The following is a 111,119-nucleotide window of genomic DNA, read 5'->3' as shown; positions in this document are numbered from 1 at the left end:
TGAAGAAACAGGAGAGAGTGCAGATGACATAAAAAAACCTCTTCACAGAAATAATGGCAGAAAACTTCCCAAGCAGGGGAAAAGAGCTTGACATACAGATAAGTGAGGCATATAGGACTCCAAATAGCCTTGATCAAAAAAAATCTACACATAGGCATACAATTGTTAAGATTCCAGAAACACAACAGAAGAACAAAGTTATACAAGCAGTCAGAGAAAAGAAACAAATCACATACAAAGGAAAGCCCATCAGAATCACAGCACACTTCTCAACACAAACCATCAAGGCAAGAAGAGCTTGGAGTGACATATTCCAAGCCCTAAAAGAAAACAGCCTCCAACCCAGATTGATGTACCCTGCAAAACTATCTTTCAAAATGGATGGAGAAATAAGATACTTTCATGACAAAGAGCACCTTAGGAACTTCGTGAATACCAAACCAGCACTCCAAAGAATTTTACACAATAGCCTAGGAACAGACATTGAGGATCACAACCCCAGGAAGCAAAGCAGAATGAACCCATCTGGCATGACAAGAAATTAAATGGAAAGGGGGAGAACCCAACAAAAAGAAAAAGTCATGGCAATGACAAGTCAATACATTTCAGTTATAACCATCAACGTTAATGGTCTCAATTCACCAATCAAAAGAAATAGACTGGCAGAATGGGTCAAGAAGCAAAATCCAACAATATGCTGCATACAAGAAACACACTTAATTCAAAAGGAAACTCATAGACTGAAAGTTAAACGGTGGAAAACAATACTCCATGTGATGGGAACCTGAAAAAAAGCAGGAGTAGCTATCCTCTTTGCAGATCAAGTAGATTTCAAACCAACACTGATTAAGAGAGACGAAGAAGGAAACTACATCCTTGTAAAGGGAACAATCCAAGAGGAAGAGATGACAATCATAAATATCTATACACCAAACACTAGTGCACCCAACTATATAAAACAAATACTAAGAGACATGAAAAGTCATATATGCACTAATACAATTGTAGTGGGGGACCTCAACACCCCACTGTCACAAATAGATAGATCAACTAGACTAAAAATAAGTAATGAAATACTAGAACTCAATCTAACTCTTGAACAAATGAACTTAACAGATGTTTACAGAGTCTTCTACCCCACAAAATCAGAATACACATTCTTCTCAGCTGCACATGGGCCATTCTCAAAAACAGACCACATACTCACACATAGAACATGTTTGGGTAAGTGCAAAGGAATTGAAGTTATCCCCTGTATATTATTAGACCATAGTGCGATGAAATTGGAGATCTATAGCAAAAGAAACTCAAAAAATTTCATAAACATGTGGAAATTGAACAACACACTTCTGAATAACCAGTGGGTCACAGAGGAAATTAAAGACGCAATCAGACAGTTCCTTCAATTAAATGACAATCACAATACAACATATCAGAATCTGTGGGACACAATGAAAGCAGTCTTATGAGGGAAATTCATAGCAGTGAATACACATATTAGGAAAACAGAACGAGCCCAATTAAACAACCTGATGCTGAACCTCAAGCTTCTAGAAAAAGAAGAGCAGGACAACCCCAAAGCTCATACAAGGGAGAAAATTATAAAGATCAGAGGAGAAATCAATGCAATGGAGACTAAGAGAACGATAGAAAAAAAATCAATGAAACCAACAGTTGGTTCTTCGAAAGAATCAACAAAATTGACAAACCTTTAGCCAACCTTGTCAGAAAAAGGAAAGAAAAGGCCCAAATCCATGCAATTAAGAATGAAAAGGGTGAAATTACAGTGGACCCAGCAGAAATCCAGAGGATCATCATTACCTACTTTGAGAACCTATACACCAATAAGATGGAAAACACAGAAGAAATGGACAGATTCCTAGATATGTGTGAATTACCAAAGTTGAACAAAGATGACTTAAAAATTCTAAACAACCCAATATCAATCAATGAAATAGAAAATGTAATGAAAAACTTACAAACTAAAAAAAGCCCAGATCCTGATGGCTTCACTGCCAAATTCTACAAGACATTTAGAGAGAAACTAATATCACTACTGTTTAAACTCTTCAATGAAATTGAAAGGGAAGCAATACTCCCAAATTCATTCCTGGAAGCAAGCATCACCTTGATCCCCAAAGCAGAGAAAGACCCAACTGAAAAAGAGAACTATAGGACAATCTCACTAATGAACATAGATGCAAAAATCCTTAATAAGATACTCACAAACACAATGCAGAAGATCATCAAGAAGATCATACACCCTGACCAAGTGGGATTCATCCCAGGGATGCAGGGATTGTTCAACATATGCAAATCAATAAATGTAATACACTCTATTAACAGAGCCAAGGACAAAAACCATATAATTATCTCAGTAAATGCAGAAAAAGCATTCAACAAAATCCAACACCCATTCATGATAAAACGTGGAATAGATGGTCTTTATCTTAACCTGATAAAAGCCATGTATGAAAAATGAACAGCTAACATCACACTAAATGCTCAAAAACTGAAATCTTTCATGTTAATATCAAGAACAATACAAAGATGTTCACTCTCAATACTCCTGTTCAATATAGTTTTGGAAACATTAGCCACAGCAATTAGACAAGAGAAAGAAATAAAAGGAATAAAGGTAGAAAATGAAGAAGTCAAATTACCATTATTTGCAGATGACATGATACTCTACATAGAAGACCCCAAGAACTCCACCAAAAGTCTTCTAGATATAACAACCAAACTCAGTAGAGTAGCTGGATACAAGGCCAACATTCAAACATCAATACCCTTCCTGTACATGAACAGATTCATGAGAGAGGAACTGGAGAAACAACTCCTCTCATAATAGCATCCAAAAAAATGAAATATCTAGGAATCAGTCTAACAAAAGAAAAGACCTCTACTAGGAAAAGTACAGCACTCTGAAAAAAAGGAGATCAAAGAGGATATCAGAAAAGGGAAAGACATCCCTTGTTCCTTGGTAGGAAGAGCCAATATAGTGAAAATGGCCATACTTCCAAAACTGCTATACAGATTCAATGCAATCCCGTTTGAAATCCGAATGGTATATTTCACAGAACTAGAGAAAACAATCCAAAAATTCATCTGGATCCAGAAAGACCTAGAATAGCAAAAGAAATTCCAGGCAACAAAGACAAGGTAGGAAGTATCACAATCCCAAACTTGAAACTATATTACAAAGCTACTGTGATAAAAACAGCATGGTACTGGCAAAGAAACAGACCTGAGGATCAATGCAACAGAATAGAAGATGCAGAAATAACTCCAGACACACTTAGCCACATCATCTTTGACAAAGGAGCCAAACATCCTCATTGAAGGAAAGATAACTCTCTTTAATGGTGCTGGGAAAACTGGGTTTCAACTTGCCAAAGATTAAAACTAGATCTTTATCTCTCATCATGCACTAAACTAAAATTGCAATGGATCAAAGATCTAAATATTAAAACAGAAACTCTAAACCTACTGGAAGATAGGTTAGGTGGAACTCTTGAAGACATTGGTGCAAGAAAAGACTTTATGAACAAAACCTGTCACACCTGAACTAGCACAAAGAATCAACAACTGGGATCACATCTTATTAAAAAGCTTCTGCACAGAAAAAGAAACCACCAACAGAGTGAAGAGACAACCTACAATGTGGGAAAAAAAATTTTACCATCTTTCTTTTTATGCAACTTTAACAAGGAACCTATCCAATGACACTTGCATTTGCTTCCTTTTGAGGATTTTGTGGAAATGTGACACTGCACTGTTGTTAAACAGATTTCTCACTTGTATTGCTATAGCCTTATTCAGAGGGTTTTATACAAAATTTTGCAATGTTTTCCACATTGTAGACTTCTTAATCTCATTCGAAGTGAAGAATTCCTCCACCTTTTTCTCCTCCTCCTCTGCAGACCTGATCTCCACAACCTCTTGATGTTGGGAGATGATCATACACAATCCAAGAGGCGAGAAAGAAACAGAACAGGCCACTGGCTTAGTTGTGATCATGATATTCAGTGTCATGCACTACTTCTATTCCAAGACACTGCTCATTTGTCAAGTTAAAAATTAGAAATATCTGCTTGTCTTGTGAGACACAAGTTACTCGAATTCCAAGGTTTTATTGTATTATGTACTTGTATAAGCAATAAATCAAACAATGAAACTGAAATAAACTAAGCACAGAATTTTACTGTTCTTTGTTACAAGAGACATTTATCCAAGTGTGTTTTCCTTCTTTCTTCACCTCTTCTTCACTTTCCCAAAACTTAAGTAATCTTCCTTTGTCCTTAAGCCTTGCTTCTAATCTTTCTTTTCTTTCTCTTATGTGGGAAATTGTAGAATTTAGTTATCTAGTTGTAAGAATAGGATCACAAGAAGTTTCTTAACTGAGAAAATTAAGAAGTCGTTTCTGGGAATTTCCGCAAGTCTGTTTGTTAAAAGAATTCCAGGAAACTTTAAGAGATGTTGTAAAAGTTCTACGGGAGAAAAACATTTTCCTAGCTTTCTTAGTAACCATTGTCCAGGGTCAGAGGACCGCGACCCAATGACTCTACGGGTGGTGAGAGAGATACGGTTCACTATGTACATCTGTGATGTTTGCGGTGGGCCGGTGGGCTTGACTTCTGCTGAGGTCGCCCTGCTTTCTTGATACCATCTGATAAGAGGGCTGCAGTGTGCTCTTTGATGTACGGATCGGTGAATGGAAACAAGGGACGTGTAAATTCACCTGTACCTTTTATAAGTCACTTAGAGTTACTTGTCATCACCAGATGTTAAAACCAAAAAGACAATAGCCAGAATGACTAAGCTGCTTTCTAATATGTATAAAATCCTTACCTTTTTCCTTTGTGATTGTCGAACAGTGTCAGAATAAGCTGCTGTTGGTCCCCCAGGCTGTCTCCTTTTCTTTCTTTAAAGGTCAGTGCTCTCCGGGGTCTCCGGTCTCCCTCTAGAGAGACCACTGACACTCTTATCCCTTTAAAATTTTCTTCCCTGAGAGTAAAATTACTCTTTTGAGGGGGTGTTTGTTGTATATAATTTTCTGATTTGTTTTAAATTTTGTTATGTACCTATTTAAAGGTGGCAAATTACCAGTTACCATAGTTTGTCATTTTCTAGACTGTGCTTTATGCTATTGTTACTGGTTCTACTACTTTATCCAAGGTGAGAGAGTTGTCACTGTTCTTCCTTATATGCCAATACCAAGATTGTAGTGTGTGTGTGTGTGTTATAAACAATACCATAGTCCAGTATCAAAGAACTCGGTGCTAAGCCAAATAGGCAACAACTTCTCATCCTTCTTAAATTGAAGAGCTAGGATCTTGTAACAGACTCAAGAGCCAAGAGCCAACTATACCTAGAACACATCTCTGAGTAGTCACTTACTAAGGAGTCTTAATACTAGTACAAAGCTACCCACCATAAGTAATTTACAAGCATCAATGCAAAAAAGCAAATTAAAAAAAAGGAGAAGACATGGAAGCAAGATGCAACCCAACCTCCAGCTCACCCAAGGAAAATACAGGGAGTGTTGAGGTGGAAGAAATCAAAAGTCATCCAGCTGAACTTTCTTAAATGGTAGCAGAAAAAGTAACAAAGCAGATGAATGAGGCTCTAGAAAAAAGTAAATCAGAATCATAATGAAGGATATGGTTAGTGAATACAGAGTAAATACAGATTTTTTAAAATAGAGGAGCTTAGGAAAGTGATGAAAACCATGAATGCCCAACATAGGAAAAAATTAGATTCTCTGAAACAATTATCAGGTCAAAAATTCTATTGAAACTATATGCAGCAGAATCAACCAGTATGAGGACAGAATACCAGGCCAAGAAGACAGCTTTGTGTCTAGTGATCATCAAATGAAAGGAAGACCAAAGGGGGAAAAAAAGGGAAAAAACTCTCACTCTAACCCTAATTGTAACTCCAAGGAAAATTATGGAAACAAAGCTTTTGTAAATAAGGAAGGGTCAAAGGGTTGAATGGAGGGAAGGGGAATGGGGAGAAAAAGAAGAACCAAGATATATCATGTACAAGTATAATTTCCCTATGATGAATGTGATCATTATGTATATCAAAACAGTACCAATAAAATTAATATTAAAAACACCTAAAATTATTTACACATGGTAATAATGGCTCTTGATGTCAAAGAAAATACAGGCAAAATTATGTACTGGATGTAACATATAATTATGTTGATATATATACCTTTACAAGATACGGAAAACATAATATTGCTAATCTATAAGTTGTTTGAAAAGAGCTAAACTTTCTGAAAAACATATAAAGAAATCTTTAAAAATATAAAACAATTATAAAAATATAACATCCAATTTAGAAATTCTTTTGTTTGAAAGAAAGAAAAATGGAGTAGATGCACCAAGAATTTAAATAGAAGCTAGTGGAAAAATTACAATTAACAAAAATTCAGTTTTTAGTGCCTAGTTACACCAGTTACTAAAAAACAAAACAAAGTAACCCTGCAATATTAAACATATAATACATTTTAATATACCTGTACATCTGTCATGATGTAAAATAAATATCACCTAATTTGATTTAAATACAATATTAAACTCCAGCATTATTACTTCCACAAAAAGAACTGTCAGCATATTTGTTCCTGAAAGTAAATTTACAAACATGTAACCCAGAGATCTACTTTAAAAGTGAATTACAGATGACCACACTACATTTATATTTTAGAGTAACTGATCTGGTTGTATATTTTCTGGAGCATTCTACATGGAAATAATTACTACGACATTTTCATATTACTTGCATACTTACTTTGTACTACATAAGAAATGTTCAAAGAATGTTTAAAAAGTGAGTTATTACTGAGATTTTTATACATTCACACGAATTTGATCCAATTTGCTTTCTTATATGTAGGACAACTTAAGACTTGTGTACATTCCTTATATTGATGTTTTCCCAAAAGTGTTCTTTTAAAATATTAACATCAAAATGACTAGAGGTGTCCCCATAAAATATACACTGATGTTTCTCCATAATACAATATTGTGTTTGCATAAAGTCATGTAAAAATGACTTTTCTCACATTTCATATTTATGCTGTTTGTTCATATTTTCTGAGGTTATGGGAAACACAAAATGCTTTCTCACATTTTCTACACAGGGTTTCTTTCCAATGGGAGTTCCCTGTATTTCAAAAGTGGAGGTCCCAAGTTCGATCCCCAGTACTGGAAAAAAAAAAAAAAAAAGTGGAAGAATTGAAAGGTTTTCCCCAATGATATCACACATGGCTTCTTTCTTACATGAATTCATGTATTTGAATGCACTGGGAAAAATGCATTTTTCATATGGCTCATCTATGTTCAGATTTTCTCCTCTATGAATGCTTCCATGAATGTAATGATAGTTGCGTGTAGTGTAGATTTTCCACATTCTTACCAAAGGGCTTCCCCTCACTGTGAGTCTTTTCATGTCAGTGTAAGCCACAGCATAAATTCACAGTTAATTTTCTTCTGTGACTTTCTTAAAGCCTATGATGACTGGAATAACTGAAGGCTTTTTCACATTACTTGCATACATGTTTCTCAATAGTGTGGCTTTTTTTCATGTATCTGACAATATCTATGTGTACTGCATGCTTTCCCACATTGCTTACATATATAGGGTTTCACTCTCACGTGAATTTTTTTATGTTTATAAAATGAAGTGTAATAAGAGAAAGCTTTCCCACATTGCTTACATACATATGGTTTCTCTCCACTGTGAATTCTTTTATGTATGTAAAATGAACTATAATAAGGAAATGCTTTCCCACATTGCTTACATACATAAGGTTTCTCTCCAGTGTGAGATCTTTCATGTGTTTGACAATTACTGTGACTGGTGAAAGCTTTCCCACATTGCTTACATACATAGGGTTTCTCCCCAGTGTGAATTCTTCTATGATTACAGAGTGAACTGTCATAGGTGAATGCTTTTCCACACTGTTTACATACATATGGTTTCTCCCCAGTGTGAGTTCTATTATGGCTTTGACACTGAATGAGTGTACTGAAAGCTTTCCCACATTGCTTACATACATAGGGTTTTTCCCCTGTGTGAATTCTTTTATGTTTATAAAATGAACTGTCATAAGCAAATGCTTTCCCACATTGTTTACATATGTAGGGTTTCTCCCCAGTATGAATTCTTTTATGTTTATGAAACGAAGTGTGATAAGGGAATGCTTTCCCACACTGCTTACATACATAGGGTTTCTCTCCAGTGTGAATTATTTTATGTTTACGCAATGAACTATCATAAGTGAATGCTTTCCCACACTGTTTACATACGTAGGGTTTCTCCCCAGTGTGAATTCTTTTATGTTTACAAAAGGAGCTGTAATAAAGGAATGCTTTCCCACATTGCTTACATGCATAGGGTTTTTCTCCAGTGTGAGTTCTTTCATGTGTCTCACAATGACTGTGACAGGTAAAAGCTTTCCCACACTGTTTACATACATATAGTTTCTCTCCAGTGTGAATTTTTTTATGTTTATAAAGTGAACTGTCATAAGTGAATGCTTTCCCACACTGTTTGCATACATAAGGTTTCTGAACAGTGTGAGTTCTTTCGTGTATTTGGCAATACCTGTTTCTACTGAATGCTTTCCCACATTGCTTACATACATAAGGTTTCTCCCCTGTGTGAGTTCTTTCATGTATCTGACACTGAATGTGTTGCCTGAAAGCTTTCCCACACTGCTTACATACATAAGGTTTCTCCCCCGTGTGAATTCTTTCATGAGTTTGACAATTACTCTGTGTGCTGAAAGCTTTCCCACATTGTTTACATACATAGGGTTTCTCACCTTTGTGAATTTTTTCATGTTTTTGACAATAACTGTGTGTGCTGAAACCTTTCCCACACTGTTTACATACATAGGGTTTCTCTCCAGTGTGACTTCTTTCATGTCTACAAAATGAACTTCTATCAGTAAAGGCTTTTCCACACTGCTTACATACATAATGTTTCTCCACTTTGTGAGTTCTTTCATGTCTGCAAAAAGAAGAGTTATTAGTGAAGGCTTTCCCACACTGTTTACATACATGGGGTTTTTCTCCAGTGTGAGCCCTTTCATGTATTTGAACACTGCGGTGAGAATTAAAAGCTTTTCCAGTTTGTATACATACAGAGACATTCATTTCACTGTGATTATTTTCATGAATTTGAAAATAACTGGTTGTACTGAAGGCTTTAGCATCTTGTTTACATACAGTGGGCTTCTCTCCAATATGAGTTTCTTTAATGCAATCAGAGAAGGATTTTTCACATTGCTTACATTCATAGGTTTTCTCTCTAGGGTTTGTTCTTGCATCCTTCTGAAAGGACTGGAAATCTCTGTAGGTTTCCCCATGTTCATTTTTGTTAGACAGCTTCTCTTCAAATTTCTGATACTCATATGATTTGAGTGCAGTGTGAGTTATGAAAGGCACATTTAGTGATGACGGAAGAATTAGGCGATTTCTACAAGCAATCCTTTCAGTTGGTTCTGTAAAAAGTGGTTTCATGTTCACATTACGATCTGGAGTCCCAAAAAACATGTCTTCATGTTGATACCATAATTTATATTGACACCATTCCTCTATCTCTTCACTTCTAAAAAAAAAAATCAATCAATCACATTTAAAAGTGTCTCCTTATTAATGATTTACCAGATAGAGACCTAGTTTTAGGCCTTTTAAGAATATTTGACCATGAATTTACTGTACACTCTGGAGGATGGCTTAAAACAGTGTTTACTAAAACACTAGTGTGTAATTGGAATCTAAAATTCATATGTTTGCAACAGACAACATTTACTTTCATTTTGGGGAATTAGTATATAGGTATACCTTTTGATTATTTTTGATACTCTTTCCTCCATGATCCCTTCCACCGAACCTCTTCACCTTCTGCAAAAAGTCTGCTTCCCTTTTTTACTATGTCTCCTTTACTTCTTAATTTATATTTTTGGTTTATCAAACAAAATATACCATGTGTTATTAAAGTTTCTGTGTTTCATTTATTTCACCTAACATTATGGGGTCAAGATCGATCCATTTTTTGGCAAATTACATCATGTCACTTTTTTATTGCACACAGTTTCATTATGGACGCATACCAAATATTTTCAGCACTGGAAATTTAATGCACTTAGCAATGAGCTACAACCTAGTCTTTTTTTTTTTTTAATTTTGAGGCAGAGTCTCATCAGTCATTAACTTGTCCAGGCTAAGCATGTGAGTATGACCTTCCTGCCTCAGCTTTCTAGAGTGCAATGATTCTAAGGATGCACCATGATGCCTGGACTATGGCATATTTTCTTAATCTACTCATCTGTGAGTGGGCAACTAGCTACTTCCAGAGTTGAGCTCTTGTGAGCTATGCTACAACAAACATGGATATGCATCTATCACTATCCTATGATCATCTTCTGAGGAATATACCCAAGAGAAGTTCACCTCGATCAAATGAACTTCCTATTATTACTTTTTTTGAGGAATCTCTATAGGCATTTCTATAGCTGTTGTACTACATAACACTCCCACCAGCAATACAGAAGTTGCCTTCTAATAATTTTGGAACAAGAATGGACTGAATGCTTTGGAGGACTGCTTGATAATAGCTATTATCAAAACAGTGCATTCATTTGGATTTAGAGTATTTGTCCAAGGTTACCAAATTTACAAATACTGAATGTGCATAACATTTAAGTAGATGGCATTTCTTACATAAGTTTAGAAAATATCACATGTACAATTAGATACCCTGAACTTGTGTCCCAGACCAAACACAGAATTTATTTCACATACAACTATAGCCAATGCCTAAATGTAATTTCATGTAACATTTTTATAATTTTGAGCATGGAACAAAGTTTGTTTAGTGTGATGTTTTAAATAGTGTCACCCTTAGCATAATGTCAGTACTGCCTAAATTTCCAGTATTAGAGTGTTTCAGGTATTCAGCTGTCACATTATAGATAGACAACTTGTATGCACTTTCGGAAAGTTTGTGAAATTAAGTAACTTTTGAACTTAGCTTCATTTGTAGTTTGCTTGGTTTTAAAATTTGTGTTCATTCCCTGGCTCATTAGGAACATTCCTTTTTGTGTGTGTGAGTGCATAATACCTTAGATTTCTCCTCCAACATTTGCACTGATTTTCAATTTGCTGGCCATTCCAGTTTGGTTCTAAAGAGTAGAAACAGAAAATAATAAATTACTACAACATTATATAAAAACTAACAGGACCGGGGATTTAGCTCAGTGGTTCCGCTGCCTGCCTGGCAAGCACAAGGTCCTGAGTTCAATCCCCGGTAGACCCCCCCAAAAAGAACTAACAGATTTCAGTTAGATTCATACTATTGGGACCATCTCAGGAATACTCATCAAAATGTTTTCATATTCCAATGAAACTGTACTGGTGAGCAAGAAACAATGTTCTCTAATTATATAAATAAGAAAATGATATCTTCCTTACCTATAGCAGCCAAGTTCTTAAATATCTCTGACATCACATCTCTGTAGAGCTTCTTTTGGGATGAATTCAGCAAAACCCATTCCTCCAAAGTGAAGTTCACAGCCACATCCTCAAAGGTCACTGCCTGCTAAATCATCACACATACATTTCCAGGAAGAGAATTGAGACTCACAGCATGAAATATTTTTACTCCACTCAAAAAATGATGCTGAGTCTTCCAAATGTTTACTCCACGTTTTGGTCATGAAACACTGCCTCTCTCCTCATGCACATCTCACACAGGAGTTCTAATGCTAGACTGAAATCTATTGCTAAAGTCATAGCGGAATAGGAACACTGGTTGTCTTGCTGGTTAAACTCAGTTTTATTCGTACGTTGTTTCTAAAGTATGGTTCATAGAGGGAGCCTACAAAATCAGCATCCAAATTTAAAGATGATCTGACAGATCATAAGAAATATCTCCTTTCTTAATTTATTATTTAAGGAATTAATCCATTCCTTCTGTAATTGCTTTGATAGCATTTTGAAACTTGAACCCGGTTTCACAGATTAAAGTCTTAATTGAACATTAAGTAAAATAAATAATCTAAAATGTGAATAAAATATTAGTTTTTTATTGTAGAATGTGTAAAGAGAATAAAATTAAGACATATTATCTTTCATCTTAATGACACCAAATAGCCATCTATCACAGTTATGAGGGAGAGGAATGGGAGAATTCATATGGTCCCAAAAAAATACATATATATATACTGAATACCAATACTGCAAAATTAACAGGTATGAAAAATGAAAGAAACAGATTTGTCACTTCTAAGTCATATCTTTGACTCCTCAAACTATCACAGATGTTCAGTATAATATTCTACAATATTCAATAAGTAGTAAAGAAGAAGGTGACAGCTTGTCTAACATAGAAGAAAGAGCATTATTTAGGGCACTGAACTATTATCAGATTGGATGACAGACAGATCACAGAAAATGAAGACAGTCTTCAATGGCTCATATGTAAATGGAATACTGATTCATGTTAGAGCTGTTATTGTACAAAGTGGGAAAAATCACAACCTGTTTAATAGAGAAGTCAGGAAGAAATAAGTACCCATATTGACACAAATACTTTTTTTCATATTCCATGTACAATAATTTATATCTTAAAAGTGTTTCCTCAGTAGAAAATCCAGAAGTCATCAAATTACAGGGAGAAATTTAAATCATTGTAAATCACAGGATATAAGAGACAAGAAATGAAAAAATGTTTGTAGTGCATACAATAAAAATAATTTTTGTGCAGAGTATAAAAATCAATGAACACATAGCAAAAATGAACAAAACATATAAACTAAGTGAAAACACCAATATAAAATGAGATCCATGCGTTTGGTTGAGGAAATAGGCAAAACAAATGAAGGATACAACTAGTATGAAGACATATAAAAGAATGCTAGATCAAATGATAACACTCCATGGCCATTTCCTCTACTATGAGTACACCAAAATCTACAGACCAGTGACTTTTATTCAACTTCCAGAAAATACATTGTGCTGTTGTTCCTGAAGACAGATGTATTCTTTTACATGAATACAAAGTAAACTTGAAAACAACTTCAACCATGTAACCACTGAAATGGATAAGAAAGTATTTTCCCCCATCTCAGATATGAGCTCATATAAGGTAGAGTGACAAAGAAACCACCTATAATGCTTTTCAGTGCAATCTCTATAGTATTCTTTTATTGAAAATTTCAAGGGGACAAAACTAAAAGAATACTGCCTAGTGACAATTACACATGGTAAACTTAGGGGGGAAACTGCAGTAGAAAGAGAACAGTTGTCACCTATGGAAAGATAAGGCTGAGTCAAACAGGCTTTCACCTGGATACTCAGAAAACTCCCCATGTAGAAAACTTTCTGAGGGTTCCCAGAATATGTATAGTTATTATTGTTAACTTTCATAAAAATGAATTTTTTGTAACAAAATATACTGTAAAATATTTAGACACAACATTACCATGAGGAAAAAAACAAGTAATGAGTATATGTTTGCCTCATTCTAACATGGAAAATGAGTTATTTACAGACTGGGCAGCCAGAAACCAAACAGCACAGTTGCAAACATGAGACCTCCAGATGCTAAGCAGGCAGTGGGCAGATTGCAAACTGGTTATCAGGAAGAGTGCAGGTTAGAAAGGGAGGGAAAGAAAAGAGATACCTGGACTGACTGATGTCTAGACACCCTACTTATGACACAAAATCCTATGCTAATCTGAAGAGGAGTGGTTTTTGTATTCATGCTGGTGAAGATATGGTATAAAAAACCAAGAGGACATGCAAAGGAATATTCTCATAACTGAATACTCAGGCAGATTGGGGTAGGACTGTCAACAATCCACCAAAAAATCTTGAAGAGTGAAGAAAGGAGCTTAGCTGGAGAAGCTATTTAAGGTTAAAGGGAAACTTAGTGAGAATTCACTCCCATAAACAGAGTTTTGGGAAAACAATGTGACTGTCAGATCCAAAGCTATGAACTCCTAGGCTTTATCTTTAATTGGATCACAAATCCAGAGTAGAAGGCATGGTGAGGGTTAGTATTGTCACTAAAAAGCAAACAATGAACTCACACATTTCCACTTTTCAGGTCACCTGTAAAAACAGGGAAAGGAATGTTCTCTTCTCAACTACAAAGAAACAAACTAGCTTAAAATTTGCAACCCTTAAAAAAAAAAAAATTGCAACCCTTGAGGACTAAAGATCTCACTGTCTCCAAACCGGTAAACAAGGAGGAAAAGACTGACAAAAGTGTAAGTTACTATGAAGAAACTTACAAGAACAGAAGAAGGGTAGGAAATTTTACATGTCCTCATGAACAAGACAGAATTTTGAGAGGCGAAAACTTCTAGGGGCAGTTTTAAAATGTTCTAAATTTTCTTGAGTTTTACATCCACAAGCACTGCTAGATTTTCACAATGATAATCAGAGAAAAATTATTTCACACTTCTGAAAGGGTTGTGGGGAGAACAAAGTCATTTTGAAAATTTTGGGGTTTAAGTAAGTTCTGACTTCAAAAAACAGTAAGAAGCCCCAGCAACCAGCCTGTGGATGGTGAGGACCTCGGCCACGTGGAGCCCAGCTCTGTGCCCATGCCCCACCCCCAGTGACCAGCTTCGCTGCATGGGAGCCTGCAGGCCCCCACACACACACCTCTGGCCTCCTGGCTGTGCTACCTGGTTCCACACTGCAGAGGGACAGGGGGTCATAAAGGCCATTGTCCTGAGCTCCAGAAGATAGAGCAGAAGTGAACAACAGAAAGAGGACATCTTTCAGGCTCCTTGATGAAAACTGAAACCCACTGGAAAACTCCAGAGAATCTCTGCAATAAAGAGGCACACCAGACCACCATACTTGGTAAGTTGGAGGGATCATCGCCTCCCATTGGAACCTGGACTATCTTCAGGGGAAGGGCAGCTGGAACCTGCAGTAGAAACTTGCAGAGTTCAACCCTGCAGCAGGACAGGGAGTTCAACTTGGGACTTTATGCCAGAAATCTGCCTGAATCTCACGGGTCTGCTACTGGCTTGCTGAGACTCATTGACTTATATCTGGACACTGCTGCCCACATTGTCTATTGTGATAGCAGACACACCCTGAAGGAGGCCCTTCATTTTTGTTTTTCGTTATTTTCAATTTCTTTGCTTTTATTTTTAATTTTTAATTTTTATTTTGTTCCTACTCTTCAAATTTCTATTTTTCTCTTTTTTTCATTCTTTTCTCTTTTTGTGCTCTCTCACTTGTTCTCTTGTTGTCCCACATTGTTCTTCATCTCCATTTTTGTTCCTGTTCTGGCTCTAATTCGATTTCTTCTTTATTTTTCTTTTCTTCTTTTCCTTCTCTCGATTGTCATTAGTTTTAAAAGAAAGTAAACACAGTTTCTAGCCTCCCTATCGCTCTTAGGTTGTTATGCTCTCATCTTTGTTCTTTCATTCTGTCTTTTCCTCTTGTCTTCAACAGTTTCTTAAGAGTTTGCGTGATCTTCCTGTGTCCTCTGGCCTCACTGCTAACCTTTCCCTATACTTCTGCCTATTTATCCCAGCCACCCCAACTCCTTCTAACTCCCCATCCCAAAGGGTAAAGTTACTATATTAAAGAATTTATTCACTATAAACATGTGTTGGGCTGGTCATCGATTTAGATTTAATTCACACAGTTAAAGGTGATAGATTAGTAACTACCACAAATTATCATTTTCTAAGCTGTGCTTGATGCTATGGTGTTGCTGTTTGTATCACTTGGGCTAAGCTGTTGTGATTGATCTAATCAGTTGTCCTTCCTGGTATAATGAAAATAAGATAGGCACAGAGTCATGAGAGACTCAAAACCTAAAGACCAGCTATATCTGGAAGACACCTCTGAGAAGCAATCATTCCATAAGGGTTCTAAATACAACCAATAAAGATACTTACAATAAGCAATTTCAAAGTATCAAACGAGGAATTAAACCAAGGACAGTACCAAAAACAAAAATGAGAAGACATTTAGGCAAGGCACAAACTCAGACTTCCACCCCACCAAAGGCAAATTCTGAGGGAAACGAGGTGGAAAAGTCTGATAATCAACCACCTGGACACCCTGAACTGATAGCACAGGAAGTAACAAAACAGATGAATGAGGCGCTAGACAAATTCAAAACAGAAATAATGTCCCAGGTAACTACAGAGATGGTGAGAGGAGTGAAAGACATGATTAGAGGCTCTAGAACAGAAACATAAAAAAACAGATGCGCACAGAACCATGCTGGAAGCCATGAATACCAAGAATGAGAAAGAAATGGAAACCATGATTGCCCAACATAAGACAGAAATGGAATCCATGAAAAAGATTCAAACAGATATCCAGGAGATTAAAAATTCCATTGAAAGTATTCACAGCAGATTAAGGGAATGTGAAGATAGATTATCAGATATAGAAGACAGGAATGCAGTTAGCAACCATGAAAACAGAGATTTCCTAAAAATACTAAGGGACCATGAGAAATCAATCCAGCAGCTGCTAGAGATGATACAAAGAAGAATAACATAAGACTGACAAGAGTCCATGAAAAAGCAGGAGAAAGTACAATTGACATTAAAAAACTGTTCACAGAAGTAACAGTACAAAACTTCCCAGACAGAGGTAGAGAATTGGCCATACAGATAAGTGAGGCATATAGAACTCCAACTAGCCACGATAAAAAAAAAAAAAAATCTACATCTAGACATAATAGTCAAGATCCCAGAAACCCAACAGAAGAACAAAATCCTATAAGAAGTTAGAGAAAAGAAACAAATCACCTACAAAGGAAAGCCCATCAGAATCACAGCAAACTTCTCAACACAAACCCTCAAGTCAAGGAGAGCCTGGAGTAAAGTATTTCAAGCCCTAAAAGAAAATAACTTCCAACCTAGACTGTTGTATCCTGCAAAATTATCTTTCAAAATTGATGGGGAAATTAGATACTTCCACGACAAAGAACACCTGAGAAATTTCATGAACACCAAACCAGCACTCCAAACATTTCTAAACAATATCCTAGAAAAAGACAACGAAGGTCACAACTCCATGAGGCCCAACAGAGGGAAACCACCAGGCAAGGCAAAAAACTAAAGAGAAAAGGAAAAAATTAAAAATGAAAGAGCCAACAACGGTAAAACATCATGACAAGGTGGAGTCAATATCTATCAATTATAACCATCAATGTTAATGGCCTCAATTCACCAATCAAAAGAAACAGACTGGCAGAATGGATTAAGAAGCAAAATCCAACAATAAGCTGCATACAAGAAACATACCTAACTCAAAAAGAAATTCATAAACTGAAAGTAAGAGGATGGAAAACAGTTCTCTATGTGACAGGAACCCAGAAAAAGATGGGGGTAGCAATCTTATTTGGAGACAGAATAGATTTCAAACCAAAATTAAGTAAGAGAGACAAAGATGGTCACAACATCCTTGTGAAGGGAGCAATTCAAGAGAAAGAGATGACAATCCTAAATATATATGCACCAAATACGATTGCCCCCAACTATACAAAAGAAGTATTAATGGACATGAAAAACCAAATAAGAACTAATACAATTTGTAGCAGGGGACCTCAATACCCCAACTATCACAAATAGATCATCTAGAAAAAAAATCAACATAATTCTAGAACTGAACTAAGCTATTGAACAAATGGATTTAATACACATTTACAGTGTTCCACTCCACAAAATCAGAATATACATTCTTTTCGGCTGCACACAGGTCATTCTTCAAAATAGACCACATGCTAGCTCATAGGACATGTTTAAGTAAATGTAAAAGGACTGAATTTACCCCCTGTATATTATCAGACTAAAGTGCAATAAAACTGGAGATCAATAACATAAGAAACTGCAGCCCACCTAGGGCCAAGAAGGTGAGCCGGTCCCAGCACCTGGAAGGAAGCTCCCCACCTCCATCCCAGGCTCCTAGGGTAGAGAAGCTCAGCCAGTCCCAGCACCCGGAAGGAAGCTCCCCCGCTGCCATCCCAAGCTCCTAGGGCAGAGAAGGTGAGCCACATGGGTGCCAGAAGCACCCCCCCCCATGGAAATGAGAAAACACATAAACAAGCCTCAAAAACAGACTTCCAGATCACCTACAGCAACCCCAAAGGGAAACGAGATGGAACACTCTGATACTCAACCACCTGGACTCTCTGAACTGGCAACAAAAGAGGATCTGGGAAAAATGAAATCAGAAATAATTACTCAGATAACAGCAAAGATTTTGCTCATGGTGCAAGACATGATTAATAAATCTAGAGAGGACACAGATAAAAAAAGAGAAGATCTGAGGAACATGATGCAATCCCAACATAGGAAACAAATGGAATACATAAAACAGATACAAACAGATTTCCAAGAGATTAAAAATTCCATCGAAAGTCTGCACAGCAGAATGAACCAATGTGAGGATAGAGTTTCACATATAGAAGATAAGATTGCACTTAGTGAGGAGGAAAGGAAAAATTGCTTTAAAATTGTAAGGGAACATGAGAAATCAATCCAGCAGCTGCTAGACAATCCAAAGAAGAATAACATAAGACTGATTGGAGTCAACGAAGAAACAGGAGAGAGTGCAGATGACATAAAAAAAACTGTTCACAGAAGTGATGGCAGAAAACTTCCCAAACAGGGGAAAAGAACTTGACATACAGATAAGTGAGGCATATAGGACTCCAAATAGCCTTGATCAAAAAAAATCTACACATAGGCATATAATAGTTAGGATTCCAGAAATCCAACAGAAGAACAAAATTCTACAAGCAGTGAGAGAAAAGAAACAAATCACATACAAAGGAAAGCCCATCGGAATCACAGCAGACTTCTCAATGCAAACCCTCAAGGCAAGAAGAGCTTGGAGTGATGTATTTCAAGCCCTAAAGGAGAACAGCCTCCAACCCAGATTTATGTACCCTGCAAAACTATCTTTCAAAATGGATGGAGAAATAAGATACTTTCATGACAAAGAGCACCTCAGGAAGTTCATGAATACAAAACTGGCACTCCAAAAAGTTCTAGACAATACCCTAGGAAAAGACAATGAAGATCACAACCCCAGGAAACCCAGCAGAATGAAGCCATTGGGCACGACAAATTAAACGCAAAGCGGGGAGAATCCAACAAAAAGAAAAAGTCATGACAAGGCTTTAAAACTTTTGACTTCATCTCCCTAATGAGTGTATAATTCAATCTTATTATTGTACTGATTAGCATTTCTTCTGATTCTAGAATTGCACACCATTCCTTGTGCCATACTGGCTATTTATCATCTTCTTATGTCTACATTTTAATTGGGTTGTCTATTAATGAGCTCTAAGAATTCTGTATATATTCTGCTCATAGGTTATATGCATTGTAAATATGGTCTGTTTAAGGACTACTTTTCATTTTAATGATGTCATGTAAAGTTCTAAATTTTGATGGAATCTCATTTATCAATTTTTTTTCTTTTATACATCATGTTTTTTGTATCCTAGGTAGTTCTTGTCTACCCTGAATTCATAAATATTTTCCCTTATAATTTCTTCTTAAAGTTTTATACTTTTAGGCTTTCTTATTTAGGTTCATAGATCCCTTCAAGTTATTTTCATGTATGGAAAAAAGGGGTTGAGGTTAATTTTTTATATACCGATACCAGGTGTTCTAGGGCCGTTTGCTGAAGACACTATCTCTTCCTCGGCTCTTGAATTGAGTTTATATTCTATAAAGTGCTAATGTTAAATAATCTTTCAAAACTCAGTGGACCATATATGTGTGGTTCTATTTCTAGATTCTCTGTTTTATTCAAATGATCTATATGTCTTTCCTTACACTAACACTGCCTTGATTACTGTAGCTTTAGAAGAAGTCTTAAAATTGGGTGCTAAACATCTTCCAACACTGTTTTTGTTTTTGTTTTTTGCTTTTCTGGGTCCTTTGTACTCCTACATAACTTTTAAATTTCAATATCCAGTTCTTCATTTATAGCAAGCATACACAGACCTGAATTTTTATATATACCTTGTGTTTTTCTAATCCTGCTAAATTCAAATACAAGTTCTAGGGGCTCCTAGAGATTTCTCAGTATTTTCTCTGTAGATGACCATTTCATCTACATATAAAGATTTTGCTTCTGCCATGCCAATCCTATCCTAGTTGTGTCATTTTATTGCCAGACTATTTTGGTTTAGGCCTATGTTTCAAACTCTAATGGACAGATGAAGAGTAGGCATATATGCCCTTGTTCCCCACTTTACGGACAAAGCATTGTATCGTCTCCATTCATAGAAGGAGTTTTTGTTGGAAGTATGGAGTACATGTCTTTGATCTGTTGAGAAGGTTCTGTTCTATTTCTAGTCTCCTGATAGCTTTTACCATGAACAGCTGTGGAATTTAGTCCAATACTCTTTCTCCAACTAGTGACAGGATCATACGGCCTTTTCCTTTCCTCTGTTAAAATGATGACCTTTGGGGGTGGATCTTCCAATCCTGAACCAACACTGCCATCCCTATAATAAAACCACTTTCTACATACTGCCAGATCTGACTTCTAAGAGTTTGTTTTGTTAAACAAATTTCTATCTATGTTCATACTTTTTTCTATTATCTTTATCCAGTTTTAAGATTAACACAATGTTGATTTCCTAAAATGAGGGGAGAAGTGTTCCTTCTTTTTTCTGCTTTAAATGTTTGATATAATTTATCAGTTAAAATGTTTATGAGCCTGCTCTTTTCATATAGGTAGGTTTTCAAGCTAGGAATATACTTTCTTTAATAGGTGCTATTCAAATTTTATATTTCCTCCACAGTTAGTTTCATTAATTTGTCTTCTAAGTTACTTCTTAGAAGTTGTCAGATTTATTTCAAAAAAGATTTTTGTAATATGCTTTCTATATCCTTTTAAATTCTGTAAAATCTGTGGTAATGTCTCCTAAAAAAAAAAAAAGAAATCAACCAATAACAAATGCTGGCGGGGGTGTGGGGAGAAAGGAACCCTTCTCCATTGTTGGTGGGAGTGTAGACTGGTGCAACCACTGTGGAAGTCAGTATGGAGATACCTCAAAGAACTAGGACTGGATGTCTCATTTGACCCAGCTATTCCTCTGCTGGGTATCTTCCCCAAAGAATTAAAAGAATCATACCACAGCGATACAATGTGCACCCATGTTTATAGCAGCACAGTTTGTAATAGCTAAAGCCTGGAAACAGCCCAAGTGCCCATCAACTGGAAACTGGATAAAGAAGATTTGTTTTTTTATAAAATGGAGTACTACTCATCCATAAAGAACGAGGAACTAGAGACATTTATAGCTAAATGGATGCATATTGAGGCCATGCTCTTAAGTGAAATAGGACACACATGTGTAAATACTGAATAGTTTCTCTGGTGTGAGAAAGTGAAAGTGTAAATAAGGATTAAAATGATTAAAACAAATAACTGATAATTTGAAATAGGAAGAAAAGGTCCAAAGGGGTAGTGGAAGTGGGAGGGGAAGGGGAAAGGAAAGAAGGGAAAGGAAAAATTAGGAGAATAGGAAAAAATGGAAACAAAGTCTATGTACATAGGGAAGGGAGAACAGGGAATGGGGAAAAAATAAGAACCAAGATACATCATGTACAGGTACAAGTACCCAAGGATAAATGTAAACATATTTTACACCTAAAATGTACCAAGAAAAGAATTTAAGCAAAAAAAGCCCTACAAACAAATCAGTAAGAAATTAACATTTTTTTTTTTTTTTTGGTAACAAGGATCAAACTCAGGACCTTGCACTTGCGTGGCAGGCGGCGGTACCACTGAGCTGAATCCCGGCCCTAACACACTTTCTTTATTCATGTACTATTTGCATAAAGAATTAAAAGTGTGAAAGTAGATAAGAAAACAAGACCTGTGTTCTCTAGGAAAAAAATACATTTTACATAAAGGGAAGTGATGGATATGCTGTTTAAAGAATGTATAGTAAGTATTATATGGGCAAGGAAAATAAGCTCAACACTTATTAATACTGCTGTGAAACAGCACTTAGTTAAGAAAACAGTTAACACTGTAATTTACTCTGGAAAATTAATACAGCAATCAATTTGAAGTGTTCTAACTACAAAAAATGAAAGGTTTGTAAAATAATCTGATCAACTTTAACATCTGATAATATATAAAATTTTCAATACATCAGGCATTGAGTTACAACACATTTCCACCTGTCAACTAAAATGTACACAGATATTTTAAAAATATAATAAATATAAGATAAACTTTAAAACATAGAATAGAAAGTTATACAAAAATATACACTAGTCAGGCTGAGGATTTAGCTCAGTGGTGCCGTGCCTGCCTCGCAAGCAGAAGGTCCTGAGTTTGATCACTGGTACAAAAACAAAGGATACACACACACACACACACACACACACACACACACACACACGTCAAGCACTGATTTAACAAAATCTGCTAAGGTTATATTAACCTGACATTACTCAATCTGTACCTCAAAGAAGATAAGGATTACAATGATCATATAATGATATAGAAGGCAGTTCTCCAACAAAAAGTAAGTTATTCACATGTAACCCACTAAAAACAGCTTCAAATGACATGCGCCAAAACATGAAACTGAAAGGAAAAATCACAGATCCACAATTATTTTTTAATATTTCAAAACACCTCCATAAGTAATTGATAGGTCAAGAAATCTTCACACAGTATTTTTTGTTTTTGCTTTTTTAGAAAGGGTCTCACTGTGCAGTTCAGGCTAGCCTTGAACTCACAGCAATCCTCCTCCTGCCCCAGCCTGGCAAGTACTGGGATTATAGGCATGCACCACGAGGCCTGGCTAATTACACAGTTAAAGTCAACAGTGTGGTCATTTAAATTGACTTTGGGTATTTCAGAATACTTCATCCAACACAGTCCTCTCAAATCACAAAAACTATTCACCAACAGAGACCACGTTCAGAACAACTACAAAGACCTTATTATAGCCAAAGGGAATTTATGTAAAGAAGCTCTCATACCATATTGAAATGAAACATACTTTCAAAACTTGAATTAGATATTAAATCATAAATTTTTAAATGATACATGTCAAATGAAAAGATTGGTAAAATAGTAAGTTCTTCATGCATAACAGGAAATGGGGAGATAGATCTTCTGCAAATGGGAAGGAGACAACAGGAGGAGATCAGCGGGGAGGGCAGGGTGAGAAGGGGAAAGAATGAAAGCATGTTCTATGCATGTTTCATGAGGAGTGCAACCATCATGTGCTGACAACACGCACTAATAAAAAATGGAGCCAAGTGAATGAAAGAAAATAACTGTGCATCTTATTACTATTGTGAGGCTTACTTCTGGAGAAATTAAAGCAATATATGCATGCACTAGAAAAGAACAAAGACCTCAACTTAATATTTAAACACTGCACTTCAGAAAACCAGACAACAGCAAAGATAATAGTGCAGATCACTCCACAGATAACAGGAAATTCTATTCCTTGCTATTCACTTAGGATTATGGCCCACAATGAGAAGAAATTATTAAAAACATGCAAATTTGGTTATTAAGTTAACGTCACCCATTATAAGCTTAAAAAAGAAAAAATTTTAACATCATACCAATGGATGCACAGAAAACAGAAGGAAAAAAGAGAAACTCAAGTCCTTGAGAGTAAGATGGGACACAAAGCTGTCTTCACTTACATGTGACATTATGACAGACACTGGAAAAATTAAAGAATGAACAAATAACTACTAGGATTAATAAGATGGTGTAGCACGGTATATATCACTAGCTTAAAGAAACAAATACCTGTTGTTTAATTATGTATCAACTACTAACAACTGGGTTGGAGACTGTAAACAGTATTCCATATGCAGCAGAGTCATACAGAGAGAAACAATTTTATGTATGTCAAAAGCTCACATATAAAAAATGCTCAATACTAGAAGTAATCAACAAACCCAAGATAAAATCAAAGAAATGGTGTTTCACCTAAGGACAAATACAAATAAATTAGATCACTGCAATTATTGGCAAGTCACACAGTAACAAAACACATATCTGTAAAACAACAGATGAAAAATTCATATATTAAATTTTTACATATTTTGAATTTTTTATGATCTGCACACAAGTGATCCTTTTCTTATACTTTTTAATTTTTTTTCTTTTTTAAGACAACATCTCACAATGTATTCCCAGATGATCTGGAACTTGCAGTGATCTTCCTGCCTCTGCCTCCCAGAGTGCTGGGATTTCAGCCATTGTACTACTATGCCCAGTTTATTATTACTTGTAGGAATAAAATCAGAAATGTATCACCAATATATTTAACTACACACGCACACACACAAAATTAACAACAACTAGAAAAAACCCAAGTCCAGATGCAGTAAAGTGAGTAAAGTGGCTGAAATACAACATTCCCTAAAAAGTTATAGGCAATAAACTGAGGCAAAGAAACGACAAAAAATCTTTACGGCACAATAATAGCATAGTAATCTCAATTATTAACTCCTTCAACATTGTAATGAGTTTAAACCAAGTAAGTGTGCTGTGATCAGAAGATAAACCCTTAAAAAGGGTCCAAAAAGTTTATCCCGGGCCAGTTCTAAGTAATAGTTAGATGAAAACAGGGAGATGGAATGGAATTATCCAGTTAGTTAATCTGCATCATTATTCTGTGGATCATGATACATACTTAAGTTAGACATAAAACAAATATTTTACTTCTCATTCTCAGATTGTACAACAGAGAACTCCAGGCTCAAAATAAAAATAAAAATTTTAAAAGCCTGAATGTAGATCAGAATGAATGTCCCGTGTTCATCTGAGTACTCTCTGCAACAGGTAATGCTGTCCAAATAATTGTTTAACACATAACAAGGAGACACAATTTTCTAATTTCCAATTTTCCCTTTAAGGTGATGAAGTGAACTAATCAGTAATAGCAAAAGACTTATTATCTAACATTTCCTAAATTTTTTTGCTTTATCCCTCTAATATTTTACCCACAGTCAACTCAAGCTAGAACAGAACTCCTCCTTTAATGTCACACTAAGAACATTCTGACCTCAAGGGAAAATCTTCTCTGATTCAGGAGCTGATTCTGCCACACTCCATCATCCCCTCCTCTTCCATTTTTATCTATTTCCCTCTTCTCCTCTCAACAAAGAAAACATTCTCATGCCTAACCATGGGTATGTTTGCAGGCCAGCATTTGGGGGTTTACCACTACTGTATTTCTGCTTTTATACAAAGTCTTACCTCACTCAGCATTTCATTTTTAAAAACAATGTCTACAAACTATCCAAGGACTATAGCAATTATTTGAGAAATGGTGCCCACCTCTTTCTGCTAGTATTCAAATCACAGGTACATCTGAATACCCTACTTCAAAGAGAGTCTCTGTGTGAGTTTAAAAGGCAGCACCTTCTGAATGTTGTACTTTGCAAGATTATATTCATCTTCCTTTCCTAAACAGATAACATCATCTTACTTTCTGGGCATTCTCAAGTATAGGAGGAACTACTACTTTTTTACTTACTTCCTATACTCACTGATTGCTTGCTGTTGATGTAACACAGGAGTTTAGGCAAGTGCTCTAACACTGAGCCTCATCTCCAGCAATGTTACACCTTTCTGCATATTTTCATGGTCTGTGTAAACACCCTACTGTGTCTTTGGCAATGTGGGAAGCTTTCAAATTTAGGAATTCACTCTCATCACAACGAATACTAGGGCTGAGGAAAAAAACTGAGAGCCTCGATCCTAAAGATTTACCAAATTCAGCATCACCAGGTGGCTTACCCAATTTTACATTCCCCTGGACAAATACTCAACACCCACAACTTAAAGGAGAAGATTAGATTGGGTCAAAGTTTCAGTCCACGGCTCCAAGGAAGAAACAGCATAGAAAGACGAGAGGAGCCAGAGATGAGAATATATTTTCTAAGTCACAGCACCAGGGACCCTCCTCCAACCCAGCCCCACCTCCTAACAGCACATTCAGCTGCTGAACTCACCAGTGGATGAACACCCTGCGTATAAGGCCCACAGAATCCAATCGACTTCTGAACTCACGAGACACCTGGGGTACACTTTAGATACAATCTATAACAGTAGGTCTGGAGATGGGTTAAAGACGGGGCCCCATCACACCACTGATCCGCCCACCCACACACAAGCCTTCCACGTGAGTGAGGAGTCTCCCAACCACTCTCCTACTGTCACTGCATGATACGGTGGGCAGTGTTTCAGGCAGAGCAGCCTGTGACAGGGCCCAGATGCTGCAGTCACCTCCCTTGGACATGATGCTTAGCTCCTGGCAACTGTCTCAGCTGCACCCTAAGGGTCCAGAAGGTATAAGATCATGCCAGCAGTTGTTGCTATGTAGAAACAAATACTCCTTAGCTAATGCAGGGAAACCCAGGTCCTGCCAAGACTGGTTCTGTCCACTTCCAACCAGACCTTATGCCTCTACCACAGACTTTATTCACCATTTCCAGGACTGAGTCTCCGATAGCCCTTCCCATGCAGCCTGCAGTCATTAGAACCCACATAGTGTGTCAGCCTGAGCCAGCAGGCATAGCTCTCAGCAACACACTGGGAGCTGCTGACTCGGGTACCTGACAGGAAGACTCCCTTCTTGAGCAAGCATGCCAGACTGGATAGTTCATACAGCCCCAATGCTTCCTTGCTGATACACGTCAGCTTCATTTCCTGCCTTCTCAGACAAGAGGGACAAAAGGAAAAAGATACACTCCCTGTTTGACACTGATGTGACTTAGCCTGAGGAATCATGGCACTGGGAGGGATCACAGTATAGAAGTAGGTTTTCCTCCTAGCGTTTAAGCACCACCACTGTCTTCTGACTGCACTCAATGAGCTCACTGTGTGCTGTCCTAATCATGAGGTTACAAGCATGCTTTTGTACTTCCAGACTCAAAGTCACAGGGAGAAAACCACAGGGCACAAAGAACTTGGGTTCTAGCAATGGCAAATGCACTGAAATCAAAGGAAAGGCACAGTATTTTCAAGGGGTAGAAAGTTCAGTAAGGCACTTGGCTTCACAGCACAAACATTCTCACTCCTTATCTATCAATCTGCTTATTTTCAGCAAAGAATATAAAAATATACAGAGAAGAGAATATAATTATTTAATAAACTGGAGTAATATGATAGTGTTATAAAAGGAATCAACATGAAAGAAAAGGAAACATTTCAACTGCCTCAGACAGGAGACCTACTTCATCCAAGGTCACCAAGAAAATCTGAATCCTGAAGACTAGTATTTCTAATAGTAAGAGCCAGAATGATAGCTGAAATGTAGTCCCATACGCAATCACTTCCTGTGATGAGGCAGGACACCTAGGGACTTAACACAGCAAATGCTCCACAATATGCTGTCCCCTCTTCATGGGTTGTAAGCCTCTCCTTCCACACATTAATTTCACCACAGGAAAGATGACCTGAAGTCATGTCCCAGTCCTTCTAGAGCTGTTCCTTGCACAGGGAGGCACAAACAAGAGAGCTGTGCAGGCCAGGATGCACCCAGGGGAGCGACACTGCTGCCCTTTGCTTTTCATACTGGCCCCAGGGTAAAGCCACTACCTTAAGCTCCTGCTGCCAAGTAAATGTCACTCACTTGCTCCAACATCAATAAGTTAAATGGGACAAAGGAACTTAACACAAAATTTTAGTAGCAAACAAGGGCCCTTTCTTTCCTTCTGGGTTTGTATTTGAAATAGAGAAAAAAACCCAAAACCCTATCATCAGGTATATGAATTAAAACTTGTAAATAATTATTCCTGGTTAGAAAACATGGCTGGGAATTGTAGCTTAGTGGTAGCTCACCTAGAACGAATGAGGGCCTAGGTTAACTCCCTGGTACTGCAAAAAGTAAAAGCATGCAAAGATGCTAGAAAACTCATTTTCATAGGACAAAATAGACAGACCAACTAATGAAATGTGAATTATGCACTCTTTCCTGTGCACTAGTTGTTCCCTCCTTTTTTATTCGAACACTGTCACAAGCTGCTCTGTGCCTAGGAATTGACGTGTTTTGTTTACCTTGCTTGAATCACCTCTTAACTGCATCACAGCTCTTCTGACCCAGGGAGCCGTTCCTATCACAAACCCTAAGCATCTTACAAGGTTCTTTTCTTTTCACAGACTGTTAACTGTCCCAAGGTTGAATCCTCTTGAACTCAATCACATCCATTAATTTAAATTATATAACAACCTGTGTAACAAGACATACACTAATGCTTTAGGTGTATTCCAATGACATTTATTAGGGCTATTCTCCATGGTCTGTCAAACCACAGGAACTATGAGAACATATACAGAACATTATATTACAGGCCACAGTCTAGGGATTATGACCCAAGAGCTTGTAAGACCCTTGAAATCTCTTAAGTGAAAATCCTGGACTTGGTAAGCTAATACCACCATTAATTGTTGAGGAACTCAGGTACCTTCTGAATAGGGTATGGTATAAAATCCAGAAAACAAGGAATCCTTACAAGGTGAAATATTTAAAAATAATTTTGTTTCTAATTCCCCAGTCAGTTGAAATATTGATTCCTCCACTGGATCCTTGGGAAGGAAAAAGAGAGTTGACATTGAGTGAATTATTAAAGGCAAAGAGCTAATCATATGAATATATGAGAATCTTCTGTGAATATCCCTAAATGATGAGGTGACAAAAATTTCAGTGTTTGCTAACAAATAGGAGCACAAGGAGTTTGGGACTTCTGATTACATATGCAAAGTCTACTCTATCCTTGCCTTATACACTGCCATGCACATTTTCCATTAGGCTGTTCCTGGGCTCAATTCTCATTAAATGCTAACAGTAAGTTAAGTGTTTTTGTGAGTCCTGTGAATTACTCCTGTAAATCAGGAGAAAAAAAAAAGAATAGAAGGGTTAAGTTGTGGAAATGTGAGTTTGTAGCCATGGTAGATGAAAGTGGGTTAGCCTGGACCCTGTATTTAACTAGCATAAGACGTAAAAATGTTAAAACAGAATAGCACAATTATACCTGTGGATTCAACCATTAATTCAGGTAGTATAAGAATTCAGTGAAATTGTTAGTGACACAGTTGGTGTCTCTCCAGCCGTGAAAATCTTGGTGTGAGTGTAAAAAGATACTACATATGTACTGTAAAAAATGTTGTGCATAAAATCAGCTCACTTCCTCTATCCTTGTGTGCAATATTTTGTACTTTCCACACTACATCCCCTGACAGTCCCAAATGTGGAAACTCACACCACATTTATACTCAAAACACCTTTTCTAGGTCTTCCCTATCTCTGTTTTCCTCTAGAGTCTGTTTTCTCAGCAGGCAGAAAAAACTACACAGACAAACATCTGACCGTAAATGCATGCTTAAATCAAACACATTTTCTTTCTTTTTCTCTCCTCTAATGCTTCAGCAAAAACAAATATGTCAAAAAGTACTGGACTTCATGAAGTAATTCGAAGGATAAAAAATTCTAATGTGCAAACAAAGTCCACATGGAGGAAGCACTTACTTTCTAAGTGTATACTCACAGGGCATTGCATACAAGCTTGGAACTTCATGTGGCTGCAAGATGAATAATTTTAGTCTTTAAAACATACATAACACAAGCAGGTATAGAATACTTAAAGAGGGTTCAGAGAGGTAAAATTCATCCCACCCAATCCCACACCATATTTAAGTTTTTCAAAGCAGAGGAAAAATGAAGACAGAACTACATTCAACAATGAAGTAGTAGGTGAAGGTGGAAAAAATGGGAATGCAGCATATTTTACTTTGAGAATATGACACTGATCGGTGGAGAATACAATGGAATGGGTTTGTTATTAGTCACATACTGGAGGTAAGTGAAGAGACAATGTCAGCACAGGAATTCTTGGGAAAACATTAAACCATATACAATCTACAACACTGTTCAAAATACAGTAAACCTTCTAACTGATCTGTGCTCTGAATGACTGAGCTCTCCCCAGTTGTATGTGTTAAATCCTACTCTCCAACTAGAGGGCATGAGGTGGTGGGGACACTGGGGAATAAGGTCATGAGGTCAGAACCCTTAATAATGAGACGCATGCACACATAAGAAGCCAAATCCCCTCTTGCCAAGTGAAGACACAACTAGAAGGCACCATGTATAAACCACGTCTTACTAGACATTTCTGCTCTGAATGCCTTCATCTTGGATTTACCAGCCTTCACAACTTTGAGAAATAACTGTTACTTTTAAATGAACAACTCTTGGTATTGCTAGGGCAGCTACTCTGCACAAAAATGGTGCCAACAAACACTTTGCTAGTGGATGGTGCACCAGCAGCAATGATAGCAACCAGAGGGGAAAAACCAGTATTTCCCTTTGCTCTTTCAATCTAAATGATGTAGATAACCATTTGCAAGTGTTTACCAATTTCCTTTCCCTCACTAATGCATATAATCACTGTCATGGGTACCCAATGAAAGTTCATGCAACAGACTGCTACTTCACTCTGTCAGTGTCAATACACTTAGATGAAGCCTATGACAAAAATGAATCTTTACATATAATTAAAATTAAAGTACCTGGGATCCCACAGACAGAATCCAAGAGACACACAGGCATCTGTACATAATATATTCAAAATCTCTCTAAGAAAACCTTTCATACCTAGCAAAAAGCATGCAATATCTATAAAGATGAAAACAGTTAAGCTAAGTCCAAAAACTTAGCAAATTTTCTGTATACATACATATCTTACTGTCGTGGATGGGATATTCTGATGATTTGTAATGTTACTTATTTCCCAAATTATATCCCCAAAACAATTCTTCCACATATCCAATAAGCCAAGTGTAAATATGGATTAAATATTCCAATTCTTTTTCAGAAATTAAGGCAAAACTATGTTACTCTTATAAATCTGCAGTAATGGTTAAGTCTTTAGACATAACATGTAGTCATAATCATTTTAATTTGGCTCAACTAGGCAATTTTTAATTTATTTCTTTAAATCATAATGGTAAATAAAATTGCATACACTGAAATTTGTAAAATGGTTAGTACATGTCTATATTGAGAAATGATTCTCACAATCTGGCTAGCATATCTGTCACTTAATGTAGTTATTTTTTGAGAAAGCAGTAAAAACACTATCAACTATTCTTTTAGTAATTTCAACCCTATGTGGGATAATATAACATTCACCACAGTCACTGGGAAATCTCCGGAACCTGTTTACGCTGTGCAAGAAAAACACTGTATGTTTTCATGAACACATCCCGGTTTTCAACCCAGACACATGTCAACCATTATTAAACTCTCTCTTTCCATTTAGTTAAGTATTACAGATGCGATCACAAACGTGATCATGTTGTAACTTTCAGGGCTGGAGTTTTACACTGAAGGACCTCCATGTTAGTATATGTTGTCTTGAATGGAAGGATGTGATTTACAAGACTAAATAATCTACTGAATAATAATCCATATTATTCTTATGCATTCAAAACTTTTATGGAGCAGAAGTTCAAAATACCATGGCATGTAAGCTTCGTTGCAATCTGACTTGTTATTTTGACGTTAACCCTAACATGCAGATTCTGACTTCTTCGGGAGTATTATTCGGTAGATAGACGTATTGATGTTCTACAGAAGGAAGGCTAGTGGGCATGTGCTCTAGGATAGGGCATTCCTCCACTACCACTTCTCTCTTGCTCCTGCTCTCTCCTCCTTGATGACAAGGGTGAACAGTTACGTCTCCTTGCTATTACCTAATGATATTTTTGCCTTATTTCATTACGTAACCAATGAAACTGGTTGACCAAGACTGAAACCTCCGAAATTAAACCTCTTCTTTTAAAATATGTCAGGTCTTTTTCTTAGTAACTCAAAACTTAACAGAAAAATTGACATGCATTTATGTTGCTTTCACATCATAGTTACTGAGGCTCATTCTTCAATGCACATGGAAATACAGATACGTCTTCTAGGTTCTGATCTCAGTGCAACCCGATTTCAATTCAACTCAATTTTTTTCTTTCTTAATTTCTTGTAGCAATGGGGTTAAATACGATCCTTTTATATACTAGCAAATGCTCTGCAAGTAATATACATTCCCAGGGGGGCCAGGGATTTAGCTCAGTGGTTTCGCCGCCTGCTGCGCAAGCGCAAGGACCCGAGTTCAATCCCCGGTACCAAAAAAAAAAAAAAAGAGAGAGTACCAAAGGAAATATACATTCCCAGGCCTCAACTCAATTTTTTGAGGATAAACTTAACATAAAAACATGACACTTTTGCATAGTCACGTATATGCTGACAAAAAAGTTGATTCTTACTCCACTCCTTTCTATAAACATGAGTCTTTTATTTCGAATTTGGTAATTATATATCAAATTTGGCTCACAGAATCATAACAGCCAGTTAGGCCAAACTCACCACGGATCTCCTCAATTGTCTCATGCTTGGATTTCCTTCTCACTTTTTAAGAATGGAATATTTGCAGGGCTGAGTTATTACACTGATGCTGGCCTGCATTTGACACATTTCTACTTCTATATTCCCACATTCCTGGAATATACCGGCTTGTTCAATCAATCATCTGCAGAAAACTATGATTCGAGCCCTGTTCACTTCCAATTTAATAATGATTATTTTGTATTGTTTTCTCTTTCTTCCTAAATATAAAAATGGAACTAAACATCCTTTCTTAGGATGAAAATATATATATCTGCAATTCTTAAAATCATGTTGGTCACTAAGGCCACAGTAAGAAAGAAACAGAGTAACGATCGTTGGTGAGGGTGTAGAGAAGAAGCAATCAGTTATTGAGACAATAAGAAGCCGAGAGAGAAATCCTTCGCAAGAGGAAAGGGGACCAACAGATGGACGGAGAAGAAAAGCAAGAGGGAGGGAGGGAGAATAGGGATGGAAAAACGAATCAAATTCGGCCCCAATTCCTCACAATGGAGGTAATGATTGTGTACTGTTAACATGTACTGAGAAAAATAAAATTAAAAAATAAATGGGCAATCATGTTGGAACATTCTCTTCCAGTTTTTGTAATGATGAAACATACAAATATTTTCTCAGTTTATCTCTTTTTCTAAACAAAATACTTCACACTCTGTAAATGACAAAGAAAAGAGGTTACTTTTGCTCACAGTTTGGGCTAAGGTGGAACATTTACATCTGGTAAGGGCCTTCATGCTGAGAAAGTCCTGATTTCACACAGGCCATCAAATGGACAGAGACTCAATATACACATGTGTGCATTGTCTCTTACTCTTTTCAATTTCATTATTCAATACAGGGGATACCAAAACGAAAACTTACCTAATTTTAATTGCATTTTAAGTGCCCCAAATATATATATATATTTACTCAAATAAAGCTTAGTATATCTCACTGGGAATTAGTTTTTATCATGAATTTCTAATGGAACAATTTGAATGCAATTATAACAGTTTCCATATTTACATCAATGTTCCTCAAAGCATATAAACAAAGGATATGGGGTCAGGGATGTAGCTCAGTGGCACCGTGCCTGCCTCACAAGCGCAAGGTCCCGAGTTAGATCCCTGGTAACCGCCCCCAAAATGAAAACATATATCTATAAAAAATTTATACACGAAAATATAAGCTTAATATTCTTCAAAGCTAAAAGGTAGAAATAAACTAAATGTCCATGTAAAAAACATAAGCAAAAATCTAAGCTATCCTCAAAAAAGAATATTATGCACCCATAAAAAATGAGTTTCTGATAAATGTTAATTACAATATGGCTCAATCTTTAAAATGCCATGTTTAAAAAAACCTAGAAATATAGATATGTTGAATTAGCCATTATACAAAATGGCCAGAACATGAAAATTTATAGACTGGACAGTAAATTAACCATTGGTAGGGAGTAGGAAAAATATAGAAATAAGTAAAGGAGGGAGAGTTTGTTTAGGAGCTAAAGAAAATATTCTACCTATACTAGAGTGATGATTATGTGCCTTTTAAATGAACGAATCAAATGGTAAGTAGATTAAATCTTAGTGAAGTCAGCAGAAAAGACAATACATAGTTGATGATATATATGCAAATAATTTAAAGCACTAGTCATAGTGCAACTGATAAAAATGAATGAATGCAGAAAGGTAGGGGAAAAGGAAGTTTGAAGAAAGAAATGAAGGAAGAGAGGGTGTATGGGAGCAAGAAATGGAAGGAAGGAATAAAGGACAAGGAGAAAAATCAGAAAGAATGGAGGAAAAAAGGAATGAGAAAAGAAACAAGAAAGAAGGAAAAAAGAACAGACGATGGTAGGGTGGGAGACTCAGAAGGGGAAAGAACCGATGGTTGGGAGTAAAGGTAGAAACACAGACACCAATCTGTTCCTATATACTACATCCCTAGACAAAATCTTCTATGTGGGAGCTTGACAGGGCAAGCCTTCTTCCTGGTGTTCTTCTGATTCTTGTTCAGAATGTGACAGGATTGTTAAACTTGTACGTCAGACTCATCAAACAAGAGACTTTGAGATATTCCAGAATTTGGGTAGCAAGTATAATAAAGGACAAATGAGGAGTGAGAATTGTTGACAACCACAGTGAGGTAGATCGTACACACAGACGATGCAGTCTGGGGTCCCTCAGCAGAGCGGAGTCTCAAGGTGGCAGCCCCAGTGAAGACACAGGAGAGGACAATGAGCACTGGAGAGCTTATGAGAGCACATCCATGGGGAGAACTTCTCTGTACAGGCACATTTCACAAGAAGAAATGTTGCAGAGAGTACCCTGGATTACATTAGATTAAAGAAAAGGTAGAAAGCTATTGTCAGCAGAATTGCCATAATTAAACACATTGAAGCAAAAGTCCAAAAGATGGGCAAAGTCACAGGATTATAGAGCACATTTCAACACAATGCAAAGATGGAAGACTCATTCCTAGCATAACCCATAGCCATGAGCACGGGCTGAGTGTAGCAAAAGGTGAAGAACAAGAGTATCCGCTTAGTCCAGGACAACAGGTGATAAAAAATGCAGAGACACCACAGACTGACAAGCACTGATGATGACACGGATCACAATTTTAGAAATGGAGAAAGCAGACAAGAAGTACAAGGATGTGTGCAGTCTGCATTCACTCCAGACAGTACCCTGAAGAGGAGATTCCCCTGCAGGGTGCGCAGGTACCTCAGCAGATACAGCGTGAGGGGAACTGGTTGGAGCTAAGGGAAAATCAAGAAGCCAGAGGATAAACTGAGACAGTTAAATATTTCTCAACAAGCATGGCTGTTTTACTTGCTGAGGTCCTGAGCAAAATAAAGACACAATAGTGAAAACACAGGCTGTCACACAGATGAAACTGTACCCTAATACTACTATGGTACTGAATAGCTTGTGCATTACTCTATCATCTATTCAGTGACAATGATCATAGTATTCACCACGGTGACAGGGTAAAATGAAACCAAAATATTAAGATCTTGAGCCAGAGCTTAGCAAATAACTGATTTTTTCCACATGGAATACAGGAAAGTATATGCATTTAGTGCCACTGCAAACAGGCATGGAATGGTCAGGATTCTCATAGTGGGCAAATGTTCTATGAAACATATCTGAGTTGGATTTTTTAATAGAATATTTCTTCTGATAGTGTTTGAGTATTGAAAATATATTTATGTTTATTTTCAATTCATATAATTGGTGGTCACGCCAGACATCCTATTTCCTATTCTCTAAAAACCAAGGGCAATGAGTAATATTGCCACGCACATGTAAACCCAGCCTACTGGGAGCCTAAACCAAGGGGAATCACAATTTCAAGTTCAAATTGGGCAACGTAGCAAGATTTTGTATTGTTAGGCAACCAGCATAAAATCACAAGTGTAATAAAGTTTTTCCTCGAATTCAAGTAATAAACAGCACAAATTCACTGAGATAGAAGTAGACCTATTTAAATCAATAAAACACAGGTAGATTATTGTAGTTCCAAATTTTAACAGACTTCAGAAAGGCAAAGTAAAAATTATGTATTCTAATTCCTTTAATAATACTCACACAGAAGGTATTAGATATATCTAACTTGTTTTCCAAACAGACAAGGTTTACAAAAATTAGGACATATTAAAATTTCCACATTTACAAAGTACAAATACTGTCTAGATTGCATTTTAAAAATTAGAAATTGTAAAGAATGAATAGCTTTAAAAATCTTATGTGCTTTCTTTGCTCAGTACAAGGACGATGAAGGGACTCTAGGACTCCAGTGTCACTAAGCTGTACTCTACCATTGAACTACATCCCCAGTCCACCCATGTTTTTGAGGGAAAATTCCTAAGTCATCTCTTGTTTTAACAGTTTGTGTGTTTGTTTTTTTGGTACCAGGGATCGAACTCGGGTCCTTGTGCTTGCATAACAAGTGGCAAAACCACTGAGCTAAATCCCTGGCCCTCTTGTTTTAACAGTAAGTCATGACATGGATTTAGAAATGTGAAGAGTTTGGTGATATTTTAAGTATATAGTGTGAAAGTTTGAAATAAAAAACTTTCAGTTAAATATACAGGTTTTAAGAAATATAATTAGCAAAGTACTTCATCAGGAAAGATATAAGCAATTATTAATGAAACAAAAATTAATATATTGGAAATGAACAAGATGGCGAGTTAATAAGACAATAGTAACAGAAAAACACATAAAAATGAGAAATTTTAATAAAAATCATAGATATTTTAATTTCTGAGAAAAAGTCTCACTATATGGCTCATAGTGGTAACTTTTGATTCTACTGTATCAGCTTTCTGAATACTAAGATTATATGAGCATATCACTGCACCTGGTTAATCCAAGATATTTTAAGAGAAATAAATAGTGTGACCAAATTTTCATATATTGTACTTTAGATGGTAGATGTACAAATTCCTAGGAACATACAAGATTTCAAACACGGTACACAAAGAAGAATGATGCTGGTGAACACACTAAGTTGGCAAATAACTGAAGTGACTCAGAAAACTTCCCTCCATAAATTCATCTCTCACTGGTGTCACAAAAGATTTACTGAACCTTTTAATAAATTGATCAAGATTAGTATATGCAGCAATTCCCTGTGGTTAATATATCTGTTATAAAGAAATAGCTCTCAGATATTTTTCTTAAGTTTAGTACATGCTCAATAACTACAGAGAAAACAAAAGGGCTTTTAGGGTCCACTTTTTAAATTATTAGTAGTTAAAATGGAAAAAAAATTTAATAGAATAAAAGGCCAAAAATGTGAATGAGATGTGAATATAATGAACATTTTATGGAAGAAACTACATTGTTAAAAATACACTTAATGAGAGAGAGAACTTGCATCAATTTTTGTAAAAGTTCTAATGTCTACTTTGAAAGCAGATAACACATATTCTATTCTTCAGTCAATTTGTGTCAGTAGGTTTTATACAAGAAAATGCTCCTCACATATCACTGTAAAGGAAAGATTCATTGACACCTAGAAATCATTTCTCACACTACCAAGCATTTATGTGTCTATTTTTATAAAGCAATATCAAAAAATTCTTTTAAAATCTCCACCATATTCAGAGAGAAAAATATTACAAACTATTTTAAACTTAGATAGGAAGGCATGGTGGCACATGCTTGTAATCCCAGCACTCAGGAGGCGGAAGCAGGAGGACCCCTGCAAGTTTGAGACCAGCTTGGGCTACACAGTAGTTCAAGGCCAGCCTGAACTATGTGGTGAGACCTTGTCTCAAAACAACAACAAAGAGAGACCTGGACAAGATGATTTGAATATGCAGAGTCTAATGTACAGATTCGGATTTGATGATGTAATATGCTATAAATTCTTCAAAATACACTCTTAATAAAACTATACTTATAATACCAGTGTATCAACTATAAATATGACAAAAATCATTCTGAAAAAGGATAGCACTATATTTTTCAAATTTGAAATAAAAAAATACAGACTAGTGGCCACTGTTCAGAACATGGTATAGAATTAAGTCACTTAAGTCTGAACCTCCAACAACATGGAGACACACTAAATTTATACGAAATATCAAAAAATACTTCTGCTTTATTTTAAACAGATTTGTTAAGGTTGGCAGTAGAAATCAAGAGGAAGAGGTGATTGAGGAATCCTTAACGGTTACAAATTGCTCATTTTATGGGCCAAGTAATTTGGTTTTTGCAAACATTCAAATTTGCACTCCAGGAAGATGTAAAACAAAAATATGGAATATGGAACTGTCAAAAATAGAAGCAAAAGAAAATGCCTTTGCAATAGAGGAATGAAGAAAACTTCAGAAATAAAATTGTGAAGCCACAAATGTAAAGGTGACTTTGAAAAGATACAAAAAGCATAAGAATTAGAATTTCCATTCAGCAAAGAAATTCCTTGAAGAACTTAACACGCACAAGAAAAAAACACAAGGAAGTATTTTCATTCTCTACAAGTGACAAACACCTGGGAGAGAAAGAAGCTTTTACTGAAAAAGTATCCTCATCACAAATATAAGCACATGATATAAGCAGATAATATACAGAAAGGCTTACAGAAGAAAAAGGAAGAATAAAAGGAGACATAAAAGATAGAAGCAAATGAATTGCATTGTGAATCCATCAAATTCGACTAATTAGAAAAAGTCTGGTGCTGTTCATGAGAAATAGAATTCCTACTCACCGGGGTTGGGAGTATGGATAGTGTATTTAAGACTTTAAAAGGATATGCACTCTATGCACCAGGAAAAGTGCTCCTAAGCATCTATGGCATTTTCTCAAATCTGGTTCTAGGGCAGCAAGAAAGAGAATGTTCCATGTAGAATCTGTATCTCTGATAAAATGAGGCAAGCCTACTTTCCCGTAAGTGTGGAAAAGGCAAAGAAGGTGTTAGGCTACATCCACGCGTTTTCTGAAGTATGGAATTACTGGTGGCTGAATCGGTGACTTAGCAGATGCACGAGATGCACAACCTTCTGAATGACATGGTGTCCTGAAGAGAGCGAAGCAAGAAGACCCCAAGAGCTGCCATCTGTTGCTCTGCATCCCAAACTTAAGCTCTACCAAAATTACCGAGTCTGTACCTGCACACTCTCTGGCCTTGTCCTCCTCACCTGAGCTGCCTTTCTGATGCCACTACAGTGAGCAGCCTGAAGAGGCTCCTCTGCTGGGAGGTCCATGTTGACACACGGGGAGATGTAGAGGCCAGATTAGGGGGTGCCTTGAACTACAGCTCAGTGCTTTATCTCAGCTGTGCCATTCTCTGTAGGCCATTTGCAAAGGCTTCTACAAGTTACCAACACAAGCGACTTCTCTGCAGAGTGGGGAATTCAGTAGGCGTCAATGGGATTTCAAGGACTGTACTCTCCATCAACTATGAATCACATAACACAGGCTCAGTGTCGCCTCTTTCCTCTGAGATACAAGTCACCACAAAGGGGAAGAAGCCCGAAGTCTTAGAGGTGACAGTATTGGGCAGACCTGTCTTCAGCCCATTAAGGGGGAATAAGACATAGAGGGAGGACAAGGGAAAGAAACTCAGAGTTAGAATCCAAATAGTTTCTACAAGTTTAAAACAGAAGGTTTGCCAAAATCAGCATAAATTACAATGGTAAAAATGGAATTGTATTCTCTTCAGCATCATACAAGCTTGGCATCTTGCGGTCAAGCTAACGATCCTGTGTCTGTTCATTGACAATTTCTGTCCTATCCCCTTGTCCTGGTGAAGCAAATCAGACAGTATGACCAGAGTGTCGTCTATAATGCAGGAAAATAATAACAAGGCACACCAAGCAGACAAAACCAAAATCAGAGAACAAAACCTAGAGTATTGCTCCCTTATCCAAACATTGCTCACAATGTTCTTGCAGCTCAGTCTCTCAGAATAATCTCATAAACACTGCACTCAACACAGGAAACAATTTGCCAAGTTTCATATTCTAGAGAAGAGCACTTTACAAAGAGCCAAAGCAATAAGTATACATATGTGGCTTAGGTTAGCAAGAAAAAATATCTTCATCAACCAAAAGGAAATAAAAAATAAAATATACTGAAAATGCACTAATGTATACCTCATCTAGCAAACATCATGCTGACCCTTGGCTCCTTTGAAACTGCTCAACACAATTACCTGGATATATAGTCAAGAACATTTTTTCAACACAAAGCCTATTTCATAATAAAATAATAAAAATCTTATGTACTTTATTGAATATGGGGCAGTGTAAATCCCTGGCTATTTTCCCTTGATATCTTGTTGCTTACAAACCAGTAACTCACTGCTGCTGCCCAGCATATTGAACAAGTATTGTACCACACACGACTAATGTGAAAAAATTATAAAATTGAAGTCAAATTCAGTTTTCCACTGAATTCGTTATCATTTTTTCTTTTATTCTTCCGTTCTGGCGATTGAATTCAGGGACCTGTATGTGTTATACAAGTTACTTTAGAGAGGAGATGCGTCCCCTGTATTTTTATTTCATATTTAAACAGAGTCTTGCTCAAATGTCCAGGGTGGACTTGGTGTTGTAACACCCTTGTCTCTGTTTCTCATGTGGCTGGCATTAGAGGTGTGCACCACCATGTGTCACTGATCTCTAATTTACCCAAGCACTGGAATCCTGGTTAGTAGCAGTGATTAAAGGATCCACCTATTAGCCCGACATTCTGGCATATGCCTGTTATCTCAGGATTCCAGGAGGGTGAAAGGGGATGGAAAGTTCACTCCAGCCCGGGCAACTTAGTAAGGGCAGATCTCAAATTTCAAAACTTAAAAAAAAAAAAAGGAAATTAAAAGGTGTGGGGAATGTAAATCAGAACAAAAGTCCAGAGTTCTATCTCCTGTACAATAAAAAGATAACTGCACCTTGCAATCTTTTGGATCCTGAAGAAATCCTCTCCCATCACACTTAGATGATGGTGTCTACCTAACTTTTAGGCCCACAAGGCCAAGAATTTCCATAATTTTTAATTTCCTCAAAAATGACTAGGTTGGGCCAGTGATTTAGCTCAGTGGTTCCACCGCCTGCCTCGCAAGCGCAAGGTTACAAATACGATCCCCGGTACCAAAAAAATAAATAGACTAGGTTGCCTAATCAGTAATAACAGAAGACATATTTATCTAACATTGAATAAGTTCCCCTTTTTCCTTCCTATCTGTGGTTTTTGACCCATTCTCAATTTGAGCCAGCACACAACCCCTCCTTTATGTCAACTTCAGAACAACCTGAACCTCAAGGGAGACCTTGTCTGCTGGAGGTGCTGAATTTGAACCCTCCCGTGTGCCCTCCTCTCGCACTTTCTTCTCCCAATTACTCTTCCTTAAACAGAAAGCCCTTTCATCCTAAACCATTCCTATGCCTGCAGACCTTAACTCTGGGGCTTTACCCCCAACTGCAGTACTGCTTTAATATAAAGTCCACCTCAATCAGCATTTCAATTTTTAAAACAATGTCTACAAACAGTACAAGTACTATAGCAATTATAAGAGCTGACATTCCTCTCCTTTTCCATTCTTACCACATTCCATGTAGATGCCAGAGTTCAAAGTGTTTCTTCGAGTGTGGTAACTTGCAGACCCTTTTGGAAGTTGTCCTTAGCAGGGACACTTTCAGCTGCCCTTGCTAATATACTAACATCTCCTCCATTTTTCTCAGCATTCTAAACTCTATGAGAAGGCCTCACATAAATGGTCTATTTGTGAGCAGTGGTAGCACCTAAATAATTAAGATGATACATTTTTTGTGTTGCTCTCTGCAACACAGTTCAATGTATGCTTGGCAAGTGCCCCACCACCGAATCTCATCCCTACCAATGCTAAAAAATTTCCTTTGATTCTCATTACCTCTATCAATACCTATAATGTGTTTGGAAACGTGGGGAAATATTGGAAATTTAGGATTTCTCTGTCATCAGGAAGTAACACCTGCTCAAGGAAGGAAGATGTGAATCTGAGATTCTGCATCACAGACATTTATAAAACTCGGGTCGATCAGGTCTGCAGCTAGGAAGAAGAAGATCGGGGAAGCGGCACGCCTCTCAGCTCCCTCTGTTCAACCCCTCACGTGAATCAGGGTCTCCCCGCAAACCCCCATCTCCCTGCAAGGTGGACAGCTGTGGGCTGGGGCTGCCTCAGACTGCACTCTAGGCTGGTGGGGTCACCATGGGAAGACAGAAAGCTGAGGACCCAGAGATGGGCAGACCCTACACAAAGCAGTAAGGACAAAAGGGAACACGTAGCTGGAGATCAGGAGGACCTGGGACACACTGAGTCTGCACTCTGCCACTGCTGGTTCCCGCCACTTCCGAGACCTCACCCCATCGCATCCCAGTTTGTACCGTCACCATTGTGGGACTTGAGGGTCGCCCAGGTTCCTTCCCACGCAGCCCAGGGCCGACAGAAGTCAAAGAGAAAGGTCGCGACAGACGGTATGTTTCTCCGCAACGCGGGGCGGGTGCTGACTGCGGCGCCATGACGCCGGAAGAGCCCTCCTTCCTCCCACCTGATTGGACAGTTCATACGGCCTCCTCTTAGTGATTGGCTCCTGCCTCAATGCCCGCCTCTTAATCAGTGATTGGCTGCTGCTCGTTGCCAACCCCCTGAGCCGAGAGTGACAACAGAGACGAATCCCTACCTGCGTGAGCGGAGCTCAAATAGCGGATTGTGACTCAGACTTCTAGAGCGGCGGCTCTCCCAGATGTCCTAACCTGAGGGATAATTGAATTTAAGCGGAGTTTGCTCCTGATTCTTCAGGCTTTCCCACTGTCTTTTTTGGCTTGATTTTGTTTTGTGTTTTGAGACAAGGTCTCGCTGTGTAGTTTAGGCTGTTCTTGAACTCACTCTGTAGCCCAGGCTGGCCCTGAACTTGTGATCCTCCGGCATCAGACAACCCAGTGCTGGGATTAGAGACATACATCACCCCGGGCTACTCCTGACTTCTGGCTGGACTCGTTGGGCTCTTCCTTTGTGTTGCTTCTCAGAATGGACGCACAAGGTGCTAAGAGAGCTCCAGAATTAATATGTCGTGGAGAAAGCACAGTCGTGAGAGAAAGTCAGGAGTGCAGGCAAGGCCAGGACACAATGCAATGGAGAGAGGAGGGTCTGACGTGGTGTGATGTCAAAAATTTGGAATAAGGTAGCTACTGGCTGCGTGGACAAGTTTCCTCACACTCTCAATTTAACCATTTCAAGACAAGAAAATAAATATATGACAAAAAAGGAATACAATTATTGAAGAAATAAAGTAAATTATAACAGTATTCTGCAAAGGAGTTAAGATTAAAGAAAACAGCAAACATTTCAAATGTGTCAGATTCGCAACCTATCTTATCCAGGGTCACAAAGAAAACCTGAAATGTGAAGGCAAATATATTCCCAAGCAAGAGGGCCAGAATGATTGCTGAAATGTAATCCCTACACTCCATCATGCCTGGTGTTGAGGTGGGGACACGTACAGAATTCAGCCTGTAAACTCCCCTGTTCTGTTTTTCCTTCCTCATGGTTAAACCTCTCCATCTTTCAATATATTAATATTTCTACAAGGAAAACAGTACCTGAAGTCATGTGACATTCTTGATTAATATCTTGTTTGACTTTAGAGAAGTACGATATTACTAAAGCATTTCTGGTGTGTCTGGTTGAGTCATAGGGGTGTGACATGAAGGACTGTACCCCTCTTTCAGGTACTTGTTTTTTCTGTGCATCCTGGTTCTGGTGTGGTAGTTCGCTTTCTCTCTATATTTCCTTCCACTATAATATTTCTGCATAGGAGACAGATAACAAGAGTTCATTCTCGGAAGTCATGAGTTAAAATAATATTTTTATTCTTACGGTCTTCATGTTAGGCATTTTGTAACTGCAACCCCTGCCTCCCCCAAAAAACTAATACAATTAATATTTTGTGTCTGAACAAAATAAACTGTCAAGTGCACCAGTCTTTCTTCAGAATTCTATATAAATGGATTTTATCTAGGACTGCTCCTTGCAGATTTCCTTTATATATACTATTTCAGTGTGACCCCAACAGCACTTTGCACATCAAGAGTACTTTGTAAGGAGCATCCATAGTAACCAGTAAGAACCCCTGAAAAGACAAACCCCTCAGTACTTGTCTTTGTTTTGTTTTGTTTTTTGTTTTTTGGTACTGGGGATTGAACTCGGGACCTTACGCTTGTGAGGCATGCGGCGGCCCCACTGAGCTAAATCCCCAGCCCCCCTCAATACTGTTTACACATGTGTCATCTATATTTCACTGCTCTGTACCTTGTTGATATCAACATATAATCAAACCAAGTCTTTGAGTTAAAACCAGGAGAGTCCTTGCTTTTCTTCTGTACTTATTTAGGAAGTAGAAAAGGACTATTCTAAAATACTGAATGTGGATTTAAACCATGCAAGAACTATTACTTATTGGAAACAAAGATGCCATGAAGCATTTCCACATGACAAAATGTATAGAGACATCTAGTCAAATGTAAATTGTTCACTTTTTCTGGTGTTTCAGTAGTTTCCTCACCATTCCACTTGAAAGTTGTCACAGGCTGCTCTGTGCCTAGGGTTTTACATATTTTGATGAGCTTATTAAAAGCATCTCTTGATTCCCTTACAACACTGTTGATCGATTGTGTTATTTCTGTAGCCAAATGCTAAGCATCCTAAATACTTCTCCCTTTCAAACAGTGTAACTGACCTAAGTATTAATTTGCCGGAGGCTCAATCACATAACTATTTCACTTATTGATTAGAAATTGTGTTACAATGAATATAGAGATATTTCAATTGAATTCTAGGAACAGATTTATTCTGGTTATTCTCCGCAGCCTGTCATGCTACAGGAATTATGAGAAAACACATAGAATATTACAGTACTGGATCACAGTTTAGGAATTCTGGTACACAAATTTCTCAGGCTCTTGAAACCTCTTAAGTGAAAATTCTGTATTTTATGCTATTAAAAAAAAACATGGTTTGGGCCGGGGATTTAGCTCAGTGGTTCTGCTGCCTTCCTCGCAAGCACAAGTTCCTGAGTTTGATTCCCAGTTCCAAAAAAAAAAAAAAAAAAATTAGCGCCTGGGGAACTTTTCATAGTTTTTTGATGGGGAATGATCAGAAATCCAGAAGGACCAAGAAACTCTTAAAAAGTGGAACTTGTAAAAATTATTTGTCTGTTTAATTGGCAATTGAGTTGAAAGATTAAGCCCATCCATTGGCTCAGTGGAAAGGGGAAAGAGGGTAGAGACTCAGTTGATAATCAAAACCAAAAAAGCTAATCAATCCTGTCATTATACCAGAAAATTATTTATTTGTATTGAAGGATATCCTGTTCACTGAATGATATTTAACAATTTAGCATCATCCTTGGCCTAAATATAGAAGGTGCCAGTGAAATCCACTCCCCCTTTTATATCATTAGAAAAAAAAAATCTCCAGACACATCCACATGGTTCTTGAAAACCAAAAAAACAAAAAAAAACTGTGATTGTAAACTTTTGAGCTAGTGTCTACATTTCGCACCATGGGTGGCTGATGAAAAGATCCCCAGAGAGTGCAATATATATTGCTTTTTTCTATACATACTTGCCTATGATACATTTTAATTGGTAAATTATGTACAGGTAGAGATTAATAATGGCACTTAATGCTGGAACAGTGTTCTAATAACAGCATTCACATTCATGTGAATGTGGTGTTCTCAGAAAGTTTCACCTACTTTGCTGGTCCTTTTTGTCATGATGTGAAGTGACATGGATGATGGAGAAAGTTCACATGAGATCTCATCGTGCTACTTGCATATTGGAAAACTTTTGGAAAACAAAAGTTATTTGTTTTGGTCATGACATCATTCATGAGGATTATTTACTAGCATCTTGTAGGTAGGGGACATGGATGTTAATCAGTGTCACCCAACATACATGACGCCTCCCAGAAGGGAACACTGGCCGCAGATGTCACTAGTGCTGTGCTTGAAAACCCTGTTGCAGATGGTCTGCTACACATGTGCCCCTGCTCGATACTACGGATTAGCAACTAGTTCCTGTGCATTTTTCATGCTAGCTTAGATTCAGAAAATTATGAACACTATCCTGTGCTCTACCTCTGAACTGTCCCCAGTCTTATGCGCATATATTTTTAGTGTGCCCAAATGGAAGCGTTTCAGAGAGTGCAATCCTTGTCACTTACATCTTTTTATTCCTTACAACACCACACATGAATTTTGGTTTCCTCTGAAAAAAATTAAGACCCTCAACACCTTGACTTATTTCTAATACTATGGTGTTCTTTATCTTCTGTGCTTTCTCAGAGCTCAGTCCCTCTCTGACTTCATGTGAAATTCTATCTAACTGAGCTGTCCGTAATAAAGTCACATTCATTTCACATATAAAGAACATGACACAGAGAAATTGAATAATTGTGAAAGGACACATGGCTACCAAGGAATTTAACCCAGCACTTTGAGTGCAGAATCTGTGCTCTAAAATACTATGCATGATTTAGCTGACGCCCTACCACACGAAAACTGGTGCTCATTAGTTAAATTAAATACACTTTTTTTTTCTTTTCTAGGTATCCAACACAGCAGATTGTGCATATTAAACGGGGACTAAAAAATTGAGCTGTCAGGACTGACAGCCCGACCAGTTACCGGGGGATGCTCAATAGCCTGATGGGGTGGGGGGGGCAGCTGGTGATAAAAGAATAATATACAAAGAAAAAAGAATAGAGAAGAACAAACAATGGTTTTATTACTTTTGGGGGGCTTGATCTTTAGTTCTCTCCTGGCTAAAGACCATCTGATCTTAGCTCTGTCATGGCTAAGACCACGAGCTCTGGATTAGTCAGTATTTACGATTATACAACACAGCATTTACATATAGTTGAGATGATACAGCATTTCTTCTTCTGTGCCTGGCTTATTTCACCTAACATAATGCTCTCCAAACTTCTGTTGTCAGAAGTAAAACAATTTTCTTCATATTAAAGGCTGAATGTTATTTCATTGATCTATTTATCTATTGATGAAAGATTAAGTTGATTCCATATATTGGATAACATGAGTAATGCTAAAGTAAACATGTGATTGAAGATATTTCTTTAGGATGCTTATTTTATTCCCTTTGTGTATATATTCAATAGGTGGATTGCTGGTTCCAGTGGCAGTATTGTTTTTTTAATATCTTGAAAAACTTGTATACTGTTTTCCCTAATGATTGTAGTAATTCACATTTCGCTAAAAGTATGAAAGGGTTTCCTTTTATCCACAGCCTTGCCAAAACTTGTTATCTATTTTTTTTTTTTTTGGTACTGGGGATCAAACTCGGGACCTTGCGCTTGTGAGGTAAGTGGTGGAACCACTGAGCTAAATCCCCAGCCCATCTATTTTCTTTTTGATAGTAGCCATTCCAACAGGTATGAGGTTATATCTCATTTCAGTTTTGATCTGCATTTCCATGATGATTAACTGTGTTCAGTATTTTTTCACATAACCATTTTTATATTTTTGAAAAATGTATATTTGGGTCCCTTCTACTTTTAAAGTTATTTAACAGATTAATGGATAAAGAAAATGTGGTATTTATAGTAGTACACAATGGAGCACTATTTTGCCATAAAACAGGATGAATTTGAGTGATTTCTAGGAAAGTGGAAGCACACTGAGACCATAATATCAAGTGAAATAAATCAGACATGCAAACCTGAATATAACATGGCTTCTCTTACATGAGAAACCCAGAGTATAATTTTAAAAGTAAAATAAATGACTGACTATAAAAATAGGGAGATCTATGCTCTACAAATAGAAAGAGAATCTAGACTTAGAGGGAAGTGGGGGAAAGGGGAGGAGAAGTGTAAATAAGAAAATAAAGATCTGTTATGTACATGTACCATCTCCCTATGATGAATGTGATCATCATGTACTGCAAACACGTACTAATATAAACTTTGAAAAATAAAATTATTTGCTTTTGCCCACTTTGAAATGTAGTTAAATTATTTATTGGAGATTCATCAGTTCTTTAATTGTAAACACTCATAGCTAAAATCTTTTCTTAGGACTATGTTCATTGTGTCTCATAGATTCATATATACTGTTTCTGTATTTAAAGTTTATTTAGTGACACTAATTTCTTTAATGACACTCTGATCATCCACAGTCTTTGTTCAGTACCCATGTCATTTTGGTGGTTTCTTTTATTGTTGAGTTCTAACTTTACTCCATTGTGATCTGATAGGATGCAGGCATTTTTTCCAATTTTCTATATTTATTAAGAACACCAAGGGATCTGAGGATGGAAAGAGGTGGCACAGTATCAAGGGGCAGGGGAAATAAAAGTGATTAATGTAAAATATTTATATGTACCAATTCTCCAAGATGAAGGTGATTTTCATCTATTGTAAACATATACTAATAAAGTAAAAACAATTGCTGTGGCTTAAAATATAATTTTTTTTTTGATACCGGGGATCAAACGGGGGTCCTTGCTCTTGTGAGGCAGGCGGCAGAACCACTGAGGTAAATCTCCGGCCCCAAAATATGATGTTTTTGAGAAAATTTTAATGTATTCTGCTGTTGTTTGTTGAAAAACTATGCAGATGTCTATTAAATGCATTTGATCTACAGTGTAGTTTAACTCTTGTTGAATTTTTGTGTAGTTGACTCATCTGCTTGTTAGAGTAGGTTATTAAAGTCACCCTGATAATTGTATTATGCCTATTTGTATCTTTATGTCAAGTAATGTTTGTTTTATGACATTGTGTACACTGATGTCTGGTACATATATACTTACATCTGTTACCTCTTCTTGGTAAATTGCTCCCTTTACCAATATAACACGGCTTTCTTTGTCTCTTCTAATTTTATTTTAAAGTCTACTTTGTTGGGTATACATGTAGCTGCTCCTGCTTACTTTCACCCTCCTGCTTGAAGTAATATTTTTATCCTTTCACTTTTAGTCTATTTATATCTTTGCAGTGTTACATATTATTTTTTGTAATGAACACAATAAAATTTTCTATCAGTGATTTTCTTATTAAATATACTCACCACATTGTACTTTAGATCTATTTAACTTATATCTTGGTAACCACCATTCTGCTCTGTTTCTGCTCATTTGAATTCAACTCTTTAGATTTCCCATATAACATATAATTTAGTATTTATTTGTTTTTGTGTGTAGCTTATTTCAACCTAATAAAATGTCTGTTAGGTTCATCCACATAGTTACAAATAATGTCATTTCCTTTTTTGTGGCTGAATAGTTTTTCATTTTGTTTATGTAGCACATTTTATTTATCCATTCATCTATTGGGAATCATGGACATTTAGGTTGATAGCTTATCATGGCTACTGTGAATAATGATACAATAGAGGTGTGCAAATATTTCTTTAATATAATGATTTTACTTCCTCTGGATCTGTTAGATACAGGAAAAAGATTGTTGAATTATGTGCTATTTATATTTTTAATTTTTAAATGAAACTCTACTGGAGAAACACTGAATAAACTCCTGGGTCACAGAAATAAAGGAAAGGACTAACACAACGGAACAATCATGTGGGTTGTTTATTCTAATGCTGCATTGAAAAGTGTAAAAGAAATGGAAAAATATGATGATGCAATACGTAAAATTACACTTAGATAAATTAAATTTGGAAAAAATATAAAAGTTGAAAAAGTCGAATTTTCCATATGATAGGGGAAATTAGTGAGTCAAAATATGATATCTTGGTTTCAGATTTGTTCTTAAATTTAAAAATCTCAAATAGAATAGAAGTGTGTGTATTCTACCACATAATTTGGAAATAGTTAAATTACAGAGTAATTTAGTTGATGACATAAACTCTTAAAAAAACCAGATAATCAAAGAACAAATGTTGCAAAATGAACCACCAATTAATGTCTTCTTATAATCCTACATAGCTTGTGTCCCTCAATATACGCAAACTCCCAAAGGAAGCCAACCCCAAAATCCTCTCAGCATCATGTCAGGTCTATAGAAATGGAAAAGGCAGCTATATAACATGGAACCAATTTTTTCTTTTATTCAGGTGTCCATTACTCTAAAAATACCTGAGATGCTCAATATATAAACTTAAAAAGTTTATTGTGACTCTTACTCTCAGCTTCTGGTAATTTCTTTTTTTCCTGAATTGCTTGTGAGTATGTACTGAGGCAGGGTATCATGGCAGGAGCTGGTAAGAGAGGAAAGTGTTTTTCTTATGTGTTGGAAGAAAAAAGGGAGGAAGACCCTGGGACATGCATGTCCCTAATGATGTGAATCATCTCTCTAGGGCTCAACTTCTACAGTTATCACCACTTCTCAAGAGCAACAGGCTGAAGACCAAGCATATGAAGGGTTTGGGGCAATTAAGATTCAAACAAGAGCTTCTACTATTATGAACTAATGAATCCACCAGAATACAGCACTTATTAGTTATCTACAGAAATCTCATTCCATAGCTCATTGTGTGAACAGGCATATCTGGAATCCTTTTCAATCTACACACTCAAAATACCCTCATTAAAACCCGAAATGCACAAGCACAAGATCCCAAGTTTGATCCCCAGTACCAAAAACAAAAAACAAACAAAAACATCTCAAAATGGAGTAAAAAATGAGGACACTGTCGAAGCAAGAATCACATTAATGAGTAAATATTAGATCACATAATTTTTCAGGTCATTGATTAGTACACGGCAGCAAAGATTCCTGCAGGTAGTCAAAGAGAAGAAACAAAGGACTGAAGATGTCTGCATGAGAGAAAATATTTGAGCATCCCCTATCTTCCATAGCAAATAGAAAGTGGAAATTAAAGCACATGTATTTTTCTTCCTCAAAAAGAGGATAAAAAATACCCACAATGATTTAGGAAACATTGTCAAGGATCAGAGCAAAGTCAGAATACAAAATATATTAAATGTTCAAAAGAAAAACTATTAAGAAAATCTGGCTTTTGAAGAAACTGATAAAATGGATGTTATTCACACAAGTCCCATAAAAAAGAAAGTAATGAAAAACTCCAGGAACATTAGGTAAAAGAACACACACTGAACAACTGCAGAAGTGATCTTAAAACAATCACTTTCATCGTAATGTTTATTTTTAAAATAAAAATATACTTAGCAAATCTAACTCAAATATAAAATAAAAAGAAAAAAGGCATATACTGAGCTATCTTAGCAGGCTTTTCTGCCGCAGACCAGCTGCAGTCGATGTGCAGTCGATGTAGGGTAGGAAGGGGAGATGTCCTGGGCCAGCGATGAGAAAAGAACCTTCACAAGCAATGTTCAGGTTCCCTCTGAGAAATCTCAGGGTCTGATTTATTTTTATATCTTTAAGCAATAGCTGGGAGGCATTGGGCGGAACATGTTTACATTTTAAGTTGCCTTAGCAATTTCTATTGAAGTAAAGGTTATTCTATGCTAAACAAAGTACAATTCCTCTAAGCTGTTTCATTTCATTGAACATCACGAATATATATTTAAAAATTACAATTGTCCCCTTATTTACCCACACCTAAACAGAACAGAAAGTAACTTAATCAAAATCTCTGTATCAGCGGGGGTACAAGCAAGATTTAATCAACTAAGTGTCAAACTTGTGGTCGCCAGCTGGCCCTTGAGAAACTGCACAATGGTTAATATAGTTTGTTATTAGCTCTCTATTTTTCTTTACCTCTATTCATCTTAACTAAATGCCATTTGGGTTCATAGTCTATGAGCAGGAGATATTTACAGCACTTTGAGAAATACTGAGTAACTTGCCTCCTTAATGCATTTACCTGTCTTAATGTTCTTTCTATTTCCCATTTTCCACTATTTCTTACATCTAAAGTCTGTCCTTCCAATCTCTTCATTAGACCCCTTTAGTAAAAAGAATGTCAGCAATAAGAGGGGGAGTCATAATAGTGGGGAAACAGAGGGGGTTTTAGGAGAGGTTTCTTTAGGAGTGGATGTGGCAATAGAACTAAGAGAAACTGGAATTTGGGACTTGTGAGCCAGATCAGATTTCAATACGTCATTGCCAATTTGCTTCACGGAGAGTTTGTTGTTAGTCACAAACACAATGACTCCTGTGATCAGAGTAACAATTGTAAACATTATGGCAAGAAAAAATAACACATGAGGGTGCGATGTGTTCCTCCCTTTCTTTCCCCAGCTGGAACTTTGTCAAGCAGCAACGGAGGTCGGTTGGGCTTCGCCAGTTTTCATACTCTTTTCAGCCAAGGTCTCACTAAGTTGCCCAGGCTGGTTTCAGTCTTGTGATCCAGCTCTCCAAGGATGTAGGAGTATAGTCAGGAATCACTGAAGCCAGCAAGCTTAACTGATGCCAAGAAGGTGGCTAAATAAATATGCTCAGGATAAAAAAATCTACTTTCACCGTTTCATCTCTAGCTGGAATAGCAGTGTGCACTATTCAAATTCTTGGTGATGGTAAGAATTAGAAATGAGCTATAGCACTCAGGAGGCTGAGGCAGGAGGATTGATGTATGTTCAAAGCCAGCCTGAACTACAAAGTGAAACTTCTTTTTTAAAAAAAAAAAAAAGCTATTAGCCACCTGCTCAAGGGTGTAAAAATTGACTGTATCCTGAAGTTTAGTATATTTCATGAATTACATGAGACATATCATATTTCATTACAAAATAGATATGCTTTAATTATATTGGTCACTTGATGGCTAATTTAAGTGTCTAAGCATAATTAGTTTAGGATAAGGCATACTGTTCAGTACATTATGAGTCTTTAATGCATTTGTCACTTATGTTATAGAATATAACCCTGGGGGAAATTGAACAGCTTCTGTACTGATGGGGAAAATAATCTGGGACACTGTACAAAACTTTCAGTATTAGGGAGTAAAAAAGGAAAAATGAGTCAAGGATTCCAGAGCTGGCCTCACACTGACAGCTTTTCCAAGTCTTACGTGGTTGAAGGCATGTGTCACTCACCTCAGTCATCAGTGGTCCTTATTGGTGATGACAGAAAAGATTGTTAAACTTATCTCAAAGTTTGGAAAAAAACCAGAACAAAATCTGAATCACAAAAATTAGTAAAATTTCCATACTACATTATCTTATATTTCCAATGATTTACATTCTGTTTCATGCCGTTACTTGAATTTTACAGTTTAAAAATAAAAGAACAACTGCTGAAGACCAAATGGTATTTGCAGCATCAGGGAATAGAATAAAGAATTCTGATTCATTAGAAAGAATACATATCATTCTCTTCAAATTCAACCCCGTCGAAATTCCTTTCAGTGTGTTCTTACTGACAAACCATCCCACCATTCTTAATATTGGAGAGCCAAAGTAGTGAAATTCATTATATCCTATTGAGAATAGGTGTGGTGCTGCTGGTCTTTGGCAGTGGGAGTACCACAGCAGTGTATTTTTTGGTTTCATAACTGATGGAAAAATCACCACCAAAATAAAAAGTGCCAATATGAATATAAAAATACTTAAAATTTTATATACATGATAACATGGAATGGTTCCTGATATCAAAGAAAAACAGGCAAAATCATGTACTGGATGTATATATATATATGTATATATATATATATATATCTACACAGGATATGGAAAACAATATTACTAATCTACATGTTTGTAAGAGGTGAACTCTAAAACTTATGTACAAAAATCTTTTAAAATATACATCATAATATTAAAATATGACCTCTAATTTGAGTTCTTTTGCAAAAAAAATGGAGTGTATACACTGATAATTTACATCAAATGTAGTGAGAAAATGACAATTAACAAAAATTCCATTTTTAGGGAGATTTGCAAAAACAACACAAACAAAACCACTCTGGGCAAATACTAAGATTACTGGCATATAAATATATTTCAATTCACTTATAGATGTATCACGGTGGAAAAGGGATAACAACATTTGTCTAAAAGATAACACTAAGCTCTACCATTATTGCATACACAAGCAGAATTACGGCAGCACATTTATTCTTAAAAGTGAACTTAAAAATATGTACTCAAGAGGCCTACTTTAAAAATGAGTTACAGGGCCAGGGATTTAGCTCAGTGGTGCCGCCACCTGCCTTGCAAGTGGAAGGTCCCCAGTTTGATTCCTGGTATCCCCCCAAAAAAGAATGAGTGACAGATGAACACCCTACATTTATCCTTTAGGATACCTCCTTTGTATATTTTCTGGGGAATTCTACACAGAAATAATTGACATGACATTTGCATTTTACCTGTGCAAGTTTGCACTACATGAGAAATATTCAAAAGCTTTTGATTCTGACTTACAATTGAGAACCTGGCACACTCACAGGGCTTTGATCCAATCTGCCTTATTACTTGTGTACTCTCTGTATACAGATGGCTCATCACTCTACTGTGTTCATTTGCACTATGAATAAAATCAAAATACCAGGTGTCTCCACAAAATACACATACTGATAAATCAGTACAGGTGTTCCCACACAATATATATTGACATGGATTTCTCCACAATGCCTTCTTTGTATAAAATAAAATCATGTATAAAGGAAGGTTTCTCATATATTTCATATTTACATGTACTCTGAGTGTGATTTGTTCATGCTTTCAGGGGTTGTAAGAAACACAGAAATCTTTCTCACATTTTCCACATAGGGTTTCTCTCCAGTGTGAGTTCCTTCATATTTTTCAAAGTAATTAGAACTGAAGGTTCTTCCCCAATGATTACATCTACATGTCTTCTCACCAATGTGAACTCATTCATTTACTTGAATGCATTGAGAAAAATACCTTTTTCATATGGCTCAAATATGTTCAGATTTTCTCCACTATGAATTCTTCCACGTATGGAATGTACTGAAGATTTTCCTTATTCCTGATGAAGGGCCTCTCTCCACTGTACTTTCTTGTGTTTCTTATATTCAAAATTAACTTACTTCTATGAATTATTGATGTCACGATAACTGGAATAACTGAAGGCTTTTCCACATCACTTTACATAGATAAGGTAGCTCCTCAGTGTGATTTCTTTCATGTATTTAACAATACCTGCTTATACTGAATGCTTTCCCACATTGCTTACATACCCAGGGTTTCTCTCCAGAGTGAATTCTTTTGTCTTTAAAAATCACCGGGACTGAAGAAAGCATTCACTCACTGCTTACATACAAAAAGATTTCAACAAAGTGTGTCTTCTTTTATGTTTATAAAATGAACTGTGTTAAGGAAATGCTTTCCCACACTGGTTACATACACAGGGTTTCTCTCCGGAGTGAATTCTTTTTTTTTTTTTTTTGGTACCAGGGATCGAACTCGGGTCCTTGTGCTTGTGAGGCAGGCAGTGGAATCACTGAGCTAAATCCCCAGCCCTTTTTAAATTTTTTTTTTTGTTTTTGGTACTGGGGATTGAAATCAGGTCCTTGTGCTTGTGAGGCAGGCAGCGGAACCACTGAGCTAAATCCCCAGCCCTTTTTAAAATTTTTTTTTTTTGGTACCGGGGATAGAACTTGGGTCCTTGCGCTTGCACAGCAGGTGGCAAAACCACTGAGCTAATATACCCCGGCCCCAGAGTGAATTCTTTTGTCTTTAAAAATCACCATGACTGGGGAAAGCATTCATTCACTGCTCACACACAAAAGATTTCAACAAAGTGTGTATTCTTTTATGTTTATAAAATGAACTGTGTTAAGGAAATGCTTTCCCACACTGGTTACGTACATAAGGTTTCTCTCCAGTGTGACTTGTTTTGGATCCAACAAATGAACAACTAGTAGGAAAGGCTTTCCTACACTGCCTACATACATAAGGCTTCTCTCCAGTGTGACTTCTCTCATGTATTTGATGCTCACTGGGACAGATGAAAGCTTTCCTGCACTGCTTACAAACATAGCATTTTTCAGCAGTGTGGGGTATTTCCATGGGTTTGATGTTAACGTTGAGAGGTAAATGCTTTTCTCCTTTGGTTACATACATAAGGTTTCTACCCAGTGTCAGATTTTTCATAGATTTGACAACTATGAGTGGTAAATGCTTTTCCACACTGGTCACTAAGTGTTCTCACCAGAGTGACCTTTTTCATGGATTTTACAATATCTGTGAGTGGTAAATGCTTTTCCACAGTGCTTACATACATAGGGCTTCTCCCCAGTGTGTGTTCTTTCATGAATTTTATATGAGCTCTTACTCATGAAAGTTTTCCCACACTGCTTACACACATATGGTTTCTCCACAGTGTGGTATTTTTCATGGGTTTGACAATAACTGCGAGTAGTGAATGCTTTCGCACAGTGCTTACACACATAGGGTTTCCTTCTACAGTCAGTTCTTTCATGTTTTTTACAATTACCTTGTGTGAAGAAAGCTTTCCCAAAATGCTTGAGTACATATGGTTTCTTTCCAGTATGAGTACTTTCATGTCTTTCACAATGACTCTTTCTGCCGAAAGCCTTCCCACACTGCTTACATACATAGGGTTTCTCGCCAGTGTGAATTCTTTCATGCCTTTTACAATGGGCCTTTTTTTTGAAAGCTTTCCCACAATGCTTACATACATAAGGTTTCTCCCCAGTGTGAATTTTTTCATGGATGTGACAATAATTGTGAGTGGCAAATGCTTTTCCACACTGCTTACATACATAGGTCCTCTCCCCATTGTGTGTATGTGTGTTTTCATGTCGTTTACAAGTGCTGTTACTGGGGAAAGCTTTCCCACAGTGCTCACATACATATGGTTTCTCTCCAGTGTGAGTACTTTCATGTCTTTGACAATGACTCTTTGTCCTGAAGGCTTTCCCACATTGCTTACACACATAGGGCTTCGCCCCAGTGTGAATTCTTTCATGCTTTTTACAATAGCTGCTTGTTTTGAAAGCTTTCCCACACTGCTTACATACATACAACTTCTCTCTATTGTGTGTTTGTTCATGTCTTTTACAACAACTGTATGCGCTGAAAGCTTTCCCACACTGCTTACATACATATGCTTTAACTTTTTCTTTAGATATAAAGGGCTTCTCTCCAATGTGGATTCCTTTACTGCAATCAGAGCAGGATTTCCCACATTGCTTATATTCATGGGGTTTCTTTCCAGGGCTTATTGTTGCACACTTCTGAAAGGACTGGAAACCGCTGGTTTCCCGATGTTCATTACACATAGACAGCGTCACTTCCAATACCTGATTCTCACATGATTTGAGTGCACTGTGAGCTCTGATGGGCACATCTGTTGATGCATGACCAATCGGGGAATTTCTACAGGCAAGGCTTTCCGCTGGCTGTGCACCAAGTGTTTTCATGTTCACATTAGCATCCAGAGTCCAAAAAGTTGTTTCTTTATGTGGATTCCACAATTTATATTGGCAGCACTTCTCTACATCTTCACTTCTATAAAAGAAAAAATAATAATACAACAATCAATCACATTGAAAAGTGTCTCCTTACTAAGGATTTACCAGGAGCAGAGCTGTATGGTGCCGCTTAAGAATGTGTGACCATGAATTTAATGTGTACTCTGCAGGGTGGCTGGAAAACAGTCTTCACTAAAGCATTAGTATTCATTTGTGAGCTTATAAGTGATGAGTGTACAACCCCTAACATTTATTTTCCATTTTGAGACTGAGTGTACAAGAATACTACTGGGAGATGCACTGTAGGTCACTATGGCCAGGCCTAACTCGCCTGCTCCTGGGAAGGACATGGTGGAGAGGCCCGGCGGAGAAGAGGACTGTCTTTTTTCTTGCAAGAGAAACATCAAACATTGTTCCTTGTAGACCCTAGCCATTCTCCCTGTTTCAATCAGACATCTCCTTTTGGTTTCTTTATCCACACTATAAATAAAGGTGCTGAGGATGCAAGCAATCCTTTGTCTCATCAGGAGAAAGGATTAAAGGATTAAATAGGACAAAGGATTAAATAGCTGGCCTCAGCTATTTAAACTTTACTGTCATCTTTGTCTTATTCTTTTAAGTTTCTTAATCTCTCACCACCGTTTCTCACTCCGTGAACCCTTCAGCCACACTGGCCGTGGCCATCTATTTTTTGGTAAATGACATCATTTCATTCTTGTTAATTGAATGCAATTCCATTATGTATATATACCTCATTTTTTCACTACTGGTGATTTCACTCAGTGTTTTAGCACTGAGCTACATCCCCAGCCTTATTTTTTCTATTTTGAGAAGAACTCCCATTAATAATTAAGTTGCCTAGGCTGAGTATGACAGTGTGATCTTTCTGCTTCAGCTTCCCAGAGTGCTAGGATTGCAAACATGCAGCATCATGCCTGGACCACTTCATATTTTCTTAATTCACTCAACTGTAGATGGGCATCTAGGTTATTTCTAGAACTTAGCTATTGTGAGGTGTGCTGCTACAAATATGGATATACACGTATCAGTATAATATGATTATTTAACTGCTAGAGAGAAGTTCACCTGGATTGAATGAAAGTTCTGTTTTTAATATTTTGTGCAATGTCAATGTAATTTCATATAACATTTTCATAATCTTGAGCATGAAATAAATTTCTGTTCATTCCCAGACTTCTGAGGACCATTACTTTTTTTTGTGAGAGCAAATTACCTTAGATTTCTTCTCCAATATTTGCTACCATTTTCAATTTTCTGGTCAGTCCAGTTTTGTTCTGAAATGTAGAAACAGAAGTGTAATAATCAGTTACTACCTTATTACATAAAAATTAATAGATTTCAGTTACATTTATGGTATTACATGACCACGTAAGGAATGTTCCATCAAAATGCATTCACATTCTAACAAATGAAACTTCACCAATAAGCAAGAAGCAGTGCTCTCTAAGTATACAAGTTAAAAAATGATTATCTTCCTTACCTATAGCAGACATGTTCTTCAGTGTCTCCAACATCACATCTCTGTAGAGCTTCTTTTGGGATGGGTCCAGCAAAGCCCACTCCTCCAAAGTAAAGTTCACAGCCACATCCTCAAAGGCCACTGCCTGCTAAATCATCACACATATATTTTCCACGATTAAGACTGAGCCTCACAGCACAGAACATTTCAATTCCACTCATAAACAGGTGCAATGGTTTTGAGTCCTTCCAAAGTTTCCTTCACGTTTTGGCCATCAGCACTTATTTTTCAACATTTATTCACCAATATGCACACCTCACACAGGAAATCTGATTGTAGATTGGAGTCCATTGCTAAAGCCACAGCAGAACGCGAGCACTAGATTTCCTGCCGGTTGGATCCAATCTTAGCTGTACACTGTCTCTAAAGCATGATCCATAGAGGGCGCTTACCAAACCAAAATCCAAAGAAAAAACCAAGGTAGATGAGTATCTAATGAATTATTCCGCCAATACATAGAAAATATCTTTTTTCTCAACTTGTTACTTAGGAAATGTGCCCTTTCCTTCTCTGATTTTATTTATACAATATTTGGAAACCAGAACCTGGTTACATAGACAAAATGTTAACTGGATACTTAAGAAAGTTCATGAATGATAAAATTAAATGTTAATGAAAATACTACATTATTTAATAATGTCTAATGATAATGAATTTAAATTAAGGAAAGTATAATATTTCTCAAAGACACCAAACAGTCAAATATTGGAGCTATAAAACATTCTACATAGTGTAAGGGAGGGGTGTGGGTGGATGGAAATGATATATATATATATATATCCATAGTATATAATATATATATCATATGTATCATAAATACCATATGTACTGAACACCAAATTTTGCAAAGTTAACTAATAATGGAAAAATTGAAGAAAAACTTGTTACTTCCAAATCATGTTTTTGATTTGTCAGTTAAACTACAGGTGTTCAGTACAATAAATGTTAAATAATCTTCAACTTCTAGTAAGCAGGATGTTGACAGTTTGCCTAATATGTAAGAAAGAAATAAAAAATCTGCTATTTTGGGCACTGTACTATTAGCAGAGTGAATGACACACAGATCACAGAAAGTGAAGACAGTCTTCAGTGGCTCATATGCAAATAGAACACTGATTCATGATGGAGCTGTTAGTGTACAAAGTGGCAGAAATCACAACCTGTTCAATACAGCACATAGGGAGAAACAGGAACATATATCAAAATATGCATTTTATTCTCCATAGTCCATAAACAATAATGAATTTACATCTTCAAATGGCATTATATTATATTATATTCATTTTGAGAAATCACAGGCAAATATATTTTGGAAGTGAAAGTGTTTCCTCAGCCAAAAATCCAGGTGCCATCAGAAATAGAGGCATAAATCGAAATCTATGTCAACGATGGGATGTAAAAGAGGTAAGAAATTTAAAATTCTGCAGTGTATACAATAACAGTGATTTATGTAGAGAGTATAAAAATCAATAAACACATAGAAAAAATAACAAAACAACATAACTCAAGAGAATACACTAATATAAACAGGATGCATGATCTTGGCAAAGTAAATAATGAAAAGAAATGGAGTTATGGAAAGACACAACTAGCAAGTAGATGTAAGAACAGCAGATCAAATGCTATACTCCACTGCCATTTCCTCTACTTTGGAGTATACAGAAACCTACAGACCAATGACTTTAATCTAATTTTCAGAAAATACATTGTGCTGTTGTTCCTGGATACAGATATGATTCTTTTCACATCACTAAAAAGTAAACTTGAGACAACTTCAACCATGTGATCACTGGATGGATAAGGAGCACTTTTCCCATCTCAGACATGAGCGCATGTGAAGCCTAGTGACAAAGAAAACACCCACAATGCTTTTCTGTGCAAGTTCTGCAGTATTCACTTGCTGAAAACTCCAAGACGGTTAAACTAAAAGAAAACTGCCTAGGGATAATACCAGATGGTAGAATTAGACAAATAGCAATAGATAGAGGACACTGGTCATCTATGGAAAAGACAAAGGTGAGTCAAATAGGTTTTACACTGAATACTCATAAGCAGTGCTTGAGGCCCAGGTATAAAACTTTGAGGGTTGCCAGGATATTTATATTTTTGTTATTATAAAATCCCACCACAAGCTGTATTGATGCTAAAACTTATGGTAAAATATTTAAACACTAAGTTACAATACAGAAAAAAAATTATATATGTTTACCTGAATTCTAACATGGAAAAATGAGAGCATTTACAGATTGGGTAACAAGAACCATGCAACAGTTACCAACTTGAGACCTCCACACACACAGCAATCAGTGGCCAGAATACAGGCTGGTTATCACGAAGGCTGCAGGTTAGCTGGGCATGGTGATGCATGTCAATAATCCCATCACTCAGGAGGCAGAGGCAGGAGGATCTCTGTGAGTTTGAGGCCACCCTGGGCTTCATAGTGAACTGAAGTCTAGCCTGAACTACTTAGTGAGATCCTGTCTCAAACCAAAAGAGGAAAACAAAAGGAAAAAAAAAAAGAAGAGTGCAGGTTAGAAAGACTGAGAAAGAAGACAGATACCTGAGCTGATTAATGCCTAGACATCCTACTTATGCAAATTCCTATGCTAACCTGAGAGGAGTGGTTTTTCTATTCATGCTGGTGAAGATGTGATATAAAAAACCAAGAGGACACGCAAAGCAATATTATTCACATAATTGAGGACACCGGCAGATGATGGCAGGACTCTCAATGATGCACCAATTATCTTGAAAGAGTGAAGAAAGGAGCCTGGCCTGAGAAATCACTGAGGTTACAGGGAGCTCACAGTGACTACTTACTCCCATCAAAAGAGACTGGGCAGTCAAGGTATCTGTCAGACCTAAGGCTGTGTGTCCCTAGGCTCTTGAGCAAATCGCCTTCAACTGGAACACAAATGGCAGGAGTGCTGAGGGTTCATTTTGTCACTAAAGTGTCAGGTGTGGTGATGCATACTTGGAACCCTAGCACTTCTAAGGCTGAGGCAGGAGGATGGAGAAGGATCACCACAAATCTGAGGCCAGCCTGGGTACAGAATGAGTTCAAGGCCAGCTTGAATTACAGAGTGAGACCGTGTCTCCAAAAACCAATTTATATTCTATGACAAATCTGATTCATTATGTACATGTAAATTATACCAATAAAATTAGTTGTAAAAACTCAATATATAAAAAATACATACATTATATGTATACATGTAATTATATATAAATATGTCTATTTATATATATATATATTTTTTCCCACTGAAAATAAACTCACAGACTTCCACTTTCCAGTTCACATGGAAGGACACAGCAAGGAATGATCCTTCTCCAACAACAATACCCAACTAACTTAAAATCCACCAATCTTGAAATCTAGTGCAATCCACTGTCTCCCAACTGGAAAACAAGGAGGAACACTGACAAAAGCATAAATTAAATTATTCTGAAACTCAGGAGCAGAAGATAAGAAAAGGACAGAAAATATTGTCCTCACGAACAAGGATGACAGAATTTTGACTTGCAATAGCTTTAGGGGGCAGGTGAAAATATCTAAAATTTTATGAATTTTTCCTCCAAAGACACTGTCAGAGTCTCACAGTGACAATCAGAGAAAAATTATTTCATGTTGTGTAGGGGCACAGTGGGGCCAAAAAGTCATTTTGAAAATTCTGGTGCTTAAATTAATTCTGATTAGAAGAAATGTAATTACCCAGAGCCTAAACCACTGGGCCATTTTGCACCCAAACGCTTAGAAACAAGGGAAAGATCCAATTTTAACCAATCTGTCTCCCTCAACACTGAAAAAAGGGCACATGATTCTGATTTTTACCTCATTAAACTAATCATATGTTCACTTAGGAGCAATGAACAACAACAAAACCCAAAGAATCCAGAGGAAGGGAAATTATGGCTCAGAAATTTTTAAAAAATGAATTGGGGAAAGAATAACTGCAAAGGGTCAATGAATGATCTACATAACTGTACATGAGAAGAAAGAGGGAGAGGCAAACAAAGAGAACCAAGGGACAACAGGAAAAGGCCGTTTGCACCACATAATCACAATAAACACAGGACATCAGGAAGCCGTACAGAACTTATCGAAGGGTACACAAGACCTGTAATGAACTCATTAGTATAGATTCCATGTGCATTAACCAAGAAATTATGTTCAAATTCCTAACATCAATAATCTACTTGGTAAAGTGACTGTCATAAAAAATGAGTGATGGAAATTGTACACGAGGTGGAAAGTACTTGTGAATATGCTAACGTACGGAATCTTTCTGAAACAACAGTTTTATTTGAAAGTGGGTTTTGAGAAGTTGTGAACAGATATTTCTAAAATGGAAAAATCAGAAAAATAATTAGAACCAAGCCCTACAGGCTATCTCATCAACAGATAATTGACTCAAACTGCTCAATTAAAAAAGCTGGGAGAAAAAACCTAAAAAGATTCAATAAAGTAAATAGAATTCAACCAATTAGAAACCACTAAGAAATAAACATATTTTCTTTTTAAAATTAATTTTATTGGTATATTTTAGGTATACAATATAATGACATTCATCATTGGAAATTTGTACCTTTACATGATATATCTTGGTTCTTACTTTTTTTCCCATTCCCCTGCCCTCCTAAACATATTTTCTTTAGGTATATTTGCAAAAACAATTATAAGAGAGTATGAAAGTAGATAAGAAAACAAGATCCAAATTATATTCAGTCAGAAAAATTCCATTTTGCATGAGGGGAGCTGACGGATACATATACTGTTTAAAATATTTAGCAATTAACACGGGGAAGTGAAATAAACTCAAGACACTTCTTAAAAACACTGCTGTGAAATACATAAAAACTTTTTAATTTACCATGGAAAATTAACATAGCATTCAATGTGAAGTGCTTTTACTACAAAAAAGTTTGTGAAATAATAAATCCGATCAGTTTTAACATGACAATAGTTGAATTTTTTAATGCAATAAGCCTTAAATTATTGATGTATACAATTTTCACTTGTTAATGAAAAAGTACACAAATATTTTAAACATACCAAATATAGGATAAACCTAAAACAGAACAAATAAGAAGTTTTAAGAAAGCATATGCTAGTCTATCATTGATTTGACAAATCCTGCTGGACTTAAATTAATCTGACACTATTTAATCTGTACCTAAAGAAAATAAGGATTACACTGATCACATCATGATGTAGAAGGTAGCTCTCCAAGAAAAACTAACAATTCTTCCTATGTATTTCACTAAAAAGAACTTTAAATGTCATGCGTTAAAAGCATGAAACTCAGGGGAAAATCACATACCTACAATTATTTTTGAAGATTTCAAAACACTTGCATGAGTAATTGAGAGGTCAATTATAATTGTAATTGTAGTTAAAGTCAACAATTTCATCCTCCAAATGGACTCACTGGATATTTCAGAATACTTCATCCAGTAACTGCTGAGTACACACTTTTAGTAGTCAACAACATAGACCATGTTCAGAGCAACAAGACCCTAATTCTAGAGGAAAATCATGTAAAGTAAGCTTTCACAAAATGTTGGAATGAAATTAGAAACCAACAGCACAAACATACTTAGAAAAATATTCAGAATTACAGATTAAATCACAAATTTTTTAATGACTTGTGTCACATGAAAGGTCTGATAAAATATTAAGTGATTTTTGATAACAGGAAATAGCAATATAGATCTTTTGCAAGTGGGAATGGAACGAAAAGGTGGAGGGGAGAAGGGAGAGAAAGGGGATAAAAATGTTAACATGTTCTATGTACATGTGCCAACTCCCCATGAAGAACATAATCTTCAAGTGCTGCAAACATGTACTAATAAAAAATAAAACCAACTAAAGTAACAAATGCACACCTTGTTATTTTCAGGGAGTACTGCTTGAGAGATTTAAAACAATGGAAGCATGCACTAGAAAAGAACAAAGACCTCAAATTTTAAAACCAAACAACAGCAAGGAGTAACCATCCCCAGAACTTCCCAACTACATGGAGGGAACCAAGAAGCGCTGCAGAGACTACTTTCCCAGGACAGACTCTGGGCATATGGGCCCTTCTTCCTGTAGCCCCTCTGCAGAGACTGAGAAAGCTGCACCCCTGCAGCATCCTCACCTATGCTAAAGGCATAGGAACTCATATGCTAAAGGCACCTATGACAAAGGCAGAGGAACTCCCCCATGCCTCTCAATGTGGGCAGTGAGAGGAAAAACAAATGGGGACTGCCAAGTCCAACCAGGCAGTTGTGCCTGCCTGAGTCTGGCACCTTGCATCAGTTCCAGGCCCTCCTGAGTGCCCACTGAGTGCCCCTGGTCCAACGGAGTCTCTGCTTTGGACCTCACATTGGTCCCACACCAGCCAGCATCTCAGTCTAGCATGCAGTGCTGACACTGGATGTGATGAGTCTGTGCCTGGCACCCAGCATCACTTGAGTCTCCACTTACCGTCGGCTGCCTGGCGTGTAACATCAGTCCTGGGCTGCCTATGCCTTTGAAGGTTACCACAGACACACCTGGGTCTCTGCCTGGTGCCCTGGCCCACTGGAGCCTCCTCTAGCACCCAGCACCCACACACTTCCCAGGCCACTGGAGTCTCTGCCTGTCCATCCAGATCCAACAAGTCTCCATGCAGTGCCACACACCTCCCTGCACCCACCCAACTCTCCACCTGATGCCCCTCACTAGGTCCATCACCTGATTCTGGACGACACAGTCCTTCCCTGCCTGAGCTCAGCCTGGAATCGACACCTAAGTCTGCTACAACTCCCTGGAGAATACGTTCCTAAGGCAAAACTGGGGTAAGGGTTTGATTCTGCCTGCTCTCAGATGGAGAAATTAAAAAGGAGAAATTTATGAGGCTGCATGGAAACAGACTGCAACTCAGGCAAGAAGGGAATGTGTGGCCAGTCAGGCTATATGGTACGGTAGACACATGGAAAGTGCATGTATGAGCTCCAGTTGGAGCGTATCAATGGCTCTCCACTGGATCTTAGATGTTACTTTGCTTTCTTTCTCCTTTTCCCCTTTTTGCATTGATTTAGTAGTCTGCCTTTCTCTCTTTTCTCCTGTTGCAGCCTTTGTAGCAATATTACTGCTTATATTTCACTGTTTTCTCCCACTTTCTAAATCCCTATCAAGTTTTATTTCTTATAGTCTGCTCTTTTTTGGTCATCGCCCTGCCCTCTTCTCTCCTATTAATCATCTGGCTGGTATAGTCTGTATTTGCACTGCCATAGTATACCTAGCTTCCCTAGCTTCTTTTCCAACTTACAGGTGCACAAATATATCAGCAGGTTCTCAAAACTTTGTAGCTATGCCCAATCCCAATTTACAGTCCCCCTGTAATTAAATCTTACTCCCCACAATTATCTTGTTTATACTCTCACAACTAACCCCGCATCACAAACACAAAACCTCAAACAGTACCCAATATTTTACCTAATATAATTTGTGCTATCTCCCTCTCCCTCTACTGACTCACGTGTCTTTCACCTACCCCTCTATCTCTTCCTTTCCTTCTTCCTCTATGTCTTAGGCTACCAATAACACTAGAGTATAGGTTATAAGGGGTGTGGATAAAGGGTGCCGATGCATGGCACAGCACACACTGTATAAATAACATAGGGTCAGATTTGTGCATGCTGTTATAACCAGTACAAATCCACCTCACAATACAGTATCAGGGACCAAACCATTTAAATTAAATACCTGAAAGGGTGAACAGTATCTCTGGAGAAATAAAGCAGGAAACATACCATCAAAAGACAGAACTCAAATCAAAAGATCCTCACATCAACTACATTCTCTCATCACTGTACTAGACCTCAATCCACAGCTCCAAAGGAGAAGAAAAATTATATCTAGAAACATACTCACAGGAACATGGGAAAACAAGGCAACAATGCCCCCCAAGAGCTTCTACATCGCCGAAATCTGATGAGGGCACCGATGAAGAAGAAAGTAAATACAAGGTAGCAGAGCTCTATGAAAAGCTGATAAAGAGTTGAGGAATTCTGACAAGTTCAGAAACAAAACAGCCCAATAGTTTATGGAAGTGTCATTCAAAATATCCAATGATGATTTGGGAGAAATAAGTAAAAATTTGGAAAAGCTGACCAAAATGACTGGAAACATCAATTACAAATTTATCCAAGATATAGAATTCATTAAAAGGTATCAGACACAAATACTTGAAATTAAAAAAAATGTAAAAACTACAGAATCAATAAGCTGCAAAAATGACCCAGGTGAAGACAGAGCATTTGAAATGGCAGACAAAATGGTAAACTGTGATGACTTACTTACAGAACACATCCCAAGAGAGAAGGAGAGAGAGAGAGAGGGAGAGGGGGAGAGAGAGAGAGAGAGAGAGAGAGAGAGAGAGAGAGAGGGAGGGAGGGAGAGAGAGAGAGAGACAGAGAACAAGAAAATTTCATCCAGCAGCTGTTAGATGACACTAAGAAGACTAAGCAAAAGCTAGTTGGAGTTAGAGAAAAGCTAGAAGATAATGCAGACAAAATTATTAATTTGTTTAGCTATCAAAATAGAAAATTTCCCAAATACGAGAAGAGCTGTCTTAGTTAATTTTCTCTCATTGCTGAGACAAAATACGCGGCACCCCAAGTTTAAGGGGGAAAGGTTTATTTAGATCACAGTTTGTAGAGTTTTCAGTTTGTAATCAGCTGGCTGCAAGGCAGGGTGGCATGGCAAACTGGTATCACAAAGCAGAAACAGTTTATGGTGGGCAAAAGATAGCAAAGCAAACAAGAGAAAAAATCCTCAGTCTCTCCTTTATATTCTATCCAGGACACTAGGATAAGGACGGTGGACTGATTTGGTAATCACCCACCCTTAATCCTAGCACCCTTAATCTTAGCATTTCATCACAAATCTATCACACACCCTAGATTAAGTTACCTCAGAAAAAGTCCCACCTATTACTGCATGAGGCTTTGGAGGCCATCTAGACACAAACCATAACAACGGGGTTTCAGTATACAAGTAAGCAAGGCTTCCAGAATACCAAAAACTATGATACAAAGAGAAGGTCACCAAAACACGTAATTATTTACTTGCCACATGACCAACAAAAGAATTTTAAAAGCAGTTAGAGGAAAACAGAAAATCACACATAAAGGCAAACCCATGAGAAATAGAGCAGACTTCTCTACACAGACCTTAAACACCAGAAGAGCTGGAGTGAAGCATTTCAGGACCGACAGCAAATAGCTTCCAACTTAGACTAACATACACAGCAAAACTGTCCTTCAAAATAGATGGAAAAATTAGGATATTTTAGGCAATAGCACAACTCAAGAAATTTATAATTACTAAACCAGCACTCCATAAATTACTGAAGAATGTCTTATACAGACATGAAAAAAAACAATAAAGCTAAAAGCCCAGATGGAATGAAAACATGGAGCAAGTTCAATTGATAAACAACAATAGCATAAGATTAGTCCCCAACAGAGAAAGAGTGCAATGATAATAGCTGATCAGCACCTCTCACTAGTATCTCTCAGTGTTAATGGCATCAACCCTCCCATTACAAGTCACAGACTGGCAGGCTGAGTCACAAAATAGAATTCAACAGTCTGTTGAATTCAAGAAACTCATCTAATCTAAAAAGGCATTCATAGTCTAAAATTCAAAGGATGGAAACCAAGTATTCATGCACCAGAACCCATTAAACTAGTGAGGGTTGCAATACTGATGTCAGAAAATCTGAACTTAAGATCCAATTGACCAGAAGAGACAAAGAAGGTCACTACAGAACGGTCCACGAAGAAAGGAAAAGGGGCTTGCAGAAAGACAGTGGAAGACTAAGCAGCAATAAGTCAGCCTCTGCAAGAGTTGGAATCCCAAAACTCAAAAATAATAACTGAAGAAAGAAAAGAAGGGGGCAGGTGGGTCCCCTGGGCCCAGGAAGGATCTGAAAGGAAAACAGGAGTCCACAGTGAGGTGACAGATGCAGACCAGAAAAGGGAGGGGAAATCTGCCCTTTTGTTCTAGCCTCTGGCATGCAAAGTAAGAGTCAGACCTAATCAAAAAAGGCACAGTGAGGGTAGGTGACTCCAGAGGCCTCCAGGGAGAAATGCACCAGTGGAACAAAGCAGTGGATGCTGTGTGCCACAACAGCTAGTGAGTGACATCACCCCTAGACAGGGTGCTTGGTCACAGGCCATTTGGGGGAGGGGCCAACTAAACCCAGGTCTTGGAGAAGCCATCGGTTGGCTTCATCTCGGGGTTCCCAGTGTTGAAATCCCACAGTCACTGGGTGAGGAACAACTGATGGAGAGGCACAGAGTGTGAGAATTGTGGTCAGGCTGGCAAGAGACACCCAGAGGATTATAGGCTGAATGGTTCAAGCCCTAACACCATGACCAGAAACCTGGAAAAGCAAAAACATCTGTAGATCTGAAAGTACCAGAACAATACACTAATCCTACTGAAGACTTACTGAGATTATCCAGCAACCTATCCTAATGCTATCACAGGCTTGCTGGGATTATCTAGCATGGGTCTGGGTGCTCACTGCCTACTCTGTCTACCCACAACAGTGCTCCAGAGTGTAGGGAATTCAGCAGGATGCAGTGGGATTTTGAGGATTGCAGTCTCTTGTCAGTTATGAAACATATAACAAAGGCTCAGTGTCACCTCTTTCCTCAGAGAGACATAAGTCACTGGAAAGGAGTGAAGGGCCCCAAGTCTTACAGGTGGCAGTACTAGGCAGACCTGTCTTCAGCCCATGAAGGGTAAAGAAGAGGCAGCAAAGAAACCTAGAATAGGCCCGGGGATTTGGCTCAGTAGTGCCGCTGCCTGCCTGGCAAGTGGAAGGTCCTGAGTTCAAACCCTGGTACAAAACAAAACAAAAAAGAAACCTAGAATAAAAAGCCAGATCTTTTCTACAAGGTTAAAACAGAAGGGTTGCCAGAATCAGCTTAAGTTAAAACTAAAAATGGAGTTTTCTTTTTTCAGCATTGCTGAATCTTGGTGTCTTTCGGTCAAAGTTACAGCCCTGTGTCTGTTCATGGACTATTTCTATCCAATCCCCTTCTCCTAGTGATGTCATCCAGACAGTATTATCACAGTGCTGCATCTCTCTGTAACACAGGAAAATAATACCAAATCATATCAATCGAAGCAAAACAAAACCAGAAAATAAAACCCTGAATAGACATCCCTCATCCATACATTACTCATAATATTGTTCCAGTTAGTGCTTCAGAAAAACATCATTAACACTGAACTCAACACAGGAAACAATCTCCTGTTTCATATTCTAGAGAAAATCACTTCGACCAGAGTTGAAAGAACAAGTCTACAAATGATGCTTAAATTAGCAAGAGAAAATGTCTTGATCAATCCAAAGGAAAGGAGAAACAAAAAGCATTGAAAATGTACTAAATACATCTAATCTCCCAAAGAGCACTGCTAATATCCTTGGCTCCTTTTAAACTGCTCACTGTATTCTCCTTGACCTCTAGTCAGGAATATTTCTGTAACCAAAGCCTATTTCATGATAAAAACATAAATATCTCATGTACTTTAGTGAATAGGGTACACTGTCAATCCCTGGTGATTTCCCCTTGGTTGCCCGTTCCTGACAGAGCAGTGAGTCCTGCTGGTGCCCAGCATGTCGAGCAAATATTGTACTGCACACCTCTAGTGTGAAAAAATTAATAAAATTCGAAAGTCAAACTAGGCTTCAATTGCATTCTTATGACTTTTCTTTTATTCCTCAGTACTGGAAATTGAACTAAGGGTGTAATGTATGTTAGACAAGTTATTTAGTAGAGAAACATCTGCAGCACTTTTCTGTTTAGATAAGGACTTCCTCAACTGCTTAGGATGGACTTGATGTTGCAATACACCTGTCTCAGTATCTCATGTGGCTGGGATAAACGGTGTGCACTACCATGTTTTACTGATGTTTAATTTACTTAAGCTCTGGAATCTTGGCTGGTAGTTGTGAGTAAAAAAACCTACATTTTTGCCTGTCAAGGTGGCAGATGTCTGTCATCTCAGCCATCCAGAAGATCCAAACAGGATGGAAAGTTTATTGGACAACTTAGAACTTGTCTCAAAATACAAAAAAAGAAATCACAATGTGTGGGGAATATAGTTCAGAACAAAAGTCTGCAGTCCAATCTCTTGTGCAATAAATACATCAACCACATCTTTAAATCATTAGTATCATGGAGATATCTCTTTCCATCACACTTACACAAGATGATGGTGTCTTCCTAGTTCTTAAGCCCAGAAGGCCAAGAAGTTCTATAATTTTCAGTGTTTCCTCAAGAATGACTAGGTTACCAGATCAGTGATAATGGAAGACATATTCCTAACATTTAGAGTTTCTCTCCTTCCTGCTTGCCTGCCTGTGATCCTGGACCCGCTCTCACGGTGAACTAGCACACGCCCCTTCCTTTTTCATCACACCAAGAAGGTAACCTCAGAGAAAGACCTTCTGTTGTCAGTGCTGATTTTGGAAACCTCCAGCATCCAAGCCTCTCACTTTCTTTCTCCTCCTGTAGTTCTTCCCCTCTCAGTAAGAAATGTTTCATCCTAAACCATCTTATGGATTGCAGAGTTTAACTCTGGGGCTTTATCCCTAGTTCAATACTCCTTTATTGCAAATGCATTTCAGTATTCAAAACAAAACTACATAATCCAAAGAGTATAGCAATGTTATGAGGTGGCACCCCCGCTTTTCCATTCCTACCACAAATCCACACAGATAGCCGTGTTCAAAGTGTTTCTTTGAGTGTGGTAACTTGCAGACCCTTTTGGAAGTTCTCCTTAGAGGGACACTTTCAGCTGCCCTTGCTAACATACTAACATCCCCTCCATACTTCTCAGCATTCTTTTTTTTTTTGGCACCGGGGATTGAACTCAGGACCTTGTGTTTGCCGGGCAGGTGCTATGAGGGTGAGCTACATCCCCAGCCCTTTTCTCAGCATTCTAAATGCCATGGGAAGACCTCACTTAAATGGTTTATTTGTGAGCAGAGGTGACACCTAAAACACTAAGGTGACAAATTTTTCCAATGCTCTGTGTGTAACACGTGAATTCACTGCATGCTTGGCAAGTGCTCTATCAAAGAGGTACATCGCCTTCAATGGTAAACATTTCTTTGGATTTTCATGGCCTTTCTCAACAGCTATCAGGAGTTTGGCAATGTGATGATGTATTTTAAATGTAGGACGTCGCTATGATCAAAAAGCCCTTTTGCTCAAGGAATGAAGCTTTGGGTTTGAGACTGCACGAGACATTTGTAAAGTGCAGGTCCTCCAGGTGTGCTGGAGGGAGAAATAAGACCGGGGAACCAATACACCAGAGTTCCCTCAGTTCAACCCCTCACCTGAATCATCCCACGACCCAATCTGCCCTGCTCAGGTGGACACCTGGCTGCGGGCTGGGGCTCCCTGAGCCTGCTCTCTGGGCTGGTGTGACCGCTGCTGGAGACAGAATGCTGAGGACCCACAGCTGCACCAGTCCGAACCCAGAGAGTAGGGACAGTGGGTACCCAGTGCTGGAGACAGGAGGACCTCAGATTAGAGCACACAGTGAGACTCCAGTCTGTCATTGCTGGCTCCAGCCACTTCAATTCACACCCCAGCCCGATCACATCCCAATTTGTACCGTCGCCATTGGGTAACTTGAGTGTTGCCGAGGGTCCTTCCCACGCAGTACAGAACCGGTAGAAGCCATGGAGCAATGAGGGCTAGACAGGTTGTGCAGTTCTCAGCCAGGTGCTCAGGTTGCGGAGGTCGGCGCCATGACACCGGAAGAGCCCTACTTCCTGCTCCCCTCTGATTGGACAGGTCATAATACCCGCCTCTCGATCAGTGATTGGCTGCTGCTCGTTGCCAATCCCTGAACTGAGAACGACAACAGAGACGAATCCCTACCTGCGTGAGTGGAGCTCAAATAGCGGATTGTGACTCAGAAACTTCTAGAGCGGCGGCTCTCCCGGATGTCCCCCCGTCCTAACTGGAAGGGATAACTGAATTTACTCAGAGCTTGCTCCTGGCTTTTCGGAGCTTCCGCTGTTTTGTTTTGTTTTTTTCTTTTAGATGTAGCCTGGTCGTGTAGTTTAGGCTGTCCTTGAACTCACCAAGTACCCAGGCTGCCTTTGAGCTAGCTGTGATCTTCCTGCATCGGCCTCCCCCATGCTGGAATCAGAGCTGTGCGCCAACACGCCTGAATGCGCCCGTATTCTTGCGGGGCTCCGTGGGCTCTTCCTTTGACTGGCCCCTCAGCATGGGGTCGAACGTGTACTATGATAATGCCAGTTACTACACCATGGAGAAGTCACAGTCGTGAGAGAACTGGGTGGGTCTGAGCACAGTGAAACAGAGGGAGGGCCTGATGTTGAGCAAGGTTGAAAACTTGGTATCAGGTACCTGGCTTCATGGATATGTTTTTTGTTTTTGTTTTTGTTTTTCCTGCTATGGCCTCTTTATTTCCTATAAACTCGTGCACATTTGTCAAAAATTTAAATATAGACCATGCATACTGACTTTTGGTCTTTTTCCAATTAGTAATATACCTCCTAGTAAATGTTTCTCCAGGTGAAATGATTTTAACATTTTAACAACACTTTTAAAAATCATTTAGGATTGTTTGTTTTTTGAGACAGGGTCTTACTAAGTTGCTAAATTGCCCGGGTTTGGCCTCATATTTATGACCCTCTCACCTCAGTTTGGGATTACAGATATGTGCCACCATGACTCGCTTACAACACCATATTTTAAAAGGCTCCTCATTTAACTATTATAAAAAATTTGGTGCTCACTTCGGCAGCACATATACTAAAAAAAAATTTATTTTGTTTCCTATATCGAAGCATTAGACATTTAAAGTTGTTTCCAATTTTCTATTATTAATAGAAATCAATGTGATGATAAACTTCTTTTGGCTTTTGATATATATTACCAATCTGCTTTATAGAAAAACAATACCAGTTTATATTCATATCAGTGTGTAAGACCGAGGGCCTTACCAAACGCTCCAAGGAGCTGACTAGTGAAGCACACCCAGGAATCCCAGCGGTGCCTTCAGAATGTAAGACCAAGAGCCTTACCAAACGCTCCAAGGAGCTGACTACAGCGAAGAACACCCGGGAAGGAACACACCGGACAAGTTGGGAAACAGACCTTTATTAGTCTGGTCAGACGGCACTCCCAAAGCAAAATAGCTTAGAGAGGCAACTGGCTCAGAATCTGAGGCTGTTTTTATAGGGGGTTGAGGGGGAAGTTAACATATCAAAGAAAAGGGGACAAAGGTTAGTGGTCGACTGTCACATATTGATGGTTAGCAGACATCTGTAGCTTGTTCTAACAATTGTGGTGCCTGGAATATCAGTTCCAGATAAACAAAGAGTTGAGTAGTTTACTCTGGGACCCTAGGTCGGTTACAGATCCCTATCTAGCATCTCTAGACTAACAAACATCTCCATCCATTAACTCACATTTTAATCACAATGGGGCTGGAGGATCTAGCGTCCTTAGACTAACAAGCATCTCCATCTATTAACTCACATTTTAATCACAATGGGGCTAGAGAAAAAGGGGCAAAGGTTATGCAGTCCCACAAGTGGACTGTGGCAATGTTTAGTTTACTTAATCTTTACCAATATTTTTAAAATCTCTTCTTAAATAATCACTAGTTAGATAGATGCCATAACTTCTGAAGGAAGCAGGTGGTTGTTCTATGGGGAAAAGTATTATTGATACTCAGCTCTGTCTGGTCCATAGTGCTTTTCTGATACTGTAGACAAATGAGTGCAGACTAGAATGGCAAGTCCAGGTCTTTCTGCAGGTTTTTCAGAAGAGTAAGGAGGCTTATTCAGCCATGCAACCACCTGTTCTCTTAAAAAATGGTCAGAGAAGACATTTGCTTCCCTTGGAAGCTGGGGCAAGGGGGTTGCTATGTATTTAATTTGTATTTAAATTTTTTATTCCCTTCTCTTTTTATTTAATTCTTTACTCAAGACAGGATCTCACTATGTCATTCAGGCTGGCTTCAAATTAATGATCCTCCTGCCTGAGCCTCCCAAGTTCTGGGATCATAGGCATATGCCACCACTCCCAGCTTCTTCATTTTTAGATTGCAGGTGTGTATCACCATGTCTGGCTTATGTCTACATTCTTTCTTCTGTCAGTTCAAATCCACTGTTGAATTCCTCCAGTGAATTTTTTATTTCAGTTATTATGTTTTTCAACCTGTAATTTCCATTTGGCTCTGTTTTATTTGTTTATGACATTCTCTATTTGATGCAATACTGTTATATCTTCAGCTTCTTTAAACATGGCTTTCTTTAGCTCTCTGAACATGTTTCTAGGCTACTTTAAAGTCTTTTTCTAACAAATCTGACACCTCGCCTCTCTTACAGGCAATTTCTGTTGTCTGGTTTTGGAGGGTTGTTTTTTTTATGTGTGAGTTATACTCTCCTGTTTCTTTGTATACCTTGTAATTTTTGGTTGGAAACACTTTGCAGTGATGCTGGGTACTGGTTCCCCGCCTTCTCTAGAGCTCATTTATTCATTTAGCAAATGACTGTGTTATTTTAGTGAAGTCCATTTTCCTTGCACCATGTTCAGCTCTAATCTTGGTTCTTTGGGAGGCAGCTTAGCCAGGCACACTCTGGAATCAAGAGGTTTTGGTAGGGCTGACTTCCTTTCTTCCCTGACCACATACAGCTGTTAGGCCACCCTATTGTCAGCTTATGGCTATCATGTTTTCAGCCATGTCCTGTGGCATAAGTTGCTCTACGTTTTATCTGGCCCAGTTCTGGTATCTTTGGTTTTTTGGTTTGTTTGTTTGCTTTTTTTTTTTTCGGTTGGTACCTTTCACCACACTCCACCATCCTCGTGAGTGCCTTTAGACTGTATTTCTTCACTCTTTTCAAATGAAAGCAGTTCTTTTGAAAGAATTTAAAAGCCTTCACTGAACATCCAGCCTCTGTGAACAAGTTCTTTGGATCATCTATTGTAACAGAAGGGGAAATGTTGGAGAGATGCAGTGTGGCTGAAGATGGAAAAATATTCTGGAAGTTTCTAGAGCCTGGCTTTTTAAAGAGATGCAAAGGACTGTTGCTGAAATCCTTAGTCAGACCTTGGACTTCTTGTCCCTCTCGAGGAAGCTGAACTGTTTGGTGTTTGGTTTTTTTTTGGTACCAGGGATCGAACTCGGGACCTTGCACTTGCGAGGCAGGCGCCAGAACCACTGAGCTAAATCCCCGGCCCAACTCTTTGGTGTTTGGACAGTGTAGCACAGAGCATCTTTCCATAAAGTCTCAGACCACTTAGATGGTTCATTGCTAGCTGGGCTTGATTTGCATCTGCCGTCTGAACCAAGGCATTTTCCTTTTTATTAAACATTATCTTCACTCGATGTACATCACCATATACTCCAAATAGGATAAAAAGTCCATGAGGTATGATAAGATCAGTACTGAAATTGGAAACAAGTAGAACAGAATTTCATGGTACACCACCCACCCCCAGGAATGGCCATTCTTCCAGTGACAGCAGAGGAGGTGAGTCAAGCGGACCTAGGGCTCCAGGAACGGCTGGGACTGGCAGACCTGTAGCTTGGGGAAATCCAATGGCTGGGGCAAACCCAGCAGCCCCTGCATATGGTGAAGATATTATGCCTGGTGCACCAAAAGCAGCAGCCATGGGGGTTCAAGAGATGGCTGGCCATCCCCAGAAGGAAGGTCTAAGCAAGTGAAGCCTCTGCTTTTGTCATTATTCTATTTCACATTAAGGCTGGTGAGCTTGGAGAGGTCACTACGCAGAGTGCAGCGTGCATTCTAGATATTCTGGCCATCCAGAGCCATTTTGGCCTAATATGCATTCACTGGGTCAGCATACTGAAGCAGTGCTTGAAATTGATTATTCTTTGTAAAGGTGATAACCTTCAAGACCATGCCAAATTTAGAAAATATCTGATGAAGAACTTCCAGAGTAACAGGGTAAAAGAGGTTTTCAATGATTATCCGGAGTACAGGGCTCTGCTCAGGTAGGACTGTGGCTTCGTTTGAAGGAGCTCCTTGAAGGGCCAGATTTCCCGCCTGGACCCCACTGACAGCCTGCAGTGCAGCTTGGGCTCTCTGACTTTTGGCTTTCAACATCAAAAGAGTAGTTACCTTTCCAAACGGAAGACCTAATGATATGACCTCCGCTTTGGTGACATCACATGGAATTTTTCGAAGATGGAGAACACGGGCTGGCGAACAGGGAGGTGCCTGTCCTTTAAATCTCTTGTCATTCCCATTAGCATGCACGCTGTTCATGGTAGAAGGGCCCTTAGTGACACCACAAGAAGGAAGCTCATCAAATCTCCGCCATCCATGGCCCAGATCGAGGAGCACACTGTGGGGGACCTGACGGGCCAGCCGCCAGGGCGGTCGGAGGGGGAAGGAGAGTGGTTAGTTTTTTGTTTTGGGGGCTTTTTTTTGTTACCGGGGATTGAACTCGAGACCTTGCGCTTTCGAGGCAGGCGGCTGAGCCACTGAGCTAAATCCCCAGTCCTCCTGGACATGTTTTTGTCACACTGGATCTCTCAATGTTCTCATTTTAGCCAAGAAAATAAATATATGCTCCCCCCAAAGGCATACAATTCTTGAAAAAACTGAAGATAAATTATAGCAATATTCTGCAAAGCTAACCAAACAAAACAACAACCAAAAAAACCCAAACATTTTATCTAAATCAGACTGGCAACTTCTTTTATCAAGGGTCATGATGAAAACCTGAATTCTGAAGACAAACCTATTCCCAAGCCAGAGAACAGGAATGATTGCTGAAATACAAGCCCTACAGTGGATCACTGCCTAGTGAAGCAGTGGGGACAGCTCAGGACCTGAGACTTCAAGGTTCCCCATGCCCTGTAGTTCTCTCCTCACAGATCAAAGCGCCCCATCTTTCAACACATTAATATTTTCACAAGCACATCACGTGAAAACACGAAGCTCTCGATTGCTATATTGTGTCACCTAATTTCCTCTGCTGCATATGGCTGCCAACATATGCTCAAATCAGTTCTTTGAATTCAAACCTAGGTAGTGCTTGTTTCTGTCTGTGTTTATCAAATAAGTAGAAAAGGACTTTTCTAACACACTGAATATAGATTTAAAACACGCAAGAAATATTACTTATTGGAATACAAAGATCCCATGAAACATTTCTATAGGACAAACTGTACAGAGACATCTAATCAAATGCAAGTTGTTCACTTTCTCCTGTGTATTGCTGGACCCCTCACCATTCCACATGAATGATTTCACAAGCTTCTTTGTGCATAGGGATTTACATGTTCTGATTCACTTTTATTTATTTATTTTGGTTTTCCAGACAAGGTCTCAATATGTAGTTCAAGCTGGTCACTTATGTGGCAATCCTCCTACCTCACATGTACTGGGATTATAGGGATGCACCACCAGGCCCAGCTTCTGATTAGCTTATTAATATTGTATCTTGATTCCCTCACAAAAATGTTGACCTATTATTTCTCTAGTCAAATTGTAAGCATATTGTAAGTACCTCTCTTTTTCAAATACGGTAACTTACCTAAGTTTTAATGTCCTGGACGGTCAATTGCATAACTCTATTACAATTCTGCCTTAGAAATTGTGTTACACTGAATGTGACGATATTTCAGGTGCATTGTAGACTTATTTACTGTGGTACACAGCCTGATACACCACAGAAACTGTGATGACACACATAGAATATCATATTACTGGAACATAATTTAGGAATTCTGATACAAGATCTCCTAAGACTACTGAACCTTCTTACATAAAAGTTCTGTACATTTTATCATAATTAGATAGTGGCTGGGGAATTGTTCGTAATTGTTTGATGAGGAACGATCTGAAATATAGATGAGCCAAGGAAGGCTGCAACTATGGAACTTTTAAAAATGATATTTGTGGGTAAGTCACAATCGCATTGAAATGTAAAGCCCCACCTACTGGACCTGTGCCAAAGGAGAAAGGGAGTAAGACTCAGTTGATATATAAAACCAAGAAAGCTAATCAAATCTGTCAGTGTATCAGAAGAGGATTTAATTGTACTGTAGAGTGTTTAATTATATTTTAATTGTAATGCTGTACTGTTCATTTTTATGATAACTTATCATCATGATTGGCCTGAACTCATAAGATGACAGAAAAGTCTGCTCCTCTTTATGAGATGAGAATAAAATCTGCAGACATATCCACATATTTCCTGAAAACCAAAATCACCATTGATTGAAAACCATTGTCCTTGCCACTACATTGGACACGTGGGCTGGCTGAATGAAAGGACACTCAGAATGGGCACAACTTTCAGGCTGCTTCCAAACCCAGAAAAGATCTTCTGAAATTATTTGAACTCTGTACCACATCACCAGTCTACTTTTCCTACCCCACACGGACTGCATTATAGAATGTGGCTAGTGTAAAAAGGCCAGAGAGATTCCTCTGTCTGATGCTCTCAGGTGACATACACAGCTGGGAGGAGGAACCTGATTAAAGTGTCTTTTAGCTAATGCTGCACACTTTCTCTCTGCTGTGGACTTCCCCACATGCCATTCCCATGCCCTTCCCCAGAAAGCCAACATGCGAGCCTGTTTGGAATCTGGGTGGATTAATGACCAATTCAGTTGACAGCTGCTTTCACAGCACATAACAAAGATTCACCACAAACTCTCTCCCCAGAGCAAGCACAGCTCCTGCACAACGGTGAGGAACCTCCAGGCTTGGTGGAGGCAGGGCTGGTCAGATATGCCTTTAGCCCCTGACATCAAGACAGGGCAGGTGGGTTAGGAGCTGGGTGCTGAGAGTGAAACCAGTGTTTTGCTCCAAGGGAAATATAGCTCTGTGCTTTATCTCAGCTGTGCCATTCTCCACGGGCCATTTCCTCGGCGTCTCCAGGACACTAACATGAAACCGTTACCTTCAGCATTGGGAAATCCAGGATGACTCGGTGGGATTTCAGGGATTGCAGTCTCCTGTGACTTATGAAACACATAACAAAGGTTCATGATCACCTCTTTCTCCAGGGAGATATAAGTCACTGCATAGGGAAAAGTACCCCAAGGCAACAGTGCTGGTCAGACAAACCTTCAGACAACTAAGGGAATGGAAGACAGGGGAAGCACAGGAATTTGGCATCCTAGAATAGAATACAGGTGATGATGGCCCAAGGTTGAGTAAGTTTCAACAGTCCCCAGAATCACTATTAATTAGAAGTAGGAAGGAATGTGTTTCCTTTTCAGCATTGGTGTCTGTGGTCAGACTTCTCTGGTCTGTCTGTTTACTGAAAATTTTTTATCCTATGCTGGTGATGCATAGTATCACATAGATAGTATGACCAGACAGGTATACCTCTCCAGAATACAAACCCAAACCAAAGCAGAACAAAACTGAGAGTAGAGGTATGTTGTCCAAAAATTGTTCATGATGGCTGCTGGTTCAGTTTCTAAGAACAACATCATTAAGAATGTAGCATTAACAAGGCAAGCCTGGAAACAATCATGTGAATTTCATATTCTAAAGAGAAGCACCTTACCAAAACATGGATGTGCATATATCGCTGTGGTATGATGCTTTTAATTCTTTCGGGAAGATAGCAAGAAGAGGTATAGCTGGGTCAAACAGATCCTCTAATTTTAGTTTTTTGAGAAATGTCCACACTGATTTCCACAATGGTTGCACCAGTCTACACTCCCACCAACAGTGGAGAAGGGTTCCTTTTTTTCCCCACAGCCCCTCCAGCACTTGTTATTTGTTGATTTCTTGACAGCAGTCATTCTTTCCGGACCGAGATGAAATCTCAGCATTGTTTTGATTTCCATTTCACAAATGACCAGTGATATTGAACATTATTTCATAATTTATTTGCTGTTTCTAATTCTTCATCGGAGAGGTGTCTTTTTATTTCAGATGCCCATTTTTGGAGTGGGTCTTTTAATTTGGGGGGTCTGATTGTTATTTTAGTTCTTTATATATTCTAGATAAGTCTTTATCTGATGAATAGCTGGTAAAAAAAATTTTTTCCCCACATTGTGGGTTGTCTCTTCACTCTGTTGGTTGTTTCTCTTTCTGTGCAAAAGCTTTTTAATAAGATGAAATGCCAGTTGTTGACTCTTTGTATTTCCCATGCAGTCTGGGTTTTGTTCCTGAAGTCTTTGCCTACTCCTATGCCCTCAAGTGTTCTACCTATTCTCTCTTCCAGCAGATTTACTGTTTCTGTTTTGCTATTTCGAGTTTGGTCCACTTCAATTTTAGGTTAGGGCATGGTGAATGATATGGGTCTAGTTTCAATTTTTGACATGTGGAAAGCCAGTTTTTCCAGCACCATTTACCAAAAAGACTATCTTTCTTCTAGTGAAGGTGTTTAGCTCCTTTGTCAAAGATGAGGTGGCTGAGTATGTCTGGAGTTATTTCTACATCTTGTAATCTGTTCCAGTGATCCTCATGTCTGTTTCTTTGCCAATGCTGTGCTGTTTTTTTATCACAGTAGCTTTGTAGTATAGTTTTAAGTTGAGGATTGTGATACCACCTGCCTTGTCTTTGTTGCCTAGAATTGCTTTTGCTATTCTAGTTCTTTTGGTTCCAAATAAATTTTTGTATTGTTTTCTCTAGTTCTATGAAATATGTTTTTGGAATTTCCATGAGGATTGCATTGAATCTATATAGCAGTTTTGAAAGTATGGCTATTTTCACTATATTGGTTTTTCCTATCTAAGAACAAGGGATATCGTTCCATTTTCTGATAGTCTCTTTGATCTCCTTTTCCGGAGTACTGCAGTTTTCAGAGTAGAGGTCTTCTACTTCCTTCATTAGATTGATTCCTAGGTATTTCAGTTTTTTGGATGCTATTGTGAAAAGGATTGTTTCTCTAATTTCTCTCTCTGTGAGTCTGTTATTGGTGTATAGAAAGGCTACTGATTTTTGAGTGTTGACTTTGTATCCAGCTGCACTACTGAATTTGGTTATCAAATGCAGAAGTCTTTTGGTGGAGCTTTTGGGGTCTTCTATGTAGAGTATCATGTCACATGCAAATGATAATTTAACTACTTTTTCCTATCCTTATTCCTTTCATTTCTTTCTTTTGTCTAAATGCTCTAAGTAGTGTTTCCAAAACTATATTGAACAAGAGTGGTGACAGTGGACATCTTTGTCTTGTTCCTGATTTTAGAGTAAAAGCTTTCAGTTTTTGACAATTTAGTATGATGTTTGCTGTTGGTTTTTCTTTTTTAAATTTTTTTTTAAGGTTGTAGGGTGTTCATAGGTGGCTCTTATCTGACTGAGATAAAGACCATCTACACCAACTTTCTGTAGGATTTTTTATCATGAATGGATGTTGGATTTTGCCAAATGCTTTTTCTGTATCTATTGAGAGGATCATAGTTTTTGTCCTTGGCTAATATAGTGTATTACATTTATTGACTTGTATATTTTGGACTATCTGATTAACTGCAATCCTCTCTTCTATATCTGATATTGTCCTCACATTGGCTCATTCTATGTATACATTCAGTGGAGCTTTTAATCTCCTAGATATGTTTGAATCTGCGTCAGGAATTCCATTTCTTTCCTATGCTTGGCATTCATGGTTTCCATTATGTTTCTGAACTGTTCTTCTTTTTTTTTTAATCTGTATCTGCTCTAGAGTCACTAAAGCATGTCTTTCATTTTGGTCATCATGTCTATAGTTATCTGGGAAATTATTTTTTCTTCTGTTTCCCTCTGTCAAGTTTGCCTTCACACACAGACCAGATTTGCTCAGCTGTTTTTCCTCCATCTTGGGCCATGTTCCTTTCCAACTGCCTATCACTCTCTACCTGACTTAAACAGCCATAGCAGTGCTGGGCGCTCACTGGCCTCGGGGCTGGTCTCCACCTCAGGGCTGAAGTACACAGGCCCACATGCAGCGCCAGCCTCAGGACTGAGGGTTTACACACGGGGCAACATTGTGCCTCACCAGGGTGTATGGAGACACAAGGCCACGGCACAGCTTCTGCTACACAGCTAGGCTTGAATCTCAGCCATTGTGAGGGGAACTTTACCTTTGTAGGAGTCAGGACTGCCCCAAATACCTGCAGACACTGTCTCTAAAGCACAGCTCATAAGAGGGCGCTTAGCAAATCAACATCCAAATAAAAAAACCAAGGTAGATGAGTATCTCATGAATTATTCTGCCAACACATAGAAAATATCTCTTTTCTCAACATATTATTTAGAAAATTAATCCTTTCCTTCTCTGATTTGATTTAGACAGTATTTGGAAACTTTAACTTGGTTTCACAGACTAAACCTTAATTGGACACTAAGTAAAATTTATGAATGATAAATTAACATTAAATGTTTTTTAACATTAAATGTCAATGAAAAACATTACATTATGTTTTTACATCAGACATCCAATGTCTGATGACAATGGATTTAAATTAAGTATATTATCTTACATCTCACTGACACCAAATAATCAACTGTCACAGGGCTATAAAAAAAATTCTAGGTGGTGTAAGGGAGAGCAGTGGGCTGGATGGATATGATCAACATAGATATATGTATTGACACCAAATTTTGCAAAGTTAACTAACAATGGAAAAATTAAAGAGAAATAATAAAATCTAGCTTTTGTTTTCTTTTTTTTTTGGTACTGGGGATTGAACTTAGATCCTTGGGCTTACAAAGGCAGGTGGCAGAACCACTGAGCTAAATCCCCAGCCCATAAAATCTAGCTTTTGGAGAAACCAAGAAAATGGATGTTATTTACTCAAGTCCAATAAAGAAAAAATTGGAAATGAAAAACTCTAAGAACATTAGGTAAAAGAACATACACTGAACAGTTACAAAGGTGACCTTAAAACCATCATGTCCATCCCAATGTATTTTTACAACAAAAATTCTTAGCAAATCTGACTCAAATATAAAAGGAAAAAATCATGCACTGAGCTGTTAGCACGCTTTTCATATTTTCTTTTCAGACAAGTTCTCACTAAGTTGCCCAGGCTGGTTTCAATCTTTCGATCCAGCTCTCCAAGGATGTAGGATAACAGACAGGAGACACTGGGGCCAGCAAGCTTAACTGATGCCAAGATGGTGGCTAAATAAATGTGCTCAAGATGAATTATCTTCTACTTTCACCATTTCATCTCTGGCTGGAATAGCACTATGCACTATGCAAATTTCTCATGACAGTAAGAATCAGAAATGAGCTAAAGTGATATTAGCCACCTGCTCAAGGGTGTAAAAACTGACACTGTATCCCGCAGTTTAGTATATTTCATGAAGTACATGAGACATGTCATATTTCATTACAAAATAGATACTTTGATTATCTTGGCAACTTCATGGCTAATTTAAGTGTCTAAGCATAATTAGTTTAGGATAAGGCATATTGTTCAGTACATTATGAGTCTTTAATACATTTGTCACTTATGTTTTCACTTTCCATAGGATTTATAGAATGTAACCCCTGGGGAAGTTGAACAGCTTCTGTACTCATGGGAAAAATAATCTGGAATGCTGTACAAAACCTTCAGTGTTAAGGAGTAAGAAAGGAAAAATGACTCAAGGATTCCAGAGTTGGCCTCACACTGACAGCTTTTACAAGTCTTATATGGTTGAAGGCATGTGTCACTCACCTCAATCATCAGTGGTCCTTACTGGTAATTTAAAAAAGGACATTGACTAAACTTATTTCAAAACATGGAAAAAACAACACAATCTAAATAAAAAAAAATTAGTAAAATCCCCCCTTTTAAAAATTGTCTATTTTTCATGATTTATATTTTTCTTCATGCTGTTATTTGAATTTTTCAGGTGAAAAGAAAACAAAATAATTGCTAAAGATCAACTGGTATTTGCAACATCAGGGAACTGAAAAAAGGATTCTGATTCATTTCAAATATTAGGTATTAATTCTCCTCAAACTTTAACCCTGTCAAAATTCCTTTGAGTATGTTCTTACTGAGAAACCATGCCACTATTCTTAGTTTGTGGAGAGACTAATTAGTAAAAGTCATTATATCCTATTTGAGAATAGTTATGGTGCTGCTGGTCTCTGGCACTGGGAGACTCACATTAGTATATTTTTTGGTATAACAGATGGAAAAATTACTACCAATATGAATATAAAAACTCATATGAAAAACACCTAAAATTTTATACATGTGATAATATGTAATGGTTCCTGATATCAAAGAAAAACAGGCAAAATTATGTAATGGGTATAATCTGTAATTAAGTTGATATATATATATATCTTCACAGGATATCAAAAACAATATTTACTAATCTATATGTTGTTTGAAAAGGGGTGAACTCTGTCTAAAACACATGTACAGAAGACTTTTAAAAATGCATAACAGGCCAGGGATTTAGCTCAGTGGTGCTACCATCTGCCTTGCAAGCATAAGGTCCTGAGTTCGAACCCTGGTACAAAAAAAATCATCATACTAAAATATGACCTCTAATTTAAGAATTCTTTTGCTAAAAATTAAAATGGAGGGTATACACTAAGAATTTACATCGAATCTAATAAGGCAATTAACAAAAGTTCAGTTTTTAGTGCCCTATTACCCTACAATTTCTAAAAATAAAACAAAAAAAAAATCACTCTACAAAAATACTAAGCCCACTGGCATATAAAGAAATATATTTCTTTGCTTATGGATCTATCATAGTGCAAAATGAAGAAACAATAACACCATTAGATTTGTTTAAAAGATAACACTAAGCTCTAGCATTATTAAATAAACAAGCAGAATTATGTCAGCACATTTATTCTTAAAAGTGAACTTTCAAATATGTACTCGAGACCTACTTTAAGAATGAGTGACAGATGAACACAGTAGATTTATCCTTTAGGAGACCTCCTTTGTTTGTATGTTTTCTGCAGAATTCTACACAGAAATAATTGACATCACATTTTCAATTATCCTGTATGAGTTTGTAGTACATGAGAAATGTTCCAAAGATTTTGGTTCTATGACTTATAATTGAGAACCTTGCACACTCACAGGGCTTTGATCTAACCTGCTTTATTACTTATGTACATCCTGTATACAGTTGGCTCATCACAATTCTGTGTTCATTTGCAATATGAATAAAACCAAAATGACTAGATGTGTTCCCACACAATATACACTGACATGGGTTTCTCGACAATGCAATGTTTATATAAAAAATCATGCATAAATGAAGACTTCTCACATTCTTTATATTTAGCCTGTGAATCTGTTCATGTTTTCTGAGCTTGGGGAAAACAAAAAATGATTTCTCACATTTTCTACATAGGGTTTCTCTCCAGTGTGAGTTCCTTCACGCATGTCAAGGTAACCGGAAGAACAAGGGTCTTCCCCAAGGATTACATACATATGGCTTCTCACCCATGTGAATTCATTCACAGATGTGAATGCATTGGAAAAAATATAACCTTTTTCAGAGGGCTCAAATATGTTCAGATTTTCTCCACTATGAATTCCTCCACATATGTAATGATAGCTGTCTGTACTGAAGATTTTCCTTATTCTCAAGAAAAGGCTTCCCTGCACTGTGAATCCTTTCCCATCAGTGTCATATTACATATTAAGTTAATTGATGTCTGCAACTTTTTAATATGTATCATGAGAACTGGAATAATGGAAGGCTTTCCCAGATTACTTACAAACATAAGGTTGCTCCACAGTGTGAGGTCTTTCATGTATTTGACAGTAACTGGACACTGAATGCTTTCCCACACTGCTTGCATACATACAGTTTCTCTTGAAAGTGAATTCTTTTATGTCTTCAAAAATCACCGTGACTGGTGAAAGCTTTTACTCCGTGCTTACACATAAATGATTTTTACAAAGTGTGAATTCTTTTATGTTTATAAAATGAACTGTGATAAGGAAATGCTTTCCCACATTGCTTACATACATAGGGTTTCTCTCCAGTGTGACTTATTTTATGTCTACCAAACGAACTGCTAGAGGGAAAGGCTTTCCCACACTGCTTACATACATAAGGCTTCTCTCCAGTGTGACTTCTTTCATGTGTTAGACGACCAGTGCAAGTGGTGAAAGCTTTTCCACACTGCTTACAAACATAGGGTTTCTCCCCAGTGTGAGCTTTTTCATGGGTTTTACAATAACGCTGAGAAGTAAATGCTTTTCCACATTGCTTACATACATAAGGTTTCTCCCCAGTGTGAGATTTTTCATGGCTCTTACAATAAGTTTGAGTGGTAAATACTTTTCCACATTGCTTACATACATAAGGTTTCTCCCCAGTGTGAATTCTTTCATGGATTTCACAATAACTGTGACTGGTAAATGCTTTTCCACAGTGCTTACATACATAAGGTTTCTCTCCAGTGTGAGTTTTTTCATGGATCTTACAATAAGTTTGACTGGTAAATGCTTTTCCACATTGCTTACATACATAAGGTTTCTCCCCAGTGTGAATTCTTTCATGTATTTTATAACTGCTGCTACCGGTAAAAGCTTTCCCACAGTGCTTACACACATAGAGTTTCTCCCCAGTGTGAAGTCGTTCATGGGTTTTACAGTAACTGCGAGTGGTGAAAGCCTTCCCACAGTGCCTACACACATAGGGTTTCTCTCTAGTGTGACTTCTTTTATGTTTTTTACAATCATCTCGTGTGATGAAAGTTTTCCCACACTGCTTACATACATATGATTTTTCTGCACTGTGAATTCTTTCATGTACTTGACAATGAATCTTTTTCCTGAAGGCTTTCCCACATTGCTTACATGCATACGGTTTCTCCCCAGTGTGAATTCTTTCATGGGTTTTATAATTGCTCTTGCTTGTGAAAGCTTTCCCACACTGCTTGCATACATAGGGTTTCTCCCCAGTGTGTGTTCTTTCATGCATTTTATAATGGTATTTACTTCTGAAAGATTTGCCACACTGCTTACATACATAGGCTTTAACTTTTTCTTTAGATACAAAGGGCTTCTCTCCAATGTGACTTCCTTCACTGCAATGAGAGTAGGATTTCCCACATTGCTTATATTCATGGGGCTTCTTTCCAGGACTTGTTGTTGCACGCTTCTGAAAGGAGCAGAAATCACTGCAGGTTTCCCCATGTTCATTATAGGTAAACAGCTTCACTTCCAATACCTGATTCTCACATGATTTGAGTGCACTGTGAGCTCTGATGGGCACATTTGTTGATGCATGACCAATCAGGGAATTTCTACAGGCAAGGCTTTCCGCTGGGTGTGCACCAAGTGTTTTCATGTTCACATTAGGGTCTGGAGTCCAAAAAGATGTTTCTCTATGTGGATCCCATAAGTTATATTGGCAGCATTTCTCTACATCTTCACTTCTATAATAGAAAAAAAATAATAAAATAATGACATTTAAAAGTTTCTCCTTATTAAGAATTCACCAGGAGCAGAGCTGGTATGGTGCCCCTTAGAATATGTGACCATGAATTTAATGTACACTCTACAGGATGGATTGAAAACAGCTTTCACTAAAACAGCAGTATTCATTAGAGAGCTTATAACTGACGCGTTTACATTACATAACATTTACTTTCTTTTGGAAAATTAGTATATATGTAAACTATGTATTTATTTGTGATGCTCTTTCCTCCATGACACTACTGCAGCTCCCTTTAACTGAATCTCTTTGCCCTCTACAAAATGTCTGCTTTGCTTTTTATTAACATCTCTCCTTTACTGTACTCCTTATTTTATACTGGGTTTCTCATAGAAACTATACGATGTGATCTTGAAGTTTCTGTGTCTTACTTATTTCACTTAATATTATGAGCTTGAAATCCATCTACTTTTTGGAAAATGAATCATTTCATTCTTGTTAATTGAATACAATCCCATTATGTATACATACTTCAATTTTTCAGTACTAGTGATTTCACCTAGTGTCTTAGCACCAAGTTACACCCTTAGTCTTGTTTTCTTTCTATTGTGAGAACTCTCATTAATTATTAACATTCCCAGGCTGAGCATGAGTGTGATCTTTCTGCTTCAGCTTCCCACAGTACTAGGATTCCAAATATGCACCATCATCCCTGGACTACCTTATGGATTTTTAATTCATCTGTGGATGGGCATCTACCTTGTTTCTGGAGATTAGCTATTGTGAGGTGTGCTGGTACAAACATGGATAGGCATATAACACTATAATATGATTATTAAATTATTGGAGAAAAGTTCCCTTGGGTTAAATGAAGGTTCTGTTTTTAATATTCTGTGGAATCTCTATAGACATTTCCATAGAGATTTCACTACAGGACATTCCAACAGTATAGGAAAATGCCTTTTTATAATTTTAGAGTAAGAACAGACTAAATGCAGTAGAAAATTGACAATAGCTCTTATCAAAACAAGTGGGATTCATTTCAATTTTTACAAGGTTAGCAATTTTGCAAATAATGAATGTGTGTACCACATTTAAATACAGATAGCATTTCTTAAATGAATTGTTTGATATGAAAGTGATCTTTAGAAAATACATGTACACATAATTAAGATACCCTGAATCCGGGTCCTAGCTTAAACATAAAATTTACTTCGTATACACCTATAGCCAATGCTTAGATTTAATTTCATACAATATTTTTATAATCTTGAGTATGGAACAAATATCTACTTATTCTCTGACTCCTGAGGCCATTACATTTTTTTTGTTGTTTATTTGTTTGCTTTTTTGAGACAGAGCCTCACTGTTTAGTCTGGGCTGGACTAGAACTCGCTATGTAATCCAGGCTGGCCTTGAACTCACAGCAAGTCTCCTGCCTCAGCCTCCTGAGCTGATAGGGCTAACAGGTGTGGGCCACCACGCTCAGCTCATTACTTTTTTAGTACAAATTACCTTAGATTTCTTCTCCAATATTTGCTACCATTTTCCTTTTGCTGGTCAGTCCAGGTGTGTTCTGAAGTGTAGAAACAGAAATATAATGATGTGTTAATAGATTATTAAAAATTAATAGATTTCAGATACATTCATGGTATTATATAACCATGTGAGGAATATTCTTCAAAATGCATTCATATTCTAACAAATGAAACTTCACCAATAAGCAAGAAGCAGGGCTCTCTAAGTATACAAGTTAGAAAATGATTATCTTCCTTACCTATAGCAGACATGTTCTTCAGTGTCTCCAACATCACATCTCTGTAGAGCTTCTTTTGGGATGGGTCCAGCAAATTCCATTCCTCCAAAGTAAAGTTCACAGCCACATCCTCAAAGGTCACTGCCTCCTAAATCATCATACATACATTTCCAAGAAAAAGACTGAGCCTCACAGCACAGAACATTTCAACTCCACTCATAAACAGCTGAAATGATGTTGAGTCCTTTACTCCACGTTTTGTCATCAACACTTATCTTTAGCATATGCACACAACACACAGGAAATCTAATGCCAGATTGCAGTCCATTGCTAAAGCAACAGAATGGCAACACTGGTTTTCCTGCTGGTTGGATCCAGTCTTATCTGTACAGTGTCTCTAAAGCATGGCTCACAGAGGGTGCTTGCCAAATCAACATCCAAAGAAAAAACCAGGGTACATGAGTATCTAATGAATTATTCTGCCAACACATACAAAATATCTCTTTTCTCAAATTTTTACATAGAAAATTTATCCTTTCCTTCTCTGATTTTATTTAGCCACAATTTGGAAACTTGAACTTGGTTTCATAGACTAAACCTGAATTGGACAGTAAGTAAAATGAATGAATGAGAAATTAAAATGAAACGTTAATTAGAAACATTACATTATTTAACAATGTCTAATGACAATGGATTTAAATGAAGGAAAGTATATTATCTTATGTCTCAATGACACCAAATAGTCAACTGTCACAGGGCTACAGAAAAATTCTAGGTGGTACAAAACACAGGAATGGGGTAAATGGATATGAAATATATGTATTATATGTACTGACACCAAATTTAGCGAAGTTAATAATGGAAAAATTGAAGAAAAGTTTTTCTCACTTCCAAATCATATTTTTGATTTGTCAGTTAAATTATATGTGTTCAGTATAATAAATGTTAAATAATGTTCAATAGTAAGCAGGATGTTGACCGTTTGCCTAATATATAAGAAAGAAATTAAAAATCTGCTATTTTGGACGCTGTACTCTTAGTAGAGTGAATGACATATAGATCACAGAAAATGAGGACAGTCTTCAATGGCTCATGTATAAATAGAACACTGATTCATGATGGAGCTGTTAGTGTACAAAGGGACAGAAATGACAATCTGGTTAACACAGTACCTAGGGAGACACAGAACATATATTAACACATGTATTTTATTCTCCATATTCCATGAACAATAATGAATTTACATCTTCAAATGGAAAAATGAATATATTTTGAAAGTGAAAAAGTGTTTCCTCAGTAGGAAATCCACAAGCCATCAGAAATAGAGGGACAACTGAAGACTATGTCAACCATGGGATGTAAAAGATAAGAAATTTTAAAAATTTGCAGGTTGGTGTACAGAGTGTCAAAATTAACACATAAAAAATGAACAAAACACACATAACTCAAGAGAAAACACTAATATAAAACAGGATCCATGATCTTGGTTAAGAAAATAATTAAAAGAAATGGAATTGTGGAAAGACACAACTAGTAAATAGATGTATGTAAGAACAGCAGATCAAATGCTATCCTCCATTGCCATTTCCTCTACTTTGGAGTATATGGAAACCTACAGACCAGTGACTTTAATCTAATTTTCGGAAAATACATTGTGCTGTTGTTCCTGGGAGAGATATGATTCTTTTCACAGCAATGAAAAGTAAACTTGAGACAACTTCAACCATGTGACCACTGGATGGATAAGAAGCACTTTTCCCCTGTCTCAGACATGAGCACATGTGAAGCCTAGTGACAAAGAAACCACCCACAATGCTTTTCTGTGCAAGTTTTGTAGTACTCACCGAACATTCAATGGGTACAAAACTAAAAGAATACTGCCTAGGGATAATACCAGATGGGAGACTTAGGAAAAAGAGCAACAGATAGAGGACACTGGTCATCTATGGAAAAGACAAGGTTAAGTCAAATAGGTTTTAACCTGGATACTTGTAAACACTGTTTGAGGCCCAGGTATAAAACTTTCTGAGGGTTGGCAGGATATACATATTCTTGTTATTGTTAAATCTCATCACAAAATTTTGTTGGTAAAATATTTAAACACTAAATTACAACATAGAAAAAAATTACACGTTTGCCTACATTCTAACATGGAAAAATGAGAGCATATTTACAGATTGGGCCACAGGAAACCAAGCAACACAGTTACAAACATGAGACCTCCAGAGACATAGGGATCAGTGGCCAGAATACAAACTGGTTATCAGGAAGAGTGCAGGTTAGCTGGGCATGGTGGCACAGGCCAGTATTCCCATTACTCAGGAGGTCAAGGCAGGAAGATTTCTGAGTTTGAGTCCAGTCTGGGCTACATAGTGAGTTGAAGTCCAGCCTGAACTACTTAGTGAGACCCTGTCTCAAAAAACCCAAAACAGGGTTAAAAAAACAAAAGAGGTGGGGCAAGTGCAGGTCAGAAAGACTGAGAAAGGACAGATATCTGAGCTGATTAATGCCTAGACAGCCTACTTAGGATGAAAAAACCCTAAATAACTCTGAGAGGAGGGGCTTTCATGTTCATGCTGGTGAAGACATGGTATAAAGAAACAAGAGGAGATGCAAAGCAGTATTGTGCAATATTGTTCCACATAAGTGAGGGCTCCTGCAGACGATGGCGGAACTCTCAATGATGCACCAAATATCTTGAAAGAGTGAAGAAAGAAGTCTGGCCTGAGAAACTGTAGAGGTTACAGGGAGCTCACAGTGAATATTTGCTTCCATCAAAAGACACTAGGTAGTTAAGGTATCTGTCAGATCCAAGGCTGTGAACCCCAGACTCTTGATCAAACTACTTTCAATTGGAACACAAATGGCCAGAGCTTTGAGGGTTAATATTGTCACTAAAGTGTTAGGCGTGGTGATGCATACTTGGAACCCTAGCACTCCAGAGGCTGAGGCAGGAGGATGGAGAAGAATTGCATTAAAGTTTAGGCCAGCCTGGGTACAGAGTGAGTTCAAGGCCAGCCAGAATTACAGAATGAAACCATGTCTCAAAAAACCAATATATACCCTATGACGAATTCGATCATAATGTACATCTAAATTGTCCCAATAAAATTGAAAAAATATAATATATTTTTTTTCACTGAAAATGAAGGTTTCCATTTTCTATTTCACTTAGGACACAGAAAGGAATGTATCCTCTTCAACAACAAAAATCCAACTAACTTAAAATCCACCATCCTTGAAGACTAGTGCAACACACTGTCTCCAAACTGAAAAACAAAGAGGAAGACTGACAAAAGGGTAAATTAAATTACTCTGAAGAATCTCAGGAGAAGGATAGAAAAAGGACAGAAAATACTGTCCTCACAAACAAAGATGACAGAAGTTTGAAGGTAATAGCTTTTGGTAAGAGGCAGAAATGACCTGAAATTTTGTGAATTTTTCCTCCAAAAGCACTTATCAGAGCCTCATAGTGATAATTACAGAAAAATTACTTCATTCTTCTTTGTGGCAGGGTGAGGAAAACAACTAGGTGCTTAAATTAATTCTTTCTAGGAAAAAAAGTATTTACACAAAGCCTAAACCACTAGGCTATTTCTGCACCTAAAGACATAGCAGCGAGGGAAAAATACAATTTTAACCAATCTACCTCCCTCAACACTGAAAAAAGAGGATATGATTCTGACTTTCACCTCATTCGACTACTCATATATTCACTTAGGAGCAACAAACAACAAACAAAACCCAAAGAATACTGAGGAAGGGGGAGTTATGGCTTAGAAATGAAAAAGAATGAATTGAGGAAACAGTATTTGCAAAGGGTCAATTAATTATCTACATAACAGCAATCCGGCAAGTGTGTGCCTGAGGGGAAAAGGGGTAGAGGCAACAAAGAGAACCAAGGGACAACAGGAGAAGGCTGTTTGCATCAAATAATCAAAACAAACATTTAACATTATCTGAAAGCCATACAGAAGTTATGCAAGGGTAGAAAACACCTGAAATCCTGAAATGAATTTATAAGTATTGATTCTATGTGTATTAACCAATAAATTATGTTCAAATTGCTAACCTCAACAATCTGGGTTGGTAAAGCTACTGTCATGTAAAATGAGCGACTTAACCAGGTGGTGCAAAATACTTGTGAATATGCTAACATGCAGAAATGTATCTGAAACAACAGTTTTATTTCAAAGTGAAATAAAACTTCAGTAAATTTGAGAAGTTGTAAACAGATATTTCTAACATGGAAAATTAGAAAAAAATTAGTTCCAAGGCCTACAGGATATCCCATCAACAGATAATTCAATCAAACAAACTGCTCAATTAAAATAAGCATAAAGAAAAAAACTGAAAAGTTTAAAGAAAGTAACCAGAAGTAAGGCAAATAGAAACTAATAATAAGCATACTTTCTTTATGTGATATTTGCATCAACAATTAAAAGACAGTGTCAAAGTAGATAAGAAAATAAGATTCAATGTATATTAAGTCAGAAAAAAAATCCATTTTCCATAAGGGGAAATGATAGATACATGTACTGTTTAAAATATTTAGAAATTTATATGGGCAAGGGAAATTCACTCAAGACACTCCTTAAACACTTCTGTGAAATGGTTGTATCTTTTTAATTTACTATGGAAAATTAACACAGCATTCAATTTGAAGCATTTTCAGTACAAAAAGTTTGTGAGATAAAATGTCTGATCAGTTTTAACACCTGACCGTATGTAAATTGTTCAGTGCAACAGGCCTTAAATTATTAATGTAGTCAATTTCCATTTGTTAACAAAAAAGTACACAAATATTTTAAATGTATAACATATATAGGATAAGCCTAATAACAAAATAAATACAAAGTTCTAAGAAAGCATACACTAGTCTAGCATTGATTTAACAAAACCTGGAGCTAAATTAATCTGATACTATTCAATCTGTTCCTAAAGAAAAGAAGGATTACACTGACATCATGATGTAGTAGGTAGTTCTCCAACAAAAACTAACAATTCTTCCTATGTACTTCACTAAAAAGAACTTTAAATATCATGTGTCAAAACCATGAAACTGAAGGGAAAATCACGTACCCACAATTATTTTTGAAGACTTCAAAACACCTGCATGAGTAATTGAGAGGTCAAAAAAAAAATCTGTAATTGTAGTTAAAAGTCAACAATCTCATCCTCCAACCAGACTTGTTGGATATTTCAGAATACTTCATTCAGTAACTGCCGAGTACACACACTTCTCAAAATCAAAGGAAATATTTAGCTCAGTGGTGCACCCATCTGCCTCACAAGTGGAAGGTCCTGCGTTCGATCCCCAGTATCCTGCCCCCCGCCAGAAAACCTAAGGAACTATTCAACAACAAAGACCATGTTCAGAGCAACAAAAAAAGACCTTAATTCTAAAGGGAAATCATGTAAAGTAAGCTCTCACAACATGTCTGAATGAAACTAAAAATCAATAGCAGAAACATAGAAAAATGTTCAGAATTACAGATTAAATCACAAATTTTTAATAATGTGTCAAATGAAATGTTTGATAAAATATTAAGTGATTCTTAGGTGACAGGAAATAGGGAGCTAAATCTTTTGCAAATGGGAATGGGACCAAGAGGTGCAGGGGAGAAGGGAGAGGAAGGGGATAAAATATTAAGATGTGCTATATACATGTGCCAGCTCCCCATGAAGAATATAATCCTCATGTGCCACAAACATGTACTAATAAAAAATAAAACAAACTAAAGTAATAAATGTACATCTATTTGTACAATCTAATGTGCTAATAATTATAACAAAAAGTGGAAAATAACAAATATTGGCAAAGATGTGAAGAAATGGGAATCCTCATACATTGCTGGTGGAAGAATAAAATGGTGTAACCACTGTGAAAAAAAAAATAAATGTACATCTTGATATTTTGGTGTTACTTCTGGGGGAGATTTAAGGAAGGGGAAGGGGCTTGAGGGGGGGATGGGATAAAATAAATAAAATTTATTTTTAAAAAAACAATGAAAGCATGCATTAGAAAGAACCAAACAGGAAGGAGTAGCCATCTAGAGAACGTCCCAAATTATTTGATAGCAATCAACCCTCCAAATGCCTAGCAAGGGGGATGGCAAGGCTAAAGAAAGAGAGACAATAGAGACTTGGATAATTTCAAAAGTACATGTGGGGAGGATTGAGCTCAATGGTGCCACCACCTGCCTCACAAGCAAAAGGTTCTGAGTTCGATCCCCGATACCAAAAAAAAAAAAGGAATCTCAAAGTACATGGGGGTCCAGGAGGTCAGTGCCTCAGAGTGGGCAAAGGCAAAGACACTCCAAGCTGGCCATTATTTATTGGGTGAACATAATAATTGGAGGGAGTATCAGGTGTCTTAGGGGCTGCTGTTCATGAGGATCTTATGCTGATGAGCACTGTAAGGAGAGCATTCTTACAATAGTAGGTCAGAAGCTATAGCAGGGTAATAAAGAAATTGTCCTTCCCCCAGGTGAAACCTTTGTCTTTTTTTATTACTACTCCTTTCTGGAGGAAACAGGATGTCTTCAACTGATGTACTCTTGCCCTTGACCTTCACAGTATCATGGAACCACTGAGCTCTCAACTTGTGACTGGAGGCAAAATGGAGTTATGTTTCCTCATGTCATAGGGCTCCCTGGCAAGGTGACATTGGGCCTTAGACATGTTATATTTAAATTATGACATGACTTTTCCCCAAAATTATGTAGAATGTCTCCCAACACAAAATAGCTGGAGGGAACCAAGGAGTGCTGCAGAGATTACTTTCCCAGGAAAGTATACCCTCTGGGCATATGGGCCCTTCTTCCTGTAGCCCCTCTGCAGAGACTGAGAAAGCTGCACCCCTGCAGCATCCTCACCTATGCTAACCAAAGGCAGAGGAACTCCCCCATGCCTCTCAATGTGGGCAGTGAGAGGAAAAACAAATGGGGACTGCCAAGTCCAATCAGGCAGCTGTGCCTGCCTCAGTCACTGTCTGGCACCTCACATCAGTCCCAGGCCCACCTAAGCCCTCACTGAGTGGCCCTGGCCCAGCGGAGTCTCTGCTTTGGACCTCACATTGGTCCCCCACCAGCCAGCATCTCAGTCTAGCAGGCAGTGCTGACACTGGATGTATAAAGTCTGGGCCTGGCCCCCAGGCTTGCTTGAGTCTCCACCTAGCGCCCATTCACTGGCACCCTTGCTGGGCCTCTCAGTCTTCCTGCATCTAGTATCAGTCTAGGTTTCCCATTTCTCTAGTGGGCACTGCACACACTCGGTCTCTGCTTGGTGCTCTGGGCCTAAACCTTTGCTCATACCCAGGGACACTGGGCTCTCCCATCATGCATCATGCATCAATCCCAGGCACACCTAGGTCTCCACTCAGTGGCCTGAACCCAACTGAGTCTCCACCTACCGCATCAGGCCATTCCCATGCCCAGAGGAGTCTCTGAGACTCAGCACTGGTCCGTGGCCAGCTTAATTTTCTGCCTCATGCCCCAGTCTCACTTCAGTGTGTACCCGGCACCTGACATCCTTATTTGGTGTGTTAGAATCTCTGTGTGGCAACCTTCATCAATTCTGGGCCTACCTGGATCTCCACTGAGCTCTCTTGTTCCACCTGAGCCTCCACTTTGTGTTTCAAGCCAGTCAGTCACACCAGGCAGGAGTCTCTGTTGGGCACCCAGCTCTGGTCACAAGCCTGTTGGACTCTATGCCATGGAACCTGCCCCACTCAAGTTTCCACCAGTGTCCACTGCCCCATGCCCACCCTCTGCTATCTGGTATCTCAGTCTGGCACTCTGCAGCAGTCCTGGACCAACCCAAGTCCCCACTAAGTGTCTCAGGTCTGCACAAGTCTCTGCCTGGTTCCTCAAGTTGGCCCCATGCCCATCACAGCCTCCATGTGTCACCCCACACGGGTTGCAGGCACACCTGCGTCTCCACTGAGCCCCTCTGGCTCAACAGATCTTCCATCCAAAATATCAAGCTAGTCCTCCAGCAACCAGAGTCTCTGTGTGGCCCTCAGTATTGGTTCTAGGCCTGCCCATGTGTCCACCTGGTACTCCTGGTCAGCTTAAGTCTCCATCAGCAACCAATGCCCTACCTGGGCATAATGGTGTCTCCCTCCATGTGGCACCCTGTATCAGTCCTGGGCCCACCTCAGTCTTCACAGAACACCCTGGGATACCCCTAAGATCTGCCTGCCACTTTGAGCTGGTCTTGCACCTGCTGTAGTCCATCTGGCCCCCAGTGCTGGTCCTGGCCACCTGAAACTATGCTAAGTGCCTCAAACCTGCTTCAGTATCTACCCATGTCCACTGACCCACTGGAGTCTCTGTTTGGCAACCCACACCAGTCCATGTTCCATATGAGTTTCTACTGAGTGCCCCCTGATCCACCATAGCTTCCACCCAGTGTCTTTAGCTGGTCTCCTGTGCAACAGAATCTCCATCTGTCACTCAGTGCTTTCCCTAGGGCATGCTGAATCTCTGCTTGCTGCTCTGGCCCACTTGAGCCTCCTTCTAATGCCCAGCCCCCCACACACTTCCCAGGGCACTCAAGTCTCTGCCTGGCACTCCAGAATCCCCAAAGTCTCCATGCAGTGCCACATACCCTCCCTGAATCCACCTGAGTCAGGAAATATATCCTCAAAAGACAGAAACCAAATAAAAAGATACTCACATCAACTACAATCTTTTATCAGTACAGTAGACCTCAATCCACAGCTCCAAAGGAGAAAACAATTATATATTTCAACATATACATAGGCCAAAAAAAAAAAGCCCCTCAAGTTCTCCCAACACTCCCAACGCTGATCTGGGGGCATCAATGGAGAAGAAAGTAAATATAAGGTAGCGGAACTGTATGAAATGCTTAAAAAGACATTAAGAAATCAGACAAGTTCAGAAACAAAACAGCCCAATACTTTGTGGAAGTGTCATTCAAAATGTCCAATGAAGATCTGGGAAAAATAAGTAAGAATTTAGAAAAGCTCACCAAAATGACTGAAAACATAAATGACAAATTTATCCAAAATATAGAATTTATTACAAGGTATCACACACAAATGCTTGAATTTTTAAAAGACTGCAGAATTGATAAACTGCAAAAATGACCAATGTGAAGACAGTCCAATGTGAAATGAAAGACAAAATGGTAAATTATAATGATGTACTTTTAGAAGACCCTCTCATTAAAAAAAAAAAAGAGAACAAAAAAAATTCATTCAACAGCTGTTAGACGACAAAGAAGACTAACCAAAGTCTAACTGAAGTTAGAGAAAAGCTAGAAGATAACACAGACAGAATTATTAGTTTGTTTAGCTATCATAATAGAAAATTTCCAGGGCTGGGGATTTAGCTCAGTGGTTCCGGCACCTGCCTCACAAGTGCAAGGTCCCGAGTTCAATCCCCAGTAGGAAAAAAAAAAAAAAAAAAGAAAATTTCCCAACTACAAGGAGAGCTCTTTGTCACTTTTCTCTCATTGCTGAGACAAAACACCCAGCATTAAAAGTTAAAAGGGGAAAGGTTTATTTAGCTCACAGTTTGTACAGTTTTCAGTCCATAATCAGCTGCCTCCAAGGCAGGGTAGCTTGGCAGACAGGCAACACAAAGGAGAAACAGTTCATGGCAGGAAAAAATACCAAGCAAGCCAGAGAAAAGACAAACTGCATTCTGTCCCTCATATTGTATCCAGGCTACCGGGACAAGGACAGTGCCAAACCAATCTGTGGATGATTAAGTAATTACCCACCCTTAATCCTAAATCCTAGTGCACTTAATTGTAGCATTGCACCATGGTACAATACATCACTGCAACACACTCTAGATTCAGCCAGCTCTAAAAAAATCCCACCTATTATTGCATGAGGCTTTGGCAGCCATCTAGACACAAGCCACAATAAGAAGGTTCAATATACAAGTAAGAAAGGCTTCCACAACACCAAACAAGTATGATACAAAGAGAAGTTCACCAGAACACATAATCATTAACTTGCCACATGTCCAATAAAATAATTTTAAAAGCAGTTAGAGAAAAACAGCACATTACATATAAAGGCAAAACCGTATGAATTTAAAGCAGACTTCTATATACAGACCTAAAGCACCAGAAGAGCTTGGAGTGGAGTATTTTAGGCCCTTATAGCAAAAATCTTTCAACCTAGATTAACATACACAGCAAAACTGTCCTTCAGAATTGATGGAGAAATACAGACATTTCAGGAAATAGAACAAATCAAATAACTTGTAATTATTAAATCAGCACTCCAGAAAGTACTCAAGAATATCTTACACAGAAATGATAAAACCAATAAGCTAAAAACAGGGATGAAATGAAAGTTCAATGGATAGAAAACAATAAAAGATGACAGGAAAAAAACAAAAGAGTCACCAACAGAGAATGCAATGATAGTAACTAATCCACACCTTTCATTAATATCTCTCAATGTTAATGGAGTCAACTCTCACATTACAAGACGCAGATTGGCAGGCTGAATCAAGACACAGAATCCAACAGTTTCTTGCATTCAAGAATCTCATCTTGGGCTGGGGATTTAGCTCAGTGGTTCGCTGCCTGCCTCGCAATTCCAAGGACCCAAGTTCGATCCCCGGTACCAAAAAAAGAAAAGAAAAATTTAAAAAAGAATCTCATCTAATCCAAAAGGGCATTTGTAGCCTAAAATTCAAAGGATGGAAAACAATATTTCATGCACCACAACCCCTAAAACTAGCAAGGGTGGCTATTTTGATGTCAGAAAATATGAATTTTAAGATCAAACTGACCAGAAGAGACAAAGAATGTCACTACAGAACAATCCATAAAGAAAAGTAAAGAGGCTTCCAGGAATTGGTTCTTTGAAAGATTAAATAGTATAGACAAACCCATAGCCAACCTTCTCAAACAAAGGAAGGACAAGACTGAAATCCATGCCAATGGGAATGAAAAGGGTGAAATCACAATGGATCGTGAAGAAATCCAGCAGATCATCAATACCTCCTTTGAGAACCTGCATTCTAATTATATGGGAAACTTACAGGAATGGAAAGATTCCTAGATACATACGAATTACCAAAGCTGACTCAAGAATGTCCAAAATATGAAAACCTATAAAGTGTACAGCAATTTCCAGTTGATAGGGAATGGAAAAAGTAGAGAAATATAAAGGAGTCATAATTTGGGGGGGAGATAAAGAAAACACTCTAAATGAACTAGCATGACAATTATGCATATTTTAAATGAATAAATCAATCATAAGTAAATTATAGCTTTTATGGTCAGCAGAAAAGGCAATATCCTATTGATAATGATTCAAAGAATCTGGACAGTTATTCACATTGCAACTGACAGTACTGATGAAAAGAAAAGGACAGAAAACAGGACAAGTTTGGGGGAGAGTTGAAGATGAAGGAAGAAGGTATGGGAGCAAGAAGTAGAAGCAAGAAAGAAAAAATTAAAAATAGACAAGGAGAGTAGGAGGGGAGAGAGAAAGGAAGAAAAGAATGAAGAAAGTAAACAAGAGAGAAAGAGAAAACCATGATGGGTGGTAGGGGGAGAGTCAGAAGGAGAGAGGACAGATAGCTGAGGAAGAGGTAGAAATAGAGGCTAATGTGCTCTGTTTACTACACCACTAGACGCAAAGGTCTAGGTTGGACTTTGACAGGGAAGGCCTTCTTCTTGATGTTCCTTGGATTCTTATTCTTCAGGAAAAATGGGAAAAGATGCTTATGTTGTATGTTAGACTCTTCAACCAGTCTACTTTGAGATATATCAGAATTTGGGAAGGAAGTATATGAAAAAGGAGAAGTTGGAATTGTTGACAACTGTTGTGAGCCATTCTACATCATTTAGGGGAAAATCATTTCACAATTAAATTATGATTAGGGCTGTCTGGGGCCTCAGTGGTCCTGCGATGCTGTAACGCTCAAGGACAGTATTATATCAGCTGAAGACATCCAGATTCTTTGAGAAATGAGTAGTAATATAAAGAGAAAGGTTTCCCCTGGGGAGAGACAAATTCCTTATCAGCTTAAATCATCCCACTTACTGTTGTAAGAACCTTTTGCTCCTCTTACTGTCCTAATCAAAATAAGCTCCTCATCTACCTAAGATCCTCTTCAGCATAAGATCCTCATTGTCATAGGATTTCTGCTGCCTCTGAGATTCCTGATACATCTGAGGATTACAAGATTCTGGTCAATTTAGGAATACTGCCACCCTCTGAGTCATCTGATACTCCCCATGAACCCCACAAATAATGGCAAGCTCAGTGTGTCATTATCTTTGCCCACTCTGAGGCACTTACCATGCCCATACTTTGAAGCTACACAAATCTCCATTGTGTGTTTTTATTTACTCCAAACTGTCCCCCTTTCTAAGCAGAGGATTGATGGACCTCCAATAGACAACCACAGTTCAGGAGATTGTAAACACAGACATGCAGTCTCCTGTCCCTCAGAAGAGGGAATTCTCAAGCTGGCAGCCACAGTGAACTCAATACCACACTCATCGTGAGTAGAATTTCTTCTTGGTACCAGCCCACTTCACCAGAAGAAATGTTGCAGAGAATATCTTCGATGATTTAAGACTCAGAGAAGACAAGGGAGGAAACTACTATTGTCACCATAATTGCCATAACTGAAGATATCAAGGGACAAATCCGTAAGATACTCAGTCACAGGACTAGCGAGCATATTTTAAAACAAACAGAGGTATAAAAGACACATACTGGGCAAAACCCACAGTCATGGAATAGGGTTCAGCATAGTAAGAGATGAATAAATATCTGGTGAGCGCAGGACCACAGGAGACAGAAATGTGGAGGCGCTACAGGTGGGCAGGAATTGATGACCACACGGACCACCATTTTAGAGATGGAGAGAGCTGCCAAGAGGTAGACGGATGTGTGCAGGCTGCACTCACTCCAGACAGCACCCTAATGAGGACAGATCTCTGCAGGGCACACAGGGACTTCAGCAGGTGCAGCATAAAGGGAACTGGCTGGAACTGACATGGGACAGGCAGGAAGCCAAAGAGGATACACAGAGACAGAGCTGCTTATGGCTCGACAAGCATGGCTGTTGGGCCAGCTGAGACCCAAGACAAAATACACAGTGGTGAAAACAGGCTGTCACACAGATGAAACTGTACCTCATTACTTCTGATAGGTCTCCCACCACCTCAGCAGCTATTATGTATCGTAGCTGCCCTCTTCCTATGGTGCCTTGCCCCCTCCCCTGTGTGACCTCATGCCAAGATGGTTGCTCCCACCAAAGAACAAACCCTTCTTCCCAGCATGCCCCTGGTCCCACCTAGAGAGTAACCTAATACTCGCTCACCTCCTACCATCTAGTGATGTCACTGGCTCCTCCATTCCCTAGTCACTACCTCACTCAACCCTGCCTCAGCACCTACAAGTCCCACCCCACTCTCTATAAAAGACTCTCCCTGTCCCAGCCATATTGCTTTTGTCTCTCCTTTGTTCAGAGACAGGCTGGCAGATCTGTTCCCCTAATAAAGGCTTGTTGTGGCCTGGTCTGGTCTTGGTTTTCAGCTTTTTACCTGACAACTTCTATGCTGAGGAACACCTCCTGCATACTCTCTTTTGCCTCCTCTATTCAATAATAATGATCTTAGCAGTCACTGTAGTGATACAGTAAAATGAGACCAGTACAATAAGACCTAAAGCTAGAGTTTAAGGGCAAATGGAGTTTTTTGTTTGTTGGCTGGTTTGTTTGTTTTTGTTCTGAGGATTGAACTCGGGACCTTGCACTTGTGAGGCAGGCAGTGGAACCACTGAGCTAAATCCCGGGCCCCCAAATTGAGTTTTTTAAAACATGGAATCCAGAAAGTACATGACTTAGGTGCCACTGCAGACAAACACAGGATGATCAAGCTTCTAGTACTCTGCATGTTTTAGAAAATATATATTTGAATTGGATTGTTTCATAAAATATTTCTTTGATACTGTTTTGCTCTTACTTGGTTATTTAAAAATATATTGGTTCATGTTTTTATTCAATTTATAATAATGATGTTCACTCCAAACATCCTATTTCCTATTTTGTAAATTATGATGGCAGTGAATGATGGTGCCACACACATGCAAGCTCAGTCACTTGGGAAGGTGCTCACAATTTCAGGGTCAAAATGGGCAATTTAGCAGGACTTTGTATTGTTAGGGAACCAGCACAAAATCACAAATATATTACAATCTTTTCCTGGAAATAAAGTAATGAATAGCACAACTTAACTGAGACAGACGTGGAACTACTGATGTGAATAATTCACAGTTATAGTATCATAGTTCCACATTTAAACAGAGTTCACAAATGCAAAGTATAAATTATTTACTGTAATTCACTTAATAATATTCATACTTGAGGTATTAGATAAATTGAAAGTACTTTAAAACTAAGAATTAGTATTTCCATACAAATAGACAAGGATTCCAAAAATGCTGTTAAGATATATGAAACCTTCCCAATTTACAAAGTATAAATATTGTCCTAATGTAATAAACAATGAGAAATTGTAAACAAGGAATAGCTTTGCAAATCCCATGTAGTTTCTATGCTCAGTGTAAAATTGTGAAAGGGAATCAGGACCCCAGTAAAGCTAAGCTGTGCTCTACCCCTACATCCCCAGTCCACCCATGTGTTCTTGATGCAAAATTCCATCTTCACTAATCTCTTGTTTTAATAGTAAATAAATTTAGAAATAAAGAAACTAAAGCTGATAAAATGAGACAAAGTGGCTTATGTCTCAACAAGCATGGTTGCTGTACCAGCCGAAACCCAAAACCAAATGCACAGTGGTGAAAACAAAGACTGTCACACAGGTGAACTAGTATCTAAATACTTCCATGATAGCGAACAACTTGCTCACTACTCTTTTATTTATGAAAAAAAATTTAGAAATATTCGAATTAGGTGATAATTTAGTTATATTGCATCAAAGTTTGAAATAAAAAAGTTTCAGTTAAAGATTGCATTTTTAAGAACTATAAATAGCAAAACACTTCATTTAAAAAACAACCAATAAAAGCAGGAATCTATACACTGCAAAGCATAAACAAGAGAGGGAGTAACAACTAGACAGGAACAGCAATAAAATCACAGTGAAAATGAGACCTAATTATAGAAGGCATATATACCATACTTTCCGAGTAAAGGTCGCACTACGTGACCCATGATGGGCATCAACTTTTGCGCATCAGCCTCCTGAGTGCTGCGATCACCTAGGCTCACCACTGCACCTGGCCAATCAAAGATATCTTAGGAGAAATGAAAAGTATAACCAAATTATTATTTAGTAAACTTGAGGGAGTATATGTATAACTTCCTAGGAATATATAAAATTTCAAACATGATATGATAAGAAGAGTGCTGGCGACTCCAGTAATTTGCCATCATGTGAAGTGGCAATATAAAAACTTCCCTCCATAAATGCATCTCTCAGAGGGGTTACAAGTGATGCAGTGAAACTTTTATTACATTATCAAGATTAGGATATGTACCAATTCCCTGTGACTAATATATTTGTTATGTATAGCAAACATACACCAGTGCAAATATTATAATAAAGAAAATGTAGCCTTAGCTGGCATGGTCTCATAATGAACGTTTGAGGGGGAAAAAGTGCATTATAAAAAATATATTCAGGGGCTGGGGATTTAGCTCAGTGGTTCTGCCACCTGCACCACAAGTACAAGGTCCTGAGTTTGATCCTCGGTACCAAAAAAAAAAAAAAAAAAAAAAAAAAAAATATATATATATATATATATATATATATATACAAAGTTAAAAGAGTGAAGTTTTAGCTGGGCAGCTCACAAATGCCTGTAATCCCAGCACTGGGGAGGGTCAGACAGGAGGATCACTAGGCGTTCCAGGCCCGCCTTACCTACCTAGAGAGTCCAAGACCAGCCTGAATTACATGTCTCAAAAAACAAACAAAAAAATTAAATTTGATTCAGTTTTTACAAAAACTAATGTCTGTCTTGAAAGGATATAACAGATGTTCCACTTTGCTTCTACATTCAATCTGTGAAATGATTTCGTTGAATACAAAAATACCTCCTCACATATCACTGAAAAGGAAAGACTTTATTGCCACCGGGAGATTATTTCACACTGCCAAGCATGTATAAATATATTTTATCTGACAATATCAACAATTCTCTAAAAATCTGCAACACATTCAAAGAAAAAACATTACATATAACTAAAATTGGATAGCCATGCATAGTGGGGCACGCCTGTAATCCCAGCACTCAGGAGGCTGAAACCAGAACTCCACAAGCTCAAGACCAGCCTAGACTACATTGTAAGTTCAAGACCAGCCTGAATTACAGAGTCTGTCTCAAGCTAATTGAAAAAAGTTTAAAAGATGATCTGTACAGACTTAATTTAGATGATATGTTATATACTCTGCACATATATTCCTTAATAAAATTCTATATTACCATTCAATCAACTAGAAATATGACAAAAATAATCTAGAATACTTCCTGAAAAACAAAGGACATTACTATATTTTTAAAACCTCAAATAAAAATAAAGAGAAAGGATATACACTTCTTTTATTTAGAACGAGCTAAAGCGTGAAGTTCATTTAGACTCAATCTCAAACAGCACGTAGACACACTAAATTTAAAAGAAATGTCAAGACATGCTTCTGCTCTATTCTAAACAGGTTTTTTAACTGGCAATAGAAATGAAGAGGAAGAAGTGACTGACCATTCACTCATGGTGCTAAATTTCTCATACCATGTGCCAAATAAAGCTCATTATTACATGGCAAACTTTCAAAGCTGCCCTCCAGGCAGACACAACTGACAAAAAGGAATATGGAACTGCAAAATATAGAAGTAGAAGAAAATAACTTTCTGCCCTAAAAATAAAGAAAACTTTACAAATAAAACTATAAAGTCACAGAAGTTAAGGAGGCTCTAAAAGATATAAAAGTATAGGAATTAGGATTTCTTCAGCAAAGAAAATCCTTGAGGAAATTAGCATGCAGAGGGAAAAACATCAGAAGGTACTCATTTTCAATCTCTAGACGTGACAAACAAATATTTACAAAAGAAAAAAAGGTTTTACAAAAGAAAAGTCCTCATCACAAATAGGAACATAGGATGTAAGGAGACAATACACAAGAAAACAAAAAAGGGGGCCCAGGATTTAGCCCACTGGTTCCGCCACCTGCCTCCCAAGCACAAGGTCCTGAGTTCGATCCCCAGTACCAAAAAAAAAAAGCAAAAACAAAATGAGTTCATTATGAATTCATAAAATTCATCAAATTAGAAAAAGTCAGGTGTTACTTGGTTATGAGAGACAGGAATTCCTGCCCACTTGTGGTGGGAGTGTGGATGGTGTCTCTTAAGATTTTAGGTGAATACAGAGTCCATTCACCAGGAAATGTGGTTCTGAGCATCTTTGGCTTTGTCTCAAACCTGCCTCTAGGTCAGCAAGAAAGACAATGTTCCCTGTGGCATTTACATCACTGAGAGAACCAGAGAAGCCTACTTTCCCATAAGTGAGGAAAAGGCAAATAAGGTGCTATGCTGCATCTGCATGTTTTCCAAGTATGGAATCACCAGTGACTGAATCTGCTGACTTAGATGCATCTAGTCACGTGAGCTACTCAATATCATGGTGCCCTAAAGGGGGCGGGGTGGGGGGAGAGCTGCCTTCTCTCTGGCTCTGCATCCCACATCCAAGCTCAGTGACTCTATGCAAATTACTCTGAGTCTGTACTCCCACACTCTTCATTTTTGTCCTCCCTACTTGAGCTGCATTTCTGATGCTGCTACAGTAAAAAGCCAGAAGACAGTACACCAGTCAGTGCCCACACATTCACTGGGAGGTGTAGACACCACACCAAGGGGTGCCTTGGGCAGAAGCTCAGCGCTTTATCTCACTGTGCCATTCTCCACAGGCCAATCCCATGGGCTTCTCCAGTGTACCAGCATGAGACAGCAGTCCAGAGTGTAGGGAATTCAGCAGGCCTCAGTGGGATTTTGAGGATTGCAGTCTCCTGTCAGTTATGAAACACATAACAAAGGCTCAGTGTCACCTCTTTCCTGAGAGAGAAGTAAGTCACTGGAAAAGAGTGAAGAGCCCCAAGTCTTACAGGTGGCAGTACTGGGCAGACCTGTCTTCAGCCCATGAAGGATGAAGAAAAGGCAGCAAAAGAAATCTAAAATAAAAAACCCAGGTATTTTCTACAAAGTTAAGACAGTTAGAAGGTTTGCCAGAATCAGCATAAATTGGAACTAAAAATGGAATTATTATCTTTTTAGCATTGTTCAAGTTTGCTGTCTTTTGGTCGAAGTTAAAGTCTTGTGTCTGTTCATGGACTATATCTGTCCAATCCCTTACCCTGGTGAGGTAATCCAGACAGTATTATCACAGTGGCGCATCTATCCATAATACCGGAAAATAATAACAAATCAAATCCAGAAGCAAAACAAATCCAGAAAACAAAATCCTGATTAGACCTCCCTTATCCAAATATTACTCATGCTCTCAATGTTAGTTTCTCAGAGCATCATTAACCCTGGACTTGACACAGGAAATTGTCTGCTGAATTTCACATTCTAGAGAAAAGCACTTCAACCAGAGTTGAAAGAATGTGTCTACAGATGCTGCTTAAGTTAGCGAGAAAAAAATATCTTAATTGATCCAAAAGAAGGTAGATGTAAAAGGTATAGAAAATGCACTAAATACATCTAATCTTTGAAACATCATTGCTAATCCTTGGATCCTTTGAAACTGCTCCACATAATTTCCTTGACTCTTAGTAAAGAAAATTTCTCTAATCAAAGCAGATTTCATAATAAAACCACAAATGTCTTCTGTACTTTAGTGAATAGGGCGCACTGTCGATCCCTGGTGATTTTCCCGTGGTAGCCTGTTGCTGACAAAGCAGTGACTCCTGCTGGTGCCCAGCATGTCGGGCAAGCATTGTACCCCACACCACTAGTGTGAAAAAAATTATGCAATTCAAATCAAAGTAGGTTTCCACTGAATTCTTATCACTTTTTCTTTCATTCTTCAGTAATGGAAATTGAATTCAGGGCCTAATGTAGATTAGACAAGTTTCTTTAGAGTGGAGATACATCTCCAGTATCTTTCTTTTATGTTTAAACAGGTTCTTGATCAGCTGTCTTGGAAGGACTTGATGATGCAACACTCCTAAGTACCTCATGTGGCTGCAGCAATGTGTGCAACGCCATGTTTTCTGCTGTTTAATTTACCCAAGCACTGTGGGGGGAATATAGCTCAGAATGAAAGTCTGCAGTCCAATCTCCTGCACAATAAACACGTCAACCACATCTTTAAATCATTTGTATCACGGAGATATCTCTTCCTGTCACACTTAGATGACATGATGGCATCTATCTAATTTTGAAGCCCACAACAAGTCCCAGAAGCTCCATAATTTTCAATGTTTCCTTAAAAACGACTAGGGTACCTGATCAGTAATAAGAGAAGACATTTTTCTAGCATTTAATGAGTGCCTCTTCCTTCATGACTGTTTTTGACCCACTTTATTACTGACCAGCACACAACCCTTCCTTTCTCTTCACAAAAACAAGGTAACCTCAGAACAAAACCGTCTCTGTTGAAGGTGTTGATTTTGGAACTCTCCAGCATCCCCTCCTCTCTCACTTTCTCTCTCCTCCTGTTTGTTCTTCCCTACACAGAAAACTTTTTTTACCCTAAACCAAACATATGCTTGCAGACTTTAACTCTGGAGCTTTATCCCTACTTCAATACATCTTAATTGCAAACTCCACTTCAATCAGCATTTCAATATTGAAAATAATGTTTACATACAGTCCAAGGGCTATAGCAAAGATGTGAGATGACACCCCTCTCCCTCTGCAGGCCTATTCAGCACAATCCTGGAGATACTCAAGTTCCAAGTGTTTCTCAGACCGTGGTGAAATTGGAGAGATTTTTAGAAATTGTCCTTCACAGGACACTTTCTGCTCCCCTTGCTAACATTAACATGTTCAAATCCCCGCGATTTTCCTCAGCATTCCAATTGCTATGGGAAGACCTCAATTCAATGGTAATTTGTGAGCAGAGGAAACACCTAAACCATTAAGTTGATAATTTTTCCATTGCTTTGTATGTAACACAGGATTTCACCGCGTGGTTGGCAAGTGCTCCAACAGTTACATCGCCTTCAGTGGTAAACATGTCTTTGGACTTTCATGGCCTTTCTCAACAGCTATGAGGAGTTTGGCAATGTAGTGACATACTGCAAATTTAAGATGTCACCATCATCAAAACGACCTTCTGCTCGAGGAGGAAAGCTTTGAGTTTGAGATCCTGCATCAGACATTTATAAAATACAGGTCCACCAGGTGTGCTGCAGGGAGAAATGGGACTAGGAAAACAGCACACCAGAGCTCCCCCAGTTCTACCTCTCACATGAAACAGGGTCATCCACGACCCAATTTCCACTGCACACATGGACACCTGGCTGCGGGCTGGGGCTCCCTGAGCCTACTCTATAGGCTGGTGGGATTGCTGTGGGAGACAAAATGCTGAGGACCCACAGCTGGACCAGTCCGAACCCAGAGAGTAGGGACAATGGGTACCCAGTGCTGGAGACAGGAGGACCTCAGATTAGAGCACACGGTGAGACTCCAGTCTGTCATTGCTGGTTCCAGCCACTTCAATTCACACCCCAGCCCGATCACATCCCAATTTGTACCGTCGCCATTGGGTAACTTGAGTGTTGCCGAGGGTCCTTCCCACGCAGTACAGAACCGGTAGAAGCCATGGAGCAATGAGGACAAGACAGGTCGTGCAGTTCTCAGCCAGGCGCTCAGGTTGCAGAGGTCGGCGCCATGACACCGGAAGAGCGCTACTTCCTGCTCCCCTCTGATTGGACAGGTCATAATACCCGCCTCTCGATCAGTAATTGGCTGCTGCTCGTTGCACACAGCTTGTCTCAACTCCTGTTGTAATCACTTTTCCCTCTTCCCCTTTTCCTACAGTTTCCCTTTTCCTTTCCCCTTCCTGCATCTCTTGATCCTCTTCCCAACTGAGAAAGATCGGTGTCCCTGGGCTGGGGATGGATCTAAGCATTGCC

General features: G+C 38.1%; 3 protein-coding genes and 1 pseudogene across 4 annotated transcripts; all 4 read right to left on the bottom strand.

The window, feature by feature from the left end:
* Positions 1–6,503: 6,503 nt before the first annotated feature.
* On the bottom strand, positions 6,504–42,509 carry LOC101709177 (uncharacterized). Its single transcript, XM_021251003.2, is given in 5 exon segments — positions 6,504–7,755; positions 7,758–9,633; positions 11,149–11,209; positions 11,499–11,625; positions 42,354–42,509. Coding segments are annotated over 5 exon segments (2,223 nt in total). The 5' UTR covers positions 42,489–42,509; the 3' UTR covers positions 6,504–7,731.
* An 8,792-nt stretch (positions 42,510–51,301) lies between these two features.
* Positions 51,302–72,735, bottom strand: LOC101724800 (uncharacterized). 2 transcript variants are annotated; one of them, XM_021251086.2, is made up of 4 exons: positions 72,544–72,735; positions 58,830–58,956; positions 58,563–58,623; positions 51,302–57,365 (listed from the first exon to the last, which is right to left on the bottom strand). In XM_021251086.2, exons 1-4 carry the CDS (start codon positions 72,610–72,612, stop codon positions 56,030–56,032), a joined length of 1,593 nt encoding a protein of 530 aa, XP_021106745.1. In that variant the 5' UTR covers positions 72,613–72,735; the 3' UTR covers positions 51,302–56,029. The 2 variants fall into 2 exon arrangements, with proteins under 2 accessions (XP_021106745.1, XP_021106746.1); XM_021251087.2 differs by having other exon boundaries at positions 58,830–58,953; positions 72,544–72,725.
* Positions 72,736–74,047: 1,312 nt separating this feature from the next.
* Positions 74,048–83,378, bottom strand: LOC147821148 (polypyrimidine tract-binding protein 3 pseudogene; annotated as a pseudogene).
* A 2,301-nt stretch (positions 83,379–85,679) lies between these two features.
* Positions 85,680–110,907, bottom strand: LOC101725555 (uncharacterized). Its single transcript, XM_013068680.3, has 4 exons — positions 110,739–110,907; positions 90,027–90,153; positions 89,765–89,825; positions 85,680–88,250 (listed from the first exon to the last, which is right to left on the bottom strand). Exons 1-4 carry the CDS (start codon positions 110,805–110,807, stop codon positions 86,759–86,761), a joined length of 1,749 nt encoding a protein of 582 aa, XP_012924134.3. The 5' UTR covers positions 110,808–110,907; the 3' UTR covers positions 85,680–86,758.
* Between the last annotated feature and the right edge of the window lie 212 nt (positions 110,908–111,119).

The sequence above is a fragment of the Heterocephalus glaber genome, unplaced genomic scaffold, assembly GCF_053883595.1.
Source record: "Heterocephalus glaber isolate CG9 unplaced genomic scaffold, H.glaber_assembly_v1.0 deba00001761, whole genome shotgun sequence".
Lineage (NCBI taxonomy): Eukaryota > Metazoa > Chordata > Mammalia > Rodentia > Bathyergidae > Heterocephalus > Heterocephalus glaber.
Note: the sequence above shows the minus strand (reverse complement) of the source record. Positions and strands in the feature narration are given on the sequence as shown.

Bases quoted from the DNA above. Each gene is read 5' to 3' on its own strand.
- LOC101724800 (XM_021251086.2), bottom strand. From the start codon at position 72,612: ATGGCTTCTACCGGTTCTGTACTGCGTGGGAAGGACCCTCGGCAACAC. The intron at 58,624-58,829 runs GTAAGGAAGATA...TCTACATTTCAG, and splicing joins GAAGAACATGTCTGCTATAG to AACAAAACTGGACTGACCAG. The intron at 57,366-58,562 runs GTAATTTGCTCT...TTTCTTTTATAG, and splicing joins TATTGGAGAAGAAATCTAAG to AAGTGAAGATGTAGAGAAGT.
- LOC101725555 (XM_013068680.3), bottom strand. From the start codon at position 110,807: ATGGCTTCTACCGGTTCTGTACTGCGTGGGAAGGACCCTCGGCAACAC. The intron at 89,826-90,026 runs GTAAGGAAGATA...TCTACACTTCAG, and splicing joins GAAGAACATGTCTGCTATAG to AACACACCTGGACTGACCAG. The intron at 88,251-89,764 runs GTAATTTGTACT...TTTCTATTATAG, and splicing joins TATTGGAGAAGAAATCTAAG to AAGTGAAGATGTAGAGAAAT.